Genomic DNA, 121896 nt, shown 5'->3' on the forward strand with positions numbered 1-121896 from the left:
CGGGGCTGCTCGCCCCGGGCCTCCAGGCCCGGGCCTGCTCGCCCCGGGCCTCCAGGCCCGGGGCTGCTCGCCCCGGGCCTCCAGGCCCGTGGCTGCTCGCCCCGGGCCTCCTCGCCCGGGGCTGCTCGCCCCGGGCCTCCAGGCCCGGGGCTGCTCGCCCCGGGCCTCCAGGCCCGGGGCTGCTCGCCCCGGGCCTCCAGGCCCGGGGCTGCTCGCCCCGGGCCTCCAGGCCCGGGGCTGCTCGCCCCGGGCCTCCTCGCCCGGGGCTGCTCGCCCCGGGCCTCCTCGCCCGGGGCTGCTCGCCCCGGGCCTCCTCGCCCGGGGCTGCTCGCCCCGGGCCTCCTCGCCCGGGGCTGCTCGCCCCGGGCCTCCTCGCCCGGGGCTGCTCGCCCCGGGCCTCCTCGCCCGGGGCTGCTCGCCCCGGGCCTCCTCGCCCGGGGCTGCTCGCCCCGGGCCTCCTCGCCCGGGGCTGCTCGCCCCGGGCCTCCTCGCCCGGGGCTGCTCGCCCCGGGCCTCCTCGCCCGGGGCTGCTCGCCGCGGGCCTCCTCGCCCGGGGCTGCTCGCCCCGGGCCTCCACGCCCGGGGCCTCCTCGCCCGGGGCTGCTCGCCCGGGCTTCCTGGCCCTGGGTTGCTCGCCCCGGTTCTCCAGGCCCGGGTCTGCTCGCCCCGGGCCTCCTTGCCCGCGGCTGCTGGCTCCGGGCCTCCTCGCCCGGGGCTGCTCGCCCCTGGCCTCCTCGCCCGGGGCTGTCTCTTACCATGGCTCATCATGGCTGAAGCCTCTCGTTGTATATACCTGAGAGGAACGGGTCAGAGTATCCCACACAGCCAGCATTCCATGGGGTCTAATCTGAGAAACGTACGGGGAAGGTTGGGGAAGTGGGACACACAGAATCCCAGGCAGTCCCTCCATGGGCTATGCAGCGAGCACAAAATCCCAAGGAGACAGATGGCTGACTCCTAAAAGGCATACAAACCCTTCCTCTCAGCCCAGAAACTCCCGGGATAAGACCGAGGGTAGGGAAACACAGAATCCCAAACACCTGCTACGAGACCCGGCATCCAAGCCCTGAGTCATTACCTTGGCTCACCATGGATGAGGCCGCACCCTGCACCTGAGAGAAAGGGTTCACAGGACCCGAAACAGCCTGCAGACCCTGGGGACTCAGCGCAGAAATTCCCCGCAAAGGTACGAGGCATTGGAGACCCACAATAGGAAGTGCCCCGCTCGCCCCGGGCCTCCAGGCCCGGGGCTGCTCGCCCCGGGCCTCCAGGCCCGGGGCTGCTCGCCCCGGGCCTCCAGGCCCGGGGCTGCTCGCCCCGGGCCTCCAGGCCCGGGGCTGCTCGCCCCGGGCCTCCAGGCCCGGGGCTGCTCGCCCCGGGCCTCCAGGCCCGGGGCTGCTCGCCCCGGGCCTCCAGGCCCGGGGCTGCTCGCCCCGGGCCTCCAGGCCCGGGGCTGCTCGCCCCGGGCCTCCAGGCCCGGGGCTGCTCGCCCCGGGCCTCCAGGCCCGGGGCTGCTCGCCCCGGGCCTCCAGGCCCGGGGCTGCTCGCCCCGGGCCTCCAGGCCCGGGGCTGCTCGCCCCGGGCCTCCAGGCCCGGGGCTGCTCGCCCCGGGCCTCCAGGCCCGGGGCTGCTCGCCCCGGGCCTCCAGGCCCGGGGCTGCTCGCCCCGGGCCTCCAGGCCCGGGGCTGCTCGCCCCGGGCCTCCAGGCCCGGGGCTGCTCGCCCCGGGCCTCCAGGCCCGGGGCTGCTCGCCCCGGGCCTCCAGGCCCGGGGCTGCTCGCCCCGGGCCTCCAGGCCCGGGGCTGCTCGCCCCGGGCCTCCAGGCCCGGGGCTGCTCGCCCCGGGCCTCCAGGCCCGGGGCTGCTCGCCCCGGGCCTCCAGGCCCGGGGCTGCTCGCCCCGGGCCTCCAGGCCCGGGGCTGCTCGCCCCGGGCCTCCAGGCCCGGGGCTGCTCGCCCCGGGCCTCCAGGCCCGGGGCTGCTCGCCCCGGGCCTCCAGGCCCGGGGCTGCTCGCCCCGGGCCTCCAGGCCCGGGGCTGCTCGCCCCGGGCCTCCAGGCCCGGGGCTGCTCGCCCCGGGCCTCCAGGCCCGGGGCTGCTCGCCCCGGGCCTCCAGGCCCGGGGCTGCTCGCCCCGGGCCTCCAGGCCCGGGGCTGCTCGCCCCGGGCCTCCAGGCCCGGGGCTGCTCGCCCCGGGCCTCCAGGCCCGGGGCTGCTCGCCCCGGGCCTCCAGGCCCGGGGCTGCTCGCCCCGGGCCTCCAGGCCCGGGGCTGCTCGCCCCGGGCCTCCAGGCCCGGGGCTGCTCGCCCCGGGCCTCCAGGCCCGGGGCTGCTCGCCCCGGGCCTCCAGGCCCGGGGCTGCTCGCCCCGGGCCTCCAGGCCCGGGGCTGCTCGCCCCGGGCCTCCAGGCCCGGGGCTGCTCGCCCCGGGCCTCCTCGCCCGGGGCTGCTCGCCCCGGGCCTCCAGGCCCGGGGCTGCTCGCCCCGGGCCTCCAGGCCCGGGGCTGCTCGCCCCGGGCCTCCAGGCCCGGGGCTGCTCGCCCGGGGCTGCTCGCCCCGGGCCTCCTCGCCCGGGGCTGCTCGCCCCGGGCCTCCTCGCCCGGGGCTGCTCGCCCCGGGCCTCCTCGCCCGGGGCTGCTCGCCCCGGGCCTCCAGGCCCGGGGCTGCTCGCCCCGGGCCTCCTCGCCCGGGGCTGCTCGCCCCGGGCCTCCAGGCCCGGGGCTGCTCGCCCCGGGCCTCCAGGCCCGGGGCTGCTCGCCCCGGGCCTCCAGGCCCGGGGCTGCTCGCCCCGGGCCTCCAGGCCCGGGGCTGCTCGCCCCGGGCCTCCAGGCCCGGGGCTGCTCGCCCCGGGCCTCCTCGCCCGGGGCTGCTCGCCCCGGGCCTCCTCGCCCGGGGCTGCTCGCCCCGGGCCTCCAGGCCCGGGGCTGCTCGCCCCGGGCCTCCAGGCCCGGGGCTGCTCGCCCCGGGCCTCCTCGCCCGGGGCTGCTCGCCCCGGGCCTCCTCGCCCGGGGCTGCTCGCCCCGGGCCTCCTCGCCCGGGGCTGCTCGCCCCGGGCCTCCTCGCCCGGGGCTGCTCGCCCCGGGCCTCCTCGCCCGGGGCTGCTCGCCCCGGGCCTCCTCGCCCGGGGCTGCTCGCCCCGGGCCTCCTCGCCCGGGGCTGCTCGCCCCGGGCCTCCTCGCCCGGGGCTGCTCGCCGCGGGCCTCCTCGCCCGGGGCTGCTCGCCCCGGGCCTCCACGCCCGGGGCCTCCTCGCCCGGGGCTGCTCGCCCGGGCTTCCTGGCCCTGGGTTGCTCGCCCCGGTTCTCCAGGCCCGGGTCTGCTCGCCCCGGGCCTCCTTGCCCGCGGCTGCTGGCTCCGGGCCTCCTCGCCCGGGGCTGCTCGCCCCTGGCCTCCTCGCCCGGGGCTGTCTCTTACCATGGCTCATCATGGCTGAAGCCTCTCGTTGTATATACCTGAGAGGAACGGGTCAGAGTATCCCACACAGCCAGCATTCCATGGGGTCTAATCTGAGAAACGTACGGGGAAGGTTGGGGAAGTGGGACACACAGAATCCCAGGCAGTCCCTCCATGGGCTATGCAGCGAGCACAAAATCCCAAGGAGACAGATGGCTGACTCCTAAAAGGCATACAAACCCTTCCTCTCAGCCCAGAAACTCCCGGGATAAGACCGAGGGTAGGGAAACACAGAATCCCAAACACCTGCTACGAGACCCGGCATCCAAGCCCTGAGTCATTACCTTGGCTCACCATGGATGAGGCCGCACCCTGCACCTGAGAGAAAGGGTTCACAGGACCCGAAACAGCCTGCAGACCCTGGGGACTCAGCGCAGAAATTCCCCGCAAAGGTACGAGGCATTGGAGACCCACAATAGGAAGTGCCCCGCTCGCCCCGGGCCTCCAGGCCCGGGGCTGCTCGCCCCGGGCCTCCAGGCCCGGGGCTGCTCGCCCCGGGCCTCCAGGCCCGGGGCTGCTCGCCCCGGGCCTCCAGGCCCGGGGCTGCTCGCCCCGGGCCTCCAGGCCCGGGGCTGCTCGCCCCGGGCCTCCAGGCCCGGGGCTGCTCGCCCCGGGCCTCCAGGCCCGGGGCTGCTCGCCCCGGGCCTCCAGGCCCGGGGCTGCTCGCCCCGGGCCTCCAGGCCCGGGGCTGCTCGCCCCGGGCCTCCAGGCCCGGGGCTGCTCGCCCCGGGCCTCCAGGCCCGGGGCTGCTCGCCCCGGGCCTCCAGGCCCGGGGCTGCTCGCCCCGGGCCTCCAGGCCCGGGGCTGCTCGCCCCGGGCCTCCAGGCCCGGGGCTGCTCGCCCCGGGCCTCCAGGCCCGGGGCTGCTCGCCCCGGGCCTCCAGGCCCGGGGCTGCTCGCCCCGGGCCTCCAGGCCCGGGGCTGCTCGCCCCGGGCCTCCAGGCCCGGGGCTGCTCGCCCCGGGCCTCCAGGCCCGGGGCTGCTCGCCCCGGGCCTCCAGGCCCGGGGCTGCTCGCCCCGGGCCTCCAGGCCCGGGGCTGCTCGCCCCGGGCCTCCAGGCCCGGGGCTGCTCGCCCCGGGCCTCCAGGCCCGGGGCTGCTCGCCCCGGGCCTCCAGGCCCGGGGCTGCTCGCCCCGGGCCTCCAGGCCCGGGGCTGCTCGCCCCGGGCCTCCAGGCCCGGGGCTGCTCGCCCCGGGCCTCCAGGCCCGGGGCTGCTCGCCCCGGGCCTCCAGGCCCGGGGCTGCTCGCCCCGGGCCTCCAGGCCCGGGGCTGCTCGCCCCGGGCCTCCAGGCCCGGGGCTGCTCGCCCCGGGCCTCCAGGCCCGGGGCTGCTCGCCCCGGGCCTCCAGGCCCGGGGCTGCTCGCCCCGGGCCTCCAGGCCCGGGGCTGCTCGCCCCGGGCCTCCAGGCCCGGGGCTGCTCGCCCCGGGCCTCCAGGCCCGGGGCTGCTCGCCCCGGGCCTCCAGGCCCGGGGCTGCTCGCCCCGGGCCTCCAGGCCCGGGGCTGCTCGCCCCGGGCCTCCAGGCCCGGGGCTGCTCGCCCCGGGCCTCCAGGCCCGGGGCTGCTCGCCCCGGGCCTCCAGGCCCGGGGCTGCTCGCCCCGGGCCTCCAGGCCCGGGGCTGCTCGCCCCGGGCCTCCAGGCCCGGGGCTGCTCGCCCCGGGCCTCCAGGCCCGGGGCTGCTCGCCCCGGGCCTCCAGGCCCGGGGCTGCTCGCCCCGGGCCTCCAGGCCCGGGGCTGCTCGCCCCGGGCCTCCAGGCCCGGGGCTGCTCGCCCCGGGCCTCCAGGCCCGGGGCTGCTCGCCCCGGGCCTCCAGGCCCGGGGCTGCTCGCCCCGGGCCTCCAGGCCCGGGGCTGCTCGCCCCGGGCCTCCAGGCCCGGGGCTGCTCGCCCCGGGCCTCCAGGCCCGGGGCTGCTCGCCCCGGGCCTCCAGGCCCGGGGCTGCTCGCCCCGGGCCTCCAGGCCCGGGGCTGCTCGCCCCGGGCCTCCAGGCCCGGGGCTGCTCGCCCCGGGCCTCCAGGCCCGGGGCTGCTCGCCCCGGGCCTCCAGGCCCGGGGCTGCTCGCCCCGGGCCTCCAGGCCCGGGGCTGCTCGCCCCGGGCCTCCAGGCCCGGGGCTGCTCGCCCCGGGCCTCCAGGCCCGGGGCTGCTCGCCCCGGGCCTCCAGGCCCGGGGCTGCTCGCCCCGGGCCTCCAGGCCCGGGGCTGCTCGCCCCGGGCCTCCAGGCCCGGGGCTGCTCGCCCCGGGCCTCCAGGCCCGGGGCTGCTCGCCCCGGGCCTCCAGGCCCGGGGCTGCTCGCCCCGGGCCTCCAGGCCCGGGGCTGCTCGCCCCGGGCCTCCAGGCCCGGGGCTGCTCGCCCCGGGCCTCCAGGCCCGGGGCTGCTCGCCCCGGGCCTCCAGGCCCGGGGCTGCTCGCCCCGGGCCTCCAGGCCCGGGGCTGCTCGCCCCGGGCCTCCAGGCCCGGGGCTGCTCGCCCCGGGCCTCCAGGCCCGGGGCTGCTCGCCCCGGGCCTCCAGGCCCGGGGCTGCTCGCCCCGGGCCTCCAGGCCCGGGGCTGCTCGCCCCGGGCCTCCAGGCCCGGGGCTGCTCGCCCCGGGCCTCCAGGCCCGGGGCTGCTCGCCCCGGGCCTCCAGGCCCGGGGCTGCTCGCCCCGGGCCTCCAGGCCCGGGGCTGCTCGCCCCGGGCCTCCAGGCCCGGGGCTGCTCGCCCCGGGCCTCCAGGCCCGGGGCTGCTCGCCCCGGGCCTCCAGGCCCGGGGCTGCTCGCCCCGGGCCTCCAGGCCCGGGGCTGCTCGCCCCGGGCCTCCAGGCCCGGGGCTGCTCGCCCGGGGCTGCTCGCCCCGGGCCTCCTCGCCCGGGGCTGCTCGCCCCGGGCCTCCTCGCCCGGGGCTGCTCGCCCCGGGCCTCCTCGCCCGGGGCTGCTCGCCCCGGGCCTCCTCGCCCGGGGCTGCTCGCCCAGGGCCTCCAGGCCCGGGGCTGCTCGCCCCGGGCCTCCTCGCCCGGGGCTGCTCGCCCCGGGCCTCCAGGCCCGGGGCTGCTCGCCCCGGGCCTCCAGGCCCGGGGCTGCTCGCCCCGGGCCTCCAGGCCCGGGGCTGCTCGCCCCGGGCCTCCAGGCCCGGGGCTGCTCGCCCCGGGCCTCCTCGCCCGGGGCTGCTCGCCCCGGGCCTCCTCGCCCGGGGCTGCTCGCCCCGGGCCTCCTCGCCCGGGGCTGCTCGCCCCGGGCCTCCAGGCCCGGGGCTGCTCGCCCCGGGCCTCCTCGCCCGGGGCTGCTCGCCCCGGGCCTCCTCGCCCGGGGCTGCTCGCCCCGGGCCTCCTCGCCCGGGGCTGCTCGCCCCGGGCCTCCTCGCCCGGGGCTGCTCGCCCCGGGCCTCCTCGCCCGGGGCTGCTCGCCCCGGGCCTCCTCGCCCGGGGCTGCTCGCCCCGGGCCTCCTCGCCCGGGGCTGCTCGCCCCGGGCCTCCTCGCCCGGGGCTGCTCGCCCCGGGCCTCCTCGCCCGGGGCTGCTCGCCCCGGGCCTCCTCGCCCGGGGCTGCTCGCCCCGGGCCTCCTCGCCCGGGGCTGCTCGCCGCGGGCCTCCTCGCCCGGGGCTGCTCGCCCCGGGCCTCCACGCCCGGGGCCTCCTCGCCCGGGGCTGCTCGCCCGGGCTTCCTGGCCCTGGGTTGCTCGCCCCGGTTCTCCAGGCCCGGGTCTGCTCGCCCCGGGCCTCCTTGCCCGCGGCTGCTGGCTCCGGGCCTCCTCGCCCGGGGCTGCTCGCCCCTGGCCTCCTCGCCCGGGGCTGTCTCTTACCATGGCTCATCATGGCTGAAGCCTCTCGTTGTATATACCTGAGAGGAACGGGTCAGAGTATCCCACACAGCCAGCATTCCATGGGGTCTAATCTGAGAAACGTACGGGGAAGGTTGGGGAAGTGGGACACACAGAATCCCAGGCAGTCCCTCCATGGGCTATGCAGCGAGCACAAAATCCCAAGGAGACAGATGGCTGACTCCTAAAAGGCATACAAACCCTTCCTCTCAGCCCAGAAACTCCCGGGATAAGACCGAGGGTAGGGAAACACAGAATCCCAAACACCTGCTACGAGACCCGGCATCCAAGCCCTGAGTCATTACCTTGGCTCACCATGGATGAGGCCGCACCCTGCACCTGAGAGAAAGGGTTCACAGGACCCGAAACAGCCTGCAGACCCTGGGGACTCAGCGCAGAAATTCCCCGCAAAGGTACGAGGCATTGGAGACCCACAATAGGAAGTGCCCCGCTCGCCCCGGGCCTCCAGGCCCGGGGCTGCTCGCCCCGGGCCTCCAGGCCCGGGGCTGCTCGCCCCGGGCCTCCAGGCCCGGGGCTGCTCGCCCCGGGCCTCCAGGCCCGGGGCTGCTCGCCCCGGGCCTCCAGGCCCGGGGCTGCTCGCCCCGGGCCTCCAGGCCCGGGGCTGCTCGCCCCGGGCCTCCAGGCCCGGGGCTGCTCGCCCCGGGCCTCCAGGCCCGGGGCTGCTCGCCCCGGGCCTCCAGGCCCGGGGCTGCTCGCCCCGGGCCTCCAGGCCCGGGGCTGCTCGCCCCGGGCCTCCAGGCCCGGGGCTGCTCGCCCCGGGCCTCCAGGCCCGGGGCTGCTCGCCCCGGGCCTCCAGGCCCGGGGCTGCTCGCCCCGGGCCTCCAGGCCCGGGGCTGCTCGCCCCGGGCCTCCAGGCCCGGGGCTGCTCGCCCCGGGCCTCCAGGCCCGGGGCTGCTCGCCCCGGGCCTCCAGGCCCGGGGCTGCTCGCCCCGGGCCTCCAGGCCCGGGGCTGCTCGCCCCGGGCCTCCAGGCCCGGGGCTGCTCGCCCCGGGCCTCCAGGCCCGGGGCTGCTCGCCCCGGGCCTCCAGGCCCGGGGCTGCTCGCCCCGGGCCTCCAGGCCCGGGGCTGCTCGCCCCGGGCCTCCAGGCCCGGGGCTGCTCGCCCCGGGCCTCCAGGCCCGGGGCTGCTCGCCCCGGGCCTCCAGGCCCGGGGCTGCTCGCCCCGGGCCTCCAGGCCCGGGGCTGCTCGCCCCGGGCCTCCAGGCCCGGGGCTGCTCGCCCCGGGCCTCCAGGCCCGGGGCTGCTCGCCCCGGGCCTCCAGGCCCGGGGCTGCTCGCCCCGGGCCTCCAGGCCCGGGGCTGCTCGCCCCGGGCCTCCAGGCCCGGGGCTGCTCGCCCCGGGCCTCCAGGCCCGGGGCTGCTCGCCCCGGGCCTCCAGGCCCGGGGCTGCTCGCCCCGGGCCTCCAGGCCCGGGGCTGCTCGCCCCGGGCCTCCAGGCCCGGGGCTGCTCGCCCCGGGCCTCCAGGCCCGGGGCTGCTCGCCCCGGGCCTCCAGGCCCGGGGCTGCTCGCCCCGGGCCTCCAGGCCCGGGGCTGCTCGCCCCGGGCCTCCAGGCCCGGGGCTGCTCGCCCCGGGCCTCCAGGCCCGGGGCTGCTCGCCCCGGGCCTCCAGGCCCGGGGCTGCTCGCCCCGGGCCTCCAGGCCCGGGGCTGCTCGCCCCGGGCCTCCAGGCCCGGGGCTGCTCGCCCCGGGCCTCCAGGCCCGGGGCTGCTCGCCCCGGGCCTCCAGGCCCGGGGCTGCTCGCCCCGGGCCTCCAGGCCCGGGGCTGCTCGCCCCGGGCCTCCAGGCCCGGGGCTGCTCGCCCCGGGCCTCCAGGCCCGGGGCTGCTCGCCCCGGGCCTCCAGGCCCGGGGCTGCTCGCCCCGGGCCTCCAGGCCCGGGGCTGCTCGCCCCGGGCCTCCAGGCCCGGGGCTGCTCGCCCCGGGCCTCCAGGCCCGGGGCTGCTCGCCCCGGGCCTCCAGGCCCGGGGCTGCTCGCCCCGGGCCTCCAGGCCCGGGGCTGCTCGCCCCGGGCCTCCAGGCCCGGGGCTGCTCGCCCCGGGCCTCCAGGCCCGGGGCTGCTCGCCCCGGGCCTCCAGGCCCGGGGCTGCTCGCCCCGGGCCTCCAGGCCCGGGGCTGCTCGCCCCGGGCCTCCAGGCCCGGGGCTGCTCGCCCCGGGCCTCCAGGCCCGGGGCTGCTCGCCCCGGGCCTCCAGGCCCGGGGCTGCTCGCCCCGGGCCTCCAGGCCCGGGGCTGCTCGCCCCGGGCCTCCAGGCCCGGGGCTGCTCGCCCCGGGCCTCCAGGCCCGGGGCTGCTCGCCCCGGGCCTCCAGGCCCGGGGCTGCTCGCCCCGGGCCTCCAGGCCCGGGGCTGCTCGCCCCGGGCCTCCAGGCCCGGGGCTGCTCGCCCCGGGCCTCCAGGCCCGGGGCTGCTCGCCCCGGGCCTCCAGGCCCGGGGCTGCTCGCCCCGGGCCTCCAGGCCCGGGGCTGCTCGCCCCGGGCCTCCAGGCCCGGGGCTGCTCGCCCCGGGCCTCCAGGCCCGGGGCTGCTCGCCCCGGGCCTCCAGGCCCGGGGCTGCTCGCCCCGGGCCTCCAGGCCCGGGGCTGCTCGCCCCGGGCCTCCTCGCCCGGGGCTGCTCGCCCCGGGCCTCCAGGCCCGGGGCTGCTCGCCCCGGGCCTCCAGGCCCGGGGCTGCTCGCCCCGGGCCTCCAGGCCCGGGGCTGCTCGCCCCGGGCCTCCAGGCCCGGGGCTGCTCGCCCCGGGCCTCCTCGCCCGGGGCTGCTCGCCCCGGGCCTCCTCGCCCGGGGCTGCTCGCCCCGGGCCTCCTCGCCCGGGGCTGCTCGCCCCGGGCCTCCAGGCCCGGGGCTGCTCGCCCCGGGCCTCCAGGCCCGGGGCTGCTCGCCCCGGGCCTCCAGGCCCGGGGCTGCTCGCCCGGGGCTGCTCGCCCCGGGCCTCCTCGCCCGGGGCTGCTCGCCCCGGGCCTCCTCGCCCGGGGCTGCTCGCCCCGGGCCTCCTCGCCCGGGGCTGCTCGCCCCGGGCCTCCAGGCCCGGGGCTGCTCGCCCCGGGCCTCCTCGCCCGGGGCTGCTCGCCCCGGGCCTCCAGGCCCGGGGCTGCTCGCCCCGGGCCTCCAGGCCCGGGGCTGCTCGCCCCGGGCCTCCAGGCCCGGGGCTGCTCGCCCCGGGCCTCCAGGCCCGGGGCTGCTCGCCCCGGGCCTCCAGGCCCGGGGCTGCTCGCCCCGGGCCTCCAGGCCCGGGGCTGCTCGCCCCGGGCCTCCAGGCCCGGGGCTGCTCGCCCCGGGCCTCCAGGCCCGGGGCTGCTCGCCCCGGGCCTCCAGGCCCGGGGCTGCTCGCCCCGGGCCTCCAGGCCCGGGGCTGCTCGCCCCGGGCCTCCAGGCCCGGGGCTGCTCGCCCCGGGCCTCCAGGCCCGGGCCTGCTCGCCCCGGGCCTCCAGGCCCGGGCCTGCTCGCCCCGGGCCTCCAGGCAAGGGGCTGCTCGCCCCGGGCCTCCAGGCCCGGGGCTGCTCGCCCCGGGCCTCCAGGCCCGGGGCTGCTCGCCCCGGGCCTCCAGGCCCGGGGCTGCTCGCCCCGGGCCTCCAGGCCCGGGGCTGCTCGCCCCGGGCCTCCAGGCCCGGGGCTGCTCGCCCCGGGCCTCCAGGCCCGGGGCTGCTCGCCCCGGGCCTCCTCGCCCGGGGCTGCTCGCCCCGGGCCTCCTCGCCCGGGGCTGCTCGCCCCGGGCCTCCTCGCCCGGGGCTGCTCGCCCCGGGCCTCCTCGCCCGGGGCTGCTCGCCCCGGGCCTCCTCGCCCGGGGCTCCTCGCCCCGGGCCTCCTCGCCCGGGGCTCCTCGCCCCGGGCCTCCTCGCCCGGGGCTCCTCGCCCCGGGCCTCCTCGCCCGGGGCTGCTCGCCCCGGGCCTCCTCGCCCGGGGCTGTCTCTTACCATGGCTAATCATGCCTGAAGCCTCTGCCTGTACCCGAGAGGAACGGGTCAGTTTATCCCACACAGCCTCCAGTCCATGGGGTCTAAGCTGAGAAAATTACGGGGAATGTTGGCGAAGTGGGAGACACAGAATCCCAAGCTGCCCCTCCAGGGGCTATGCAGCAAGCACAAAATCCCAAGGAGACAGATGGCTGACTCCGAAAAGGAAACAAACCCTTCCTCTCGGCCCAGAAACTCCGGGGTTAGGTCCGAGAGTAGGGAAACACAGAATCCCAAACACCTGCTACGAGACCCGGCATCCAAGCCCTGAGTCATTACCTTGGCTCACCGTGGGTGAAGTCGCTCCCTGTACCTGAGAGAAAGGGTTCACAGGACCCGAAACAGCCTCCAGACCCTGGGGACTCAGTGCAGAGATTACCCGCAAAGGTCCGAGGCATTGGAGACCCAGAATGGGAAGTGCCCCGCTCGCCCCTGGCCTCCAGGCCCGGGGCTGCTCGCCCCGGGCCTCCTCGCCCGGGGCTGCTCGCCCCTCGCCCGGGGCTGCTCGCCCCGGGCCTCCTCGCCCGGGGCTGCTCGCCCCGGGCCTCCTCGCCCGGGGCTGCTCGCCCCGGGCCTCCAGGCCCGGGCTGCTCGCCCCGGGCCTCCTCGCCCGGGGCTGCTCGCCCCTCGCCCGGGGCTGCTCGCCCCGGGCCTCCACGCCCGGGGCTGCTCGCCCCGGGCCTCCTCGCCCGGGGCTGCTCGCCCCGGGCCTCCTCGCCCGGGGCTGCTCGCCCCGGGCCTCCATGCCCGGGCTGCTCGCCCCGGGCCTCCTCGCCCGGGGCTGCTCGCCCCGGGCCTCCTCGCCCGGGGCTGCTCGCCCCGGGCCTCCTCGCCCGGGGCTGCTCGCCCCGGGCCTCCTCGCCCGGGACTGCTCGCCCCGGGCCTCCAGGCCCGGGGCTGCTCGCCCCGGGCCTCCTCGCCCGGGGCTCCTCGCCCCGGGCCTCCTCGCCCGGGGCTGCTCGCCCCGGGCCTCCTCGCCCAGGGCTGTCTCTTACCATGGCTAATCATGCCTGAAGCCTCTGCCTGTACCCGAGAGGAACGGGTCAGTGTATCCCACACAGCCTCCAGTCCATGGGGTCTAAGTTGAGAAAATTACGGGGAATGTTGGCGAAGTGGGAGACACAGAATCCCAAGCTGCCCCTCCAGGGGCTATGCAGCAAGCACAAAATCCCAAGGAGACAGATGGCTGACTCCGAAAAGGAAACAAACCCTTCCTCTCGGCCCAGAAACTCCGGGGTTAGGTCTGAGAGTAGGGAAACACAGAATCCCAAACACCTGCTACGAGACCCGGCATCCAGGCCCTGAGTCATTACCTTGGCTCACCGTGGGTGAAGTCGCTCCCTGTACCTGAGAGAAAGGGTTCACAGGCCCCGAAACAGCCTCCAGACCCTGGGGACTCAGTGCAGAGATTACCCGCAAAGGTCCGAGGCATTGGAGACCCAGAATGGGAAGTGCCCCGCTCGCCCCGGGCCTCCAGGCCCGGGGCTGCTCGCCCCGGGCCTCCAGGCCCGGGGCTGCTCGCCCCGGGCCTCCAGGCCCGGGGCTGCTCGCCCCGGGCCTCCAGGCCCGGGGCTGCTCGCCCCGGGCCTCCAGGCCCGGGGCTGCTCGCCCCGGGCCTCCAGGCCCGGGGCTGCTCGCCCCGGGCCTCCAGGCCCGGGGCTGCTCGCCCGGGGCTGCTCGCCCCGGGCCTCCTCGCCCGGGGCTGCTCGCCCCGGGCCTCCTCGCCCGGGGCTGCTCGCCCCGGGCCTCCTCGCCCGGGGCTGCTCGCCCCGGGCCTCCTCGCCCGGGGCTGCTCGCCCCGGGCCTCCTCGCCCGGGGCTGCTCGCCCCGGGCCTCCTCGCCCGGGGCTGCTCGCCCCGGGCCTCCTCGCCCGGGGCTGCTCGCCCCGGGCCTCCACGCCCGGGGCCTCCTCGCCCGGGGCTGCTCGCCCGGGCTTCCTGGCCCTGGGTTGCTCGCCCCGGTTCTCCAGGCCCGGGTCTGCTCGCCCCGGGCCTCCTTGCCCGCGGCTGCTGGCTCCGGGCCTCCTCGCCCGGGGCTGCTCGCCCCTGGCCTCCTCGCCCGGGGCTGTCTCTTACCATGGCTCATCATGGCTGAAGCCTCTCGTTGTATATACCTGAGAGGAACGGGTCAGAGTATCCCACACAGCAAGCATTCCATGGGGTCTAATCTGAGAAACGTACGGGGAAGGTTGGGGAAGTGGGACACACAGAATCCCAGGCAGTCCCTCCATGGGCTATGCAGCGAGCACAAAATCCCAAGGAGACAGATGGCTGACTCCTAAAAGGCATACAAACCCTTCCTCTCAGCCCAGAAACTCCCGGGATAAGACCGAGGGTAGGGAAACACAGAATCCCAAACACCTGCTACGAGACCCGGCATCCAAGCCCTGAGTCATTACCTTGGCTCACCATGAATGAGGCCGCACCCTGCACCTGAGAGAAAGGGTTCACAGGACCCGAAACAGCCTGCAGACCCTGGGGACTCAGCGCAGAAATTCCCCGCAAAGGTACGAGGCATTGGAGACCCACAATAGGAAGTGCCCCGCTCGCCCCTCGCCCCGGGCCTCCAGGCCCGGGGCTGCTCGCCCCGGGCCTCCAGGCCCGGGGCTGCTCGCCCCGGGCCTCCAGGCCCGGGGCTGCTCGCCCCGGGCCTCCAGGCCCGGGGCTGCTCGCCCCGGGCCTCCAGGCCCGGGGCTGCTCGCCCCGGGCCTCCAGGCCCGGGCCTGCTCGCCCCGGGCCTCCAGGCCCGGGCCTGCTCGCCCCGGGCCTCCAGGCCCGGGCCTGCTCGCCCCGGGCCTCCAGGCAAGGGGCTGCTCGCCCCGGGCCTCCAGGCCCGGGGCTGCTCGCCCCGGGCCTCCAGGCCCGGGGCTGCTCGCCCCGGGCCTCCTCGCCCGGGGCTGCTCGCCCCGGGCCTCCTCGCCCGGGGCTGCTCGCCCCGGGCCTCCTCGCCCGGGGCTGCTCGCCCCGGGCCTCCTCGCCCGGGGCTGCTCGCCCCGGGCCTCCTCGCCCGGGGCTCCTCGCCCCGGGCCTCCTCGCCCGGGGCTCCTCGCCCCGGGCCTCCTCGCCCGGGGCTCCTCGCCCCGGGCCTCCTCGCCCGGGGCTCCTCGCCCCGGGCCTCCTCGCCCGGGGCTGCTCGCCCCGGGCCTCCTCGCCCGGGGCTGTCTCTTACCATGGCTAATCATGCCTGAAGCCTCTGCCTGTACCCGAGAGGAACGGGTCAGTTTATCCCACACAGCCTCCAGTCCATGGGGTCTAAGCTGAGAAAATTACGGGGAATGTTGGCGAAGTGGGAGACACAGAATCCCAAGCTGCCCCTCCAGGGGCTATGCAGCAAGCACAAAATCCCAAGGAGACAGATGGCTGACTCCGAAAAGGAAACAAACCCTTCCTCTCGGCCCAGAAACTCCGGGGTTAGGTCCGAGAGTAGGGAAACACAGAATCCCAAACACCTGCTACGAGACCCGGCATCCAAGCCCTGAGTCATTACCTTGGCTCACCGTGGGTGAAGTCGCTCCCTGTACCTGAGAGAAAGGGTTCACAGGACCCGAAACAGCCTCCAGACCCTGGGGACTCAGTGCAGAGATTACCCGCAAAGGTCCGAGGCATTGGAGACCCAGAATGGGAAGTGCCCCGCTCGCCCCTGGCCTCCAGGCCCGGGGCTGCTCGCCCCGGGCCTCCTCGCCCGGGGCTGCTCGCCCCTCGCCCGGGGCTGCTCGCCCCGGGCCTCCTCGCCCGGGGCTGCTCGCCCCGGGCCTCCTCGCCCGGGGCTGCTCGCCCCGGGCCTCCAGGCCCGGGCTGCTCGCCCCGGGCCTCCTCGCCCGGGGCTGCTCGCCCCTCGCCCGGGGCTGCTCGCCCCGGGCCTCCTCGCCCGGGGCTGCTCGCCCCGGGCCTCCATGCCCGGGCTGCTCGCCCCGGGCCTCCTCGCCCGGGGCTGCTCGCCCCGGGCCTCCTCGCCCGGGGCTGCTCGCCCCGGGCCTCCTCGCCCGGGGCTGCTCGCCCCGGGCCTCCTCGCCCGGGACTGCTCGCCCCGGGCCTCCAGGCCCGGGGCTGCTCGCCCCGGGCCTCCAGGCCCGGGGCTGCTCGCCCCGGTCCTCCTCGCCCGGGGCTGCTCGCCCCGGGCCTCCTCGCCCGGGGCTGCTCGCCCCGGGCCTCCTCGCCCGGGGCTCCTCGCCCCGGGCCTCCTCGCCCGGGGCTGCTCGCCCCGGGCCTCCTCGCCCAGGGCTGTCTCTTACCATGGCTAATCATGCCTGAAGCCTCTGCCTGTACCCGAGAGGAACGGGTCAGTGTATCCCACACAGCCTCCAGTCCATGGGGTCTAAGTTGAGAAAATTACGGGGAATGTTGGCGAAGTGGGAGACACAGAATCCCAAGCTGCCCCTCCAGGGGCTATGCAGCAAGCACAAAATCCCAAGGAGACAGATGGCTGACTCCGAAAAGGAAACAAACCCTTCCTCTCGGCCCAGAAACTCCGGGGTTAGGTCTGAGAGTAGGGAAACACAGAATCCCAAACACCTGCTACGAGACCCGGCATCCAGGCCCTGAGTCATTACCTTGGCTCACCGTGGGTGAAGTCGCTCCCTGTACCTGAGAGAAAGGGTTCACAGGCCCCGAAACAGCCTCCAGACCCTGGGGACTCAGTGCAGAGATTACCCGCAAAGGTCCGAGGCATTGGAGACCCAGAATGGGAAGTGCCCCGCTCGCCCCGGGCCTCCAGGCCCGGGGCTGCTCGCCCCGGGCCTCCAGGCCCGGGGCTGCTCGCCCCGGGCCTCCAGGCCCGGGGCTGCTCGCCCCGGGCCTCCAGGCCCGGGGCTGCTCGCCCCGGGCCTCCAGGCCCGGGGCTGCTCGCCCCGGGCCTCCAGGCCCGGGGCTGCTCGCCCGGGGCTGCTCGCCCCGGGCCTCCTCGCCCGGGGCTGCTCGCCCCGGGCCTCCTCGCCCGGGGCTGCTCGCCCCGGGCCTCCTCGCCCGGGGCTGCTCGCCCCGGGCCTCCTCGCCCGGGGCTGCTCGCCCCGGGCCTCCTCGCCCGGGGCTGCTCGCCCCGGGCCTCCTCGCCCGGGGCTGCTCGCCCCGGGCCTCCTCGCCCGGGGCTGCTCGCCCCGGGCCTCCTCGCCCGGGGCTGCTCGCCCCGGGCCTCCACGCCCGGGGCCTCCTCGCCCGGGGCTGCTCGCCCGGGCTTCCTGGCCCTGGGTTGCTCGCCCCGGTTCTCCAGGCCCGGGTCTGCTCGCCCCGGGCCTCCTTGCCCGCGGCTGCTGGCTCCGGGCCTCCTCGCCCGGGGCTGCTCGCCCCTGGCCTCCTCGCCCGGGGCTGTCTCTTACCATGGCTCATCATGGCTGAAGCCTCTCGTTGTATATACCTGAGAGGAACGGGTCAGAGTATCCCACACAGCCAGCATTCCATGGGGTCTAATCTGAGAAACGTACGGGGAAGGTTGGGGAAGTGGGACACACAGAATCCCAGGCAGTCCCTCCATGGGCTATGCAGCGAGCACAAAATCCCAAGGAGACAGATGGCTGACTCCTAAAAGGCATACAAACCCTTCCTCTCAGCCCAGAAACTCCCGGGATAAGACCGAGGGTAGGGAAACACAGAATCCCAAACACCTGCTACGAGACCCGGCATCCAAGCCCTGAGTCATTACCTTGGCTCACCATGAATGAGGCCGCACCCTGCACCTGAGAGAAAGGGTTCACAGGACCCGAAACAGCCTGCAGACCCTGGGGACTCAGCGCAGAAATTCCCCGCAAAGGTACGAGGCATTGGAGACCCACAATAGGAAGTGCCCCGCTCGCCCCTCGCCCCGGGCCTCCAGGCCCGGGGCTGCTCGCCCCGGGCCTCCAGGCCCGGGGCTGCTCGCCCCGGGCCTCCAGGCCCGGGGCTGCTCGCCCCGGGCCTCCAGGCCCGGGGCTGCTCGCCCCGGGCCTCCAGGCCCGGGCCTGCTCGCCCCGGGCCTCCAGGCCCGGGCCTGCTCGCCCCGGGCCTCCAGGCCCGGGCCTGCTCGCCCCGGGCCTCCAGGCCCGGGCCTGCTCGCCCCGGGCCTCCAGGCCCGGGGCTGCTCGCCCCGGGCCTCCTCGCCCGGGGCTGCTCGCCCCGGGCCTCCTCGCCCGGGGCTGCTCGCCCCGGGCCTCCTCGCCCGGGGCTGCTCGCCCCGGGCCTCCTCGCCCGGGGCTGCTCGCCCCGGGCCTCCTCGCCCGGGGCTGCTCGCCCCGGGCCTCCTCGCCCGGGGCTGCTCGCCCCGGGCCTCCTCGCCCGGGGCTGCTCGCCCCGGTCCTCCTCGCCCGGGGCTGCTCGCCCCGGGCCTCCTCGCCCGGGGCTGCTCGCCCCGGGCCTCCAGGCCCGTGGCTGTTCGCCCCGGGCCTCCTCGCCCGGGGCTGCTCGCCCCGGGCCTCCTCGCCCGGGGCTGCTCGCCCCGGGCCTCCTCGCCCGGGGCTGCTCGCCCCGGGCCTCCTCGCCCGAGGCTGTCTCTTACCATGGCTAATCATGCCTGAAGCCTCTGCCTGTACCCGAGAGGAACGGGTCAGAGTATCCCACACAGCCTCCAGTCCATGGGGTCTAAGCTGAGAAACTTACGGGGAATGTTGGAGAAGTGGGAGACACAGAATCCCAAGCTGCCCCTGAAGGGGCTATGCAGCGAGCACAAAATCCCAAGGAGACAGATGCCTGACTCCAAAAAGGAAACAAACCCTTCCTCTCGGCCCACAAAATCCGGGGTTAGGTCCGAGAGTAGGGAAACACAGAATCCCAAACACCTGCTACGAGACCCGGCATCCAAGCCCTGAGTCATTACCTTGGCTCACCGTGGGTGAAGCTGCTCCCTGTACCTGAGAGAAAGTGTTCTCAGGACCCGAAACAGCCTCCAGACCCTGGGGACTCAGTGCAGAGATTCCCCGCAAAGGTCCGAGGCATTGGAGACCCAGAATGGGAAGTGCCCCGCTCGCCCCGGGCCTCCAGACCCGGGGCTGCTCGCCCCGGGCCTCCAGACCCGGGGCTGCTCGCCCCGGGCCTCCAGGGCCGCGGCTGCTCGCCCCGGGCCTCCAGGGCCGCGGCTGCTCGCCCCGGGCCTCCAGGCCCGGGGCTGCTCGCCCCGGGCCTCCAGGCCCGGGGCTGCTCGCCCCGGGCCTCCAGGCCCGGGGCTGCTCGCCCCGGGCCTCCAGGCCCGGGGCTGCTCGCCCCGGGCCTCCAGGCCCGGGGCTGCTCGCCCCGGGCCTCCTGGCCCGGGGCTGCTCGCCCCGGGCCTCCAGGCCCGGGGCTGCTCGCCCCGGGCCTCCAGGCCCGGGGCTGCTCGCCCCGGGCCTCCAGGCCCGGGGCTGCTCGCCCCGGGCCTCCAGGCCCGGGGCTGCTCGCCCCGGGCCTCCTCGCCCGGGGCTGCTCGCCCCGGGCCTCCTCGCCCGGGGCTGCTCGCCCCGGGCCTCCAGGCCCGGGGCTGCTCGCCCCGGGCCTCCTCGCCCGGGGCTGCTCGCCCCGGGCCTCCTCGCCCGGGGCTGCTCGCCCCGGGCCTCCAGGCCCGTGGCTGCTCGCCCCGGGCCTCCTCGCCCGGGGCTGCTCGCCCCGGGCCTCCTCGCCCGGGGCTGCTCGCCCCGGGCCTCCTCGCCCGGGGCTGCTCGCCCCGGGCCTCCTCGCCCGGGGCTGCTCGCCCCGGGCCTCCTCGCCCGGGGCTGCTCGCCCCGGGCCTCCTCGCCCGGGGCTGCTCGCCCCGGGCCTCCTCGCCCGGGGCTGCTCGCCCCGGGCCACCTCGCCCGGGGCTGCTCGCCCCGGGCCTCCTCGCCCGGGGCTGCTCGCCCCGGGCCTCCTCGCCCGGGGCTGCTCGCCCCGGGCCTCCTCGCCCGAGGCTGTCTCTTACCATGGCTAATCATGCCTGAAGCCTCTGCCTGTACCCGAGAGGAACGGGTCAGAGTATCCCACACAGCCTCCAGTCCATGGGGTCTAAGCTGAGAAACTTACGGGGAATGTTGGAGATGTGGGAGACACAGAATCCCAAGCTGCCCCTGAAGGGGCTATGCAGCGAGCACAAAATCCCACGGAGACAGATGCCTGACTCCGAAAAGGAAACAAACCCTTCCTCTCGGCCCACAAAATCCGGGGTTAGGTCCGAGAGTAGGGAAACACAGAATCCCAAACACCTGCTACGAGACCCGGCATCCAAGCCCTGAGTCATTACCTTGGCTCACCGTGGGTGAAGCCGCTCCCTGTACCTGAGAGAAAGTGTTCTCAGGACCCGAAACAGCCTCCAGACCCTGGGGACTCAGTGCAGAGATTCCCCGCAAAGGTCCGAGGCATTGGAGACCCAGAATGGGAAGTGCCCCGCTCGCCCCGGGCCTCCAGGCCCGGGGCTGCTCGCCCCGGGCCTCCAGGCCCGGGGCTGCTCGCCCCGGGCCTCCAGGCCCGGGGCTGCTCGCCCCGGGCCTCCAGGCCCGGGGCTGCTCGCCCCGGGCCTCCAGGCCCGGGGCTGCTCGCCCCGGGCCTCCAGGCCCGGGGCTGCTCGCCCCGGGCCTCCAGGCCCGGGGCTGCTCGCCCCGGGCCTCCAGGCCCGGGGCTGCTCGCCCCGGGCCTCCAGGCCCGGGGCTGCTCGCCCCGGGCCTCCAGGCCCGGGGCTGCTCGCCCCGGGCCTCCAGGCCCGGGGCTGCTCGCCCCGGGCCTCCAGGCCCGGGGCTGCTCGCCCCGGGCCTCCAGGCCCGGGGCTGCTCGCCCCGGGCCTCCAGGCCCGGGGCTGCTCGCCCCGGGCCTCCAGGCCCGGGGCTGCTCGCCCCGGGCCTCCAGGCCCGGGGCTGCTCGCCCCGGGCCTCCAGGCCCGGGGCTGCTCGCCCCGGGCCTCCAGGCCCGGGGCTGCTCGCCCCGGGCCTCCAGGCCCGGGGCTGCTCGCCCCGGGCCTCCAGGCCCGGGGCTGCTCGCCCCGGGCCTCCTCGCCCGGGGCTGCTCGCCCCGGGCCTCCAGGCCCGGGGCTGCTCGCCCCGGGCCTCCAGGCCCGGGGCTGCTCGCCCCGGGCCTCCAGGCCCGGGGCTGCTCGCCCCGGGCCTCCAGGCCCGGGGCTGCTCGCCCCGGGCCTCCTCGCCCGGGGCTGCTCGCCCCGGGCCTCCAGGCCCGGGGCTGCTCGCCCCGGGCCTCCAGGCCCGGGGCTGCTCGCCCCGGGCCTCCTCGCCCGGGGCTGCTCGCCCCGGGCCTCCAGGCCCGGGGCTGCTCGCCCCGGGCCTCCAGGCCCGGGGCTGCTCGCCCCGGGCCTCCAGGCCCGGGGCTGCTCGCCCCGGGCCTCCTCGCCCGGGGCTGCTCGCCCCGGGCCTCCTCGCCCGGGGCTGCTCGCCCCGGGCCTCCTCGCCCGGGGCTGCTCGCCCCGGGCCTCCTCGCCCGGGGCTGCTCGCCCCGGGCCTCCTCGCCCGGGGCTGCTCGCCCCGGGCCTCCTCGCCCGGGGCTGCTCGCCCCGGGCCTCCTCGCCCGGGGCTGCTCGCCCCGGGCCTCCTCGCCCGGGGCTGCTCGCCCCGGGCCTCCAGGCCCGGGGCTGCTCGCCCCGGGCCTCCTCGCCCGGGGCTGCTCGCCCCGGGCCTCCTCGCCCGGGGCTGCTCGCCCCGGGCCTCCTCGCCCGGGGCTGCTCGCCCCGGGCCTCCTCGCCCGGGGCTGCTCGCCCCGGGCCTCCTCGCCCGGGGCTGCTCGCCCCGGGCCTCCTCGCCCGGGGCTGCTCGCCCCGGGCCTCCTCGCCCGGGGCTGCTCGCCCCGGGCCTCCTCGCCCGGGGCTGCTCGCCCCGGGCCTCCTCGCCCGGGGCTGCTCGCCCCGGGCCTCCAGGCCCGGGGCTGCTCGCCCCGGGCCTCCTCGCCCGGGGCTGCTCGCCCCGGGCCTCCTCGCCCGGGGCTGCTCACCCGGGGCTGCTCGCCCGGGGCTGCTCGCCCCGGGCCTCCAGGCCCGGGGCTGCTCGCCCCGGGCCTCCTCGCCCGGGGCTGCTCGCCCCGGGCCTCCTCGCCCGGGGCTGCTCGCCCCGGGCCTCCAGGCCCGGGGCTGCTCGCCCCGGGCCTCCAGGCCCGGGGCTGCTCGCCCCGGGCCTCCAGGCCCGGGGCTGCTCGCCCCGGGCCTCCAGGCCCGGGGCTGCTCGCCCCGGGCCTCCAGGCCCGGGGCTGCTCGCCCCGGGCCTCCAGGCCCGGGGCTGCTCGCCCCGGGCCTCCAGGCCCGGGGCTGCTCGCCCCGGGCCTCCAGGCCCGGGGCTGCTCGCCCCGGGCCTCCAGGCCCGGGGCTGCTCGCCCCGGGCCTCCAGGCCCGGGGCTGCTCGCCCCGGGCCTCCAGGCCCGGGGCTGCTCGCCCCGGGCCTCCAGGCCCGGGGCTGCTCGCCCCGGGCCTCCAGGCCCGGGGCTGCTCGCCCCGGGCCTCCAGGCCCGGGGCTGCTCGCCCCGGGCCTCCAGGCCCGGGGCTGCTCGCCCCGGGCCTCCAGGCCCGGGGCTGCTCGCCCCGGGCCTCCAGGCCCGGGGCTGCTCGCCCCGGGCCTCCAGGCCCGGGGCTGCTCGCCCGGGGCTGCTCGCCCCGGGCCTCCTCGCCCGGGGCTGCTCGCCCCGGGCCTCCTCGCCCGGGGCTGCTCGCCCCGGGCCTCCTCGCCCGGGGCTGCTCGCCCCGGGCCTCCTCGCCCGGGGCTGCTCGCCCCGGGCCTCCTCGCCCGGGGCTGCTCGCCCCGGGCCTCCTCGCCCGGGGCTGCTCGCCCCGGGCCTCCTCGCCCGGGGCTGCTCGCCCCGGGCCTCCTCGCCCGGGGCTGCTCGCCCCGGGCCTCCTCGCCCGGGGCTGCTCGCCCCGGGCCTCCACGCCCGGGGCCTCCTCGCCCGGGGCTGCTCGCCCGGGCTTCCTGGCCCTGGGTTGCTCGCCCCGGTTCTCCAGGCCCGGGTCTGCTCGCCCCGGGCCTCCTTGCCCGCGGCTGCTGGCTCCGGGCCTCCTCGCCCGGGGCTGCTCGCCCCTGGCCTCCTCGCCCGGGGCTGTCTCTTACCATGGCTCATCATGGCTGAAGCCTCTCGTTGTATATACCTGAGAGGAACGGGTCAGAGTATCCCACACAGCCAGCATTCCATGGGGTCTAATCTGAGAAACGTACGGGGAAGGTTGGGGAAGTGGGACACACAGAATCCCAGGCAGTCCCTCCATGGGCTATGCAGCGAGCACAAAATCCCAAGGAGACAGATGGCTGACTCCTAAAAGGCATACAAACCCTTCCTCTCAGCCCAGAAACTCCCGGGATAAGACCGAGGGTAGGGAAACACAGAATCCCAAACACCTGCTACGAGACCCGGCATCCAAGCCCTGAGTCATTACCTTGGCTCACCATGAATGAGGCCGCACCCTGCACCTGAGAGAAAGGGTTCACAGGACCCGAAACAGCCTGCAGACCCTGGGGACTCAGCGCAGAAATTCCCCGCAAAGGTACGAGGCATTGGAGACCCACAATAGGAAGTGCCCCGCTCGCCCCTCGCCCCGGGCCTCCAGGCCCGGGGCTGCTCGCCCCGGGCCTCCAGGCCCGGGGCTGCTCGCCCCGGGCCTCCAGGCCCGGGGCTGCTCGCCCCGGGCCTCCAGGCCCGGGGCTGCTCGCCCCGGGCCTCCAGGCCCGGGGCTGCTCGCCCCGGGCCTCCAGGCCCGGGGCTGCTCGCCCCGGGCCTCCAGGCCCGGGGCTGCTCGCCCCGGGCCTCCAGGCCCGGGGCTGCTCGCCCCGGGCCTCCAGGCCCGGGCCTGCTCGCCCCGGGCCTCCAGGCCCGGGGCTGCTCGCCCCGGGCCTCCAGGCCCGGGCCTGCTCGCCCCGGGCCTCCAGGCCCGGGGCTGCTCGCCCCGGGCCTCCAGGCCCGTGGCTGCTCGCCCCGGGCCTCCTCGCCCGGGGCTGCTCGCCCCGGGCCTCCAGGCCCGGGGCTGCTCGCCCCGGGCCTCCAGGCCCGGGGCTGCTCGCCCCGGGCCTCCAGGCCCGGGGCTGCTCGCCCCGGGCCTCCAGGCCCGGGGCTGCTCGCCCCGGGCCTCCTCGCCCGGGGCTGCTCGCCCCGGGCCTCCTCGCCCGGGGCTGCTCGCCCCGGGCCTCCTCGCCCGGGGCTGCTCGCCCCGGGCCTCCTCGCCCGGGGCTGCTCGCCCCGGGCCTCCTCGCCCGGGGCTGCTCGCCCCGGGCCTCCTCGCCCGGGGCTGCTCGCCCCGGGCCTCCTCGCCCGGGGCTGCTCGCCCCGGGCCTCCTCGCCCGGGGCTGCTCGCCCCGGGCCTCCTCGCCCGGGGCTGCTCGCCCCGGGCCTCCTCGCCCGGGGCTGCTCGCCCCGGGCCTCCTCGCCCGGGGCTGCTCGCCCCGGGCCTCCTCGCCCGGGGCTGCTCGCCCCGGGCCTCCTCGCCCGGGGCTGCTCGCCGCGGGCCTCCTCGCCCGGGGCTGCTCGCCCCGGGCCTCCACGCCCGGGGCCTCCTCGCCCGGGGCTGCTCGCCCGGGCTTCCTGGCCCTGGGTTGCTCGCCCCGGTTCTCCAGGCCCGGGTCTGCTCGCCCCGGGCCTCCTTGCCCGCGGCTGCTGGCTCCGGGCCTCCTCGCCCGGGGCTGCTCGCCCCTGGCCTCCTCGCCCGGGGCTGTCTCTTACCATGGCTCATCATGGCTGAAGCCTCTCGTTGTATATACCTGAGAGGAACGGGTCAGAGTATCCCACACAGCCAGCATTCCATGGGGTCTAATCTGAGAAACGTACGGGGAAGGTTGGGGAAGTGGGACACACAGAATCCCAGGCAGTCCCTCCATGGGCTATGCAGCGAGCACAAAATCCCAAGGAGACAGATGGCTGACTCCTAAAAGGCATACAAACCCTTCCTCTCAGCCCAGAAACTCCCGGGATAAGACCGAGGGTAGGGAAACACAGAATCCCAAACACCTGCTACGAGACCCGGCATCCAAGCCCTGAGTCATTACCTTGGCTCACCATGGATGAGGCCGCACCCTGCACCTGAGAGAAAGGGTTCACAGGACCCGAAACAGCCTGCAGACCCTGGGGACTCAGCGCAGAAATTCCCCGCAAAGGTACGAGGCATTGGAGACCCACAATAGGAAGTGCCCCGCTCGCCCCGGGCCTCCAGGCCCGGGGCTGCTCGCCCCGGGCCTCCAGGCCCGGGGCTGCTCGCCCCGGGCCTCCAGGCCCGGGGCTGCTCGCCCCGGGCCTCCAGGCCCGGGGCTGCTCGCCCCGGGCCTCCAGGCCCGGGGCTGCTCGCCCCGGGCCTCCAGGCCCGGGGCTGCTCGCCCCGGGCCTCCAGGCCCGGGGCTGCTCGCCCCGGGCCTCCAGGCCCGGGGCTGCTCGCCCCGGGCCTCCAGGCCCGGGGCTGCTCGCCCCGGGCCTCCAGGCCCGGGGCTGCTCGCCCCGGGCCTCCAGGCCCGGGGCTGCTCGCCCCGGGCCTCCAGGCCCGGGGCTGCTCGCCCCGGGCCTCCAGGCCCGGGGCTGCTCGCCCCGGGCCTCCAGGCCCGGGGCTGCTCGCCCCGGGCCTCCAGGCCCGGGGCTGCTCGCCCCGGGCCTCCAGGCCCGGGGCTGCTCGCCCCGGGCCTCCAGGCCCGGGGCTGCTCGCCCCGGGCCTCCAGGCCCGGGGCTGCTCGCCCCGGGCCTCCAGGCCCGGGGCTGCTCGCCCCGGGCCTCCAGGCCCGGGGCTGCTCGCCCCGGGCCTCCAGGCCCGGGGCTGCTCGCCCCGGGCCTCCAGGCCCGGGGCTGCTCGCCCCGGGCCTCCAGGCCCGGGGCTGCTCGCCCCGGGCCTCCAGGCCCGGGGCTGCTCGCCCCGGGCCTCCAGGCCCGGGGCTGCTCGCCCCGGGCCTCCAGGCCCGGGGCTGCTCGCCCCGGGCCTCCAGGCCCGGGGCTGCTCGCCCCGGGCCTCCAGGCCCGGGGCTGCTCGCCCCGGGCCTCCAGGCCCGGGGCTGCTCGCCCCGGGCCTCCAGGCCCGGGGCTGCTCGCCCCGGGCCTCCAGGCCCGGGGCTGCTCGCCCCGGGCCTCCAGGCCCGGGGCTGCTCGCCCCGGGCCTCCAGGCCCGGGGCTGCTCGCCCCGGGCCTCCAGGCCCGGGGCTGCTCGCCCCGGGCCTCCAGGCCCGGGGCTGCTCGCCCCGGGCCTCCAGGCCCGGGGCTGCTCGCCCCGGGCCTCCAGGCCCGGGGCTGCTCGCCCCGGGCCTCCAGGCCCGGGGCTGCTCGCCCCGGGCCTCCAGGCCCGGGGCTGCTCGCCCCGGGCCTCCAGGCCCGGGGCTGCTCGCCCCGGGCCTCCAGGCCCGGGGCTGCTCGCCCCGGGCCTCCAGGCCCGGGGCTGCTCGCCCCGGGCCTCCTCGCCCGGGGCTGCTCGCCCCGGGCCTCCAGGCCCGGGGCTGCTCGCCCCGGGCCTCCAGGCCCGGGGCTGCTCGCCCCGGGCCTCCAGGCCCGGGGCTGCTCGCCCGGGGCTGCTCGCCCCGGGCCTCCTCGCCCGGGGCTGCTCGCCCCGGGCCTCCTCGCCCGGGGCTGCTCGCCCCGGGCCTCCTCGCCCGGGGCTGCTCGCCCAGGGCCTCCAGGCCCGGGGCTGCTCGCCCCGGGCCTCCTCGCCCGGGGCTGCTCGCCCCGGGCCTCCAGGCCCGGGGCTGCTCGCCCCGGGCCTCCAGGCCCGGGGCTGCTCGCCCCGGGCCTCCAGGCCCGGGGCTGCTCGCCCCGGGCCTCCAGGCCCGGGGCTGCTCGCCCCGGGCCTCCAGGCCCGGGGCTGCTCGCCCCGGGCCTCCTCGCCCGGGGCTGCTCGCCCCGGGCCTCCTCGCCCGGGGCTGCTCGCCCCGGGCCTCCTCGCCCGGGGCTGCTCGCCCCGGGCCTCCAGGCCCGGGGCTGCTCGCCCCGGGCCTCCAGGCCCGGGGCTGCTCGCCCCGGGCCTCCTCGCCCGGGGCTGCTCGCCCCGGGCCTCCTCGCCCGGGGCTGCTCGCCCCGGGCCTCCTCGCCCGGGGCTGCTCGCCCCGGGCCTCCTCGCCCGGGGCTGCTCGCCCCGGGCCTCCTCGCCCGGGGCTGCTCGCCCCGGGCCTCCTCGCCCGGGGCTGCTCGCCCCGGGCCTCCTCGCCCGGGGCTGCTCGCCCCGGGCCTCCTCGCCCGGGGCTGCTCGCCGCGGGCCTCCTCGCCCGGGGCTGCTCGCCCCGGGCCTCCACGCCCGGGGCCTCCTCGCCCGGGGCTGCTCGCCCGGGCTTCCTGGCCCTGGGTTGCTCGCCCCGGTTCTCCAGGCCCGGGTCTGCTCGCCCCGGGCCTCCTTGCCCGCGGCTGCTGGCTCCGGGCCTCCTCGCCCGGGGCTGCTCGCCCCTGGCCTCCTCGCCCGGGGCTGTCTCTTACCATGGCTCATCATGGCTGAAGCCTCTCGTTGTATATACCTGAGAGGAACGGGTCAGAGTATCCCACACAGCCAGCATTCCATGGGGTCTAATCTGAGAAACGTACGGGGAAGGTTGGGGAAGTGGGACACACAGAATCCCAGGCAGTCCCTCCATGGGCTATGCAGCGAGCACAAAATCCCAAGGAGACAGATGGCTGACTCCTAAAAGGCATACAAACCCTTCCTCTCAGCCCAGAAACTCCCGGGATAAGACCGAGGGTAGGGAAACACAGAATCCCAAACACCTGCTACGAGACCCGGCATCCAAGCCCTGAGTCATTACCTTGGCTCACCATGGATGAGGCCGCACCCTGCACCTGAGAGAAAGGGTTCACAGGACCCGAAACAGCCTGCAGACCCTGGGGACTCAGCGCAGAAATTCCCCGCAAAGGTACGAGGCATTGGAGACCCACAATAGGAAGTGCCCCGCTCGCCCCGGGCCTCCAGGCCCGGGGCTGCTCGCCCCGGGCCTCCAGGCCCGGGGCTGCTCGCCCCGGGCCTCCAGGCCCGGGGCTGCTCGCCCCGGGCCTCCAGGCCCGGGGCTGCTCGCCCCGGGCCTCCAGGCCCGGGGCTGCTCGCCCCGGGCCTCCAGGCCCGGGGCTGCTCGCCCCGGGCCTCCAGGCCCGGGGCTGCTCGCCCCGGGCCTCCAGGCCCGGGGCTGCTCGCCCCGGGCCTCCAGGCCCGGGGCTGCTCGCCCCGGGCCTCCAGGCCCGGGGCTGCTCGCCCCGGGCCTCCAGGCCCGGGGCTGCTCGCCCCGGGCCTCCAGGCCCGGGGCTGCTCGCCCCGGGCCTCCAGGCCCGGGGCTGCTCGCCCCGGGCCTCCAGGCCCGGGGCTGCTCGCCCCGGGCCTCCAGGCCCGGGGCTGCTCGCCCCGGGCCTCCAGGCCCGGGGCTGCTCGCCCCGGGCCTCCAGGCCCGGGGCTGCTCGCCCCGGGCCTCCAGGCCCGGGGCTGCTCGCCCCGGGCCTCCAGGCCCGGGGCTGCTCGCCCCGGGCCTCCAGGCCCGGGGCTGCTCGCCCCGGGCCTCCAGGCCCGGGGCTGCTCGCCCCGGGCCTCCAGGCCCGGGGCTGCTCGCCCCGGGCCTCCAGGCCCGGGGCTGCTCGCCCCGGGCCTCCAGGCCCGGGGCTGCTCGCCCCGGGCCTCCAGGCCCGGGGCTGCTCGCCCCGGGCCTCCAGGCCCGGGGCTGCTCGCCCCGGGCCTCCAGGCCCGGGGCTGCTCGCCCCGGGCCTCCAGGCCCGGGGCTGCTCGCCCCGGGCCTCCAGGCCCGGGGCTGCTCGCCCCGGGCCTCCAGGCCCGGGGCTGCTCGCCCCGGGCCTCCAGGCCCGGGGCTGCTCGCCCCGGGCCTCCAGGCCCGGGGCTGCTCGCCCCGGGCCTCCAGGCCCGGGGCTGCTCGCCCCGGGCCTCCAGGCCCGGGGCTGCTCGCCCCGGGCCTCCAGGCCCGGGGCTGCTCGCCCCGGGCCTCCAGGCCCGGGGCTGCTCGCCCCGGGCCTCCAGGCCCGGGGCTGCTCGCCCCGGGCCTCCAGGCCCGGGGCTGCTCGCCCCGGGCCTCCAGGCCCGGGGCTGCTCGCCCCGGGCCTCCAGGCCCGGGGCTGCTCGCCCCGGGCCTCCAGGCCCGGGGCTGCTCGCCCCGGGCCTCCAGGCCCGGGGCTGCTCGCCCCGGGCCTCCAGGCCCGGGGCTGCTCGCCCCGGGCCTCCAGGCCCGGGGCTGCTCGCCCCGGGCCTCCAGGCCCGGGGCTGCTCGCCCCGGGCCTCCAGGCCCGGGGCTGCTCGCCCCGGGCCTCCAGGCCCGGGGCTGCTCGCCCCGGGCCTCCAGGCCCGGGGCTGCTCGCCCCGGGCCTCCAGGCCCGGGGCTGCTCGCCCCGGGCCTCCAGGCCCGGGGCTGCTCGCCCCGGGCCTCCAGGCCCGGGGCTGCTCGCCCCGGGCCTCCAGGCCCGGGGCTGCTCGCCCCGGGCCTCCAGGCCCGGGGCTGCTCGCCCCGGGCCTCCTCGCCCGGGGCTGCTCGCCCCGGGCCTCCAGGCCCGGGGCTGCTCGCCCCGGGCCTCCAGGCCCGGGGCTGCTCGCCCCGGGCCTCCAGGCCCGGGGCTGCTCGCCCCGGGCCTCCAGGCCCGGGGCTGCTCGCCCGGGGCTGCTCGCCCCGGGCCTCCTCGCCCGGGGCTGCTCGCCCCGGGCCTCCTCGCCCGGGGCTGCTCGCCCCGGGCCTCCTCGCCCGGGGCTGCTCGCCCCGGGCCTCCTCGCCCGGGGCTGCTCGCCCCGGGCCTCCTCGCCCGGGGCTGCTCGCCCCGGGCCTCCAGGCCCGGGGCTGCTCGCCCCGGGCCTCCTCGCCCGGGGCTGCTCGCCCCGGGCCTCCAGGCCCGGGGCTGCTCGCCCCGGGCCTCCAGGCCCGGGGCTGCTCGCCCCGGGCCTCCAGGCCCGGGGCTGCTCGCCCCGGGCCTCCAGGCCCGGGGCTGCTCGCCCCGGGCCTCCTCGCCCGGGGCTGCTCGCCCCGGGCCTCCTCGCCCGGGGCTGCTCGCCCCGGGCCTCCTCGCCCGGGGCTGCTCGCCCCGGGCCTCCAGGCCCGGGGCTGCTCGCCCCGGGCCTCCTCGCCCGGGGCTGCTCGCCCCGGGCCTCCTCGCCCGGGGCTGCTCGCCCCGGGCCTCCTCGCCCGGGGCTGCTCGCCCCGGGCCTCCTCGCCCGGGGCTGCTCGCCCCGGGCCTCCTCGCCCGGGGCTGCTCGCCCCGGGCCTCCTCGCCCGGGGCTGCTCGCCCCGGGCCTCCTCGCCCGGGGCTGCTCGCCCCGGGCCTCCTCGCCCGGGGCTGCTCGCCCCGGGCCTCCTCGCCCGGGGCTGCTCGCCCCGGGCCTCCTCGCCCGGGGCTGCTCGCCCCGGGCCTCCTCGCCCGGGGCTGCTCGCCGCGGGCCTCCTCGCCCGGGGCTGCTCGCCCCGGGCCTCCACGCCCGGGGCCTCCTCGCCCGGGGCTGCTCGCCCGGGCTTCCTGGCCCTGGGTTGCTCGCCCCGGTTCTCCAGGCCCGGGTCTGCTCGCCCCGGGCCTCCTTGCCCGCGGCTGCTGGCTCCGGGCCTCCTCGCCCGGGGCTGCTCGCCCCTGGCCTCCTCGCCCGGGGCTGTCTCTTACCATGGCTCATCATGGCTGAAGCCTCTCGTTGTATATACCTGAGAGGAACGGGTCAGAGTATCCCACACAGCCAGCATTCCATGGGGTCTAATCTGAGAAACGTACGGGGAAGGTTGGGGAAGTGGGACACACAGAATCCCAGGCAGTCCCTCCATGGGCTATGCAGCGAGCACAAAATCCCAAGGAGACAGATGGCTGACTCCTAAAAGGCATACAAACCCTTCCTCTCAGCCCAGAAACTCCCGGGATAAGACCGAGGGTAGGGAAACACAGAATCCCAAACACCTGCTACGAGACCCGGCATCCAAGCCCTGAGTCATTACCTTGGCTCACCATGGATGAGGCCGCACCCTGCACCTGAGAGAAAGGGTTCACAGGACCCGAAACAGCCTGCAGACCCTGGGGACTCAGCGCAGAAATTCCCCGCAAAGGTACGAGGCATTGGAGACCCACAATAGGAAGTGCCCCGCTCGCCCCGGGCCTCCAGGCCCGGGGCTGCTCGCCCCGGGCCTCCAGGCCCGGGGCTGCTCGCCCCGGGCCTCCAGGCCCGGGGCTGCTCGCCCCGGGCCTCCAGGCCCGGGGCTGCTCGCCCCGGGCCTCCAGGCCCGGGGCTGCTCGCCCCGGGCCTCCAGGCCCGGGGCTGCTCGCCCCGGGCCTCCAGGCCCGGGGCTGCTCGCCCCGGGCCTCCAGGCCCGGGGCTGCTCGCCCCGGGCCTCCAGGCCCGGGGCTGCTCGCCCCGGGCCTCCAGGCCCGGGGCTGCTCGCCCCGGGCCTCCAGGCCCGGGGCTGCTCGCCCCGGGCCTCCAGGCCCGGGGCTGCTCGCCCCGGGCCTCCAGGCCCGGGGCTGCTCGCCCCGGGCCTCCAGGCCCGGGGCTGCTCGCCCCGGGCCTCCAGGCCCGGGGCTGCTCGCCCCGGGCCTCCAGGCCCGGGGCTGCTCGCCCCGGGCCTCCAGGCCCGGGGCTGCTCGCCCCGGGCCTCCAGGCCCGGGGCTGCTCGCCCCGGGCCTCCAGGCCCGGGGCTGCTCGCCCCGGGCCTCCAGGCCCGGGGCTGCTCGCCCCGGGCCTCCAGGCCCGGGGCTGCTCGCCCCGGGCCTCCAGGCCCGGGGCTGCTCGCCCCGGGCCTCCAGGCCCGGGGCTGCTCGCCCCGGGCCTCCAGGCCCGGGGCTGCTCGCCCCGGGCCTCCAGGCCCGGGGCTGCTCGCCCCGGGCCTCCAGGCCCGGGGCTGCTCGCCCCGGGCCTCCAGGCCCGGGGCTGCTCGCCCCGGGCCTCCAGGCCCGGGGCTGCTCGCCCCGGGCCTCCAGGCCCGGGGCTGCTCGCCCCGGGCCTCCAGGCCCGGGGCTGCTCGCCCCGGGCCTCCAGGCCCGGGGCTGCTCGCCCCGGGCCTCCAGGCCCGGGGCTGCTCGCCCCGGGCCTCCAGGCCCGGGGCTGCTCGCCCCGGGCCTCCAGGCCCGGGGCTGCTCGCCCCGGGCCTCCAGGCCCGGGGCTGCTCGCCCCGGGCCTCCAGGCCCGGGGCTGCTCGCCCCGGGCCTCCAGGCCCGGGGCTGCTCGCCCCGGGCCTCCAGGCCCGGGGCTGCTCGCCCCGGGCCTCCAGGCCCGGGGCTGCTCGCCCCGGGCCTCCAGGCCCGGGGCTGCTCGCCCCGGGCCTCCAGGCCCGGGGCTGCTCGCCCCGGGCCTCCAGGCCCGGGGCTGCTCGCCCCGGGCCTCCAGGCCCGGGGCTGCTCGCCCCGGGCCTCCAGGCCCGGGGCTGCTCGCCCCGGGCCTCCAGGCCCGGGGCTGCTCGCCCCGGGCCTCCAGGCCCGGGGCTGCTCGCCCCGGGCCTCCAGGCCCGGGGCTGCTCGCCCCGGGCCTCCAGGCCCGGGGCTGCTCGCCCCGGGCCTCCAGGCCCGGGGCTGCTCGCCCCGGGCCTCCAGGCCCGGGGCTGCTCGCCCCGGGCCTCCAGGCCCGGGGCTGCTCGCCCCGGGCCTCCAGGCCCGGGGCTGCTCGCCCCGGGCCTCCAGGCCCGGGGCTGCTCGCCCCGGGCCTCCAGGCCCGGGGCTGCTCGCCCCGGGCCTCCAGGCCCGGGGCTGCTCGCCCCGGGCCTCCAGGCCCGGGGCTGCTCGCCCCGGGCCTCCAGGCCCGGGGCTGCTCGCCCCGGGCCTCCAGGCCCGGGGCTGCTCGCCCCGGGCCTCCAGGCCCGGGGCTGCTCGCCCCGGGCCTCCTCGCCCGGGGCTGCTCGCCCCGGGCCTCCAGGCCCGGGGCTGCTCGCCCCGGGCCTCCTCGCCCGGGGCTGCTCGCCCCGGGCCTCCTCGCCCGGGGCTGCTCGCCCCGGGCCTCCTCGCCCGGGGCTGCTCGCCCCGGGCCTCCAGGCCCGGGGCTGCTCGCCCCGGGCCTCCAGGCCCGGGGCTGCTCGCCCCGGGCCTCCAGGCCCGGGGCTGCTCGCCCCGGGCCTCCAGGCCCGGGGCTGCTCGCCCCGGGCCTCCTCGCCCGGGGCTGCTCGCCCCGGGCCTCCTCGCCCGGGGCTGCTCGCCCCGGGCCTCCTCGCCCGGGGCTGCTCGCCCCGGGCCTCCAGGCCCGGGGCTGCTCGCCCCGGGCCTCCAGGCCCGGGGCTGCTCGCCCCGGGCCTCCAGGCCCGGGGCTGCTCGCCCGGGGCTGCTCGCCCCGGGCCTCCTCGCCCGGGGCTGCTCGCCCCGGGCCTCCTCGCCCGGGGCTGCTCGCCCCGGGCCTCCTCGCCCGGGGCTGCTCGCCCCGGGCCTCCTCGCCCGGGGCTGCTCGCCCCGGGCCTCCTCGCCCGGGGCTGCTCGCCCCGGGCCTCCTCGCCCGGGGCTGCTCGCCCCGGGCCTCCAGGCCCGGGGCTGCTCGCCCCGGGCCTCCAGGCCCGGGGCTGCTCGCCCCGGGCCTCCAGGCCCGGGGCTGCTCGCCCCGGGCCTCCAGGCCCGGGGCTGCTCGCCCCGGGCCTCCAGGCCCGGGGCTGCTCGCCCCGGGCCTCCAGGCCCGGGGCTGCTCGCCCCGGGCCTCCAGGCCCGGGGCTGCTCGCCCCGGGCCTCCAGGCCCGGGGCTGCTCGCCCCGGGCCTCCAGGCCCGGGGCTGCTCGCCCCGGGCCTCCAGGCCCGGGGCTGCTCGCCCCGGGCCTCCAGGCCCGGGGCTGCTCGCCCCGGGCCTCCAGGCCCGGGGCTGCTCGCCCCGGGCCTCCAGGCCCGGGCCTGCTCGCCCCGGGCCTCCAGGCCCGGGCCTGCTCGCCCCGGGCCTCCAGGCAAGGGGCTGCTCGCCCCGGGCCTCCAGGCCCGGGGCTGCTCGCCCCGGGCCTCCAGGCCCGGGGCTGCTCGCCCCGGGCCTCCAGGCCCGGGGCTGCTCGCCCCGGGCCTCCAGGCCCGGGGCTGCTCGCCCCGGGCCTCCAGGCCCGGGGCTGCTCGCCCCGGGCCTCCAGGCCCGGGGCTGCTCGCCCCGGGCCTCCTCGCCCGGGGCTGCTCGCCCCGGGCCTCCTCGCCCGGGGCTGCTCGCCCCGGGCCTCCTCGCCCGGGGCTGCTCGCCCCGGGCCTCCTCGCCCGGGGCTGCTCGCCCCGGGCCTCCTCGCCCGGGGCTCCTCGCCCCGGGCCTCCTCGCCCGGGGCTCCTCGCCCCGGGCCTCCTCGCCCGGGGCTCCTCGCCCCGGGCCTCCTCGCCCGGGGCTGCTCGCCCCGGGCCTCCTCGCCCGGGGCTGTCTCTTACCATGGCTAATCATGCCTGAAGCCTCTGCCTGTACCCGAGAGGAACGGGTCAGTTTATCCCACACAGCCTCCAGTCCATGGGGTCTAAGCTGAGAAAATTACGGGGAATGTTGGCGAAGTGGGAGACACAGAATCCCAAGCTGCCCCTCCAGGGGCTATGCAGCAAGCACAAAATCCCAAGGAGACAGATGGCTGACTCCGAAAAGGAAACAAACCCTTCCTCTCGGCCCAGAAACTCCGGGGTTAGGTCCGAGAGTAGGGAAACACAGAATCCCAAACACCTGCTACGAGACCCGGCATCCAAGCCCTGAGTCATTACCTTGGCTCACCGTGGGTGAAGTCGCTCCCTGTACCTGAGAGAAAGGGTTCACAGGACCCGAAACAGCCTCCAGACCCTGGGGACTCAGTGCAGAGATTACCCGCAAAGGTCCGAGGCATTGGAGACCCAGAATGGGAAGTGCCCCGCTCGCCCCTGGCCTCCAGGCCCGGGGCTGCTCGCCCCGGGCCTCCTCGCCCGGGGCTGCTCGCCCCTCGCCCGGGGCTGCTCGCCCCGGGCCTCCTCGCCCGGGGCTGCTCGCCCCGGGCCTCCTCGCCCGGGGCTGCTCGCCCCGGGCCTCCAGGCCCGGGCTGCTCGCCCCGGGCCTCCTCGCCCGGGGCTGCTCGCCCCTCGCCCGGGGCTGCTCGCCCCGGGCCTCCACGCCCGGGGCTGCTCGCCCCGGGCCTCCTCGCCCGGGGCTGCTCGCCCCGGGCCTCCTCGCCCGGGGCTGCTCGCCCCGGGCCTCCATGCCCGGGCTGCTCGCCCCGGGCCTCCTCGCCCGGGGCTGCTCGCCCCGGGCCTCCTCGCCCGGGGCTGCTCGCCCCGGGCCTCCTCGCCCGGGGCTGCTCGCCCCGGGCCTCCTCGCCCGGGACTGCTCGCCCCGGGCCTCCAGGCCCGGGGCTGCTCGCCCCGGGCCTCCAGGCCCGGGGCTGCTCGCCCCGGTCCTCCTCGCCCGGGGCTGCTCGCCCCGGGCCTCCTCGCCCGGGGCTGCTCGCCCCGGGCCTCCTCGCCCGGGGCTCCTCGCCCCGGGCCTCCTCGCCCGGGGCTGCTCGCCCCGGGCCTCCTCGCCCAGGGCTGTCTCTTACCATGGCTAATCATGCCTGAAGCCTCTGCCTGTACCCGAGAGGAACGGGTCAGTGTATCCCACACAGCCTCCAGTCCATGGGGTCTAAGTTGAGAAAATTACGGGGAATGTTGGCGAAGTGGGAGACACAGAATCCCAAGCTGCCCCTCCAGGGGCTATGCAGCAAGCACAAAATCCCAAGGAGACAGATGGCTGACTCCGAAAAGGAAACAAACCCTTCCTCTCGGCCCAGAAACTCCGGGGTTAGGTCTGAGAGTAGGGAAACACAGAATCCCAAACACCTGCTACGAGACCCGGCATCCAGGCCCTGACTCATTACCTTGGCTCACCGTGGGTGAAGTCGCTCCCTGTACCTGAGAGAAAGGGTTCACAGGCCCCGAAACAGCCTCCAGACCCTGGGGACTCAGTGCAGAGATTACCCGCAAAGGTCCGAGGCATTGGAGACCCAGAATGGGAAGTGCCCCGCTCGCCCCGGGCCTCCAGGCCCGGGGCTGCTCGCCCCGGGCCTCCAGGCCCGGGGCTGCTCGCCCCGGGCCTCCAGGCCCGGGGCTGCTCGCCCCGGGCCTCCAGGCCCGGGGCTGCTCGCCCCGGGCCTCCAGGCCCGGGGCTGCTCGCCCCGGGCCTCCAGGCCCGGGGCTGCTCGCCCCGGGCCTCCAGGCCCGGGGCTGCTCGCCCCGGGCCTCCAGGCCCGGGGCTGCTCGCCCCGGGCCTCCAGGCCCGGGGCTGCTCGCCCGGGGCTGCTCGCCCCGGGCCTCCTCGCCCGGGGCTGCTCGCCCCGGGCCTCCTCGCCCGGGGCTGCTCGCCCCGGGCCTCCTCGCCCGGGGCTGCTCGCCCCGGGCCTCCTCGCCCGGGGCTGCTCGCCCCGGGCCTCCTCGCCCGGGGCTGCTCGCCCCGGGCCTCCTCGCCCGGGGCTGCTCGCCCCGGGCCTCCTCGCCCGGGGCTGCTCGCCCCGGGCCTCCACGCCCGGGGCCTCCTCGCCCGGGGCTGCTCGCCCGGGCTTCCTGGCCCTGGGTTGCTCGCCCCGGTTCTCCAGGCCCGGGTCTGCTCGCCCCGGGCCTCCTTGCCCGCGGCTGCTGGCTCCGGGCCTCCTCGCCCGGGGCTGCTCGCCCCTGGCCTCCTCGCCCGGGGCTGTCTCTTACCATGGCTCATCATGGCTGAAGCCTCTCGTTGTATATACCTGAGAGGAACGGGTCAGAGTATCCCACACAGCAAGCATTCCATGGGGTCTAATCTGAGAAACGTACGGGGAAGGTTGGGGAAGTGGGACACACAGAATCCCAGGCAGTCCCTCCATGGGCTATGCAGCGAGCACAAAATCCCAAGGAGACAGATGGCTGACTCCTAAAAGGCATACAAACCCTTCCTCTCAGCCCAGAAACTCCCGGGATAAGACCGAGGGTAGGGAAACACAGAATCCCAAACACCTGCTACGAGACCCGGCATCCAAGCCCTGAGTCATTACCTTGGCTCACCATGAATGAGGCCGCACCCTGCACCTGAGAGAAAGGGTTCACAGGACCCGAAACAGCCTGCAGACCCTGGGGACTCAGCGCAGAAATTCCCCGCAAAGGTACGAGGCATTGGAGACCCACAATAGGAAGTGCCCCGCTCGCCCCTCGCCCCGGGCCTCCAGGCCCGGGGCTGCTCGCCCCGGGCCTCCAGGCCCGGGGCTGCTCGCCCCGGGCCTCCAGGCCCGGGGCTGCTCGCCCCGGGCCTCCAGGCCCGGGGCTGCTCGCCCCGGGCCTCCAGGCCCGGGGCTGCTCGCCCCGGGCCTCCAGGCCCGGGCCTGCTCGCCCCGGGCCTCCAGGCCCGGGCCTGCTCGCCCCGGGCCTCCAGGCAAGGGGCTGCTCGCCCCGGGCCTCCAGGCCCGGGGCTGCTCGCCCCGGGCCTCCAGGCCCGGGGCTGCTCGCCCCGGGCCTCCAGGCCCGGGGCTGCTCGCCCCGGGCCTCCTCGCCCGGGGCTGCTCGCCCCGGGCCTCCTCGCCCGGGGCTGCTCGCCCCGGGCCTCCTCGCCCGGGGCTCCTCGCCCCGGGCCTCCTCGCCCGGGGCTCCTCGCCCCGGGCCTCCTCGCCCGGGGCTCCTCGCCCCGGGCCTCCTCGCCCGGGGCTCCTCGCCCCGGGCCTCCTCGCCCGGGGCTGCTCGCCCCGGGCCTCCTCGCCCGGGGCTGTCTCTTACCATGGCTAATCATGCCTGAAGCCTCTGCCTGTACCCGAGAGGAACGGGTCAGTTTATCCCACACAGCCTCCAGTCCATGGGGTCTAAGCTGAGAAAATTACGGGGAATGTTGGCGAAGTGGGAGACACAGAATCCCAAGCTGCCCCTCCAGGGGCTATGCAGCAAGCACAAAATCCCAAGGAGACAGATGGCTGACTCCGAAAAGGAAACAAACCCTTCCTCTCGGCCCAGAAACTCCGGGGTTAGGTCCGAGAGTAGGGAAACACAGAATCCCAAACACCTGCTACGAGACCCGGCATCCAAGCCCTGAGTCATTACCTTGGCTCACCGTGGGTGAAGTCGCTCCCTGTACCTGAGAGAAAGGGTTCACAGGACCCGAAACAGCCTCCAGACCCTGGGGACTCAGTGCAGAGATTACCCGCAAAGGTCCGAGGCATTGGAGACCCAGAATGGGAAGTGCCCCGCTCGCCCCTGGCCTCCAGGCCCGGGGCTGCTCGCCCCGGGCCTCCTCGCCCGGGGCTGCTCGCCCCTCGCCCGGGGCTGCTCGCCCCGGGCCTCCTCGCCCGGGGCTGCTCGCCCCGGGCCTCCTCGCCCGGGGCTGCTCGCCCCGGGCCTCCAGGCCCGGGCTGCTCGCCCCGGGCCTCCTCGCCCGGGGCTGCTCGCCCCTCGCCCGGGGCTGCTCGCCCCGGGCCTCCTCGCCCGGGGCTGCTCGCCCCGGGCCTCCATGCCCGGGCTGCTCGCCCCGGGCCTCCTCGCCCGGGGCTGCTCGCCCCGGGCCTCCTCGCCCGGGGCTGCTCGCCCCGGGCCTCCTCGCCCGGGGCTGCTCGCCCCGGGCCTCCTCGCCCGGGACTGCTCGCCCCGGGCCTCCAGGCCCGGGGCTGCTCGCCCCGGGCCTCCAGGCCCGGGGCTGCTCGCCCCGGTCCTCCTCGCCCGGGGCTGCTCGCCCCGGGCCTCCTCGCCCGGGGCTGCTCGCCCCGGGCCTCCTCGCCCGGGGCTCCTCGCCCCGGGCCTCCTCGCCCGGGGCTGCTCGCCCCGGGCCTCCTCGCCCAGGGCTGTCTCTTACCATGGCTAATCATGCCTGAAGCCTCTGCCTGTACCCGAGAGGAACGGGTCAGTGTATCCCACACAGCCTCCAGTCCATGGGGTCTAAGTTGAGAAAATTACGGGGAATGTTGGCGAAGTGGGAGACACAGAATCCCAAGCTGCCCCTCCAGGGGCTATGCAGCAAGCACAAAATCCCAAGGAGACAGATGGCTGACTCCGAAAAGGAAACAAACCCTTCCTCTCGGCCCAGAAACTCCGGGGTTAGGTCTGAGAGTAGGGAAACACAGAATCCCAAACACCTGCTACGAGACCCGGCATCCAGGCCCTGAGTCATTACCTTGGCTCACCGTGGGTGAAGTCGCTCCCTGTACCTGAGAGAAAGGGTTCACAGGCCCCGAAACAGCCTCCAGACCCTGGGGACTCAGTGCAGAGATTACCCGCAAAGGTCCGAGGCATTGGAGACCCAGAATGGGAAGTGCCCCGCTCGCCCCGGGCCTCCAGGCCCGGGGCTGCTCGCCCCGGGCCTCCAGGCCCGGGGCTGCTCGCCCCGGGCCTCCAGGCCCGGGGCTGCTCGCCCCGGGCCTCCAGGCCCGGGGCTGCTCGCCCCGGGCCTCCAGGCCCGGGGCTGCTCGCCCGGGGCTGCTCGCCCCGGGCCTCCTCGCCCGGGGCTGCTCGCCCCGGGCCTCCTCGCCCGGGGCTGCTCGCCCCGGGCCTCCTCGCCCGGGGCTGCTCGCCCCGGGCCTCCTCGCCCGGGGCTGCTCGCCCCGGGCCTCCTCGCCCGGGGCTGCTCGCCCCGGGCCTCCTCGCCCGGGGCTGCTCGCCCCGGGCCTCCTCGCCCGGGGCTGCTCGCCCCGGGCCTCCTCGCCCGGGGCTGCTCGCCCCGGGCCTCCTCGCCCGGGGCTGCTCGCCCCGGGCCTCCTCGCCCGGGGCTGCTCGCCCCGGGCCTCCACGCCCGGGGCCTCCTCGCCCGGGGCTGCTCGCCCGGGCTTCCTGGCCCTGGGTTGCTCGCCCCGGTTCTCCAGGCCCGGGTCTGCTCGCCCCGGGCCTCCTTGCCCGCGGCTGCTGGCTCCGGGCCTCCTCGCCCGGGGCTGCTCGCCCCTGGCCTCCTCGCCCGGGGCTGTCTCTTACCATGGCTCATCATGGCTGAAGCCTCTCGTTGTATATACCTGAGAGGAACGGGTCAGAGTATCCCACACAGCCAGCATTCCATGGGGTCTAATCTGAGAAACGTACGGGGAAGGTTGGGGAAGTGGGACACACAGAATCCCAGGCAGTCCCTCCATGGGCTATGCAGCGAGCACAAAATCCCAAGGAGACAGATGGCTGACTCCTAAAAGGCATACAAACCCTTCCTCTCAGCCCAGAAACTCCCGGGATAAGACCGAGGGTAGGGAAACACAGAATCCCAAACACCTGCTACGAGACCCGGCATCCAAGCCCTGAGTCATTACCTTGGCTCACCATGAATGAGGCCGCACCCTGCACCTGAGAGAAAGGGTTCACAGGACCCGAAACAGCCTGCAGACCCTGGGGACTCAGCGCAGAAATTCCCCGCAAAGGTACGAGGCATTGGAGACCCACAATAGGAAGTGCCCCGCTCGCCCCTCGCCCCGGGCCTCCAGGCCCGGGGCTGCTCGCCCCGGGCCTCCAGGCCCGGGGCTGCTCGCCCCGGGCCTCCAGGCCCGGGGCTGCTCGCCCCGGGCCTCCAGGCCCGGGGCTGCTCGCCCCGGGCCTCCAGGCCCGGGCCTGCTCGCCCCGGGCCTCCAGGCCCGGGCCTGCTCGCCCCGGGCCTCCAGGCCCGGGCCTGCTCGCCCCGGGCCTCCAGGCCCGGGCCTGCTCGCCCCGGGCCTCCAGGCCCGGGGCTGCTCGCCCCGGGCCTCCTCGCCCGGGGCTGCTCGCCCCGGGCCTCCTCGCCCGGGGCTGCTCGCCCCGGGCCTCCTCGCCCGGGGCTGCTCGCCCCGGGCCTCCTCGCCCGGGGCTGCTCGCCCCGGGCCTCCTCGCCCGGGGCTGCTCGCCCCGGGCCTCCTCGCCCGGGGCTGCTCGCCCCGGGCCTCCTCGCCCGGGGCTGCTCGCCCCGGGCCTCCTCGCCCGGGGCTGCTCGCCCCGGGCCTCCTCGCCCGGGGCTGCTCGCCCCGGGCCTCCAGGCCCGTGGCTGTTCGCCCCGGGCCTCCTCGCCCGGGGCTGCTCGCCCCGGGCCTCCTCGCCCGGGGCTGCTCGCCCCGGGCCTCCTCGCCCGGGGCTGCTCGCCCCGGGCCTCCTCGCCCGAGGCTGTCTCTTACCATGGCTAATCATGCCTGAAGCCTCTGCCTGTACCCGAGAGGAACGGGTCAGAGTATCCCACACAGCCTCCAGTCCATGGGGTCTAAGCTGAGAAACTTACGGGGAATGTTGGAGAAGTGGGAGACACAGAATCCCAAGCTGCCCCTGAAGGGGCTATGCAGCGAGCACAAAATCCCAAGGAGACAGATGCCTGACTCCAAAAAGGAAACAAACCCTTCCTCTCGGCCCACAAAATCCGGGGTTAGGTCCGAGAGTAGGGAAACACAGAATCCCAAACACCTGCTACGAGACCCGGCATCCAAGCCCTGAGTCATTACCTTGGCTCACCGTGGGTGAAGCTGCTCCCTGTACCTGAGAGAAAGTGTTCTCAGGACCCGAAACAGCCTCCAGACCCTGGGGACTCAGTGCAGAGATTCCCCGCAAAGGTCCGAGGCATTGGAGACCCAGAATGGGAAGTGCCCCGCTCGCCCCGGGCCTCCAGGCCCGGGGCTGCTCGCCCCGGGCCTCCAGGCCCGGGGCTGCTCGCCCCGGGCCTCCAGGCCCGGGGCTGCTCGCCCCGGGCCTCCAGGCCCGGGGCTGCTCGCCCCGGGCCTCCAGGCCCGGGGCTGCTCGCCCCGGGCCTCCAGGCCCGGGGCTGCTCGCCCCGGGCCTCCAGGCCCGGGGCTGCTCGCCCCGGGCCTCCAGGCCCGGGGCTGCTCGCCCCGGGCCTCCAGGCCCGGGGCTGCTCGCCCCGGGCCTCCAGGCCCGGGGCTGCTCGCCCCGGGCCTCCAGGCCCGGGGCTGCTCGCCCCGGGCCTCCAGGCCCGGGGCTGCTCGCCCCGGGCCTCCAGGCCCGGGGCTGCTCGCCCCGGGCCTCCAGGCCCGGGGCTGCTCGCCCCGGGCCTCCAGGCCCGGGGCTGCTCGCCCCGGGCCTCCAGGCCCGGGGCTGCTCGCCCCGGGCCTCCAGGCCCGGGGCTGCTCGCCCCGGGCCTCCAGGCCCGGGGCTGCTCGCCCCGGGCCTCCAGGCCCGGGGCTGCTCGCCCCGGGCCTCCAGGCCCGGGGCTGCTCGCCCCGGGCCTCCTCGCCCGGGGCTGCTCGCCCCGGGCCTCCAGGCCCGGGGCTGCTCGCCCCGGGCCTCCAGGCCCGGGGCTGCTCGCCCCGGGCCTCCAGGCCCGGGGCTGCTCGCCCCGGGCCTCCTCGCCCGGGGCTGCTCGCCCCGGGCCTCCAGGCCCGGGGCTGTTCGCCCCGGGCCTCCTCGCCCGGGGCTGCTCGCCCCGGGCCTCCTCGCCCGGGGCTGCTCGCCCCGGGCCTCCTCGCCCGGGGCTGCTCGCCCCGGGCCTCCTCGCCCGAGGCTGTCTCTTACCATGGCTAATCATGCCTGAAGCCTCTGCCTGTACCCGAGAGGAACGGGTCAGAGTATCCCACACAGCCTCCAGTCCATGGGGTCTAAGCTGAGAAACTTACGGGGAATGTTGGAGAAGTGGGAGACACAGAATCCCAAGCTGCCCCTGAAGGGGCTATGCAGCGAGCACAAAATCCCAAGGAGACAGATGCCTGACTCCAAAAAGGAAACAAACCCTTCCTCTCGGCCCACAAAATCCGGGGTTAGGTCCGAGAGTAGGGAAACACAGAATCCCAAACACCTGCTACGAGACCCGGCATCCAAGCCCTGAGTCATTACCTTGGCTCACCGTGGGTGAAGCTGCTCCCTGTACCTGAGAGAAAGTGTTCTCAGGACCCGAAACAGCCTCCAGACCCTGGGGACTCAGTGCAGAGATTCCCCGCAAAGGTCCGAGGCATTGGAGACCCAGAATGGGAAGTGCCCCGCTCGCCCCGGGCCTCCAGGCCCGGGGCTGCTCGCCCCGGGCCTCCAGGCCCGGGGCTGCTCGCCCCGGGCCTCCAGGCCCGGGGCTGCTCGCCCCGGGCCTCCAGGCCCGGGGCTGCTCGCCCCGGGCCTCCAGGCCCGGGGCTGCTCGCCCCGGGCCTCCAGGCCCGGGGCTGCTCGCCCCGGGCCTCCAGGCCCGGGGCTGCTCGCCCCGGGCCTCCAGGCCCGGGGCTGCTCGCCCCGGGCCTCCAGGCCCGGGGCTGCTCGCCCCGGGCCTCCAGGCCCGGGGCTGCTCGCCCCGGGCCTCCAGGCCCGGGGCTGCTCGCCCCGGGCCTCCAGGCCCGGGGCTGCTCGCCCCGGGCCTCCAGGCCCGGGGCTGCTCGCCCCGGGCCTCCAGGCCCGGGGCTGCTCGCCCCGGGCCTCCAGGCCCGGGGCTGCTCGCCCCGGGCCTCCAGGCCCGGGGCTGCTCGCCCCGGGCCTCCAGGCCCGGGGCTGCTCGCCCCGGGCCTCCAGGCCCGGGGCTGCTCGCCCCGGGCCTCCAGGCCCGGGGCTGCTCGCCCCGGGCCTCCAGGCCCGGGGCTGCTCGCCCCGGGCCTCCAGGCCCGGGGCTGCTCGCCCCGGGCCTCCAGGCCCGGGGCTGCTCGCCCCGGGCCTCCAGGCCCGGGGCTGCTCGCCCCGGGCCTCCAGGCCCGGGGCTGCTCGCCCCGGGCCTCCAGGCCCGGGGCTGCTCGCCCCGGGCCTCCAGGCCCGGGGCTGCTCGCCCCGGGCCTCCAGGCCCGGGGCTGCTCGCCCCGGGCCTCCAGGCCCGGGGCTGCTCGCCCCGGGCCTCCAGGCCCGGGGCTGCTCGCCCCGGGCCTCCAGGCCCGGGGCTGCTCGCCCCGGGCCTCCAGGCCCGGGGCTGCTCGCCCCGGGCCTCCAGGCCCGGGGCTGCTCGCCCCGGGCCTCCAGGCCCGGGGCTGCTCGCCCCGGGCCTCCAGGCCCGGGGCTGCTCGCCCCGGGCCTCCAGGCCCGGGGCTGCTCGCCCCGGGCCTCCAGGCCCGGGGCTGCTCGCCCCGGGCCTCCAGGCCCGGGGCTGCTCGCCCCGGGCCTCCAGGCCCGGGGCTGCTCGCCCCGGGCCTCCAGGCCCGGGGCTGCTCGCCCCGGGCCTCCAGGCCCGGGGCTGCTCGCCCCGGGCCTCCAGGCCCGGGGCTGCTCGCCCCGGGCCTCCAGGCCCGGGGCTGCTCGCCCCGGGCCTCCAGGCCCGGGGCTGCTCGCCCCGGGCCTCCAGGCCCGGGGCTGCTCGCCCCGGGCCTCCAGGCCCGGGGCTGCTCGCCCCGGGCCTCCAGGCCCGGGGCTGCTCGCCCCGGGCCTCCAGGCCCGGGGCTGCTCGCCCCGGGCCTCCAGGCCCGGGGCTGCTCGCCCCGGGCCTCCAGGCCCGGGGCTGCTCGCCCCGGGCCTCCAGGCCCGGGGCTGCTCGCCCCGGGCCTCCAGGCCCGGGGCTGCTCGCCCCGGGCCTCCAGGCCCGGGGCTGCTCGCCCCGGGCCTCCAGGCCCGGGGCTGCTCGCCCCGGGCCTCCAGGCCCGGGGCTGCTCGCCCCGGGCCTCCAGGCCCGGGGCTGCTCGCCCCGGGCCTCCAGGCCCGGGGCTGCTCGCCCCGGGCCTCCTCGCCCGGGGCTGCTCGCCCCGGGCCTCCAGGCCCGGGGCTGCTCGCCCCGGGCCTCCAGGCCCGGGGCTGCTCGCCCCGGGCCTCCAGGCCCGGGGCTGCTCGCCCCGGGCCTCCTCGCCCGGGGCTGCTCGCCCCGGGCCTCCAGGCCCGGGGCTGCTCGCCCCGGGCCTCCAGGCCCGGGGCTGCTCGCCCCGGGCCTCCTCGCCCGGGGCTGCTCGCCCCGGGCCTCCTCGCCCGGGGCTGCTCGCCCCGGGCCTCCTCGCCCGGGGCTGCTCGCCCCGGGCCTCCTCGCCCGGGGCTGCTCGCCCCGGGCCTCCTCGCCCGGGGCTGCTCGCCCCGGGCCTCCTCGCCCGGGGCTGCTCGCCCCGGGCCTCCTCGCCCGGGGCTGCTCGCCCCGGGCCTCCTCGCCCGGGGCTGCTCGCCCCGGGCCTCCTCGCCCGGGGCTGCTCGCCCCGGGCCTCCAGGCCCGGGGCTGCTCGCCCCGGGCCTCCTCGCCCGGGGCTGCTCGCCCCGGGCCTCCTCGCCCGGGGCTGCTCGCCCCGGGCCTCCTCGCCCGGGGCTGCTCGCCCCGGGCCTCCTCGCCCGGGGCTGCTCGCCCCGGGCCTCCTCGCCCGGGGCTGCTCGCCCCGGGCCTCCTCGCCCGGGGCTGCTCGCCCCGGGCCTCCTCGCCCGGGGCTGCTCGCCCCGGGCCTCCTCGCCCGGGGCTGCTCGCCCCGGGCCTCCTCGCCCGGGGCTGCTCGCCCCGGGCCTCCTCGCCCGGGGCTGCTCGCCCCGGGCCTCCAGGCCCGGGGCTGCTCGCCCCGGGCCTCCTCGCCCGGGGCTGCTCGCCCCGGGCCTCCTCGCCCGGGGCTGCTCGCCCCGGGCCTCCAGGCCCGGGGCTGCTCGCCCCGGGCCTCCTCGCCCGGGGCTGCTCGCCCCGGGCCTCCTCGCCCGGGGCTGCTCACCCGGGGCTGCTCGCCCGGGGCTGCTCGCCCCGGGCCTCCAGGCCCGGGGCTGCTCGCCCCGGGCCTCCTCGCCCGGGGCTGCTCGCCCCGGGCCTCCTCGCCCGGGGCTGCTCGCCCCGGGCCTCCAGGCCCGGGGCTGCTCGCCCCGGGCCTCCAGGCCCGGGGCTGCTCGCCCCGGGCCTCCTCGCCCGGGGCTGCTCGCCCCGGGCCTCCAGGCCCGGGGCTGCTCGCCCCGGGCCTCCAGGCCCGGGGCTGCTCGCCCCGGGCCTCCTCGCCCGGGGCTGCTCGCCCCGGGCCTCCTCGCCCGGGGCTGCTCGCCCCGGGCCTCCAGGCCCGGGGCTGCTCGCCCCGGGCCTCCAGGCCCGGGGCTGCTCGCCCCGGGCCTCCAGGCCCGGGGCTGCTCGCCCCGGGCCTCCTCGCCCGGGGCTGCTCGCCCCGGGCCTCCTCGCCCGGGGCTGCTCGCCCCGGGCCTCCTCGCCCGGGGCTGCTCGCCCCGGGCCTCCTCGCCCGGGGCTGCTCGCCCCGGGCCTCCTCGCCCGGGGCTGCTCGCCCCGGGCCTCCTCGCCCGGGGCTGCTCGCCCCGGGCCTCCTCGCCCGGGGCTGCTCGCCCCGGGCCTCCTCGCCCGGGGCTGCTCGCCCCGGGCCTCCTCGCCCGGGGCTGCTCGCCCCGGGCCTCCTCGCCCGGGGCTGCTCGCCCCGGGCCTCCTCGCCCGGGGCTGCTCGCCCCGGGCCTCCAGGCCCGGGGCTGCTCGCCCCGGGCCTCCTCGCCCGGGGCTGCTCGCCCCGGGCCTCCTCGCCCGGGGCTGCTCGCCCCGGGCCTCCTCGCCCGGGGCTGCTCGCCCCGGGCCTCCTCGCCCGGGGCTGCTCGCCCCGGGCCTCCAGGCCCGGGGCTGCTCGCCCCGGGCCTCCTCGCCCGGGGCTGCTCGCCCCGGGCCTCCAGGCCCGGGGCTGCTCGCCCCGGGCCTCCAGGCCCGGGGCTGCTCGCCCCGGGCCTCCTCGCCCGGGGCTGCTCACCCGGGGCTGCTCGCCCCGGGCCTCCAGGCCCGGGGCTGCTCGCCCCGGGCCTCCAGGCCCGGGGCTGCTCGCCCCGGGCCTCCAGGCCCGGGGCTGCTCGCCCCGGGCCTCCAGGCCCGGGGCTGCTCGCCCCGGGCCTCCAGGCCCGGGGCTGCTCGCCCCGGGCCTCCAGGCCCGGGGCTGCTCGCCCCGGGCCTCCAGGCCCGGGGCTGCTCGCCCCGGGCCTCCAGGCGCGGGGCTGCTCGCCCCGGGCCTCCAGGCGCGGGGCTGCTCGCCCCGGGCCTCCAGGCGCGGGGCTGCTCGCCCCGGGCCTCCAGGCCCGGGGCTGCTCGCCCCGGGCCTCCAGGCGCGGGGCTGCTCGCCCCGGGCCTCCAGGCGCGGGGCTGCTCGCCCCGGGCCTCCAGGCGCGGGGCTGCTCGCCCCGGGCCTCCAGGCGCGGGGCTGCTCGCCCCGGGCCTCCAGGCGCGGGGCTGCTCGCCCCGGGCCTCCAGGCGCGGGGCTGCTCGCCCCGGGCCTCCAGGCGCGGGGCTGCTCGCCCCGGGCCTCCAGGCGCGGGGCTGCTCGCCCCGGGCCTCCAGGCGCGGGGCTGCTCGCCCCGGGCCTCCAGGCGCGGGGCTGCTCGCCCCGGGCCTCCAGGCGCGGGGCTGCTCGCCCCGGGCCTCCAGGCGCGGGGCTGCTCGCCCCGGGCCTCCAGGCGCGGGGCTGCTCGCCCCGGGCCTCCAGGCGCGGGGCTGCTCGCCCCGGGCCTCCAGGCGCGGGGCTGCTCGCCCCGGGCCTCCAGGCGCGGGGCTGCTCGCCCCGGGCCTCCAGGCGCGGGGCTGCTCGCCCCGGGCCTCCAGGCCCGGGGCTGCTCGCCCCGGGCCTCCAGGCCCGGGGCTGCTCGCCCCGGGCCTCCAGGCCCGGGGCTGCTCGCCCCGGGCCTCCAGGCCCGGGGCTGCTCGCCCCGGGCCTCCAGGCCCGGGGCTGCTCGCCCCGGGCCTCCTCGCCCGGGGCTGCTCGCCCCGGGCCTCCAGGCCCGGGGCTGCTCGCCCCGGGCCTCCTCGCCCGGGGCTGCTCGCCCCGGGCCTCCTCGCCCGGGGCTGCTCGCCCCGGGCCTCCTCGCCCGGGGCTGCTCGCCCCGGGCCTCCAGGCCCGGGGCTGCTCGCCCCGGGCCTCCTCGCCCGGGGCTGCTCGCCCCGGGCCTCCAGGCCCGGGGCTGCTCGCCCCGGGCCTCCTCGCCCGGGGCTGCTCGCCCCGGGCCTCCTCGCCCGGGGCTGCTCGCCCCGGGCCTCCTCGCCCGGGGCTGCTCGCCCCGGGCCTCCAGGCCCGGGGCTGCTCGCCCCGGGCCTCCTCGCCCGGGGCTGCTCACCCGGGGCTGCTCGCCCCGGGCCTCCAGGCCCGGGGCTGCTCGCCCCGGGCCTCCAGGCCCGGGGCTGCTCGCCCCGGGCCTCCAGGCCCGGGGCTGCTCGCCCCGGGCCTCCAGGCCCGGGGCTGCTCGCCCCGGGCCTCCAGGCCCGGGGCTGCTCGCCCCGGGCCTCCAGGCCCGGGGCTGCTCGCCCCGGGCCTCCAGGCGCGGGGCTGCTCGCCCCGGGCCTCCAGGCGCGGGGCTGCTCGCCCCGGGCCTCCAGGCGCGGGGCTGCTCGCCCCGGGCCTCCAGGCCCGGGGCTGCTCGCCCCGGGCCTCCAGGCGCGGGGCTGCTCGCCCCGGGCCTCCAGGCCCGGGGCTGCTCGCCCCGGGCCTCCAGGCGCGGGGCTGCTCGCCCCGGGCCTCCAGGCGCGGGGCTGCTCGCCCCGGGCCTCCAGGCGCGGGGCTGCTCGCCCCGGGCCTCCAGGCGCGGGGCTGCTCGCCCCGGGCCTCCAGGCGCGGGGCTGCTCGCCCCGGGCCTCCAGGCGCGGGGCTGCTCGCCCCGGGCCTCCAGGCGCGGGGCTGCTCGCCCCGGGCCTCCAGGCGCGGGGCTGCTCGCCCCGGGCCTCCAGGCGCGGGGCTGCTCGCCCCGGGCCTCCAGGCGCGGGGCTGCTCGCCCCGGGCCTCCAGGCGCGGGGCTGCTCGCCCCGGGCCTCCAGGCGCGGGGCTGCTCGCCCCGGGCCTCCAGGCGCGGGGCTGCTCGCCCCGGGCCTCCAGGCGCGGGGCTGCTCGCCCCGGGCCTCCAGGCGCGGGGCTGCTCGCCCCGGGCCTCCAGGCGCGGGGCTGCTCGCCCCGGGCCTCCAGGCGCGGGGCTGCTCGCCCCGGGCCTCCAGGCGCGGGGCTGCTCGCCCCGGGCCTCCAGGCGCGGGGCTGCTCGCCCCGGGCCTCCAGGCGCGGGGCTGCTCGCCCCGGGCCTCCAGGCGCGGGGCTGCTCGCCCCGGGCCTCCAGGCCCGGGGCTGCTCGCCCCGGGCCTCCAGGCCCGGGGCTGCTCGCCCCGGGCCTCCTCGCCCGGGGCTGCTCGCCCCGGGCCTCCTCGCCCGGGGCTGCTCGCCCCGGGCGTCCTCGCCCGGGGCTGCTCGCCCCGGGCCTCCTCGCCCGGGGCTGCTCGCCCCGGGCCTCCAGGCCCGGGGCTGCTCGCCCCGGGCCTCCTCGCCCGGGGCTGCTCGCCCCGGGCCTCCTCGCCCGGGGCTGCTCGCCCCGGGCCTCCAGGCCCGGGGCTGCTCGCCCCGGGCCTCCTCGCCCGGGGCTGCTCGCCCCGGGCCTCCTCGCCCGGGGCTGCTCGCCCCGGGCCTCCAGGCCCGGGGCTGCTCGCCCCGGGCCTCCAGGCCCGGGGCTGCTCGCCCCGGGCCTCCAGGCCCGGGGCTGCTCGCCCCGGGCCTCCAGGCGCGGGGCTGCTCGCCCCGGGCCTCCAGGCGCGGGGCTGCTCGCCCCGGGCCTCCAGGCGCGGGGCTGCTCGCCCCGGGCCTCCAGGCGCGGGGCTGCTCGCCCCGGGCCTCCAGGCCCGGGGCTGCTCGCCCCGGGCCTCCAGGCGCGGGGCTGCTCGCCCCGGGCCTCCAGGCGCGGGGCTGCTCGCCCCGGGCCTCCAGGCGCGGGGCTGCTCGCCCCGGGCCTCCAGGCGCGGGGCTGCTCGCCCCGGGCCTCCAGGCGCGGGGCTGCTCGCCCCGGGCCTCCAGGCGCGGGGCTGCTCGCCCCGGGCCTCCAGGCGCGGGGCTGCTCGCCCCGGGCCTCCAGGCGCGGGGCTGCTCGCCCCGGGCCTCCAGGCGCGGGGCTGCTCGCCCCGGGCCTCCAGGCGCGGGGCTGCTCGCCCCGGGCCTCCAGGCGCGGGGCTGCTCGCCCCGGGCCTCCAGGCGCGGGGCTGCTCGCCCCGGGCCTCCAGGCGCGGGGCTGCTCGCCCAGGGCCTCCAGGCGCGGGGCTGCTCGCCCAGGGCCTCCAGGCCCGGGGCTGCTCGCCCCGGGCCTCCAGGCCCGGGGCTGCTCGCCCCGGGCCTCCAGGCCCGGGGCTGCTCGCCCCGGGCCTCCAGGCCCGGGGCTGCTCGCCCCGGGCCTCCAGGCCCGGGGCTGCTCGCCCCGGGCCTCCTCGCCCGGGGCTGCTCGCCCCGGGCCTCCTCGCCCGGGGCTGCTCGCCCCGGGCCTCCTCGCCCGGGGCTGCTCGCCCCGGGCCTCCTCGCCCGGGGCTGCTCGCCCCGGGCCTCCAGGCCCGGGGCTGCTCGCCCCGGGCCTCCTCGCCCGGGGCTGCTCGCCCCGGGCCTCCTCGCCCGGGGCTGCTCGCCCCGGGCCTCCAGGCCCGGGGCTGCTCGCCCTGGGCCTCCTCGCCCGGGGCTGCTCGCCCCGGGCCTCCTCGCCCGGGGCTGCTCGCCCCGGGCCTCCTCGCCCGGGGCTGCTCGCCCCGGGCCTCCTCGCCCGGGGCTGCTCGCCCCGGGCCTCCTGGCCCGGGGCTGCTCGCCCCGGGCCTCCAGGCCCGGGGCTGCTCGCCCCGGGCCTCCTCGCCCGGGGCTGCTCGCCCCGGGCCGCCTCGCCCGGGGCTGCTCGCCCCGGGCCTCCAGGCCCGGGGCTGCTCGCCCCGGGCCGCCTCGCCCGGGGCTGCTCGCCCCGGGCCTCCTCGCCCGGGGCTGCTCGCCCCGGGCCTCCTCGCCCGGGGCTGCTCGCCCCGACCACCTCGCCCGGGGCTGCTCGCCCCGGGCCTCCTCGCCCGGGGCTGTCTCTTACCATGGCTAATCATGCCTGAAGCCTCTGCCTGTACCCGAGAGGAACGGGTCAGAGTATCCCACACAGCCTCCAGTCCATGGGGTCTAAGCTGAGAAACTTACGGGGAATGTTGGAGAAGTGGGAGACACAGAATCCCAAGCTGCCCCTGAAGGGGCTATGCAGCGAGCACAAAATCCCAAGGAGACAGATGCCTGACTCCGAAAAGGAAACAAACCCTTCCTCTCGGCCCAGAAACTCCGGGGTTAGGTCCGAGAGTAGGGAAACACAAAATCCCAAACACCTGCTACGAGACCCGGCTTCCAAGCCCTAGTCAGTACCTTGGCTCACCGTGGGTGAAGCCGCTCCCTGTACCTGAGAGAAAGGGTTCACAGGACCCGAAACAGCCTCCAGACCTGGGGACTCAGTGCAGAGATTCCCCGCAAAGGTCTGAGGCATTGGAGACCGAAAATGGGAAGTGCCCCGCTCGCCCCGGGCCTCCAGGCCCGGGGCTGCTCGCCCCGGGCCTCCAGGCCCGGGGCTGCTCGCCCCGGGCCTCCAGGCCCGGGGCTGCTCGCCCCGGGCCTCCTCGCCCGGGGCTGCTCGCCCCGGGCCTCCTCGCCCGGGGCTGCTCGCCCCGGGCCTCCTCGCCCGGGGCTGCTCGCCCCGGGCCTCCTCGCCCGGGGCTGCTCGCCCCGGGCCTCCTCGCCCGGGGCTGTGTCTTAATATATCTCATTCATGGCTGAAGCCTCTCACTGAACCCGAGAGGAACGGGTCAGAGTATCCCACACAGCCTCCAGTCCATGGGGTCTAAGCTTAGAAACTTACGGGTAATGTTGGAGACGTGGGAGACACAGAATCCCAAGCAGCCCGTCCAGGGGCTATGCAGCGAGCACAAAATCCCAAGGAGACAGATGCCTGATCCTAAAAAGGTAACAAACCCTTCCTCCCAGCCCAGAAACTCCGGGGTTAGGACAGAGGGTAGGGAAACACAGAATCCCAAACACCTGCTACGAAACCCGGCATCCAAGCCCTGAGTCATTACCTTGGCTCACGGTGGCTGAAGCCGCTCCCTCTACCTGAGAGAAAGGGTTCACAGGACCGGAATCAGCCTCCAGACCCTGGGGACTCATTGCAGAAATTCCCCGCAAAGGTCCGAGGCATTGGAGACCCAGAACGGGAAGTGCCCCGCTCGCCCCGGGCCTCGAGGCCCGGGGCTGCTCGCCCCGGGCCTCCAGGCCCGGGGCTGCTCGCCCCGGGCCTCCAGGCCCGGGGCTGCTCGCCCCGGGCCTCCAGGCCCGGGGCTGCTCGCCCCGGGCCTCCAGGCCCGGGGCTGCTCGCCCCGGGCCTCCAGGCCCGGGGCTGCTCGCCCCGGGCCTCCAGGCCCGGGGCTGCTCGCCCCGGGCCTCCAGGCCCGGGGCTGCTCGCCCCGGGCCTCCAGGCCCGGGGCTGCTCGCCCCGGGCCTCCAGGCCCGGGGCTGCTCGCCCCGGGCCTCCAGGCCCGGGGCTGCTCGCCCCGGGCCTCCAGGCCCGGGGCTGCTCGCCCCGGGCCTCCAGGCCCGGGGCTGCTCGCCCCGGGCCTCCAGGCCCGGGGCTGCTCGCCCCGGGCCTCCAGGCCCGGGGCTGCTCGCCCCGGGCCTCCAGGCCCGGGGCTGCTCGCCCCGGGCCTCCAGGCCCGGGGCTGCTCGCCCCGGGCCTCCAGGCCCGGGGCTGCTCGCCCCGGGCCTCCAGGCCCGGGGCTGCTCGCCCCGGGCCTCCAGGCCCGGGGCTGCTCGCCCCGGGCCTCCAGGCCCGGGGCTGCTCGCCCCGGGCCTCCAGGCCCGGGGCTGCTCGCCCCGGGCCTCCTCGCCCGGGGCTGCTCGCCCCGGGCCTCCTCGCCCGGGGCTGCTCGCCCCGGGCCTCCTCGCCCGGGGCTGCTCGCCCCGGGCCTCCTCGCCCGGGGCTGCTCGCCCCGGGCCTCCTCGCCCGGGGCTGCTCGCCCCGGGCCTCCTCGCCCGGGGCTGCTCGCCCCGGGCCTCCTCGCCCGGGGCTGCTCGCCCCGGGCCTCCTCGCCCGGGGCTGCTCGCCCCGGGCCTCCTCGCCCGGGGCTGCTCGCCCCGGGCCTCCTCGCCCGGGGCTGCTCGCCCCGGGCCTCCTCGCCCGGGGCTGCTCGCCCCGGGCCTCCTCGCCCGGGGCTGCTCGCCCCGGGCCTCCTCGCCCGGGGCTGCTCGCCCCGGGCCTCCTCGCCCGGGGCTGCTCGCCCCGGGCCTCCTCGCCCGGGGCTGCTCGCCCCGGGCCTCCTCGCCCGGGGCTGTCTCTTACCATGGCTAATCATGCCTGAAGCCTCTGCCTGTACCCGAGAGGAACGGGTCAGAGTATCCCACACAGCCTCCAGTCCATGGGGTCTAAGCTGAGAAACTTACGGGGAATGTTGTAGAAGTGGGAGACACAGAATCCCAAGCTGCCCCTCCAGGGGTTATGCAGCGAGCACAAAATCCCAAGGAGACAGATGCCTGACTCCGAAAAGGAAACAAACCCTTCCTCTCGGCCCAGAAACTGCGGGGTTAGGTCCGAGAGTAGGGAAACACAAAATCCCAAACACCTGCTACGAGACCCGGCATCCAAACCCTGAGTCATTACCTTGGCCTACCGTGGGTGAAGCCGCTCCCTGTACCTGAGAGAAAGGGTTCACAGGACCCGAAACAGCCTCCAGACCCTGGGGACTCAGTGCAGAGATTCCCCGCAAAGGTCCGAGGCATTGGAGACCCACAATGGGAAGTGCCCCGCTCGCCCCGGGCCCCCAGGCCCGGGGCTGCTCGCCCCGGGCCCCCGGGCCCGGGGCTGCTCGCCCCGGGCCTCCTCGCCCGGGGCTGCTCGCCCCGGGCCTCCTCGCCCGGGGCTGCTCGCCCCGGGCCTCCTCGCCCGGGGCTGCTCGCCCCGGGCCTCCTCGCCCGGGGCTGCTCGCCCCGGGCCTCCTCGCCCGGGGCTGTCTCTTACCATGGCTAATCATGCCTGAAGCCTCTGCCTGTACCCGAGAGGAACGGGTCAGAGTATCCCACACAGCCTCCAGTCCATGGGGTCTAAGCTGAGAAACTTACGGGGAATGTTGGAGAAGTGGGAGACACAGAATCCCAAGCTGCCCCTCCAGGGGTTATGCAGCGAGCACAAAATCCCAAGGAGACAGATGCCTGACTCCGAAAAGGAAACAAACCCTTCCTCTCGGCCCAGAAACTGCGGGGTTAGGTCCGAGAGTAGGGAAACACAAAATCCCAAACACCTGCTACGAGACCCGGCATCCAAACCCTGAGTCATTACCTTGGCCTACCGTGGGTGAAGCCGCTCCCTGTACCTGAGAGAAAGGGTTCACAGGACCCGAAACAGCCTCCAGACCCTGGGGACTCAGTGCAGAGATTCCCCGCAAAGGTCCGAGGCATTGGAGACCCAGAATGGGAAGTGCCCCGCTCGCCCCGGGCCCCCGGGCCCGGGGCTGCTCGCCCCGGGCCCCCGGGCCCGGGGCTGCTCGCCCCGGGCCCCCGGGCCCGGGGCTGCTCGCCCCGGGCCCCCGGGCCCGGGGCTGCTCGCCCCGGGCCTCCTCGCCCGGGGCTGCTCGCCCCGGTCCCCCGGGCCCGGGGCTGCTCGCCCCGGGCCCCCGGGCCGGGGCTGCTCGCCCCGGGCCTCCTCGCCCGGGGCTGCTCGCCCCGGTCCCCCGGGCCCGGGGCTGCTCGCCCCGGGCCCCCGGGCCCGGGGCTGCTCGCCCCGGGCCCCCGGGCCCGGGGCTGCTCGCCCCGGGCCCCCGGGCCCGGGGCTGCTCGCCCCGGGCCCCCGGGCCCGGGGCTGCTCGCCCCGGGCCCCCGGGCCCGGGGCTGCTCGCCCCGGGCCTCCGGGCCCGGGGCTGCTCGCCCCGGGCCTCCTCGCCCGGGGCTGCTCGCCCCGGGCCTCCTCGCCCGGGGCTGCTCGCCCCGGGCCTCCTCGCCCGGGGCTGCTCGCCCCGGGCCTCCTCGCCCGGGGCTGTCTCTTACCATGGCTAATCATGCCTGAAGCCTCTGCCTGTACCCGAGAGGAACGGGTCAGAGTATCCCACACAGCCTCCAGTCCATGGGGTCTAAGCTGAGAAACTTACGGGGAATGTTGGAGAAGTGGGAGACACAGAATCCCAAGCTGCCCCTCCAGGGGTTATGCAGCGAGCACAAAATCCCAAGGAGACAGATGCCTGACTCCGAAAAGGAAACAAACCCTTCCTCTCGGCCCAGAAACTGCGGGGTTAGGTCCGAGAGTAGGGAAACACAAAATCCCAAACACCTGCTACGAGACCCGGCATCCAAACCCTGAGTCATTACCTTGGCCTACCGTGGGTGAAGCCGCTCCCTGTACCTGAGAAAAAGGGTTCACAGGACCCGAAACAGCCTCCAGACCCTGGGGACTCAGTGCAGAGATTCCCCGCAAAGGTCCGAGGCATTGGAGACCCAGAATGGGAAGTGCCCCGCTCGCCCCGGGCCCCCAGGCCCGGGGCTGCTCGCCCCGGGCCCCCGGGCCCGGGGCTGCTCGCCCCGGGCCTCCTCGCCCGGGGCTGCTCGCCCCGGGCCTCCTCGCCCGGGGCTGCTCGCCCCGGGCCTCCTCGCCCGGGGCTGCTCGCCCCGGGCCTCCTCGCCCGGGGCTGCTCGCCCCGGGCCTCCTCGCCCGGGGCTGCTCGCCCCGGGCCTCCTTGCCCGGGGCTGCTCGCCCCGGGCCTCCTCGCCCGGGGCTGTCTCTTACCATGGCTAATCATGCCTGAAGCCTCTGCCTGTACCCGAGAGGAACGGGTCAGAGTATCCCACACAGCCTCCAGTCCATGGGGTCTAAGCTGAGAAACTTACGGGGAATGTTGGAGAAGTGGGAGACACAGAATCCCAAGCTGCCCCTCCAGGGGTTATGCAGCGAGCACAAAATCCCAAGGAGACAGATGCCTGACTCCGAAAAGGAAACAAACCCTTCCTCTCGGCCCAGAAACTGCGGGGTTAGGTCCGAGAGTAGGGAAACACAAAATCCCAAACACCTGCTACGAGACCCGGCATCCAAACCCTGAGTCATTACCTTGGCCTACCGTGGGTGAAGCCGCTCCCTGTACCTGAGAGAAAGGGTTCACAGGACCCGAAACAGCCTCCAGACCCTGGGGACTCAGTGCAGAGATTCCCCGCAAAGGTCCGAGGCATTGGAGACCCAGAATGGGAAGTGCCCCGCTCGCCCCGGGCCCCCGGGCCCGGGGCTGCTCGCCCCGGGCCCCCGGGCCCGGGGCTGCTCGCCCCGGGCCCCCGGGCCCGGGGCTGCTCGCCCCGGGCCCCCGGGCCCGGGGCTGCTCGCCCCCGGCCTCCGGGCCCGGGGCTGCTCGCCCCGGGCCTCCGGGCCCGGGGCTGCTCGCCCCGGGCCTCCGGGCCCGGGGCTGCTCGCCCCGGGCCTCCGGGCCCGGGGCTGCTCGCCCCGGGCCTCCGGGCCCGGGGCTGCTCGCCCCGGGCCTCCTCGCCCGGGGCTGCTCGCCCCGGGCCTCCTCGCCCGGGGCTGCTCGCCCCGGGCCTCCTCGCCCGGGGCTGCTCGCCCCGGGCCTCCTCGCCCGGGGCTGCTCGCCCCGGGCCTCCTCGCCCGGGGCTGCTCGCCCCGGGCCTCCTCGCCCGGGGCTGTCTCTTACAATGGCTAATCATGCCTGAAGCCTCTCCCTGTACCCGAGAGGAACGGGTCAGAGTATCCCACACAGCCTCCAGTCCAAGGGGTCTAAGCTGAGAAACTTACGGGGAATGTTGGAGAAGTGGGAGACACAGAATCCCAAGCAGCCCCTCCAGGGGCTATGCAGCGAGCACAAAATCCCAAGGAGACAGATGCCTGACTCCGAAAAGGAAACAAACCCTTCCTCTCGGCCCAGAAACTCCGGGGTTAGGTCCGAGAGTAGGGAAACACAGAATCCCAAACACCTGCTACGAGACCCGGCATCCAAGCCCTGAGTCATTACCTTGGCTCACCGTGGGTGAAGCCGCTCCCTGTACCTGAGAGAAAGGGTTCACAGGACCCGAAACAGCCTCCAGACCCTGGGGACTCAGTGCAGAGATTCCCCGCAAAGGTCCGAGGCATTGGAGACCCAGAATGGGAAGTGCCCCGCTCGCCTCGGGCCTCCAGGCCCGGGGCCCGCTCGCCCCGGGCCTCCAGGCCCGCGGCCCGCTCGCCCCGGGCCTCCAGGCCCGGGGCCCGCTCGCCCCGGGCCTCCTCGCCCGGGGCCCGCTCGCCCCGGGCCTCCTCGCCCGGGGCCCGCTCGCCCCGGGCCTCCTCGCCCGGGGCCCGCTCGCCCCGGGCCTCCAGGCCCGGGGCCCGCTCGCCCCGGGCCTCCAGGCCCGGGGCCCGCTCGCCCCGGGCCTCCTCGCCCGGGGCCCGCTCGCCCCGGGCCTCCTCGCCCGGGGCCCGCTCGCCCCGGGCCTCCTCGCCCGGGGCCCGCTCGCCCCGGCCTCCTCGCCCGGGGCCCGCTCGCCCCGGGCCTCCTCGCCCGGGGCCCGCTCGCCCCGGGCCTCCTCGCCCGGGGCCCGCTCGCCCCGGGCCTCCTCGCCCGGGGCCCGCTCGCCCCGGGCCTCCTCGCCCCGGGCCCGCTCGCCCCGGGCCTCCTCGCCCGGGGCCCGCTCGCCCCGGGCCTCCTCGCCCGGGGCCCGCTCGCCCCGGGCCTCCTCGCCCGGGGCCCGCTCGCCCCGGGCCTCCTCGCCCGGGCCTCCTCGCCCCGGGCCTCCTCGCCCGGGCCTCCTCGCCCCGGGCCTCCTCGCCCGGGCCTCCTCGCCCCGGGCCTCCTCGCCCGGGCCTCCTCGCCCCGGGCCTCCTCGCCCGGGGCTGCTCGCCCCGGGCCTCCAGGCCCGGGGCTGCTCGCCCCGGGCCTCCTCGCCCGGGGCTGCTCGCCCCGGGCCTCCTCGCCCGGGCCTCCTCGCCCCGGGCCTCCTCGCCCGGGCCTCCTCGCCCCGGGCCTCCTCGCCCGGGCCTCCTCGCCCCGGGCCTCCTCGCCCGGGGCTGCTCGCCCCGGGCCTCCTCGCCCGGGGCTGCTCGCCCCGGGCCTCCTCGCCCGGGGCTGCTCGCCCCGGGCCTCCTCGCCCGGGGCTGCTCGCCCCGGGCCTCCTCGCCCGGGGCTGCTCGCCCCGGGCCTCCTCGCCCGGGGCTGCTCGCCCCGGGCCTCCTCGCCCGGGGCTGCTCGCCCCGGGCCTCCTCGCCCGGGGCTGCTCGCCCCGGGCCTCCAGGCCCGGGGCTGCTCGCCCCGGGCCTCCTCGCCCGGGGCTGCTCGCCCCGGGCCTCCTCGCCCGGGCCTCCTCGCCCCGGGCCTCCTCGCCCGGGCCTCCTCGCCCCGGGCCTCCTCGCCCGGGCCTCCTCGCCCGGGCCTCCTCACCCCGGGCCTCCTCGCCCGGGGCTGCTCGCCCCGGGCCTCCTGGCCCGGGGCTGCTCGCCCCGGGCCTCCTCGCCCGGGGCTGTCTCTTACCATGGCTAATCATGCCTGAAGCCTCTCCCTGTACCCGAGAGGAACGGGTCAGAGTATCCCACACAGCCTCCAGTCCATGGGGTCTAAGCTGAGAAACTTACGGGGAATGTTGGAGAAGTGGGAGACACAGAATCCCAAGCAGCCCCTCCAGGGGCTATGCAGCGAGCACAAAATCCCAAGGAGACAGATGCCTGACTCCGAAAAGGAAACAAACCCTTCCTCTCGGGCCAGAAACTCCGGGGTTAGGTCCGAGAGTAGGGAAACACAGAATCCCAAACACCTGCTACGAGACCCGGCATCCAAGCCCTGAGTCATTACCTTGGCTCGCCGTGGGTGAAGCCGCTCCCTGTACCTGAGAGAAAGGGTTCACAGGACCCGAAACAGCCTCCAGACCCTGGGGACTCAGTGCAGAGATTCCCCGCAAAGGTCCGAGGCATTGGAGACCCAGAATGGGAAGTGCCCCGCTCGCCCCGGGCCTCCAGGCCCGGGGCCGCTCGCCCCGGGCCTCCAGGCCCGGGGCCGCTCGCCCCGGGCCTCCAGGCCCGGGGCCGCTCGCCCCGGGCCTCCAGGCCCGGGGCCGCTCGCCCCGGGCCTCCAGGCCCGGGGCCGCTCGCCCCGGGCCTCCTCGCCCGGGACCGCTCGCCCCGGGCCTCCAGGCCCGGGGCCGCTCGCCCCGGGCCTCCAGGCCCGGGGCCGCTCGCCCCGGGCCTCCTCGCCCGGGGCCGCTCGCCCCGGGCCTCCAGGCCCGGGGCCGCTCGCCCCGGGCCTCCAGGCCCGGGGCCGCTCGCCCCGGGCTTCCTCGCCCGGGGCCGCTCGCCCCGGGCCTCCTCGCCCGGGGCCGCTCGCCCCGGGCCTCCAGGCCCGGGGCCGCTCGCCCCGGGCCTCCTCGCCCGGGGCCGCTCGCCCCGGGCCTCCTCGCCCGGGGCCGCTCGCCCCGGGCCTCCTCGCCCGGGGCCGCTCGCCCCGGGCCTCCTCGCCCGGGGCCGCTCGCCCCGGGCCTCCTCGCCCGGGGCCGCTCGCCCCGGGCCTCCTCGCCCGGGGCCGCTCGCCCCGGGCCTCCTCGCCCGGGGCCGCTCGCCCCGGGCCTCCTCGCCCGGGCCTCCTCGCCCCGGGCCTCCTCGCCCGGGCCTCCTCGCCCCGGGCCTCCTCGCCGGGTGCTGCTCGCCCCGGGCCTCCTAGCCCGGGCCTCCTCGCCCGGGGCTGTCTCTTACCATGGCTAATCATGCCTGAAGCCTCTCCCTGTACCCGAGAGGAACGTGTCAGAGTATCCCACACAGCCTCCAGTCCATGCGGTCTAAGCTGAGAAACTTACGGGGAATGTTGGAGAAGTGGGAGACACAGAATCCCAAGCTGCCCCTCCAGGGGCTATGCAGCGAGCACAAAATCCCAAGGACACAGATGCCTGATTCCGAAAAGGAAACAAACTCTTCCTCTCGGCCCAGAAACTCCGGGGTTAGGTACGAGAGTAGGGAAACACAGAATCCCAAACACCTGCTACGAGACACGGCATCCAAGCCCTGAGTCATTACCTTGGCTCACCGTGGGTGAAGCCGCTCCCTGTACATGAGAGAAAGGGTTCACAGGACCCGAAACAGCCTCCAGACCCTGGGGACTCAGTGCAGAGATTCCCCACAAAGGTCCGAGGCATTGGAGACCCAGAATGGGAAGTGCCCCGCTCGCCCTGGGCCCCCAGGCCCGGGGCTGCTCGCCCCGGGCCCCCAGGCCCGGGGCTGCTCGCCCCGGGCCCCCAGGCCCGGGGCTGCTCGCCCCGGGCCTCCTCGCCAGGGGCTGCTCGCCCCGGGCCTCCAGGCCCGGGGCCCGCTCGCCCCGGGCCTCCAGGCCCGGGGCCCGCTCGCCCCGGGCCTCCAGGCCCGGGGCCCGCTCGCCCCGGGCCTCCAGGCCCGGGGCCCGCTCGCCCCGGGCCTCCAGGCCCGGGGCCCGCTCGCCCCGGGCCTCCAGGCCCGGGGCTGCTCGCCCCGGGCCTCCAGGCCCGGGGCCCGCTCGCCCCCGGCCTCCAGGCCCGGGGCCCGCTCGCCCCGGGCCTCCAGGCCCGGGGCCCGCTCGCCCCGGGCCTCCAGGCCCGGGGCCCGCTCGCCCCGGGCCTCCAGGCCCGGGGCCCGCTCGCCCCGGGCCTCCAGGCCCGGGGCCCGCTCGCCCCGGGCCTCCTCGCCCGGGGCCCGCTCGCCCCGGGCCTCCTCGCCCGGGGCTGCTCGCCCCGGGCCTCCTCGCCCGGGCCTCCTCGCCCCGGGCCTCCTCGCCGGGGGCTGCTCGCCCCGGGCCTCCTCGCCCGGGCCTCCTCGCCCGGGGCTGTCTCTTACCATGGCTAATCATGCCTGAAGCCTCTCCCTGTACCCGAGAGGAACGGGTCAGAGTATCCCACACAGCCTCCAGTCCATGCGGTCTAAGTTGAGAAACTTACGGGGAATGTTGGAGAAGTGGGAGACACAGAATCCCAAGCAGCCCCTCCAGGGGCTATGCAGCGAGCACAAAATCCCAAGGAGACAGATGCCTGACTCCGAAAAGGAAACAAACCCTTCCTCTCGGCCCAGAAACTCCGGGGTTAGGTCCGAGAGTAGGGAAACACAGAATCCCAAACACCTGCTACGAGACCCGGCATCCAAGCCCTGAGTCATTACCTTGGCTCACCGTGGGTGAAGCCGCTCCCTGTACCTGAGAGAAAGGGTTCACAGGACCCGAAACAGCCTCCAGACCCTGGGGACTCAGTGCAGAGATTCCCCGCAAAGGTCCGAGGCATCGGAGACCCAGAATGGGAAGTGCCCCGCTCGCCCCGGGCCTCCAGGCCCGGGGCTGCTCGCCCCGGGCCTCCAGGCCCGGGGCTGCTCGCCCCGGGCCTCCAGGCCCGGGGCTGCTCGCCCCGGGCCTCCAGGCCCGGGGCTGCTCGCCCCGGGCCTCCAGGCCCGGGGCTGCTCGCCCCGGGCCTCCTCGCCCGGGGCTGCTCGCCCCGGGCCTCCAGGCCCGGGGCTGCTCGCCCCGGGCCTCCAGGCCCGGGGCTGCTCGCCCCGGGCCTCCTCGCCCGGGGCTGCTCGCCCCGGGCCTCCTCGCCCGGGGCTGCTCGCCCCGGCCTCCTCGCCCGGGGCTGCTCGCCCCGGGCCTCCTCGCCCGGGGCTGCTCGCCCCGGGCCTCCTCGCCCGGGGCTGTCTCTTACCATGGCTAATCATGCCTGAAGCCTCTCCCTGTACCCGAGAGGAACGGGTCAGAGTATCCCACACAGCCTCCAGTCCATGGGGTCTAAGCTGAGAAACTTACGGGGAATGTTGGAGAAGTGGGAGACACAGAATCTCAAGCAGCCCCTCCAGGGGCTATGCAGCGAGCACAAAATCCCAAGGAGACAGATGCCTGACTCCGAAAAGGAAACAAACCCTTCCTCTCGGGCCAGAAACTCCGGGGTTAGGTCTGAGAGTAGGGAAACACAGAATCCCAAACACCTGCTACGAGACCCGGCATCCAAGCCCTGAGTCATTACCTTGGCTCGCCGTGGGTGAAGCCGCTCCCTGTACCTGAGAGAAAGGGTTCACAGGACCCGAAACAGCCTCCAGACCCTGGGGACTCAGTGCAGAGATTCCCCGCAAAGGTCCGAGGCATTGGAGACCCAGAATGGGAAGTGCCCCGCTCGCCCCGGGCCTCCAGGCCCGGGGCCGCTCGCCCCGGGCCTCCAGGCCCGGGGCCGCTCGCCCCGGGCCTCCTCGCCCGGGACCGCTCGCCCCGGGCCTCCAGGCCCGGGGCCGCTCGCCCCGGGCCTCCTCGCCCGGGGCCGCTCGCCCCGGGCCTCCTCGCCCGGGGCCGCTCGCCCCGGGCCTCAGGCCCGGGGCCGCTCGCCCCGGGCCTCCTCGCCCGGGGCCGCTCGCCCCGGGCCTCCTCGCCCGGGGCCGCTCGCCCCGGGCCTCCAGGCCCGGGGCCGCTCGCCCCGGGCCTCCTCGCCCGGGGCCGCTCGCCCCGGGCCTCCTCGCCAGGGGCCGCTCGCCCCGGGCCTCCTCGCCAGGGGCCGCTCGCCCCGGGCCTCCTCGCCCAGGGCTGCTCGCCCCGGGCCTCCTCGCCCGGGCCTCCTCGCCCCGGGCCTCCTCGCCCGGGCCTCCTCGCCCCGGGCCTCCTCGCCCGGGCCTCCTCGCCCCGGGCCTCCTCGCCGGGTGCTGCTCGCCCCGGGCCTCCTCGCCCGGGCCTCCTCGCCCGGGGCTGTCTCTTACCATGGCTAATCATGCCTGAAGCCTCTCCCTGTACCCGAGAGGAACGTGTCAGAGTATCCCACACAGCCTCCAGTCCATGCGGTCTAAGCTGAGAAACTTACGGGGAATGTTGGAGAAGTGGGAGACACAGAATCCCAAGCAGCCCCTCCAGGGGCTATGCAGCGAGCACAAAATCCCAAGGACACAGATGCCTGATTCCGAAAAGGAAACAAACTCTTCCTCTCGGCCCAGAAACTCCGGGGTTAGGTACGAGAGTAGGGAAACACAGAATCCCAAACACCTGCTACGAGACACGGCATCCAAGCCCTGAGTCATTACCTTGGCTCACCGTGGGTGAAGCCGCTCCCTGTACATGAGAGAAAGGGTTCACAGGACCCGAAACAGCCTCCAGACCCTGGGGACTCAGTGCAGAGATTCCCCACAAAGGTCCGAGGCATTGGAGACCCAGAATGGGAAGTGCCCCGCTCGCCCCGGGCCCCCAGGCCCGGGGCTGCTCGCCCCGGGCCCCCAGGCCCGGGGCTGCTCGCCCCGGGCCCCCAGGCCCGGGGCTGCTCGCCCCGGGCCCCCAGGCCCGGGGCTGCTCGCCCCGGGCCCCCAGGCCCGGGGCTGCTCGCCCCGGGCCCCCAGGCCCGGGGCTGCTCGCCCCGGGCCCCCAGGCCCGGGGCTGCTCGCCCCGGGCCCCCTCGCCCGGGGCTGCTCGCCCCGGGCCCCCTCGCCCGGGGCTGCTCGCCCCGGGCCTCCTCGCCCGGGGCTGCTCGCCCCGGGCCTCCAGGCCCGGGGCTGCTCGCCCCGGGCCTCCTCGCCCGGGGCTGCTCGCCCCGGGCCTCCTCGCCCGGGGCTGCTCGCCCCGGGCCTCCTCGCCCGGGGCTGCTCGCCCCGGGCCTCCAGGCCCGGGGCTGCTCGCCCCGGGCCTCCAGGCCCGGGGCTGCTCGCCCCGGGCCTCCTCGCCCGGGGCTGCTCGCCCCGGGCCTCCTCGCCCGGGGCTGCTCGCCCCGGGCCTCCTCGCCCGGGGCTGCTCGCCCCGGGCCTCCTCGCCCGGGGCTGCTCGCCCCGGGCCTCCTCGCCCGGGGCTGCTCGCCCCGGGCCTCCTCGCCCGGGGCTGCTCGCCCCGGGCCTCCTCGCCCGGGGCTGCTCGCCCCGGGCCTCCTCGCCCGGGGCTGCTCGCCCCGGGCCTCCTCGCCCGGGGCTGCTCGCCCCGGGCCTCCTCGCCCGGGGCTGCTCGCCCCGGGCCTCCAGGCCCGGGGCTGCTCGCCCCGGGCCTCCTCGCCCGGGGCTGCTCGCCCCGGGCCTCCTCGCCCGGGGCTGCTCGCCCCGGGCCTCCTCGCCCGGGGCTGCTCGCCCCGGGCCTCCTCGCCCGGGGCTGTCTCTTACCATGGCTAATCATGCCTGAAGCCTCTCCCTGTACCCGAGAGGAATGGGTCAGAGTATCCCACACAGCCTCCAGTCCATGGGGTCTAAGCTGAGAAACTTACGGGGAATGTTGGAGAAGTGGGAGACACAGAATCCCAAGCAGCCCCTCCAGGGGCTATGCAGCGAGCACAAAATCCCAAGGAGACAGATGCCTGACTCCGAAAAGGAAACAAACCCTTCCTCTCGGCCCAGAAACTCCGGGGTTAGGTCCGAGAGTAGGGAAACACAGAATCCCAAACACCTGCTACGAGACCCGGCATCCAAGCCCTGAGTCATTTCCTTGGCTCACCGTGGGTGAAGCCGCTCCCTGTACCTGAGAGAAAGGGTTCACAGGACCCGAAACAGACTCCAGACCCTGGGGACTCAGTGCAGAGATTCCCCGCAAAGGTCCGAGGCATTGGAGACCCAGAATGGGAAGTGCCCCGCTCGCCCCGGGCCCCCGGGCCCGGGGCTGCTCGCCCCGGGCCCCCGGGCCCGGGGCTGCTCGCCCCGGGCCCCCGGGCCCGGGGCTGCTCGCCCCGGGCCTCCGGGCCCGGGGCTGCTCGCCCGGGGCTGCTCGCCCCGGGCCTCCTCGCCCGGGGCTGCTCGCCCCGGGCCTCCTCGCCCGGGGCTGCTCGCCCCGGGCCTCCTCGCCCGGGGCTGCTCGCCCCGGGCCTCCTCGCCCGGGGCTGCTCGCCCCGGGCCTCCTCGCCCGGGGCTGCTCGCCCCGGGCCTCCTCGCCCGGGGCTGCTCGCCCCGGGCCTCCTCGCCCGGGGCTGCTCGCCCCGGGCCTCCAGGCCCGGGGCTGCTCGCCCCGGGCCTCCAGGCCCGGGGCTGCTCGCCCCGGGTCTCCAGGCCCGGGGCTGCTCGCCCCGGGCCTCCTCGCCCGGGGCTGCTCGCCCCGGGCCTCCTCGCCCGGGGCTGCTCGCCCCGGGCCTCCTCGCCCCGGGCCTCCTCGCCCGGGGCTGTCTCTTACCATGGCTAATCATGCCTGAAGCCTCTCCCTGTTCCTGAGAGGAACGGGTCAGAGTATCCCACACAGCCACCAGTCCATGGGGTCTAAGCTGAGAAACTTACGGGGAAGGTTGGAGAAGTGGGAGACATAGAATCCCAAGCAGCCCCTCCACTGGCTATGCAGCGAGCACAAAATCCCAAGGAGACAGATGCCTGACTCCTAAAAAGCAAACAAACCCTTCCTCTCAGGCCAGAAACTCCCGTGATAAGACCGAGATTAGGGAAACACGGAATCCCAAACACCTGCTACGAGACCAGGCATCCAAACCCTGAGTCATTACCTTGGCTCACCATGGCTGAAGCCGCTCCCTGTACCTGAGAGAAAGGGTTCACAGGACCCGAAACAGCCTGCAGACCCCGGGTACTCAGCGCAGAAATTCCCCGCAAAGGTCCGAGGCATTGGAGACACAAAATGGGAAGTGCCCAGCTCGCCCCAGGCCTCCAGGCCTCCAGGCCCGCGGCTGCTCGCCACGGGCCTCCAGGCCTCAGGCCCGGGGCTGCTCACCACGGGCCTCCAGGCCTCCAGGCCCGGGGCTGCTCGCCACGGGCCTCCAGGCCTCCAGGCCCGGGGCTGCTCGCCACGGGCCTCCAGGCCTCCAGGCCCTGGGCTGCTCGCCACGGGCCTCCAGGCCTCCAGGCCCGGGGCTGCTCGCCACGGGCCTCCAGGCCTCCAGGCCCGGGGCTGCTCGCCACGGGCCTCCATTCCTCCAGGCCCGGGGCTGCTCGCTACTGGCCTCCAGGCCTCCAGGCCTCCAGGTCCGGGGCCGCCTGCCCCGGGCCTCCTCGCCCGGGGCTGTCTCTTACCATGGCTAATCATGCCTGAAGCCTCTGCCTGTACCCGAGAGGAACGGGTCAGAGTATCCCACACAGCCTCCAGTCCATGGGGTCTAAGCTGAGAAACTTACGGGCAATGTTGGAGAAGTGGGAGACACAGAAACCCAAGTTGCCCCTCCAGGGGTATGCAGCGAGCACAAAATCCCAAGGAGACAGATGCCTGACTCCTAAAAAGCAAACAAACCCTTCCTCTCAGCCCAGAAACTCCGGGTTTAGGACCGAGGGTAGGGAAACACAGAATCCCAAACACCTGCTACGAGACCCGGCATCCAAGCCCTGAGTCATTACCTTGGCTCACCGTGGCTGAAGCCGCTCACTGTACCTGAGAGAAAGGGTTCACAGGACCCGAAACAGCCTCCAGACCCTGGGGACTCAGCCCAGAAATTCCGGGCAAAGGTCCGAGGCATTGGAGACACACAATGGGAAGTGCCCCGCTCGCCCCGGGGCTCCAGGCCCGGCTCTGCTCGCCCCGGGGCTCCAGGCCCGGGGCTGCTCGCCCCGGGGCTCCAGGCCCGGGGCTGCTCGCCCCGGGCCTCCTCGCCCGGGGCTGCTCGCCCCGGGCCTCCTCGCCCGGGGCTGTCTCTTACCATGGCTCATCATGGCTGTAGCCTCTCCCTGTACCTGAGAGGAACGGGTCAGTGTATCCCACACAGCCACCAGTCCATGGGGTCTAAGCTGAGAAACTTCCGGGGAAGGTTGGAGAAGGGGAGACACAGAATCCCAAGCAGCCCCTCCATGGGCTATGCAGGGAGCACAAAATCCCAAGGAGACAGATGCCTGACTCCTAAAAAGCAAACAAACCCTTCCTCTCAGCCCAGAAACTCCAGGGTTAGGACCGAGGGTAGGGAAACACAGAATCCCAAACACCTGCTACGAAACCCGGCATCCAAACCCTGAGTCATTACCTTGGCTCACCATGGCTGAAGCCGCTCCCTGTACCTGAGAGAAAGGGTTCACAGGACCCGAAACAGCCTCCAGACCCTGGGGACTAAGTGCAGAAATTCCCCGCAAAGGTCCGAGGCATTGGAGACACAAAATGGGAATTGCCCCGCTCGCCCTGGGCCTTCAGGCCCGGGGCTGCTCGCCCCGGGCCTCCTCGCCCGAGGCTGCTCGCCCCGGGCCTCCAGGCCCGGGGCTGCTCGCCCCGGGCCTCCAGGCCCGGGGCTGCTCGCCCCGGGCCTCCTCGCCCGGGGCTGCTCGCCCCGGGCCTGCTCGCCCCGGGCCTCCTCGCCCGGGGCGAGCAGCCCCGGGCCTCCTCGCCCGGGGCTGCTCGCCCCGGGCCTCCTCGCCCCGGGCCTCCTCGCCCTGGGCTGTCTCTTACCATGGCTAATCATGCCTGAAGCCTCTCCCTGTACCTGAGAGGAACGGGTCAGAGTATCCCACACAGCCACCAGTCCATGGGGTCTAAGCTGAGAAACTTACGTGGAAGGTTGGAGAAGTTGGAGACACAGAATCCCAAGCAGCCCCTCCACGGGCTATGCAGCGAGCACAAAATCCCAAGGAGACAGATGCCTGACTCATAAAGAGCAAACAAACCTTCCTCTCAGGCCAGAAACTCCCGGGATAAGACCGATGGTAGGGAAACACGGAATCCCAAACACCTGCTACGAGACCCGGCATCCAAACCATGAGTCATTACCTTGGCTCACCATGGCTGAAGCTGCTCCCTGTACCTGAGAGAAAGGGTTCACAGGACCCGAAACAGCCTCCAGACCCCGGGGACTCAGCGCAGAAATTCCCCGCAAAGGTCCGAGGCATTGGAGACACAGAATGGGAAGTGCCCCGCTCGCCCCGGGCCTCCAGGCCCGGGGCTGCTCACCCCGGGGCTGCTGGCCGCGGGCCTCCAGGCCCGGGGCTGCTGGCCCCGGGCCTCCTGGCCCGGGGCTGCTCGCCCTGGGCCTCCTCGCCTGGGGCTGCTCGTGCCGGGCCTCCTCACCGGGGCTGCTGGCCGCGGGCCTCCAGGCCCGGGGCTGCTTACCTCGGGCCTCCTCGCCCCGGGTTGCTCGCCCCGGGCCTCCTCGCCCGGGGCTGCACGCCCCGGGCCTCCAGGCCCGAGGCTGCTCGCCCTGCACCTCCTCGCCCGGGGCTGCATGCCCCGGTCCTTTTCGCCCGGGCCTGCTCGCCCCTGGCCTCCTCGCCAGGGGTTGTTCGCTCCGGGCCTCCAGGCCCGAGGCTGCTCGCACCGCGCCTCCTCGCCCGGGGCCCGCACGCCCCGGGCCCCCTCGCCCGGTGCTGCTCGCCCAGGTCCTCCTCGCCCGGGGCTGCTCGCCGCGGGCCTCTGGGCCTTGGGCTGCTCGCCGCAGGCCTTCGGGCCCGGGGCTGCTTGCCCCGGGCCTCCTTGCCCCCGGCTTCTCCCCCCGGGCCTCCTCGCCCGGGGCTGTCTCTTACCATGGCTCATCATGGCTGAAGCCTCTCCCTGTACCTGAGTGAAACGGGTCAGAGTATCCCACACAGCCTCCAGACCATGGGGTCTTAGCTGAGAAACTTAGGGGGAAGGTTCGAGAGGTTCGGAGAGACAGAATCCCAAGCAGCCCCTCCAGGGGGTATGCAGCGAGCACAAAATCCCAAGGAGACATATGCCTGAAACCTAAACAGCCAACAAATCCTTGGGTCAGCTCAGAAACTCTCGGGTTAGGACTGAGGAATGCGAGACACAGAATCCCAAACACCTGCTACGAGCCCCGTCTTCCAGGCCCTGAGTCATTATCATGACTCACCATGGCTGAAGCCGCTCCCTGTACCTGAGAGATAGGGGTCACAGACCCCGAAACAGCCACCAGACCCTGGGGTCTCAGCTCAGAAACTCCCCGGAAAGATCCGAGAGATTGGAACACAGAATAGGTAGTGCCCCGCTCGCCCCGGACCTCTATTGCCGGGGCTGCTTGCCCCGTGCCTCCTCTCCCCGGGCCTCCTCGCCCAGGGCTGCTCGCCCCAGGCCTCCACACCCGGGGCTGCTTGGCCCGGGCCTCCATATCCTGTATCACTTACCATGGCTCACCATGGCTGAAGCCGATCCCTGTACCTGAGAGAAAGGTCTCACAGAATCCCAAACAGCCTCCTGACCCTGGGCTTTCAGCTCAGAGACTCCCGGGGAAGGTCCAAGAAAAGGGAGAGTCAGAATCCCAAACAGCCCCTCCAGGGGCTCTGCAGCGAGCACAAAATCCCAAGCGAGACACAAGCTAGAATCCCAAAAGGACAACAAACCCTTGATCTCAGCTCAAACTCCCGGGATAAGTCCGATGGATGCGAGACATACAATCCCAAGCAGCCGCTGCGAGCCCCGGCCTCCAGACCCTGAGTCACTTACCATGCCTACCATGGCTGAAGCCGCTCCCTCTACCTGAGAGAAAGGGTCACAGTATTCCAAGCAGCCTCCAGATCCTGGGGTCTCATCTCAGATACTCCCGGGGATGATCCGAGAAATGGGAGACACAGAATCCTAAGCAGCCCCTCCAGGGGCTGTGCAGCGAGTTCAAAATCCTAAGCGAGACACAAGCTAGAATCCCAAAATGCCAACAAACCCTGTGGTCTCAGCTCAGAAACTCCCGGGATAGGGCCGAGTGATGCGAGACACACAATCCCAAGCAGCTGCTGCGAGCCCCGGCCTCCAGGCCCTGAGTCACTTACCATGCCTTACCATGGCTGAAGCCGGTCCCTATACCTGAGAGAATGGTGTCACAGAATCCCAAACACCCGCCAGACCCTGGGTTCTCTGCTCAGATACTCCTGGGGAAGGTCCGAGTGATGGAACACACAGAATCCCAAGCAGCCCCTCCAGGGCTGTGCAACGAACACAAAATCACAAGCGAGACACAAGCTCGAATCCGAAAAAGCCTCCAGACCCTGGGTCTCACTCAGAATCTCCCCGGATAGGTCCGTGGTATGTGAGACACAGAATGGGTAGTGCCCCTGCGCGCCCCAGGGCCTCCAGGCCCTGAGTCACTTACCATGGCTCACCATGGCTGAAGCCACTCCCAGTACCTGAGAGAAAGGGGTCACAGTTTCCCATACAGCCTCCAGACCCTGGGGTCTCAGCTCAGAATCTCCCGGGAAAGTTCCGAGAAATGGGAGACACAGAATCCCAAGCAGCCCCTCCAGGGGCTGTGCAGCGAGCACAAAAGCCCAAGTGAGACACAAGCTAGAATCACAAAATGCCAACAAACCCTGTGGTCTCAGCTCAGAAACTCCCGGGATAGGGCCGAGGGATGCGAGACACACAATCCCAAGCAGCCGCTGCGAGCCCCGGGCCTCCAGGTCCTGAGTCACTTACCATGGCTTACTATGGCTGAAGCCACTCCCTGTACCTGAGAGAAAGGAGTCACAGAATCCCAAACAGCCTCCAGACCCTGGGATCTCAGCTCTGAAACTCCCGGGGAAGGTCCGAGCGATGGGAGACACAGAATCCCAAGCCACCCCTCCAGGGGCTGTGCAGCGAGCACAAAATTCCAAGCGAGACACAAGCTAGAATCCCAAAAAGCCTCTAGACCCTGTGGTCTCAGCTCAGAAACTCCCGGGATAGGTCCGAGGGATGCGAGACACACAATCCCAAGCAGCCGCCGCGAGCCCCGGGCCTCCAGGTTCTGAGTCACTTACCATGGGTGACGGCACTCCCCATCAGGGAGCTGAAGCCGCTCCCTGTACCTGAGAGAAAGGAGTCACAGGATCCCAAACAGCCTCCAGACCCTTTGGTCTCAGCTCAGGAACTCCCGGGGAAGGTCCGAGGAATGGGAGACCCAGAATCCCATGCAGCCCCTCCAGGGTCTACTCCAGTGATGAGGAATGGATTCAGGTGACCAGTAAGGAGGCCCTGCATTAAATCAGCTCTTGTGCCCTAGTGCACCTTACCAGCTGCCACCAATAGCACCAATCCAGGTGGCCTCCAAGGGGGCGAATGGCGCAATTTTTGTGGCGCGTCACATGGTGTCCCATAAAGCTCCCCCTGATGCCATATTGAGGCATGGGGAGGGCAGAAGTCCATAGTCTGGGATAGGTTCCTTCGACATCATCCAGGAGAGTTAGGTGTAAGCATACGGCTCCTTCTACATCAGCCAATCCTATCTACATCAGGGACCCTGAACCCTGTGAGCCCCTTTTTCCTTCCAGCTTAGGGAAGCAGCCAGCCCTCCAGCAGCTTTTGGGTCATGGCTGGGCCACCAACAGTAAATGTCTGGCTGTCCACATGCTGCCAGCATTGCTTTAGCAAATGTCAATATGAGCAGCTGCTGTATGGGGGATTCTCCTCCATTTTGATCAGGGCCTGGGACAAAACATGACGAGAGAGAGAGAGAGAGGAGTTCCCTGTGCTCCTGGACAGGGCTGCATGCACAGAGCAGATAGCCTGAAGCCTGGAGAGAGGTGGACAAAGAGGCAGGTAAGGAGAGAGAAACTGGATGAGTGATAGGGGAGTTGGGCAAGTCCTAGAGAGTGAAAGGAAGAAACACAGAGAGGTGTGGTTAGAGAGAAACAGAGACAAAGAGGAAGTACAAGGAGAGAAGTGGAGACCTGGTCCAGGTATGTGGACGGGGCGAGATGGGCCAGGGGAGAGGGGATGTGTGAAGTGGCTCTGAGTGCTGGGGCAGAAAGGGCTGGTATCATGGGCATCATAGTTTCATGACTCTAAGACTCCAACATCCCTGGGGCCAAGCTCTGCAGAGGCCATTGCAATTGAAAAGATGGGCATCCGTCATTTCTCCTGCAATTGTGGGGCTCAGCGTTATGTTCTGTCATGGAGAAGGATGTCTTCAGGGAGAGTGTGCTGCTCTTTGGCAGTTAAACTCCAGAGCCCGCCCTGTGGGGAGGTGTCCCTGGGTCATCTCCCTCACTGACCCCAGGCCCTGTTGGATTTCACCCCTCCCCCCACTAGTTGGCGTTCCTCGTGTTCTGAACCCAGGCATGAGGCATTGTGTTGTCCCCAGGTTCTGCAGTCTGGACCTGGCAGAGGTGGACTGTTGATTAAAAAAAAAAACATATTTGACAATAAGGTCCATATTCTCCCTCTGGAACGAGCGGTGTGCATCTAAATCATGGGTTGCTATCCTCCTGTCCACAACCAATCTGAGGATTCCAGAAGGTAGGTGAACCCTTTAAAACACCATAGTCTTCTCTTACATCATTCAAAGACAATTTGTTTTCCAAGCTTTCTTTTAATTTTGAAGAGATGGCAATTACTAATTGAAGGCATAATGGTCCTGTAGGAAATTGACCTACATGACTGATGGGCATTATTTCATCCATCCATATCCCTAAAGCACATTTCATTGGAAATCTAAGCCACGGATACATGTCGTAAATTCATAACAGGTGTGTAGCTCCCTGTAAGTTGCATGCTGACCTTGTCACATATGTGTCATCAGATATTATTAGTGACTTTTCAGATAAGCTCTAAACATCAAGATGGTCATGTTAGACAATCTGGTATAAATGGAATTTCACAGATTCTAAATTAGGAATGATTTTTCATTTTTAATGTCTCTTTTTTTTTCCTTTTATGAGAGAACCCGAGCTGGGGATGGGGGAGAGAGTGGGAGATACTGAATCTGAGGCAGGCTCCAGGCTCTGAGTTGTCAGGACAGAGCCTGATGCAGGGCTCAAACTGATGGACTGCAAGATCATGACCTGAGTGGAAGTCGGACGCTTAACCAAGTAAGCCACCCAAGCGCCCAGGAATGATAGTTTATTGGCAAAGAAAGAGAAATTAAAGATAGCATAAAGGATGTCGACTTTTAATTGAAATATTCTTCACACATTTGTTGTATTAGTTTTAGGCATACATTGTAGTCCTTCCATTTGTCTATAAATTATGTTGTACTTTAGCACAAGTGTAGCTATCATGTGAAAGCATGCAACAGTATTATTACAGGATTGACTCTCTTCCATTGGCTGTCCCTTGTATCCCTAGGATGCATTCATTCCATAGCTGGAAGCCGGTATCTCTCTCTCAAAGGTGTCCATTCTTTATCTAACCTAAACACTTAGGTGGTAAACACAATTACCTCTTGTTCAGCATGTGTAAATTGGTAGTCTATTTTTCTGGGAACATTGCTTAAAGCATTACAAATGATGTCATTACGTTAATAAATTTGGTTTCATTCTTCTCTCACAAGAAAGGAGAAGAAAAAGATTTCTTTGTGCCCTAGGCCCTGTCACTAAGATCCTTCCCAGTGTAGAGAACAGGCTTAGTTGCCCAGAGCACCTTCGGTCCCTCAGCTGAGCCACCAGGGTCTTCAACATTGCAGGAAATCCCATGGTGGTCAGCAGAGAGAGCTCGAGCACCACAGACCCGGAGGCGCTGGTTCCTCTGCCGAGGCAGTGATGGCCAGCAGAGGACTCACCATCGGCTTTTCTGACCCAGGGCACCTCAGAGAAGGAAGGGCTTCTATTTATTCCAGAGAACGCAGGGCCTCTGCTGCTGCTTCAGGACAGAGAGCAGAGCTGCCTTTCCAGCACATTCTGCCGCCCACCCCAGGGGAGACCTGGGGAGATTTGCAGCAACTTGGCCATCTCCTGAGTCCCACAGAGTAACACAGGGCCTCTGCTGCTGCCTCAGGACAGAGAGCAGAGCTGCCTTTCCAGCGCGTTCTGCCACCCACCTCAGGGGAGACCTGGGGACCTTTGCAGCAACTTGGCATCTCCTGAGTCCCACAGAGTATCTGCCTTGTTGTACTGAGTGCTGAGGAGGGGGCGCTGGGTGGCTTCCCTGGGCAAGCTGGTTGCTGAGCTGCACAGGCACTTGCATTTTCTGGGCTGTTTCCGTGTTTCATTCCTCCACTTCCAGGACAGTATTTGAGCAAGACATATTTTACTAAAGAACTCGTGGATTGCAGGGTCCTACGACATCACCTCATCGATGCAGTCGATGGTTTGTTCCAGATTCCGGTTTGTTTCCGGGAAGAAACCCTGACAGAAGTTCAGAAGAACACGAGCTGCATTCCATTAGGACATGAATACATGAAATGCTCCTCTCACGACCTTCTAGAAGAATGAGCTGGGGCCCAGTTTCTGAGTCCTGCTGGAACCAGAGACCGAGGTAAGGGCACAAACTGCCCCACATCATACATGCTTTTTTTTAAATTTCATGGTTATTTTTCCAACCTAGTGAAGTGATTGAAAACTACAGAAAACCTGGTAGGTAGGTGTCATTAACCTTATGTTATCTTTTAATTTAAATTCCAGTGAGTGAAGACACAGTGTAATATTAGTTTCAAGTGTCCAATATAGAGCAACCCTTCCACACATCACCCGGAGCTCATCCCAGGTGCACTTCTTAATCCCCAGCAGCAGTTTCACCCATTCCCTCACCTCACTGTGGAAGCCCTCAGTTTGTTTCCTAGTTAAGAGTCTGTTTCTTTGTCACTGTGTCCTTCACCGCCCCCCCCCTTTGTTTTATTTTAATTCCATGTGTTAGTGAAATCATCTGGTATTTGTCTTTCTCTGACAGGCTCTTTTTCACCCAGCATAACATACTGTCACTCCTCCACCTCGTGGCAAATGACAAGATTTCATGTTTTTATGGCTACATAATATTACATTCCATATACTACATCTCAACTTATTCATCACTTGATGGATGCTTGGGAAATTTCCGTAATTTGGCTCTTGTAGAAAATGCTGCTGTAAACATCATGGTGCATGTATCCCTTTTAGGAATTATTTTTGTATTCTTTGTGTAAATACCTCGTAGTGAAACTGCTGGATCTTAAGGTAGTTCCATTTCCATTTTTTTTGATGAATCTCCATGAGGTTTTCCAGTGTGGCTGCACCAGTTTGCATTCCTACCCACAGTGCAAGAGGGATTCTCTTTCCTCACATCCTTGGCAACACCTGCTGTTTCATCATTCATTGATTTCAGTCATTCTGACAGATGTGATGTGTTATCTCATTGTACTTTTGAATTGTATTTTCCTGAAGATCAGTATTGTTGAGCATCTTTTCATATGTTTCTTGGCCATGTGTATGTCTTCCTTAGGAAAATGTACATTCGTGTCTTCTGCCCATTTTTAATTGGATTTTTCCTTTTTTGGGTGCTGTATGACTTTATATATTTTGGACAGTAAACCTTTATCAGATGTCGTTTACAAATATTATTCTGTAGGTGTTTTAGTTTTGTTGATTATTTCCTTTGTGACAGAAGCTTTTTATTTTTATGAAGTCCCATTATTTTTGGTTGTGTTTCCCTTAACTCAGGAGATATATCTGCAAAGATGTTTGTACAGCCAATGTCAAATAAGATACTGCCTGTGTTAATTATCCTCTGGGATTTTTATGGTTTCAGGTTTCACACATAGGTCTTTATCCATGTTGGATTTATTTTTGTGTATGTTGTAAGGTAGTCTGTTGTTGGTCTTGTTTTGTTTTGCAGGTTGCTGTCTAGTTTTTCCAAATCCATATGTTGAGGAGATTTTTTTTTTAAGTTTGTGTATTTATTTTTGAGAGACAGAGAGAATGCAGAAGAGGGGCAGAAAGAAATGGGGATTGAGAATCCCACACATGCTCTGCACTGCCCTGAGATTATGATCTGAGCTGAATCCACAATCACATGTTTTGCAGCCACCCATGTGTCCCAAGACTATCTTTTTTTTTCCATTGGATATACTTTCCAGCTTTGTTGAGAATTAATTGACCATATAGGTTGGAGTTCACTTCTGCGTTTCCATTCTATTGATCTCTGCGTTTGTGTGTAGTTGTTGTTGTCATTGTTGTTGTTGTTTTTTGCCAGGACCATACTGTTCTGTTCAGTACAGCTTTTTAATATAACCTGAAGTCTGGAATTGTGATGCCTCCAGCTTTAGTTTTCTTCTTCAATTTTGTTTTTGCTGTTTGGAGTCTTTGTCGTTCCATACAAATCTTGGGATTATTTGTTGTAGTTCTGTGACAAATGTTTTTGTTAGTGTGATAAGGATTTCATTACATATGTAGATTTTTTTGAGGAGTGTAGACATTTTAACAGTATTTTATGCTTCCTATCCATGAGGGTGAAATATATTTCCTTTTCTTTGCATCCTCTTCCATTTCTTTCATCAGTGTTTCATAGCCTTTAGAGTACAGGTCTTTCACCTCTTTGGTTAGGTTCATTCTAGGTATCTTGGGGTATTTGGTGCAACCGTCAACGGGATTGATCCCTTACTTTCTCTTTCTGTTAATTCATCACTCGTCTATAGAAATGCAATAGATTTATGTACATTGATTTCTGTATATTGTGATTTGTCGAATTCATATATCAATCCTAGCAATTTTCATTGGAGTCTTTCATGTTGTTTATAGAGAGCATCATGTCTGTTCCAAATAGCGAAAGTTCTACTTCTTCCTTGCCAATCTGGATGCCTCATTTCTTTATTTGTCTGATTGCTGTGGCTAGGACTTCCTGTACTATGTGGAATAATAGTGGTGACAGGGGTCATCCCTGTCTTGTCCCTGACCTTGGAGGAAACACTTTCAATTTTTCCCCATTGAGGATGAGCTGAGCTGTGGGTGTTTCCTAGATGACCTTTATATGTGTAGGTAGGTTTAGTCCAAATCTACTTTGCTGAGGGTTTTTATCATGAATGGATGTGACATTTTGTCAAATGGTTTTCCTGCATCTGCGAAAAGCATCATATTGTTCTTATCCTTTCTTCTATTACTGTGGTGCATCATGTTGATTGATCTGTGAATGTGGAACCACCCTTGCAGCCCGGGAATATATCCCAGTTGATTATGGTAAATGATTCTATTAATGTATTGTTGACTTTAATTTGAAGGTATTTTAATGAGAATTTGTGCATACATACTCTCAGGCTATTGGTCTGCAGTTTTATTTTTAATTTTTTTAAACATTTTTTTAAATGTTTATTTCTTTCCTTAGAAAGAGTACATAAAAGTGAGGGAGGGGCAGAGAGACAGGGAAAGAGAGAATCCTGGCCATGCTCCACACTGTCAATGCACGGTCCAATGTGGGACTCGAACCCATGCACCGCAAGATAATGTCCTAATCCAAAATTAAGAGTTAGGCAGTAAACCGACAGAGCCACACAGGCGCCCCAGCAGTTTTCGGTTTTAGTGGAGGCTTTATCTGGTTTTGGTATCAGGGTAGTGATGGCCTCATGAGATGAATTTGTAACTTTTCCTTCTTTTTTATTTTTTGTAATAATTCGAGGAGAATACATATTACCTCTTCCTTAAATGGTTGATAGAATTCATCAGTGAAGCCCTCTGGCCCTGAACTCTTGTGTTGGAGGGAGATTTTTTTTTTTCTTACTGATTTTATTTCTTTCTGTTTTCAGATTTTATGTATCTTCCTGTTTCAGTTTTGGTAACTTTTGTGTTTCTAGGAATTTGTCCATTTTTCTCAGAGTGTCCAATTAGTTGCATATAGTTTTTCATAATATTATCTTCTAACTGTATTTTTGTAGTGTTGACTGTTTTTTCTCCTTTCTTATTTGTGATTTTATTTATTTGAGTCCTTTCTCTCTTCTTTGTGAAAAGTCTGCCTAGGAGGTTTTCATGTTGATTACTGTTTTCAAGGAACCAGCCCCTGGTTTCATTGATTTGGTCTAGTGTCTTTTTGATTTGTATATCCCTTATTTCTGCCTTAATCTCTATTATTTCCTTCCTTCTGCTTTTCTTCTCATTCCTTTAGTTGTAAGTTAGGAGAGTTTGAGATTTTTCTTGCTCTTTAAGGTAGGCTTGTATTGCTATATACTTCCATCTTAGATTGCTTTTGCCGCATTCCAAAAGTTTTTACCAGTGTAGTTTCATTTTCATTAGTTTCAGTATATTTTCTCATTGATTTCCTGTTTGACCCATTCATTTCGTAGCATGTTATTTAACCTTCCTTTATTTGTGGCCTTTCCCCCTTTGTGTGTGTGTGTGTGTGTGTGCGTGTGTGTATGAGTGTGGTTAACTTCAAGTTTCCTAGCTTTGTGGTCAGAAAAGATGCTTGGTCTGTCTCTGTCTTTGGGTACCTGTTGAGGCCTTATTTGTGACCTAGAATGTGATCATTTCTGGAGAATGCCCCATGTGTGCTTGAAAAGAATGTGTACTCTGCCATTTTAGTATGGAGTGTTCTGAATATATCTGTTGAACGCATCTGGTCCAGTGTGTCATTCAAAGCCATTGTTTCCTTGTTGATTTTCTGTTTACAGGTTCTGTCCATTGATGTGACTGATGTGTTAAAGTCCTCTATTATCGTTATATTATTATAAATTCCTTTATGGTTTTGTTAATTTCTTTTATATTGGTAATTGCATATGGGGTGCATCAAAATTTACAATCATGGATCTTTTTGTTTGGTTGTCCCCTTTGGTATGAGATAGTGTCTATCTTCACCTCCTGTTACAGCTTTATTTATTTTTTTAATATAATCTTAGTTGACATATAGTGCATTCTCTGTTTCGGGTGTAGAATCCAGTGATTCATCCCTTACATACAACACCCAGTACTCATGACAACAAGTGCTCTCCATAATACTCGTCCTCCATCTAGCCCAGCGCCGACACATCTCCCTCTATCAACCCTCACTTTTTTTCTCTACGGTTAAGAGACTCATGTGGTTTGTTACCACTTTTCTCTTTTCCTGCCCCCTTCCCATGTTTTCATCTGTTTTGTTTCTTAAATTCCACATGAGTGAAATCATATGTGTCTTTCACTGATTGGCATATTTCACTTAGCATAATACATTCTAGGTCCATCCACATCATGGCAAGTGGCAGGATTTCATTCTTTTTGAAGCTGAGTTACATTTCATTGTATATATGTATGTATATATGTATGTATGTATGAGCATACAAGTGAGTACATATGCATATACATGCACACACACACACACACACACACACACCACAAGTTCTTTATACCTTCATCAGTTGATGGATACTTGGGCTTTCTCCATAGTATGGCTACTGTTGATAATGCTGCTATAAATATTGGGTATATGCATTTTACTACTAGGTATTGACCCAAAGGGTACCACACTACACTCTCGGTTTTGAAGTTTATTTTGCCTAATATAAGTATTGCTACTGGCTTTCTTTTACATTATTGTCATGATGAATGTTTTTTCATTCCCTCCTTTTAAATCTGCAGGTGACATATGTCCAAATAACACTTTGTAGGCAGCATCTAGATAGGCCTTGTTTTTTGTTTTGTTTTGTTTTGTTTTTGTTTCTTTTTTTTTTCTGTCCATTCTGACACCCTATCCTTGTCTTTTGATTGGAGCATGTAGTCGATTTACATTCAGAGTAATTATTGATAGGTATATATTTAGTGACATTCTACTAGTTATTTTGCCATTGTTTCTTGATGTTTTCTCTGATCCTTTCTTGTCTATAACACTTTTGGTCTTTCATTTCCACTCCAAGAGTCTGATTTAAATATTCTTTTCTTTTGACTGGTAGTACATTTCTTTACTTATTTTTATATTTCTTCTTCGTTAAAATTTAAGCCCAAGTTAGTTACCTTATAGTGGAATACAGTTTCAGGATTAGAATTTAGTGATCCATCAATTACAAAATATATCCAGTACTCATTCCAAGTGCCCCCCCGAGTGCCCATCACCTATTTAGCCCATACCCCTATTCAGAAACCTTCCTGGAGTCCTGAGCTTCTTCTCTCTATTTAACAGTTTCTTATCATTTGACTCCCTCTCTGTATCTTATTTTTGCTTTCCTTTCACTATGTTCATCAGTGTATTAAATTCCACAGATGAGAGAAATCATATGATGTGTGTCTTTCTCTGAGATATTATGGTTAGCATAATAAAGTCTGGTTCCATCCACCTTGTTGCAAATAACAAGATTCCACTCTTTTTGATTGCCAAGTAATATTCCGCTGTATGAATATACCACATCTTCGTTATCCATTCATCTCTCAATGGTCATTTGGGCTCTTTGCATAATTTAGCTATAGCTGATAATGCTGCTATAAACATTGGAGTGCATGTGCCTCTTCGAGTCAGCGTTAGTGTATCCTTTGGATAAATGCCTATTAGTGCAATTGCTGGGTCATACTGTAGTTCTCTTATTGTTTCTTGTAACGAATCTCCATACTATTTTCCAGAATGGCTACACCACTTTGCATTCCCACCAGCATTGCAAAAGCGTTCCCTTTCTCTGCATTCTTGCCAACATCTGTCATTTCCTGAGATGTTAATTTTAGCCATTGTTATAGGTGTGAGGGGATATCTCATTGTGGTTTTGATTTGTATTTCACTTATGACGATTGATCTTTTCATGGTATGACCAATCTGGATGTGATCTTTGTTAAAGTGTCTCTTCATGTCTTTTGCCCATTTCTTCACTGGGTTATTTGGTTTTTGGGTGTTGAGTGTGATATGTTCTTTATAGATTTTGGATAGTAACCCTTTATCTGATATGTCACCTGCAAATATCTTCTCCCATTCCATTCAGTTTCTTTTAGTTTTGTTAATTGTGTCCTCTGCTGTGCAGAAGCTTTTTATCTTGAGGTCTCAATAGTTCATTTTTGTTTTTATTGCCCTTGTTTCTGGAGACTTGACAAGAAAGATGGTGCTGCAGTCAGGATCAAAGAGGTCGGTTGCCTTTTTTCTCCTCTAGGATTTTGATGGTCTCCTGTCTTACACTTAGATCTTTCATCCATTTTGAGGTGTGTGTGTGTGAGAGAGAGAGAGAGAGTCAGAAAGAGAGAGAGACAGAGAGAGACCCAGAGGTTTAAGAACATAGTCCAGGTTCTTCTTCTCACTGTCCATTTTTCCCAGTACCATGTGCTGAAGAGACTCTTTTTTTCCTTTGGATATTCTTTCCTGTTTTGTCAAAGCTTAGTCGGCCATAATTTTGAGGGTCCATTTCTGGATTCCCTATTCTGTTCCTTTGATCTATGTGTCTGTTTTTGTCCCCATCCCATACTGTCTTGATGATTGCTGCTTTCTGATGTGCCATAAAGTCCAGAATTGTAATGTCTCCAGGTTTGTTTTTTTCTTTTTCAACATTACTATGGCTCTTTGGGGTCTTTTCTGGTTCCATACAAATTTTAGGATTGTTTGTTCTAGGTCTGGAAGAATGCTGGTGTTATTTTGATAGGAATTACATTGAATTTGTCCATTGTTTTGGGTAGTATTGATATTTTAACAATATTTGTTCTTCTAATCCATGAGATGGGATGTTTTTCCATTTCTTTGTGTCTTCTTCAAGTTCTTTCATAGATGTTGTATGGTTTGTTCTTTTAATTTTTTAATGTTTATTTATTTTTAAGAGAGTGAGCGAGTGAGCAAGAGCCTGTGAGCAGGGGAAAGGCAGAGAGAGGGAGACACAGAATCTGAAGCAGGACCAAGCTCCAAGCTGTCAGCACAGAGCCCGTCACAGGACTCAAACCCACAAACGCGGGATCATGTCCTGAACCGAAGACGGCACTTAACCGACTGAGCCACCCAGGCACCCCTCTATTGTTTTAATGTACTGATCTTTTACCTCTTTGGTTATATTTATCCCTGGGTATTTTATGCATTTCAATGCAGTTGTAAATGAGATCGATTCCTTAATTTTCTTTCTGTTGATTCATTATTGGGGTATAGAAATGCAATCAACTTCTGTATATTGATTTTATATTCTGAGACTTTCCTGAATTCCTGTATCAGTCCTAGAAGTTTTTTGGTGGAGTCGTTTGGATTTCCCACGGAGAGCATCATGTCTGCGAGGAGGGAAATTTTGACCCCTCCTGGCCAACTTGGACACCTTCTAATTCTTTTTGTTGTCTGATTGCTGAGGCTAGGACTTTCAACAGAATGGTGAATAACAGTGTGGAGAATGGACATCCCTGTCATGTTCCTGACCTTAGGGGGAAAGCTCTCAGTTTTTCCCCATTGAAGATGTTATTAGCTGTGGGACTTTCATATCTGGACATTCTCATATTGAGCCACGATCCTTCTATCCCTCCTTCATGAGGTTTTTTTTTTTTTCCATCAAGAAAGGATGCTGCTGCATTTTGTCAAATGTTTATTCTGCATCTATTGAGAGGATCATGTGGTTGTTATCCTTTCTTTTATCAACGTGATATATCACATCAGTTGATTTGCAGATATTGAATCGGTTGTGCATCCCAGGAATAAAATCCACTTCATTGTGCTGAATAATTCTTTTACTGTATTGTTGGATCCAGTTTGCCACTTTTTGTTGAGATTTTTTGCATCCATGGTCATCAGGGAAATTGGTCTGTAGTTTTCCTTTATGGTGGGGACTTTGTCCAGTTTGGACTCAAGGCCATGCTGGCCTCATAGAATGAGTTTGGAAGTGTTCCCTCCATTTTTCTGCCCATGACCTTATCTTGTTCTTTCATTTGGGATGCCTTCTTCTTGTCTTGGAATTTTGGTTGAGTATTTGCCATCTCTGTGTTACCAAGCTCATTGTGGTGCCTGCCTGTGAGTTGAATGGTTTTATGAAGAGGAGGTCATCCAATGTCCAGGGCCTGGCACATCACGGAGTGTCTGTGGTGTGGGTTGCATGCACTGTTTTGTGTTCTGGCTGCACTATCCTTCAGGTCAGTTGTATGGGAAAGGTAGGGTCCTTGGCTAGAATGTGGTGAGTCTTATCTAGGTCGGCACTGCGATCCCTGGAAGCTGCAGTGCAGTCGGAACTGAGTTCACTGCATGGTGCAGTGCACGGGCACTGGGTTCACTGAAGGGGGCAGTGCCGCCGGCACTGGTTTCACTGGAGGCTGCAGTGACACAGGCAGTGGGTTCACTGCAGGCTGCAGTGCCGTGGGCACTGGGTTCACTGGAGGGTGCAGTGCCACAGGCACTGGGTTCACTGGAGGGTGCAGTGCCACAGGCACTGGGTTCACTGGAGGGTGCAGTGCTGCGGGCAGTGGGTTCACAACAGGTTGCAGTGCCACGGGAACTGGGTTCACTGGAGTGTGCATTGCCATGGGTTCTGGGTTCACTGGAGGCTGCAGTGCTGTGGGCACTGGGTTCACTGCATGCTGCAGTGCTACAGGCATGGGGTTCACTGCAGGCTGCAGGCAGCAAGCACAGGGTTCACTGCAAACTGCTGTTCCAACTGCACTGTGTTCACTGGAGGCTGCAGTGGCACAGACACTGGGCTAACTGGATGATGTAGTGCCGCAGGCACTGGGTTCACTGCAGGTTGCAGTGCCACGGGGACTGGGTTCAATGCAGGCTGCAGTGCTGCGGGATCAGGGTTCCCAGGATGGTGCAGTGCTGTGGTCACTGCGTTAACTGGAGAGTGTAGTGCACTCAGGACTGGCTTCACTGGAGGCTGCAGTGCCATGGGCCCTGGGTTCACTGGAGGGTTCAGTGCTGCAGGGTCATGGTTCACTGGAGGCTGCAGAGCTGCGAGCACTGGGTTCACTGGAGGTTGCAGTGTCACGGGCACTGGGTTCACTGCAGGCTGCAGTGCCGTGGGCACTGGGTTCACTGGAGGGTGCAGTGCCACAGGCACTGGGTTTACTGGAGGGTGCAGTACCACAGGCACTGGGTTCACTGGAGGGTGCAGTGTCACGGGCACTGGGTTCACTGCAGGCTGCAGTGCACCGGTCACTGAGATAACTGGAAGCTGCAGTACCACGGGTACTGGGTTCACTGCAGGCTACAGTGCCTCGGGCTCTGGGATCACTGAAGACTGCAGTTACACGGGCACTGGGTTCATGGGAGGGTGCAGTGGGACAGGCACTGCCTTCACTGGAGGGTGCAGTGCTACGGGCAGTGGGTTCACTGGAGGCTGCAGTGCAGTGGGAACTGGCTTCACTGGATGGTGCAGTGCCGCGGGCACTGGGTTCACTGCAGGCTGCAGTGCACTGGTCACTGAGATAACTGGAAGCTGCAGTATGCTGGAACTGGGGTCACTGCAGGAAGCAGTGCGTCGGGCACTGACTTCACTGGAGGCTGCAGTGACACGGACACTGGGGTCATTGAGGCTGCAGTGCCGCGGGCACTGGGGTCACTGGAGGGTGCAGTGCCATGGGCTCTTGGTTCACTGGAGGGTGCAGTGTCGCGGACAGTGGGTTCACTGGAGGCTGCAGTTCTGCGGGCAGTGGGTTCACAGCAGGCTGCAGTGCCACGGGTACTGGGCTCACTGGAGGATGCAGTGCCGCGGGCACTGGGTTCACTGGAGGGTGCAGTGCAGTGGGAACTGGGTTCACTCGAGTATGCAGAGGCCGCAGGCTCTGGGTTCACTGCAGGTTGCATTGCCGCGCCACTTTGTTCAATGGAGGCTGTAGTGCTGTGAGCACTGGGTTCACTGGGGGTGAAGTGCACCAGGCACTGCATTCACAGGAGGGTGCAGTGCAGCAGGCACTGCCTTCACTGGAAGCTGCAGTGCCGTGGACAGTGAGTTCACTGGAGGGTACAGTGCAGAGTGAACTGGGTTCACTGGAGGCTGCATAGAAGCGGGAACTGGGTTCACTTCATGGTTCAGTGTTGCAGGCACTGGGTTCATTGGAGGCTGCATAGAAGCTGGAACTGGGTTCACTGCATGGTGCAGTGCAGCGGGCACTCGATTCACTGGAGGGTGCAGTGCAGCGGACACTGTATTCACTGGAGGCTCCAGTGCCGTGGGCACTGGGTTCGCTGGAGGCTGCAGAGCCACAGGCACTTGTTCACTGGAGGCTTCAGTGCCGCGGGCACTGGGTTCACTGGAGGATGCAGTGCCACAGGCACTGGGTTCACTGGAGGTTGCAGTGATGCAGGCACTGGGTTCACTTGAGGCTGCAGTGATGCGGGCACTGTGTTCACTGAAGGCTCAAGTGCCGTGGGCACTGTGTTCAATAGAGGCTCTGGTACAGTGGGCACTGGGTTCACTGGAGGCTCCAGTGCCGTGGGCACTGGTTTCACTGGAGGATGCAGTGCCGTGTGCACTGGGTTCACTGGAGGCCCCATTGCATCAGTCACTGGGTTCACTGGAGGATACATTGATGCGGACACTGGGTTCATTGACAATGCAGTGCCGCATGTACTGTTTCACTGGAGGCTCCAGTGCCATGGGCACTGGGTTCACTGGAGGATGTAGTGCCATGGGCACTGTTTTCACTGGAGGCTCCAGTGCCACGGGCACTACATTCACTGGAGGAGGCTGTGTCGCGGTCACTGGTTTCACTGGAAGCTGCCGTGTCGCAGTCACTGGGTTCACTGGAGGCTCCAATGCTGCGGGCACTGGGTTCACTGGATGATGCCGTGCCACAGGCACTGTGTTCACTGGAGGATGCACTGACACGGGCACTGGTTTCACTGGTGGCTGCAGTGCCGCGGGCCCTCGGTTCACTTGAGGCACCAGTGCCGCGGGCACTGGGTTCACTGGATGATGCAGTGCCGCAGGCCTTGTTTTCACTGGAGTGCCGACATCAGGCACTGAGATTGACAACTGCAGTCACTTGGAGTAACCGCAGACACTGAGTGTGACTTTGACTTCAGTCACTGGGAGTGACTATGACATCAGTAACTGGGAGTACTTGACTTCAGTCAGTGGGAGTGAAGTCAGGAGTGACTTCAGTCACTGGGAGTGACTTCGGGAGTGACTTCCATCACTGGGAGGGACTTCAAGAGGGACTTCCGTCACTGGGTGTGACTTCGTGAGGGACTTCCGTCATTGGGAGTGACATCGGGAGTGGCTTCTGTCACAGGGAATGACTTCGGGAGAGACTTTCCTCACTGGGAGTGACAAAGCAAGTGACTTCCGTCCCTGGGAGTGACTTCGGGAGAGGCCTCTGTCACTTGGAGTGACTTTGGGATTACCTTCCTTCACTGGGAGTGACTTTGACTTCAGTCACTGGGAGTGGTGTTGGGAGTGACTTCATTCACTGGGCATGACTTCAGTCATTGGGGGTGACTGACTTCAGTTACTGGGCATGCCCTCAGGCACTGGGCATGCCTGTGCCATTCAGGCATGGTGCAAGACTTCAGGCATGGGGTGTGCCTTCAGGCAGGGGTGTGCCTTCGGGCACTGGGCGGTGCTTCCTGCATGTGGCAAGGCTTCAGGCACGGGGATTTCCTTCAGGCACGGGGCTTGAGTACAGGCACGTGGAGCTGTTTCAGGCAAGAGGCATGCCTTCAGGACCAGGGAGCAGCTTCAGGCACAGGGAGCATTTTCAGGCACGGTGCGCACCTTTAACCATGGGGCTTGTCTTCAGGCACTGGGAGCACCTTCAGGTACAGCGAGCGGCTTCATGCATAGGGCGCGACATCAGGCATGGGGAGCCTCTGTGCACTTCAGGCACAGCATGAGCTATCAGGCACTGGGCTCGCTTCAGGCACAGGGCGCGCTCAGGCAAGGGGTGCGCCATCAGGCATGGGCAAGCCTTCACGGGGTGCCTGTGCCCTTGAGTCAAGGGGAGCACCTTCAGGCATGGGGCTTGCCTTCAGGCAATGGGAGCTTCTTCAGGCATGGGGCGCGGCTTCAGGCACGGCAAGCTGCTCTGCCATTCGGGCCAGGGGAGCACATGTGCCTTTCAACAAAGGACGCCCCATCATGCACAGGGCACTCAAGGAGACACAGAGAATGCCCTCCAGCAGGGGTGCACCCTCAGAGAGTGCCTATGCCATTCAGGCAAAGGGAGTGCCTTCAGACATGGTGAGTGGTGTCAGGAACTGGAGGGTCTGTGCCACGAGCAAAGAGCCTAAAGGCTCTGTGCCGTGAGCACTGGAGTACTGGAGGCTGCAGTGCCATGGTCATGGGGCACTGGAGGTTGCAGTGCCGCTGCCACTGGATTCACTGGAGGATCCACTCCTGCGGGAACTGGGTTCACTGGAGGCTGCAAACCGCGGGCACTGGGTTCACTGGGGCTGCAGTGCCTCGCGCATTGTGTTCACTGGATGCTGTAGTGTAACGGGCACTGAGTTCACTGGACGAAGCAGTGCCACAGGCACTGGCTTCACTGGTGGCTGAAGTGCCGCAGGCACGGGGTTCACTGGAGGCTGCAGTGCCGCGGGTGCTGCGTTCACTGGAGGATGCAGTGCCCCAGGCACTGGGTGCATTACAGGCTGCAGTGCCCCGTGCACTGGGTTCACTGCAGGATGTATTGCCGTGGACATTTTGTTCACTGGAGGCTGCAGTGCTGTGGGCACTGGGTTCACTGGAGGGTGAAGTGCCGCAGGCACTGCGTTCACTGGAGGTTGCAGTGCAGTGGGCGTTGCCTTCACTGGAAGCTGCAGGGCCGCAGGCAGTGGGTGCACTGGAGGCTGCAGTGCAGTAGGTACTGGGTTCACTGTAGGGTGCACTGCCACGGGCACTGGGTTCACTGCAGGCTGCAGAGCACAGGTCAATGAGATTACTGGAAGCTGCAGTGCTGCAGGCACTGGGGTCACTGGAGGATGCAGTGCATCGGGCACTGGCTTTACTGGAGCCTGCAGTACCGCGGTCACTGGGTACACTTGAGGCTGCAGTGCCGCAGGCAGTGGGTTCACTGAAGGCAGCAGTGCTTCGGACAATGTGTTCACAGGAGTCAGCAATGCTTCGGGTGGTAATTTCACTGGAGGCTGCAGTGACATTGGCAGTGGGTTCACTGGAGACTGCAGTGCCTCAGGCAGTGTGTTCACTGGAGGCTGCATTGCCCCAGGCACTGAGTTCACTGGACGATGCAGTGCCACGGGCACTGGGTTCACAGGAGGCTGCAGTGCCTCGTGTACTGGGTTCACTGGAGGCTGCCTGTGCACAGTGCCCTGTGCAGTGGGTTCACTGCAGGATGCATGGCCGCGGGCACTTTGTTCACTGGAGGCTGCAGTGCTGTGGGCACTGGGTGCACTGGAGGGTGAAGTGCCGCAGGCACTGTGTTCACTGGAGGGTGCTGTGCCACGTGCACTGGTTTCAGAAGAGGGAACAGTGCCACGGGCGATGGGTTCACTGGAGGTTGCAATGCCGTGGACACTGGGTTCCCTGGAAAGTGCAGTGCAGGGTGCGCTGACTTCACTGGAGGGTGCAGTGCCGTGGACACTGTGTTCACTGGAGGCTGCTGTGCCGCAGGAACTAGGTTCACTGGAGGATGCAGTGCCGTGGGCATTGGGTTCGCTGGACGATGCAGTTCCACAGGCAGTGTTTTCACGGGAGGCTCAAGTGCCGCGGGAACTAGGTTCACTGAATGATGCAGTGCCACGGGCCTTGTTTTCACTGGAGTGCCGACTTCAGGCACTGACGTTGACAAATTCAGTCACTGGGAATGACGACTGCAGTCACTCGGAGTCACCACAGACACTGAGTGTGACTTTGACTTCAGTCCCTGGGAGTGACTATGACAGCAGTCACTGGGAGGAACTTTGACTTCAGTCAGTGGGAGTGATGTCAGGATTGACTTCAGTCACTGGGAGTGACTTCGAGAGTGACCTCCGTCAGTGGGAGTGACTTCAGTCACTGGGCATGACCTCAGGCATTGGGCATGCCTGTGCCCTTCAAGCAGGGGGCTAGCCTTCAGGCACAGAGTGAGAATTCAGGCTTGGGGCGCGCCTTAGGGAAAGGGGCGTGCCTTCAGGCACTGGGCGGGTCTTCATGCATGTGGCAAGGCTTCAGGCATGGGGCTTGCTTTCAGGCACGGGGCTTGAGTACAGGCACCTGGAGCTGTTTCAGGCAAGAGGCATGCCTTCAGGCACAGGGAGCATTTTCAGGCACGGGGCGCACCTTCAACCATGGGGCTTGTCTTCAGGCACTGGGAGCACCTTCAGGTACAGTGAGCGGCTTCGTGCACAGGGTGCGACTTCAGGCACGGGGAGCCTCTGAGCTCTTCGGACACAGGGTGCGCCAAGAGGCACTGGGCTCGCCATCAAGCACAGGGTGAACTCAGGCAAGGGGTGCGCCATCACCCATGGGGTGCGCCCTCAGAGTGCCTGTGCCTTTCAGGCAAAGGGAGTGCCTTCAGGAACGGGGAGTGCATTCAGGCACAGGGAGTGCCTTCAGGCATGGTGAGTGGCTTCAGGAACTGGAGGCTCTGTGCTGTGAGCACTGGGGCCTGGAGCCTCGGTGCCTCAAGCACAGAGCCTGGAGGGGCTGCTTGGGATTCTGTGCCTCCCTCTCTGTCCTTCCCCAGGAGGCTCTGTGGTGAGAGCACAGAGCCTGGAGGCTGCATGGGATTCTGTGTCTCCCTCTGTCTCTGTCCTTCCCCAGGAGTTTCTGTGCTGAGACCACAGAGCCTGGAGGCTGCTTGGAATTCTGTGTCTCACTCTCTCTGTCCTTCCCCTGCAATTCCTTCAGGCACTGGGAGTGCTGACCTCAGGCACTGGCAGTGAAGACTTCAGGCACTGGGAGTGGGAGTGACGACTGCAGTCACTAGGAGTAACTTCAGACACTGAGTGTGACATTTCCTTCAGTCACTGGGAGTAACGGTGGCATCAGCAGCTGGACCAGCAGCTGGGAGTGGCTTCGTCTTCAGTCCCTGGGAATGACTTCGGGAGTGACTTCCGTCACTGGGAGAGGGACTTCGAGAGGGACTTCCATCACTGGTTGTGAATTCGGGAGTGACTTCCGTCACTGGGAGTGACATTGGGAGTGACTTCTGTCACGAGGAGTGACTTTGGGAGAGACTTTCCTCACTGGGAGTGACATAGCAAGTGACTTTCATCACTGGAGTGACATCGGGAGAGGCTTCTGTCACTTGGAAGGACTTTGGGAGTAACTTCCTTCACTGGGAGTGACTTTGACTTCAGTCACTTGGAGTGACTTTGGGAGTGACTTTGTTCACTGGGCATGACTCAGTCATTAGGGGTGACTGACTTCAGTCGCTGGGCATGCCCTCAGGCACTGGGCATGCCCTTGCAATTCAGGCATGGGGGTGCCTTCAGGCAAGGGGTGTGCCTTCAGGCACTAGGCGGGGCTTCATGCACGGGGCAAGGCTTCGGGCACGGGGCTCGCCTTCATGCGAGAGGCTTGAGTACAGGCACGTAGAGCTGTTTCAGGCAAGAGGCGTGCCTTCAGGAACAGGGAGCGGCTTCAGACACAGGGAACATTTTCAGGCGTGGTGCACGCCTTCAACCATGGGGCTTGTCTTCAGGCACTGGGAGCACTTCAGGTACAGTGAGTGGCTTCATGCACAGGGCACGACTTCAGGCCCACGGAGCCTCTGTGCTCTTCAGGCACAGGGCGAGACATCGGGCACTGGGCTCGCCATCAGGCACATGGCACCCTCAGGCAAGGGTGCACCACCAGGCATGGCGCAAGCCTTCAGGGAGTGCCTGTGCCCTTGAGTCAAGGGGAGCGCCTTCAGGCATGGGGCTTGCCTTCAGGCACTGGGAGCTTCTTCAGGCATGGGGTGTGGCTTCAGGCACGGGGACCTCCTGTGCAATTCGGGCAAGGGGAGCACATGTGCCTTTCACCAAGGGATGCCCCATCATGCACAGGGAACTCAAGAAGACACAGAGAATGCCCTCAGGCAGGGGTGCAGCTTCAGAGAGTGCCCATGCCATTCAGGCAATGGGAGTACCTACAGGCACCGGGAGTGCATTCAGGCATGGGGAGGGCCTTCAGGCATGGTGAGTGGCTTCAAGAACTGGAGCATATGGGTCGAGGGCACTGGGGTACTGGTGGCTGCAGTGCCATGGTCACTGGGGCACTGGAGGCTGCAGTGCCGAAGGCACTGTGTTCACTGGGTGGTGCAGTGCCGCGGGCACTGGGTTCACTGCAGGCTGCGGTGCCGTGGGCACTGGGTTCACTGCAGGGTGCAGTAACGTGGGGACTGGGTTCAGTGGAGGCTGCAGTGCCGCGGGCGCTTGGTTCACTGGAGGCTGCAGTCCCGAGGGCACTGTGTTCACTGGAGGGTGAAGCTGTGCGGGCAATGCGTTCAATGGATGGTACAGTGCCGCGGGCACAGCCTTCACTGGAGGCTGCAATGCCGTGGGCATTGGGTTCACTGGAGGCTGCAGTGCCACAGGCACGGGTTCACTGGAGGCTGTAGTTCCGCGGGCACTGGGTTCACTGTAGGGTGCAGTGCTGCTGGCACTGGGTTAAATGTTGCCAGCATTTACTCAGCCATGGGTTCCCTGGAGGCCTTAGTGCTGCAAGCACTCAGTTAACTAGGGGCTGCATGCCGCGTGCACTGGCTTCACTGGAGGTTGCAGTGCAGTGGGCACTGCGTTCACTGCAGGCTGCAGTGCAGCTTGCACTGGGTTCACTAGAGGCTGCAGTGCTGTGGGCACTGGGTTCACTGCAGCATGCATAGAGCGGGAACTGGGTTCACTGCATGGTGAAGTGCCACGGGCACTGGGTTCACTGGAGAGTGCAGTGCGGCAGGCACTGCCTTCCCTGGAGGCTGCAGTGTCCAGGCAGTGGGTTCACTGGTGGCTGCAGTGCGGTGGGCACTGGGTTCACTTCAGGCTGCAGTGACACGGGGACTGGGTTCACTGGAGGGTGCAGTGCCACGGGCACTGTGTTCACTGGAGGGTGCAGTGTCGTGGGCACTGAGGTCACTGGAGGGTGCAGTGCCATGGGCACTGTGTTCACTGGAGGGTGCAGGGTCGTGGGCAGTGACTTCACTGGAGGCTGCAGTGCCGCGGGAAGTCAGTTCACAGCAGGCTGCAGTGCCACGGGTACTGGGTTCACTGGAGGGTGCAGTGTGGCAGGCACTGCCTTCACTGGAGGTTGCAGTGCCATGGGCAGTGGGTTCACTGGAGGCGGCAGTGCAGTGGGAACTGGGTTCACTGCAGTCTGCCAAGCCCCGGTCTCTGGGTTCACTGCAGGATGCAGTGCCACGGGCACTTTTTGCACTGGAGCGTGCAGTGCCGCGTGCACTGTGTTTAGTAGAGGGTTCAGTGCCGCGGGCTCTGGGTTCACGGGAGGCTACAGTGTCGTGGGCACCAGGTTCACTGCAGGCTGCTGTCCCTCGAGCACTGGGTACACTGCAGGCTGCAGTGTGGCAGGAACTGGGTTCACTGGATGGTGCAGTGCTGCGGTCACTGCGTTAACTGGAGGATGCAGTGCACTCAGGACTGGCTTCGCTAAAGGCTTCAGTGCAGTGGGAAGTGGGTTCAATGCTGGCTGCTTTGCCTCGGCCACTGGATTTACTGCAGGAAGTAGTGATGCGTGCACTGTGTTCACTGGAGGCTGCATTGCCGCGGGCAGTGGGTTCACTGGAGGCTGCATACAAGTGTGAACCGGGTTCACTGCATGGTGCAGTGCCACGGGCACTGAGTTTACTGGAAAGTGCAGTACGGCAGGTACTGCCTTCTCTGGAGTCTTCAGTGTCGCGGGCAGTGGGTTCACTGGAGGCTGCATTGCCGCAGGCACTGGGTTCACTAGAGGATCCATTGCCGCGGGCACTTCATTCAATGCAGGATGCAGTGTCGAGGGCACTGGGTTCACTGGAGGCTGCAGTGCCACCAGGAGTGTGTTTCTCGATCTCCAGTGCCGCAGGCAATGGTTTCACTGGAGGATGCGGTGCCTCTGGCAGTGGGTTCACTGGAGGCTGCAGTGCCATGGGCAGAAGGTTCATTGGAGGCTGCAGTGCCACAGGAACTGGGTTCACTGGAGTCTCCAGTGTCGCGGGCACTGGGTTCACTTGACAATGCAGTGCCTCTGTCAGTGGGTTCACTGGAGGCTGCAGTGCCGTGGGTACGGGGTCCCTTGAGGCTCCAGTGCCACGGGCACTGGGTCCATAGAGGCTGCAGTGCAGCGAGCAATGTGTTCCCTGAGGCTGCAGTGCTGTGGGCACTGGGTTCACTGAAGATACCAGTGCTTCCAACAATGGGTTCACTGGAGGCAGCAGTGCTTCGGGCGGTAAGACACTGGAGCCTGCAGTGACTCCAGAAGTGGGTTCACAGGAGGCTGTAATGCCTCGTTAAATGGGTTGACTGGAGGCTGCAGTGCCTCGGGCACTGGGTTCACTGGAGGCTGCAGTGCCACTGGGAGTGTGTTTCTGGATCTCCAGTGCCACGGGCACTGGGTTCACTGGAGGATGCGTTGCCTCTGGCAGTGGGTTCCCTGGAAGCTACAGTGGCCGCGGGCACTGGGTTCACTGCAGATAGCAGTGCTATGGACAATGGGTTCACTGGAGGCATCAGTGCTTCTGGCAGTACGATCACTGGAGGCTGCAGTAACGCCAGAAGTGGGTTCACAGGAGGCTTTAGTGCCTCGGTAAGTGGGTTCACTGGAGGCTCCAGTGCCATGGGCACTGTGTTCACTGGAGGCTGCAGTGCCACAGGAACTAGGTTCACTGGAGGATGCAGTGCCGCAGGCAGTGTTTTCATGGGAGGCTCAAGTGCCGCGGGCACGAGGTTCATTGTAGGCTGCAGTGCCGTGGGCCCTGGGTTCACTGGAGGCGCCAGTGCTGCGGGCACTAGGTTCACTGAATGATGCAGTGCCACAGGTCTTGTTTTCACTGGAGTGCCGACTTCAGGCGCTGACATTGACGACTTCAGTCACTGGGAATGATGACTACCGTCACTCAGAGTAACCGCAGACACTGAGTGTGACTTTGACTTCAGTCACTGGGAGGGACTTTATCGTGACCTCCGTCAGTAGGAGTGACTTCAGTCATTGGGGCTGCATGACTTCAGTCACTGGGCATGACCTCAGGCACTGGGCATGCCTGTGCCCTTCAGGCAGGGGGCTAGCCTTCAGGCACAGGGTGAGAATTCAGGCATGGGGCGTGTCTTCAGGAAAGGGGCGTGCCTTCATGCACTGGGCGGATCTTCATGCATGTGGCAAGGCTTCAGGCACAGGGCTTGCCTCCAGGCACGGGGCTTGCCTCCAGGCACGGGGCTTGCCTCCAGGCACGGGGCTTGAGTACAGGCACCTGGAGCTGTTTCAGGCAAGAGGCATGCCTTCAGGCAAAGGGAGCGGCTTAAGGCACAGGGAGCATTTTCAGGCACGGGGCTCACCTTCAACCATGGGGCTTGTCTTCAGGCACTGGGAGCACCTTCAGGTACAGTGAGTGGCTTCGTGCACAGGGCGCGACTTCAGGCACGGGGAGCCTCTGTGCTCTTCGGGCACAGGGTGCGCCAAGAGGCACTAGGCTCGCCATCAAGCACAGGGCGAACTCAGGCAAGGGGTGCGCCATCACCCATAGGGTGCGCCCTCAGAGAGTGCCTGTGCCTTTCAGGCAAAGGGAGTGCCTTCAGGAATGGGGAGTGCATTCAGGCACGGGGAGTGCCTTCAGGCATGGTGAGTGGCTTCAGGAACTGGAGGCTCTGTGCTGCGAGCCCTGGGGCCTGGAGGCTCGGTGCTGAAAGCAATGGGGCCTGGAGACTCGGTGCTGCGAGCATGGGGCCTGGAGGCACAGTGCTGCAAGCACCGGTGCCTGGAGGCTCGGTGCAGTGAGCAATGGGGCTGGAGTCTCGGTGCTGTGAGCACCGGGGCCTGGAGGCTCTGTGCTGCGAGCTCCGTGGCCTGGGGGCTCTGTGCTGTGAGCACCAGGGCATGGAGGCTCGGTGCTGCGAACACCGTGTTTCGGGGCTCTGTGCTGCAAACACCAGGGCCTGGGGGCTCTGTGCTGCGAGCACCGGGGCCTGCGGGCTCTGTGCTGCGAGCACCGGGGCCTGGGGGCTCTGTGCTGCGAGCACCGGGGCCTGGGGGCTCTGTGCTGCGAGCACCGGGGCCTGGGGGCTCGGTGCTGCGAGCACCGGGGCCTGGGGGCTCGGTGCTGTGAGCACAGAGACTGGAGGGGCTGCTTGCAATTCTGTGCCCCCCTCTCTGTCCTTCCCCAGGAGGCTCTGTGGTGAGAGCACAGAGCCTGGAGGCTGCATGGGATTCTGTGTCTCCCTCTGTCTCTGTCCTTCCCCGGGAGTTTCTGTGCTGAGACCACACTGCCTGGAGGCTGCTTGGAATTCTGTGTCTCGCTCTCTCTGTCCTTCCCCTGCAATACCCTCAGACACCGGGTGTGCCGACTTCAGGCACTGGCAGTGAAGACTGCAGTCACTGGGAGTAACGTCTGCAGTCACTAGGAGTAACTGCAGACACTAAGTGTGACTTTGACTTCAGTCCCTGGGAGTGACGTCAGGAGTGACTTCAGTCACTGTGAGTGACTTCGGGAGTGACTTCCATCACTGGGAGGGACTTCGAGAGGGATTTCCGTCACTGGGGGTGACTTCGCGAGGGACTTCCATCACTGGGAGTGACATCGGGAGTGTCTTCTGTCACAGGGAGTGACTTTGGGAGAGACTTCCCTCACTGGCAGTGACAGCGAGTGACTTCCGTCCCTGGGAGTGACTTCGGGAGAGGCCTCCGTCACTTGGAGTGACTTTGGGAGTAACTTCCTTCACTGGGAGTGACTTCATTTACTGGGCATGACTTCAGTCATTGGGGTGACTGAGTTCAGTCACTGGGCATGCCCTCAGGCACTGGGCATGCCTGTGCCATTCAGGCATGGCGCAAGAGTTCAGGCATGGGGCGTGCCTTCAGGCAAGGGGCTTGAGTACAGGCACGTGGAGCTGTTTCAGGCAAGAGGCATGCCTTCAGGCACAGGGAGCGGCTTCAGGCACACGGAGCATTTTCAGGCAGGGGGCGCACCTTCAACCATGGGGTTTGTCTTCAGGCACTGGGAGCACCTTCAGGTACAGTGAGCGGCTTCACGCACAGGGCGTGACATCAGGTATTGGGAGCCACTGTGCACATCAGGCACAGCATGAGCTATCAGGCACGGGGCTCGCCATCAGGCACAGGACGCGCTTAAGCGGGGGGTGCGCTGTCAGGCATGGGCAAGCCTTCACGGAGTGCCTGTGCCCTTGAGTCAAGGGGGGCGCCTTCAGGCATGGGGCTTGCCTTCAGGCAATGGGAGCTTCTTCAGGCATGGGGCGCGTCTTCAGGCACAGTGAGCTCCTGTGCCATTTGGGCCAGGGGAGCACATGTGTCTTTCAATAAGGGAAGCCCCATCATGCACAGGACACTCAAGGAGATGCAGAGAATGGCCTCTGGCAGGGGTGCACCCTCAGAGAGTGCCTGTGCCGTTCAGACAAAGGGAGTGCCTTCAGGCACGGGGAGTGCCTTCAGGCATGGTGAGTGGCGTCGGGAACTGGAGGTTCTGTGCCATGAACACAGAACCTAGAGGCTTTGTGCCGCTACCACTGGGGTACCGGAGGCTGCAGTGCTGCGGTCATGGGGCACTGGAGGATCCAGTGACGCGGGCACTGGGTGCACTGGAGCCTGCAGTGCCACGGGCAATGGGTCACTGGAGGCTGCGGTGCCGTGGGAACTGTGTTCAATGGAGGCTGCAGTGCCGAGGGGACTGGGTTCACTTCAGGCTACAGTGCCGCTGCCACTGGATCCACTGGAACATCCAGTGACGCAGTTCTGGGTTCACTGGAGGATCCAGTGACGTGGTCCCTGGGTTCACTGGAGGATCCAGTGACGCGGGCACTGGGTTCACTGGAGGCTGCAGTATCATGGGCACTGGGTTCACTGGAGGCTGCAGTCCCACGGGCACTGGGTTCATTGGAGGCTGCAGTCCCGCGGGCACTGGGTTCACTGGAGGCTGCAGTGCCCCTGCCACTGAATCTACTGGAGGATCCAGTGCCGTGGGCACTCGGTTCACTGGTTGCTGAAGTGCCGCGGGCACTGGGTCCACTAGAGGCAGCAGTGCATCCGCAAGTGGGTTCACTGGAAGATTAAGTGCCTCAGGCACTGGGTGCATTATACGCTGCAGTGCTTCTGGCAGTGGGTTCCCTGGAGGTTCCAGAGCTGCAGGCAGTCGGTTCACTGGAGGCTGCAGTGCCACCGGGAGTGTGTTTCTGGATCTCCAGTGCCATGAGCACTAGGTTCACTAGAGGATGCGGTGCGTCTGGCAGTGGGTTCACTGGAGGGTGCAGTGCCGCGCGCACTGGGGTCACTGGAGGATTCATTGCCACCAGCAGTGGGTTCACTGGAGAAGGCAGTGCTGCGGGCACTGTGTTCAGTGGAGGCTCCAGCGCCCCAGGCTCTGAGTTCACTGGAGGATGAACTGCTGCGGGCACTCTTCACTTGAGGCTCACTACCCGCGGGCCCTGCGTTCACTGGAGGATGCGGTGCCATGGGTTCTGGGTTAACTGGAGGCTCCAGTGCCTTGACCCCTGTGTTTACTTGAGGATGCAGTACCACATGCACTGGGTTCACTGGATGATGCAGTGCCGCGGGCTCTGGGTCCATAGAGGCTGCACTGCAGCAAGGACTGGGTTCCCTGAGGCTGCAGTGCTGCGGGCACTGGGTTCACTGAAGATACCAGTGCTTCCGAAAATGGGTTCACTGGAGGCAGCAGTGCTTCGGGCGGTAAGACACTGGAGCCTGCAGTGACTCCGTAAGTGGGTTCACAGGAGGCTGTAATGCCTCGTTAAATGGGTTGACTGGAGGCTGCACTGCCACCGGGAGTGTTTTTCTGGATCTCCAGTGCCATGGGCACTGGGTTCACTGGAGGATGCGGTGCCTCTGGCAGTGGGTTCCCTGGAGGCTGCAGTGCCGCAGGCACTGGGTTCACTCAAATCTGCTAGTGCTGCGGGCACTGGGGTTACTGTGGGATGCAGTCCCACGGGCAGTGGGTTCACTGGAGTATGCAGTGCTGCGAGCACTGTGTTCACCTGAGGCTCCAGCGCCCCAGACTCTGGGTTCACTGGAGGATGCAGTTCCATGGGACTCTTCACTTGAGGCTCCAGTGCCACGGGCCCTGCATTCACTGGAGGATGCGGTGCCATGGGCACTGGGTTAACTGGAGGCTCCAGTGCCTCGGGCACAGTGTTCACTGGATGATGCAGTACCACAGGCACTGGGTTCACTGGATGATTTAGTGCCGCAGGCTCTGCGTCCATAGAGGCTGCAGTGCCATGGGCCTGGGTTCAGTACAGGTTGCAGTTCCAAGGGCACTGTTTTCATGGGAGGCTCAAGTGCCGCGGGCACTGGTGTCATTGGAAGCTGCAGTGCCGCGGGCCCTGGGTTCACTGGAGGATGCGGTGCCGTGGGCACTGGGTTAATTGGAGTCTCCAGTGCCTCTTGCATTGTGTTCACTGGAAGATGCAGTACCATAGGCACTGGGTTCACTGGATGATGCAGTGCCGCGGCCTCCGCGTCCATAGTGGCTGCAGTGCCGCGGGCACTGGGTTCACTTGAGGTAGCAGTGCTTCGGAAAATGGGTTCGTGGGAGGCAGCAGTGCTTCGGGTGGTAAGATCACCTGAGGCTGCAGTGACTCGGGAAGTGGGTTCACATCAGGCTTTAGTGCCTCATTAAGTGGGTTCACTGGAGGCTGCAGTGCCTTGGCCTCTGGGTTCATTGTAGGATGCAGTGCTGCGGGCACTGTGTTCACTGGAGGCTGCAGTGCCGTGGGCACTGAGTTCACTGGAGGCTGGAGTGCTGTGGGCACTGGGTTCACTGGAGGCTGCAGTGCGGCAGGAACTGGGTTCACTGGGGATGCAGTGTCTCTGGCACTGGGTTCACTGGAGGATGCAGTACCGTGGGCTGTGGGTTCAATGGAGGCAGCGTTGTTTCCGGCAGTGTGTTCACTAGAGGAATAAGTGTTTTGGGCACTGGTTGCACTGTTCACTCCCGTGCCTCTGGCAGTGGGTTCCTGGAGGCTGCTGTGCCTCGGGCACTGGATTCTCTGGAGGATGGAGTTTCGAGGCCACTAGGTTCAGTGGAGGCCACAGTGCCATGGGCAGTGTATTCAGTGAATCTCAAGTGCCACGGGCACTGAGTTCACTGCAGAATGCAGTGCCTCTTGCAGTAAGTTCACTGGATCTCCAGTGCCGAGGACACGGGATTCACTGGAGGCTCCAGTGCCGCGGGCACTGTGTTCGCTGGAGGCTGCTGTGCCTTGGGCACTGGGTTCACTTGAGGCTGCAGTGCCACAGGAACTAGGTTAACTGGAGGATGCAGTGCCACAGGCAATGTGTTCTCTGGAGGCTCCAGTGCTGTGGGCACTGTGTTCACTAGAGGATGCAGTGCCGCAGGGACTGTGTTCACTGGAGGCTCTAGTGCCGGGGGCACTGGGTTCACGGGAGGATGCAGTGCTGCGGGTACTGTGTTCAATAGAGGTTTCGGTGCTGTGGGCACTGGGTTCATGGGAGGCTTCAGTGCCACGGGCAGTGGATTCGCTGGAGGCTTCAGTGCCGTGGGCACTGAGGTCACTGGTTGCAGTTTCACAGGCATTGGGTTCACTGGAGAGCACAGTGCCGAGGGCACAGGTTTCACTGGAGGCTCCAGTTCCACGGGTACTGAGGTCACTGGAGGCTGCAGTGACATGGGTTCTGGGTTCACAGTAGGCTCCAGTGCCGCAGGCACTGGGTTCACTGGAGGATGCAGTGCCATGGGCACTGGATTCACTGGAGGCTGCAGTGCTGTGGACACTGGGTTCACTTGAGGCTGCAGTGCTGCGGGCACTGTGTTCACTGGAGGCTGCATAGCAGCGGGGACTGGGTTCACTGAATGGTGCAGTGCCACTGGCACTGGTTTCACTGGAGGTTGCAGTGCGGCAGGCACTGCCTTCACTGGAGTCTGCATTGTCGCGGGCAGTGGGTTCACTGGAGGCTGCAGTGCTGCGGGCAGTCGGTTCACTGGAGGCTGCAGTGCCACGGCCACTGGGTTCACTGGAGGGTGCAGTGCCGTGGCACTGGGTTCACTGAAGGGTGCAGGGCCGCGGGCTCTGAGTTCACTGCAGGTTGCATTGCCGTGGGCCCTTTGTTCACTGGAGGCTGTAGTGCTGTGAGAACTGGGTTCACTGCACACTGCAGTGCCAGGGGAACTGGGTTCACTGGAGGCTGCAGTGCTGCAAGCACTGCGTTCACTGAAGGCTGCAGTGCTGCGGGCACTGCGTTCACTGGAGGCTGCATAGCAGCGGGGACTGGGTTCACTGAATGGTGCAGTGCCACTGGCACTGGTTTCACTGGAGGTTGCAGTGTGGCAGGCACTGCCTTCACTGGAGTTTGCATTGTTGCGGGCAGTGGGTTCACTGGAGGCTGCAGTGCTGTGGGCAGTCGGTTCACTGGAGGCTGCAGTGCCACGGCCACTGGGTTCACTGGAGGGTGCAGTGCCGTGGCACTGGGTTCACTGAAGGGTGCAGGGCCGCGGGCTCTGAGTTCACTGCAGGTTGCATTGCCGTGGGCCCTTTGTTCACTGGAGGCTGTAGTGCTGTGAGAACTGGGTTCACTGCACACTGCAGTGCCAGGGGAACTGGGTTCACTGGAGGCTGCAGTGCTGCAAGCACTGCGTTCACTGAAGGCTGCAGTGCTGCGGGCACTGCGTTCACTGGAGGCTGCATAGCAGCGGGGACTGGGTTCACTGAATGGTGCAGTGCCACTGGCACTGGTTTCACTGGAGGTTGCAGTGTGGCAGGCACTGCCTTCACTGGAGTTTGCATTGTTGCGGGCAGTGGGTTCACTGGAGGCTGCAGTGCTGTGGGCAGTCGGTTCACTGGAGGCTGCAGTGCCACGGCCACTGGGTTCACTGGAGGGTGCAGTGCTGCGGCACTGGGTTCACGGGAGTGTGAAGTGCCGCTGGCACTGGGTTCACTGAAGGGTGCAGGGCCGCGGGCTCTGAGTTCACTGCAGGTTGCATTGCCGTGGGCCCTTTGTTCACTGCAGGCTGTAGTGCTGTGAGAACTGGGTTCACTGCACACTCCAGTGCCAGGGGAACTGGGTTCACTGGAGGCTGTAGTGCTGCGGGCACTGGGTTCACTGGAGGCTGCATAGCAGCGGGGACTGGGTTCACTGCATGGTGCAGTGCCACTGGCACTGGGTTCACTGGAGATTGCAGTGTGGCAGGCACTGCCTTCACTGGAGTCTGCAGTTTTGTGGGCAGTGGGTTCACTGGAGGCTGCAGTGCTGCGGTCACTGAGTTCAATGCAGGCTGCAGTGCCACGGGCACTGTGTTCACTGGAGGTTGCAGTGCCACGGGCACTGGGTTCACGGGAGGGTGCAGTGCCGCTGGCACTGGGTTCACTGGAGTGTGCAGTGCCGCGGGCTCTCGGCTCACTCCAGGTTGCATTGCCACAGGCCCTTGGTTCACTTGAGGCTGCAGCGCCGCGGGGCTGGGTTCACTGCATACTGCAGTGCCGGGGGCACTGTGTTCACTGCAGACTGCAGTGCACCGGTCCCTGAGATAACTGGAAGCTGCCGTGCTGCCAGAACTGGGGTCACTGGAGGATGCAATGTGTCGGGCACTGGCTTCACTGGAGGCTGCATTGCTGTGGGCTCTGTGTTCACTGCAGGCTGCAGTGCCTCGGGCACTGTGTTCACTGGAGGATGCAGTACCACAGTCACTGGGTTCACTGGATGATGCAGTGCCACGGGCTCTGAGTCCATCGAAGCTGCAGTGCCGTGGGCACTGGGTTCTCTGGAGATAGCAGTGCTTCAGACAATGGTTTCACTGGAGGCAGCAGTGCTTCTGGCGCTAAGATCACTGGAGGCTGCAGTGACTCTGGTAGTGGGTTCACAGGTGGCTGTAGTTCTTTCGTAAGTGGGTTCACTGGAGGCTGCAGTGCCTCGGGCACTGGGTTTACTGGAGGATGCTCTTCCTCGGGCACTGGGTTCACTGGAGGCTCCAGTGCCGGGGGCACTAGTTTCACTGGAGAATGAAGTGCCGCAGGCACTGGGTTCACTAGAGGATGCAGTGCCACAGGCACTGGGTTTACTGGAGGGTGCAGTGCATCGGGCCGTGGTTTCACTGGAGGCTGCAGTGCTGTGGGCCCGGTTTCACTGCAGGCTGCAGTGCGGCGGGAACTGGGTTCACTGGAGAATGCAGTCGCGGGCACTGGGTTCACTTGAGGCTGCAGTGCTGTGGGCACTTGGTTCGCTGAGGCTGCAGTGCCTCAGGCACTGGGTTCACTGGAGGCTGCAGTGCTGCAGGCACTGAGTTCACTGGAGGCTGCAGTGCAATGGGCACTGGGTTCACTGGAGGCTTCTCTGCCGCAGGCACTGGGGTCACTGGAGGCTGCAGTGCCGCAGTCACTGGTTTCACTGGACGGTGCAGTACCGCGGGCTCTGTGTCCACTGGAGGCTGCAGTGCCGCAGGCAGTGGATTCACTGGAGGCTCCAGTGCCACGGGCACTGGGGTCACTGCAGGTTGCAGAGTCTCTGGCATTGGGTTCACTGGAGGCTGCAGTGCCGAGGGCACGGGTTTCACTGGAGGCTCCATTTCTGCGGGCACTGGGTTCACTGGAGGATGCAGTTCCACTGGCACTGGGTTCACTGGAGGCTAGAGTGCCACAGTCACTGTGCTCTCAGGAGGCTGCCGTGCCACGGGCACTTGCCTCACTGGAGGATGCAGTATCGCGTGCACTGGACTCGCTGGAGGCTGCCATGCCGCGGGCACTGGGCTCACTGAAGGCTGCAGTGAGGCCTGCACTTGGCTCACTGGTGGTTGCAGTGCTGCAGGCAATGGGCTCCCTGGAGGCTCCAGTGCCATGGGAATTGGGGTCACTGGAGGCTGCAGTGCCGCTGGCACGGGGTTCCCTGAAGGCTGCAGTGCCGCGGGCACTGGGCACACTGGAGGCTCCAGTGTCACGTGAACTGGACTCACTGGAGGCTGCAGTGCCATGGGCAATGGGTTCACTGGAGGCTAGAGTGCCACAGTCACTGTGCTCTCAGGAGGCTGCCGTTCCGCGGGCACATGGCTTGCTGGAGGATGCAGTAACACGGGCACTGGGCTCACTGGTGGCTGCAGTGCCGCAGGCAATGGGCTCCCTGGAGGCTGCAGTGCCACGGGCACTGGATTCAATGGAGTGTGCAGTGCCCCAGGCACTGGGTTCACTGGAGGCTCCAGTGCCTTGGGAACTGGGCTCACTGGAGGCTGCCATGCCGCTGGCACAGGGTTCCCTGGAGGCTGCAGTGCCGCGGCACTGGGGTCACTGGACGCTGCAGTGCCGTGGGCACTGGGCTCATTGGAGGCTGCAGTACCGCAGGCACTGGGCTCACTGATGGCGCCAGTGCCGCATGAGCTGGGATCACTGGAGGCTGCAGTGGTATGGGTTCTGGGCACCCTGGAGGCTCCATTGCTGTGGGCACTGGGCTCAATGTAGTCTTCAGTGCCGCGGGAAGTGGGCTCACTGGAGGCTGCATTGCCGCAGGCACTGGGCACACTGGAGGCTCATGTGCCACTTGCACTGGGCTCACTGGAGGCTGCAGTGCCGCGGGCACTGGACTCACTGGATGCTGCACTGCCCCGGGCACTGGGCTCACTGTATGCTGGACTGCTGCAGTCCCTGGGCTCAAAGGAGGCTGCAAGGCCGTGAGCACTGGGGACACTGGAGGCTGCAGTACTGCAGGCACTGGGCTCACTGGAGGCTGCTGGGCTGCGGGCACTGGGCTCTCTGGAGGCTGCAGTGCCGTTGGCCCTGGCCTCACTGGAGGCTGCAGTGCCGCGGGCACTGTTATCACTGGATGCTCCACTCCCGCGGGCACTGGGCTCCCTGTATGCTGGACTGCTGTGGACCCTGGGCTCAAAGGAGGCTGCAATGCCGCGGGCACTGGGCTCACTGGTGGCTGCTCTGCCATGGGAAGTGGGCTCACTGGAGGCTGCATTGCCTCGGACACTGGGCACACTGGAGACTCCAGTGCCACGTGCACTGGACTCACTGGAGGCTGCACTGCCATGGGCAATGGGTTCACTGGAGGCTAGAGTGCCACGGTCACTGCGCTCTCAGGAGGCTGCCATTCCATGGGCACTGGGCTCACTGGAGGATGCATTAACGCGGGCACTGGGCTCACTGGTGGCTGCAGTGCCGCAGGCAATGGGCTCCCTGGAGGCTGCAGTGCCACGGGCACTGGATTCAATGGAGTGTGCAGTGCCCCAGGCACTGTGTTCACTGGAGGCTCCAGTGCCATGGGAACTGGGCTCAATGGAGGGTGCTGTGCCACTGGCACAGGGTTCCCATGAGGCTGCAGTGCCACAGGCACTGGGATCGCTGGGTGCTGCAGTGCCGTGGGCACCGGGCTCATTGGAGGCTGCAGTACCGCAGGCACTGGGCTCACTGATGGCACCAGTGCCACGTGAACTGGGATCACTGGAGGCTGCAGTGCCGCGGGAAGTGGGCTCATCTGAGGCTGCAGTGCCACGGGCACCTGTTTCACTGCAGGCTGAAGTGCCGCGGGCGCTGGGTTCACTGGAAGCCTAGTTTCGCGGGCACTGGGTTCACTGAAGGCTGCAGTGCCGCGGGAACTGGGTTCACAGGAGGATACATTGCTGCAGGTACTGGGCTCACTGAAGGGTGCAGTGCCGCGTGCACTGGGTTCAATGGAGGGTGCAGTGCCGCGAGCAATGGGTTCACTGGAAGCCTCAGTGCCGCGGGAACTGGGTTCAGTGCAGGCTGCAGTGCCGGGGGCCCTGGCTTCACTGCAGGCTGCAGTGCCACGGGCACTGGGTTCACTGCAGGATGCAGTGCCGTGGGCACTGGGCTCACTGTAAGCTGCAGTGCCACAGGCACTGGGTTCACTGGATGCCCCAGTGATCTGGGCAGTGGCTTCACTGGAGGCTCCAGTGCACCAGTCACTGGGATCACTGGAGGATGCTGTGCACGGGCACTGGGTTCACTGGAGGGTGTGGTGCCACGGACACTGCGTTAACTGGAAGTTGCAATGCTGCAGGCAAAGGATTCACTGGAGGGTGCACTGTCGCAGGCACTGGGTTCACTATAGGGTGCGTTGCAATGGGCTCTGGGTTCACTGGAGGGTGCATTGCCGCACGCACTGGCTTCACTGGAGGCTGACCTGCCGTGGGCTCACAGTTCACTGCATGCTGCAGTATTGTGGGCACTTGGTTCACTGGAGGCTGCAGTGCCACTGGCCATGGGTTCAGTAGAGGGTTCAGTGTCTTGGGCACTGGGTTCACTGGAGGCTGCAGTGCCGTGGGCTCTGAGTTCACTGGAGGCTTCAGTGCCATGAGCACTGGGTTCACTGGAGGCTGCAGTGCCATGGGCACTGGGTTCACTGGAGGCTGCAGTGTCATGGGTACTGGGTTCAATGGAGGCTGCAGTGCTTCAGGCACTGGGTTTACTGGAGACTGCAGTGCCACGGTCTCTCGTTCACTGGAGGCCTCTGTGCAGCAGGCACTCGGTTCACTGGAGGGTGCAGTGCCGTGAACACTGGGTTCCCTGGAGGCTGCAATGCCGCGGGCAATGGGTTCACTGCAGGCTGCAGTGCCGCGGACACTGCGTTCACTGGAGGCTGCGGTGCGCTGGGCACTGGGTTCACTGGATGCTGCAACACTGCGGACACTGGGTTCATTGGAGGGTGCAGTGCCACAGTCACTGGCATCACTGGAGGCTGCAGTGCCATGGGCACTGGGTTCACTGGAGGCTTCAGTGCCGCTTGCACTGGCTTCACTGCATGCTGCAGGCCACAGGCACTGAGTTCACTGCAGGCTGCAATGACACAGGCACTGGGTTCACTGGAGGCTGCAGTGGTGCGGGCCCTGTGTTCACTTGAAGCTCAATGCCGCAGGCACTGGGTTCACTGGAGGCTGCAGTGCCATGTGCATTGAGTTCACTGGAGGCTGGAGTGCTGCGGGCATTTTGGCAATGGTCGTCCCAGTGCTGCGGTCCCTAAGGCATCCAGTGCCCGAGTGCCATGGGCACTGAATCCTGGAGGGGCTGCTTGGGATTTTGTGTCTCCATCTCTCTCTGTCTTTCCCCGGGAGGCTCTCTGGTTTGAGCAGAGACCTGGAGCCTGCATGGGATTCTTTTTCTCCCTCTGTCTCTGTCCTTCCCCAGGAGTTTCTGTGCTGAGACCAAAGAGCCTGGAGGGTGCTTGGAATTCTGTCTCCTCTCTCTCTCTCCTTCCCCTCCAGTTCCTTCAGGCACTGGGATTGATGACCTCAGTCACTGGGAGTGACGACTGAAGTCACTAGGAGTAACTGCAGACACTGAGTGTGTCTTTGACTTCAGTCACTGGGAGTGACTATGACATCAGTCACTGGGAGTGACTTCGGGAGTGTTCCAAGAGTGGGAGTGACTTCGAGAGGGACTTCCGTTATTGTGTGTGACTTCGTGAGGGACTTCTGTCACTGGGAGTGACTTCAGTCATTGGGGGTGACTGACTTCAGTCACTGGGCATGCCCTCAGGCACTGGGCATGCCTGTGCCCTTGAGGCAGGCAGCTAGCATTCAGGCACTGGGCAGGGCTTCATGCATGCGGCAAGGCTTCAGGCATGGGGCTTTCCTTCAGGCAGGGCCTTGCCTTCAGGTACGTGGAGCTGTTTCAGGCAAGAGGCATGCCTTCAGGCACAGGGAGCGGCTTCAGGCACAGGGAGCGTTTTCAGGCACGGGGCCCACCTTCAACCATGGGCTTGTGTTCAGGCACTGGGAGCCCCTTCAGGTACAGTGAGCGGCTTCATGCACAGGGCGTGACTTCAGGCACGGGGAGCCTCTGTGCTCTTCAGGCACAGGGTGCGCCATCAGGCACTGTTCTCGCCATCAGGCAAAGGGTGCACTCAGGCAAGTGGTGCGTTGTCACCCATGGGGTGCTCCCTCAGAGAGTGCCTGTCCCTTTCAGGCAAAGGGAGTGCCTTCAGGAACGGGGAGTGCATTCAGGTACGGGGAGTGCCTTCAGGCATGGTGAGTGGCTTCAGGAACTGGAGGCTCTGTGATGTGAGCACTGGGGCCTGGAGGCTCTTTGCCGTGAGCACTGGAGCCTAGATGCCACTGGAGCCAGGAAGCTCCAGTGCTGCAAGCACCGGCGCCTGATGGCTCTAAGGCACGAGCACTGGAAACTGGAGGCTCCGTGCTTTGAGCACGGAGCCTGGAGGCTGTTTGGAATTCTGCGTCTCCCTCTCTCTCTGTCCTTCCCCTGCAGTTCCTTCAGGCAATGGGAGTGCTGATTTCAGGGACTGGCAATGAAGACTTCAGGCACTGGGATTGATGCCTACAGTCACTGGTAGTGACAACTTCAGTCATTAGGAGTAACTGCAGACACTGAGTGTGACTTTGACTTCAGTCACTGGGATTGACTGTGACATCAGTCACTGGGGTGACGTCAGGAGTGACTTGAGTCACTGGGAGTAACTTTGGGAGTGACTTCTGTCAGTGGGAGTGACTTCTAGAGGGACTTCCTTCACTGTGTGTGACTTCACGAGGGACTTCCGTCACTGGGAGTGACTTCAGTCATTGGGGGTGACTGACTTCAGTCACTGGGCATGCCCTCAGGCACTGGGCATGCCTGTGCCCTTCAGGCAGGGTGCTAGCCTTCAGGCACAGGGTGAGAATTCAGCCATGGGTCAAGCCTTCAGGCATGGGGCGTGCCTTCAGGCAAGGGGTGTGCCTTCAGGCACTGGGCGGTGCTTCATGCATGGGGCAAGGCTTCAGGCTCAGGGCTTGCCTTCAGGCAAGGGGCTTGAGTACAGGCACGTGGAGCTGTTTCAGGCAAGAGGCATGCCTTCAGGAACAGGGAGCATCTTCAGGCACAGGGAGCGTCTTTAGGCACGTGGCGCACCTTCAACCATGGGGCTTGTCTTCAGGCACTGGGAGCACCTTCAGGTACAGTGAGTGGCTTCATGCACACGGCGCGACTTCAGGCACAGGGTGGGGGGAGTCTGTGCTCCTCAGGCACGGGGCGCCCTCTGGCAAGGGGTGCGCTGTCAGGCATGGTATGCGCCCTCTGGGAGTGTCTGTGCCCTTCATTCAAGGGGAGCGCCTTCAGGCATGGAACATGCCTTCAGGCACAGGGTGTGCCTTCAGGCCCTGGGCGCGGCATTATGCATGGGGTGCTGCTTCAGTCAAGGGGCTTGCTTTCTGGCAGTGGGCTTGCCTACAGGCATGTGGAGCTCTATCAGGCATGGGTCGTGCCTTCAGGAACAGGGTGTGGCTTCAGGCACAGGGAGCATCTTCAGGCAAGGGGTGCACCTTCAGCCATGGGGCTTGTCTTCAGGCACAGGAAGTAGCTTCATGCAAGAGGTGCGCCTTCAGGCACGGGGAGCATCTGTGCTCTTCAGGCATGGGGCATGCAGTCAGGCATGCGGCGAGGCATCAGGCATAGGGAGTGGCTTCAGGCATGGTGCATGGCTTCAGGCATGGGGCGCAGCTTCAGGCAAGAGGAGGTCCTGTGCCATTCAGGCAAGGGGAGTGCCTGTGCCTTTCAGGCATGGAATGCCCCATCCTGCACAGGGAGCTCAGTCAGACTCAGGGCATGCCTTTAGGCATGGGGTATGCCTTTAGTGAGGGCTGGTGCCTTTCAGGCAAAGGGAGTGCCTTCAGACAAGGGGAGTGCCTTCAGGCATTGGAGGCTCTGTCCTGTGAGCACAGAGCCTGGGGTTTCTGTACTGGGAGTACAGAGCCTGGAGGGGCTTCTTGGGATTCTATGTCTCCCTCTCTGTCCTTCCCCAGGAGGCTCTGTGGTGAGAGCACAGAGCCTGGCGCCTGCTTGGGATTCTGTGTCTCCCTCTCACTCTGTCCTTCCCCTGGAGTGTCTTCAGGCACTGGGAGTGCCAATTTCAGGCACTGGGAGTGATGACTGCGGTCCCTGTGAGTGGAGACTCCAGTCACTGGGAGTACCTGCAGACACTGAGAGTGACTTTGACTTCAGTCTCTGGGAGTGACTATGACATCAATCACTGGGAATGACTTTGACTTCAGTCACTGGGAGTGACTTTGAGAGGGACTTCTCTCACTGGGAATGACTTCGGGCATGACTTCTGTCACTGGGAGTGACATCTGGAGTGACTTCCGTCACTGGCAGTCACTTCGGGAGTGACTTTCATCACTGGGAGTGACTTCGGGAGAGACTTCCATCACTGGGAGTGACTTTGGGATGATTTCCTTCACTGGGAGTGACTTTGTCTTCAGTCACTGGGAGTGACTTTGTCTTCAGTCACTGGGAGTGACTTTGACTTCAGTCCCTGGGAGTGACTTTGGGAGTGACTTCATTCACTGGGCATGACTTCAGACATTGGGAGTGACTGACTTCAGTCACTGGGTATGCCCTCAGGCACTGGGCATTCCTAGCCCTTCAGGCAAGGGGCGAGCCTTCAGGCATAGGGCAAGCCTTCAGGCAGGGGTGACCCTTCAGGCACGAGGCAAGCCTTCAGGCAAGGGGCAAGCCTGCAGACATTGGACCTGCCTTCAGGCATGGGGCATGGCTTCATGCTCAGGGCATGGCTTCAGGAAAGTGGATTGCCTTCAGGTAAGGGGCTTGTCTTTAGGCATGGGGAGCGCGTTCAGGTACTGGGAGCGTCTGTGCCCTTCACAACACTTTCCATGGAGAGTAATGCTGCACCACTTCTGGCCCCACATGTGTGTGGTCATATCAGATAAAGGAATTTTGTCCTCATCGAGAGAGAGAGAGAGTCTTAGCTAGTGTTTGGGTTTGGGCCAGGGACTTAGATAGGGCTGAATGGACAGGAGACCCGTGATCGCCCTGGAAGGCTGAAGTGAAGGCCCATGCATTAATGCTTGTAAGGTTTAGGATTATGGTAAGAGTTGGTGTGAACTTTAGGTTGAGGGGTATGGTGAGGGTCAAGGTTACTGTTAGGTTTAGGTCCCAGGAGGTTCTAGGCGGTGAAACCCTAGCAGTGCAGTGGTCTTTACATAGGGTTGAATGGAGACTGCATGAAAGCCTCTAGTTCAGGCTTCGTCTTTCCATGCCAGAGCCAGCCTCCCGTGTGTGCCACTCTTCAGTTGGGCCTCAGCAACCTCCATGTGCAACTCCATGCCGGCAGTGGAATTGACATGATGATGTTCCAATTCCATACCGAATAATACTTCAGGGGTCTGGGCCCTATGGGCGTGGTGTTGTCAGATTTAGGAACTGGATCCCCACTGGGAGAGAGCCATCGCTAGGGTTAGGGTATGTTCCAGCGACATAAGCACTGCTGAAGCGACACCAGTCCCTTGAGCTACATGGAGGGCTGAATAGGGCACATACACAGGTGCAGGTCAGATGTAGGGTTACGGTTAGAGTTGGTGAGGTTGGTGTGTATAGTGTGTATAGTTATGTTCATTGTTATAGTTCTGTTCATAGTTATGTTCATGGTGAGGTTGGTGTGTATAGTTATGTTCATTATTGGGTTTGGGGTTAAGTCCTAGGTGGCTCCAAGCGATAAACCAACAGCAATGCAGTGAGCTTCCCGGAGGGCTCAGTAGAGGGCATATTGCAGGTTGTCCATCATGCTTAGTCTTTGTTTGCCAGGGCAAGCCTCCATCGTGGGCCATTCTTTGAGCCTCAGCAACCACTTCTGCAGCAACATCTGGGCTTTGGATATTACATGGTGATATTCCACATTCCACGCTGAGTAATACTCCTCCTCCTCTGGACTCCATGTGTGTGGTATCCTCAGACTAAAGAATTGGGTCACCATCAGGAGAGAGCCTTAGTTTGAGTTAGGGTTTGCTTCAGGGCCATAAGCAGCGCTGAAGCAACACTACTCATGTTATCTATATGGGGTGTTGGATGAGGGACCATGCGCACGTGAGGGTCTGGTGTAGGATTAGCGTTAGAGTTAGAGTGAAGTTTAGGTTGAGGAGTACTGCGAGGGTCACAGTTAGGGTTAGGGTCCAGGAGGCCCTAGGTGCTGAAACCCAAGCAGTGCAGTGATCTCCCTGGAGGGCTGAGGGAGGTCGCATTGGAGGGTGCCAGGCAGGCTTAGTCTTTAGGGGCTAGGGCCAGCCTCGGATATGGACCACACTTTGGTTGGGCCTCAGCAACCCCCTTGTGCAGCTCCCTCTGGGCTTTGGAAATTACCTGGTCATGTTCCACATTCCATGCTGAGGAATCCGGCTCCTTTTCTGAACCCCACGTGTGTGGTTTGCACAGAAGTAAGTATTGGGTCACCATGGGGAGACAGCCTAAAATGGAGTTTGGGTTCAGTCCAGGGACGTAAGCAGGGCCAAAGCGACAGCAGTCCCATGATCTCCCTGGAGGGCTGAAGTGAGGCTCCCTGCAAGGGTGTGGGTCAGTTGTAGGTTATGTTTAGAATAGGGGTGATGTTTAGGTTGAGGGGTACTTTGAAGGTCATGGTTATTGTTAGGTCTCACGAGGCTCTAGGTGCAACAACCCCAGGAAGGATGTGGTCTCCCAGAAGGGCTGAGTGGATCCCACATGGGATTGTGCTGATCAGGCTTTGTCTTTGAGTGCCCGATCAAGCCTCTCATGTGAGTCACTCTTCAGTTGGGCCTCAGGAACCCCCTTGTGCAGCTCCTTGTGGGTAATGGAAATGACATGATTATGCTCCAAGATCCATGCCGAGGAATCCTGCAAAGCCTTGGACCCCATGTGTGTGGTCTCTCAGAGTTAGGCATTGGATCCCCATCGGGATTCAGCCACAACTAGGGTTAGGATTCGGTCCAGGGAGGTAAGCAAGGCCGAAGCAACAGCAATTCTATTACCTACATGGAGGTTTGAATGAGGGCCATGCGCGGGTGAGGGTCAGGTGTAGGGTGTCAGGTGAAGCCTTAGAGTTGGAGTGAGGTTGAGGTTGAGGAGTATGTTGATGGTCACGGTTATGGTTTGGGTTAGGTTCCAGGAGGTACGAGGTGCTGTACCCCAAGCAGTCCAGTGGTCTCACTGAAGGAATCAGTGGAGGGCAAATGGTAGGTTTACGCTCAGGCTTAGTCTTTGGGTGCCAAAGCCAGCATCAGTTGTGGGGCAATCTTCGGATGGGCTGCAAACCCTTTTTGCAGCTTCCTCTGGGCTTTGGAAATTACGGTCGATGTTCCACATTCCATGCGAGTAACGCTGCAGCGCTTCTGGGCCCCATATGCATGGTGACTGAGACTTAGGAATTTGTTCCTCAATGGGAGAGAGCCATTACTAGGGTTAGGTATCGGCCCAGGGATGTAGATAGGGCCAAATCCACATGAGTCCGTGATCATTCTGGAGGACTCCATAGGGCCCATGCTTGGGTGCGAGTCATGTGTAGGGTTAGCGTTAGAGTTGGTGTGAAGTTTAGGTTGAGGTGTATGGTGAGGGTCAAGTTTAGTGTTAGTGTTAGGTCCCAGGAAGTTCCAGGCAGTGAACGCCTAGCAGTGCAGTGGTCTCCACAGAGGGCTGAGTGGAAGCTGCATGGAAGTCTACAGTTCAGACTAAGTCTTTGCGTGCCAGGGCAGCATCCTATGTGTGACACTCTTCAGTTGGGCCTCAGCAACCTCCTTGTGCAGCTCCATCCCAGCAGTGCAAATGAAATGATGATGTTCCAATTCCATCCTGAAGAATACTGCAGGGGTTTGGACCCTATGTGCATGGTGTTCTCCGAGTTAGGAACTGGATCCCCTTTGGGGGAGAGCCATAGCTAGGGTTAGGATTCAGTCCAGGGACATAAGCAGGGCCGAAGTGACACCAGTCCCATTATCTACATGGAGGGCTGAATGAGCGCCCATGCAGGGGTGCAGGTCAGGTGTAGCATTACCTTTAGAGTTGGGGTGAGGTTGAGGATGATGTATATGGCTCTGGTCAATATAGTGGTTAGGTTTTGTCCCAGGTCCTCCAGACGCTGAAGCACCAGAAGTGCTGGTCTTCCTGGAGGGTTCAGTGGTGAGCACATGGGAGGGTGTGGATCATGCTTAGTCTTTGAGAGCCAGGGTTAGCCTCCTTTGTGGGCCACAGTTTGGTTGAGCCTCAGGAACTGCTTCTGAAGCAACATCTGGGCTTTGGATATTACATGGTGATATTCCACGTTCCATGCTGAGGAATCCGCCTCTTCTTCTGGAAGGGAGGTATCCTCAGACTTAAGAATTGGGTCACCACCTGGAGAGAGCTTTAGATAGAGTTGGGTTTCAGACCAGGACCATAAGGAGGGCCACAGCTACCCTATTCCACTTACCTACATGGGGTGATGAATGATAGCCAGTGTGCAGGTGAGGGTCAGTTGTAGGGTTAGCGTTAGTGTAGGAATGAGTTTGAGGTTCAGGGTATGGTGAGGGTCACAGTTAGTGTTAGGGTTAGGGCCCAAGAAATTCCAGGCAGTGAACCCCTAGCATCGCAGTGGTCTCCACGGAAGGCTGAGTGGTGGCTGTGTGGGAGCCTTCAGTTCAGACTTATTCTTTGTGTTTCAAGGCCAGCCTCCCATGTGTGCCACTATTGATTTGGGTCTCAGTAACCTCCTGGGGCAGCTCCATCCCAGCAGTGGAAATGAAATGATCATGTTCCAATTCCATACCGAATAATACTGCAGGGGTTTTGACCTATATGCATGGTGTTTCAGAATTAGGACCTGGATACCCATTGGGAGAGAACCACGGATAGGGTGAGGTTCTGTCCAGGGGCATAAGCAGGGCTGAAGAGACACCGGTCCTGTTATCTCCATGAGGGCCTGTATGAGGGCCAATGCACGGGTGAGGGTCAGGTGTAGGGTTAGCATTAGCATTGGGGTGAGGTATAGGTTGAGTAGTATGGGGAGGATCATGGTTGGGGTTAGGGCTAGGTTCCAGGAGGCCCAAGGTGCTGAATCCAAGGCAGTGCAGTTGTTTCCCTGGGGGACCCAGAGGAGGGCGCATGGGAGGGTGCCGGTCATGCTTATTCTTTCGGTACTAAGGCCAGCCTCTTGTGTGGGCCACTCTTCGGTTGGTCCTCAGCAACCCCCTTGTGCAGGTCCCTCTGGGCTTTGGAAATGGCATGGTGATGTTCCACGTTCCATGCCAAGTAAGCCTGCACCGCATCTGGGCCCAATGTGCGTGGTTTTCTCCAAGTTAGGAATTGGGTCCCCATCGGGAATGAGCCATAGCTAGGGCAAGGGTTTGATCGAGGGACGGGACATAAGCAAGGCCAAAGGAACAACAATCCCTTTATCTCCATGGAGGGCTGAATGAGGGCTCATGCATGGATGCGGGTCACGTGTAGGGTTAGCGTTAGACTTGGGGTGAGGTTCCGATTGAGGAGTATGGAGTGGGTCATGATTAGGATGAGGGATAGCTCCAAGGAGTCCCCAGGTGATGAACCCCATGCAGTGCAGTGGTCTCCTGGGAGGGCTCAGTGGAGGGCACATGGGAGGTCAGGTTTAGTCTTTCGTTACCAGTGCCAGCCTTGCATGTGGGCCACTTTTGAGCCTCAGCAAGCACTTTGGCACCTCCCTCTGGTATTTGGACATGACATGGTGGTGGTCCACGCTCCGTGTGGAGTAATCCTGCACCGCTTCTGGGCCCCAGGTGCATGATATTCTCTGCATTAGGAATTGGATCCCCATCGGGATAGAGAAATAGCTAGGGTTACAGTTAGATCCAGGGACATAAGCAAGGCCGAAGCAACAACAATCCATTTATCTCCATTAAGTATGAGTGAGGGCCATGTGCGGTAGCAGGTCAGGTGTAGGGTTAGTGTTAGAATTGGGGTGAGGTTTAGGTTGAGGAATATGGCGAGGGTCATGGTGAGGGTTAGGGGTAGGTTCCAGGAGGCACTTAAGTTCAGAAACCTAAGTAGTGCAGTGGTCTCCTAGAGGGTTGAGTGGAGGGCGCAAAGGATGGTGCCATTCCTTCTTATTCTTAGGGTGTCAAGGCCATCCTTGGGTGCAGGACACTCCTTAGTTGGGCCTCAGCAGCGCCCTTGTGCAGCTCCCTCTGAGCTTTGGAAATGACATGGTGATGTTCCAGGTTCCAAGCCGAGTGATTTACACCATGAGCGTGCTGTTGTCAGTCATTGGAATTGGGTTGCCATGAGGAGGGAGACTTAGCTAGGGTTAGGGTTCAGTGCAGGGACATCACCAGGGCAGGGTGACTCCAGTCTCATGATTTTCATGGAGGGCTGAAGTGAGAAACCTTGCGAGGGTACGGGTCTGGTATAGAGTTAGTGTGAGAGATAGGTTTAGGTTTAGGTTAAGTGCTAGGGTCAGGGTTCTGGTTAGGGTTGGGGTTAGGTCCCAGGAGGCTCCAGATGCTGAACCCACAGCAGTGCAGTGGTCTCCCCGAAGTGCTGACTGGAGTACACAATGGATGCTGCGGGTCAGGATTAGTCTTTCGGTTGCCAGGCCAGACAACTGTTTCTGGCACTCTTCGGGTAAGCCTCAGGAATGCTCTTGGGCACAACGGAGGCTGCCGGTCAGGATTAGTCTTTGGGTTCCAAGGCTATACAAGTGTATTGGACACTCTTTGGGGGAGACCTCAGGAATCCTCCTATGCAGCAGCAGCTGGGCTTTGGAAATGACATGGTGATGTTCCACGTTCCACGCCCAGTGATCCTGCACTACTTCTCAACCCCATGTGCATTCTGTTGTCAGACATTGGGATTGGGTACCCATGGAGAGTGAGTTTTAGCTAGGGTTAGGGTTCAGTGCAGGGATGTGGCCAGGGCCAAGAGACTCCAGTCTCATGATCTCCTTCGAGGGCTGAAGTGAGGGCACATGCGCTGGTGTGGGTCTGGTGTAGAGGTATTGTGAGATACATGGTTAGGTGAGATTGAGGGTTTTGGTCAGGGTTACGGTTAGGGTTAGGATAGGTCAAAGAAGGCTCCAGGTGCTGTACCCACAGCAGTGCAATTGTCTCCCTGAAGGGCTGAGTCAGTGCACAATGGAGGCTGCTCGTCAGAATTAGTCTTTGGGTTCCAAGGACAGACAACTCTATAAGGTCTAGTGTAGATAGGTGGGTCTAGTGTGATAGAAACTGTTAGATTTAGGTTGAGGGTTATGGTTAGGGTTACGGTTAGGTTTAGAGTTAGGTCCCAGGAGTCTCCAGGCGCTGAACCCACAGCAGTGCAGTCGTCTCCCGGAAAGGCTGAGCGGAGTGCACAATGGAGGCTGCCAGTCAGGATTAGTCTTCAGTTTCCAAGGCCAGACAACTGTATTGGGCACTCTTCAGGTAGGCCTGTTGAATCCTTGAGTGCAGTGGCAGCCGGGATTTTGAAATGACATGATGATGTTCCACATTCCACGCTAAGTATTCCTGCACCGCTTCTCAATTCCATGTGCGTGTTGATGTCAGACTGTGAATTGGGTCCCCATGGGGAAGAAGCTGTAGCCAGGGTGAGGGTTCAGTGCAGGGAAGTCTCCAGGGCCGAAGCAACTCCAGTCTCGTGATATCCCTCAAGGGCTGACCTGAGATCCCATGCGAGGGTGCGGCTCAAGTTTAGGGTTAGGGTTAGAAATAGGGTTACGATTAGGTTGAGGGTTATGGTTAGGGGTATGGTTAGGGTTTTCTTCATTCCCAAGGCTCCATGTGCTGAACCCACAGCAGTGCAGTTGCCTCCACGAATGACTGAGTGGTGTGCACAACGAGGCTGCGGGTCAGGATTAATCTTTGGGTTCTAAGGACAGACAACTGTATCTGGTCTGGTGTAGATAGGTGTGTCTAGTGTGAGTGATAGGGTTAGGTTTAGGTTGAGGGTTAGCATTGGGTCCTGGTTAGCATTAGGGTTAGGTCTCAGGACGTTCCAGGTACTGAAACCACAGCAGAGCAGTTGTCTCCCCAAAGGGCAGAAGGGAGTACACAAGGGAGGGTGCTGGTCAGGATTAGTATTTTGGTTCCAAGACCAGACAACTGTATGGGCCATCCATCGGTTAGGCCTCAGGAATCCTCTTGTGCAGCTGCAGCGGCGCTTTGGAAATACGTGGTGATGTCCACATTCCATGCTGAGTGTTCATGAACCGTTTCTGGTCCCAGTGTGTGTGCTGTTATCAGTCTTTCGATATGGATCCCCATGGGGAGAGGGCCTTAGGTTTATAGTTTTAGATTTAGCGGGAAGAGTTAGAGCGTTAGGATGAGGGTTTTAGGGTTAGGGTTAGAGGGTTAGGGTAAGGTTAGGGTTAGTTCGGGTTATGTTTACATTTACGGTTAGTTAGAGGTAGGGCTAGGGTTAGGGGAATGGTAGGGTCAGGATTTAGTATTAGGGTTATGGTTAGGGTTAGGTGTTAGGTTTAGGTGGTGATATTTTGTTTAGTGATAGGGTTAGAAGTTGGGCAAGGAGTAGGTCTTGCTTGCACCCCCACTTTGAGCGGGAAGGTGTTCATGCATGGACACCGCCCTCCATGTTCTAGGGATTGTGTTCTTGCTATCGCCCCAGTCTCTCTGCACTGCAGGTTGTTTTTCCCTCACCCCATTCCAGCTTTGCTCTGGAGTATTTCACACCGTCACCCCACCCTCTCTCGGTGTAGTCGGATTTCACGTACCACCCAATCCTTTTTGGTGCATGGGGTGTGTTCACACATGCGACCTCCGCACCCTCTGCATGAGATTGTGTCACCCATGAGCCTCACCACTCCTTAGATTGGGATTACTGATGCCAGTATTAAATCTGATACTGATGCCAGTATTAAATCATGAATATCTATTTTCACTTTCACAACTGAAGAAGTAGGCATTTCTTAAGGTAAGTTTTATGGTTAGGATTAATATTAGGTGTTAGTTAAGGTTTAGGGCATGGTGCAATCCCCCTTGGTGTGGGATGGCTTCACGAATGTGTCCCATCTGCTCCCCTTTATCTGCGATGTAGCAATGATGTTCCTTTTAATTCAGATGTTTAATTCAGATGTTTTAATTCAGATGTTTTAATTAACCTGGATGTCTCTGGGTTAAGCGTCCCACTTCGTCTTGGTTCATGGTCTCTCGGTTTCTGGTTTTGAGCCCTGGGTAGCTTCTGTGCTGATGGCTCTGAATCTGGAGCCTGCTTCAGATACTATCTGTCTCTCTCTCTCTCTCTCTCTGCCCATGCCCCACTTGTGTTCTTTGTGTCTTTCAAAAATTAATGTACCTAAAATCATTTTCAGTCCGATATTTCCTGGATGGCTCTTTTCACTTTCATTGCTGAAGAAGCAGGTGTCTGTCTCATTCATTGTTCTTTTGTTATCTTTGGCATAGCTGACAACATATACGACATTTCCCCAGCCAGCATCGGGGATGCGCAGCATTTCTTCTACCAGCTGGACACCTCTCATCCACTGTAACACTGCATTCCTCTAGCGCATCCCACATGCTCTCGGAAACTGGACTGTAACTGTGGATGGTAGCAGTGTCCCATAGTCTTCTGATGGTATTTCAGGAGGTTCTTCATTTGCATCTTTGGTTACCTGAGTGTTCTGTCATCTCTCATGTTTCCACTAGGCTGCTGCTATGATGCCGAACAGGGAACCCGAAGCACACAGGGATTCAGTGGCAGACCAACTACCGCTTGGCTCCCACAAATGGTCGCCTTGGAACTCTTTATGGACGAAGAGAAAACACCCACCACCACCGTTTCAGAACCCTGCACCAAATGTGGAGACAACAACCACCCACCCCCAAAAGGAAACTCTAGCAGGGTACATGTATCAAACCTAAGGTGTTGGTCATGTATTTTGGATCAATAAGTGAGGTTGTACTTTTGACTGGTAAGTGTACATCTAAATCCCTCAGAGGGGATATTCTCTGAGGTCACCCCAACCTAAATTGTTGGCCCATAGGGAGATATGTTGTCCCTATTGGTTGTATTGATGTTGTCTCTGTAGGCCAGTGAATTAAAGCTCCATAGGGTCTTGTCCTGTTCTTTCCTCTTCACGGGAAGGTCCATTTCACCGATTGAAAAAGACAGCAAGGGAGTAGTGTTGCCACTATTAAATCTGACGTTTCATGAATGGGTCTTTTCACTTTCATGGCTGAAGAAGCAGCATCTCTTATGATGAGTGTTAGGGTTCGGATTACCCTGAGGATTAGGGTAAGGGTTAGGTCATGCTTGCACCCCCGTTTTGGCAAGGGAGGAAGGTCACACCTGACCCCCGCCACCCTCCTTGCGGAAGGGTGTTCAGGCATGCACCCTGCCTCCCCTCCACAAGGGAGTAGTGATGCCACTATTTAACGTGTTGTTTTATGAATGGCTCTTTTCACTTTCACAGCTGAAGAAGCAGACATTTCTTAAGGTAAGGGTTATGGTTAGGATTGCCGTTCATGGTTAGGGTAAGGGATAGGCCATGCCTGCACCCTCCCTTGGAGTGGGAGGGCGTTCACACATGCGCCACGCCCCCCCTCATCTCGGGAGGGTGTTCACCAATAGGAACCAGTCCCCTTCAGCGGGGGGGATGTTTATGTATGCGCCTGCACCCATCTTGTGTGCGAGGGTGTTCATGCATGGACACCACAACCCTTGGCGAGGGAGGGCATTTGTCCATGCACCATGCCCTCCTTGGCTCAGGAGGTGTTCACGCATGAGCACAGTGCCCCCTTGTCTTGGGAAGGTGTTCAGGTATGTTCATGAACCTGCCCCCCAGCGTGGGAGGGGGTTTACGCATGTGCCCTCCCCCCTCAGGCCCTGGAGGGGGTCACCTGTGCACAGCACCACTAGTCAGCAAGGGAGTAGTGATGCCACTATTAAATCTGACGTTTCATGGACAGCTGTTTTCACTTTCACAGCTGAAGAAGCATGCATCTCTTAAGGTCAGGGGTAGGGTTAGCATTACAGTTAGAGGTTAAGATAAGGGCTAGGTCATGCTTGCTCTCCCCCCTCAGCACGGGAAGATTTCACGCATTACCCCACTATCCTGAGCAAGGGAGAGTGTTCACCCTTTCACCCCAACCCCTGAGAGTGGTAAAATATTGAAGCACGTTCTCCACTCCACTTCTGCTGGGGAGGGCTTTCACACATGCGTAGATGCCCCCTTCGGGACAGATTGTTCACATATGTGCATGACCACCTGTCGGGTTGGGAGGGTGTTCACTCATGGGCACACCCCACCTCTGCATGAGAGATGGTTCATGCATGTGTCTTGCTCACCTCAGCAGGGAGGGTTTTTACGCATGTGCACAGCCCCACCTTGGTGTGGGAGGAGGTCACCCATGCAGAGCGCCACCCTTCAATGAGGGAATAGTGGTGCCACTATTAAATGTGACGTTTCATGAATGGTTATTTTCAATTTCACAGCTGAAGTAGCAGACAACTCTTAAGGTGAGGGTCCAGGTTAGCATTACCATTAACGGTTAGGGTAAGGGTTAGGTCATGCTTCCACACCCACCCCCTCGTCTCTAGAGTGTATTCACGCAATAGCACTGCCCCTCAATGTGGGAGAATATTCATGCATGTGTCCCGCCCCCTTCAGCATGGGAGGGTGTTGACACATGCGCCCCAAACTCTTCAGCTTGGAAGTGCGTTCACGCATTCTCACATTCGCACCACCCGTCCCAATGTGAGGGAGGGTGTTGACACATGTGCCCTGTCTCCCTTGGCATGAGAGGTGGTTCACACATGCTCCTCATCCCCTCGGTGATGGAGGGTGTCACCCATGAACAGTGCCACCCCTCGGAGAGGGAGTACTGTTGCCACTATCAAATGTGACCTTTCATCAATGATTCTTTTCACTTTCACAGCTGAAGAAGCATGCATCACTTAAGGTAAGGGTTAAGGTTAGCATTACATTTAGGCTTTAGGGTAAGGGTTAGGTCATGCTTGCTCCCCCTCTCTGCACGAGAGGTGTTTCACTAATACTCCCTGCCTCCCTTGGCACAGATGGGCACAGCCCTCTGTCCATCTAGAAGGGTGTTCTCATGCACAACCCTCCTTGGTGACGGAGGGCGTTTGTGCACGCACCCTGACCCATTAGAGGGGGAATTTGTTCTCGAGTGTGTAAGGCCCCCCCTCCTGGCGGAAGGGCATTCACCTATGTGCACCATCCCCCCACTCTGGCATGGGAAGGTGTTGACCTATGTGACGTGACACGTCAGTATGGGAGAATATTCACGCATCTGCCCCGCCCCCCTCTGCCTGGGAGGGTGTTCATGCATGAGCACAGCCACCAATCAGTGAGGGACAGTATTCATGCATGCGCACAACAACCCCTCCATGAAGGAGGGCATTCACATATGCGCCATGCATCCCTCAACAAAGGAATAGTTCAAGCATGTGCCCCATACCCATTTTGGCACAGGAGGGTGTTGACCTATGCACCTCACCCCCTCAGCGCTGGAGGGTGTTCATAGATGTGCACAGCCCCCATTGTGGCAAAATGTGTTCACATTTCTGAACAACCCCGGCTAGGGGAGGGATGCCATTTGCACGTGGGCCCCGCCCCATACCGCTGGGTGCTATTCACACATGTGCACAGCTCTCCCTACTGGCGGAAGAGTGTTCACACATGCACAAAACTCCTGCTCCAGGAGGTAGGGTGTTTCCACATGAGCACAATCCCCATCAGTGAAGGAGGGCATGCATGCATGCTACTTACCCACTACCGCAGGAGGCTGTACAGGCATGCGCACAGCCCCCCCTACTGGTGTATGTTCACGCATGCACACAGCTACCCTCAATGAGGGAAGGCATTTGCACATGCGCCCCCTTCCCCTGGGCAACGAAGGGTGTTCAGGCATGCACAGAACCACCACCTCAGCCAGGGAGGTCGTTGGTGCATGCGCCCTGCCCCACTTAGCACAGGAGGTGGTTCAGGCTTCCGCCTGGCCCCCTGTCAGCATGTGAGTCGGTCACCCATGCACAGCGCCACCCCTCAGGGAGGAAGTACTGATGTCACTATTGAATGTGATGTTTCATGAATGGTTCTTTTCACTTTCACAGCTGAAGAAACACAGCTGAAGAAACGCGGCCAGGGAGGGCATTGACGTATGCTCCCCGCTCCCCTCGCCAGGATGGTGTTCATGTATGTGCAAAGCCCCCCCCTCCTTGCCAAAGGGGGTTCAGGCATGCCCACAACCCCCGCTCTGTGAGGCAGACCATTTGTACAGGCACACAACCCTCCCTCAGCAAGGGACAGCGTTCATGCTTGGCCCCACTCACCTCGGTGGGAAGGGTGTTTACACATGCACATAACCCCCCTCAGCATTGGAGGGCGTTCAAACATGTGCCCCCACCCCACTTGACGCCAGAGGTGGTTCAGGATTCTGCCTTGCCCCTTGTTGGTGTGTGAGATGGTCACCCATGCACAGTGCCACCTTTTAGGGAGAGAGTAGTGATGTCACTATTAAATGTGATATTTCACGAATGGTGCTTTCACTTTCACAGCTGAAGAAACACACATCTCTTAAGGTAAGTGTTAGGGTTGGCACTGACATAAGGGGTAGGGTAAGGCTTAGGTAGTACTTCCTCCACCCTGGGTATGAAAGGTTTTCAAGCATTAGCGTTCCCCCCCTTTGGACAGGAGGGGGTTAACACATGCAACCTCCCACATCAAGGGAGGGGGTCACCATTGCGCCACTGTCTCTGCGATGGAGGGGTGTCACTCATGTTCTTTCCCATACCTTGGCACGGGAGGGGATCATGCATGTGCCCCTTCTGCACCCCTTCATCGGCAATGTAGCCTTGATGTTCCTTTTAGGCCAGATGTATTTTGCACTGCCTCGGCCGCTCAGTGGATTAAGTGTCCCACTTCAGTTCAGGTCATAGTCTCACCGTTTGTGGTTTCGAACCCTGGCTTCACCTCTGTGCTGATGACTCTGAACATGGAGCCTGCTTCAAATACTGTGTCTCACTCTCTGTCTGCCCCTTCCCCACATGTATTCTGTCTGTCTGTCTCTCTCTCTCTCAAAAAACAGTGAAGCTAAAAACATTTTAAAGCAGCTCCATCAATCTACTTGTCTTCTTGCCCTATTCCCACCTCTTCACGGGAAGGTCCATTTCACCGATTGGAAGAGACAGTAAAACCCTCGTGTGGCCATTCAAATGAGTCACTATTTAGGAAACAAGTGATTATGCTACTTTTGCATGGTCAGGATACCATGGCCATTTCATGAATGTCCCTAGGCAGGCGAGGCCTCTAAAACTAGAAATGCTAGAGGTGATTTTACTGGTAAGCAGGTGGGGTTTGTGTTCACTGAGTTCCTTTTACTTCGTTTCATCTTTCCTTGATTGCCTATCTGTGTTGGGTCAACAACTGGTTTGATATTGACTTTACAGTTAGGTTATTTTTATCTCATGGTTAACTATCCATGGTTATCCGCTCTGATAGAGCTTAAGCAAGTACAAATATTTCTTGTTGCACATACTAGCATTAGTGTTTCCTGTGCACCTGCAGCTGTTTCTCCCGTCCCACGGGGAGCAATCACTTCCCATCCAGCACCACCTGCTTTGTCTTCCTATGCCTAGCAGTGCACGTGCTGGTGCCTGCAGAACTTCCCTTGTTTCTCTGTCAGCTGAGTCTGAATGGGCTTCCTCTCCCACTCGTCCCTACTTCTCATCTCTTTAATGGATGACACACATAGCTGAAGGTCACAGTGAAGTCTCAAACTTCAGTATGTGGATTACGTGGCACCATTTTACGGTCTCACTTGATTACCCCCTTTCTTTAAAAATTACTTTCTTCCTCCTCCCACTGTCTGGGCCGCTGCTCACCAGTGTCTGTGTTGGTAGGTCCTCGTCTTCTTCCTGTCCCCCATCTGCTTTCCATCGCCCTTACTCTGGGGTGATCTCAGCCAGCCTCAGGCTTGTATATGCCAGCAGCTGGGGCCTCTAAGTCTTTATGCACTTCCCACAGCTGTTTATGTCTCCAGACACCTGACTCCAGCTGTGCACCACACAGGTGATACCCTCCCCAGACTCTTCTACCTCCCTGTAGGCCTCTCTATTCCCCTCCCCTTTTTTACTGGGCTGCTGCCACAATGGCCTGTTCCCTGAGCTTGTCAGGCACATACTCCTGCTTCAGGTCTTTGCACTCACTTTGTCTCTCTCTGTCGGGAATATACTTCCACGTGACGACATGACAGACTCCCTCATTTCCGTCATAACCTTGCTCTGACATCACCTGCTCAGTGGAGTCTCTGCTAGCTCTCTGTCTAAAACTGAAAACTGCTCCTTCTCCGACCTGAACACCCGATATCCCCTCCCTGCATTCTTTTTCTTCCTGGCCCTTGGCACCATCTGTTTTTTCTTTCTTGCTTGCTGGATGTTGCCTACTGCAGTCCCTGCCAGATTTTGGCTCCATGGGGTCCAAAGACCAAACTAGCTTTGTTTAGGGCTGGTTCCATAGGGCCCTTGAACAGTGCCTACCCCCTTCAAAGGCTCACACCCCATTTACTGA

General features: G+C 66.5%; 2 long non-coding RNA genes across 2 annotated transcripts; both read left to right on the top strand.

The window, feature by feature from the left end:
* The first annotated feature begins 71778 nt into the window (after positions 1 to 71778).
* On the top strand, positions 71779 to 116431 carry LOC147573939 (uncharacterized). Its single transcript, XR_015243668.1, has 2 exons — positions 71779 to 72275; positions 116012 to 116431. It is a non-coding gene; the product is annotated as an uncharacterized LOC147573939 (long non-coding RNA).
* Positions 116432 to 117060: 629 nt separating this feature from the next.
* LOC147573940 (uncharacterized) lies at positions 117061 to 120006 on the top strand. Its single transcript, XR_015243669.1, has 3 exons — positions 117061 to 117824; positions 118244 to 118267; positions 119442 to 120006. It is a non-coding gene; the product is annotated as an uncharacterized LOC147573940 (long non-coding RNA).
* Positions 120007 to 121896: the final 1890 nt, after the last annotated feature.

Source organism: Puma concolor, chromosome E1, assembly GCF_028749965.1.
Source record: "Puma concolor isolate L17-30 chromosome E1, mPumCon1.1.hap2, whole genome shotgun sequence".
NCBI classification, from domain to species: Eukaryota; Metazoa; Chordata; class Mammalia; order Carnivora; family Felidae; genus Puma; species Puma concolor.